This window comes from Stegostoma tigrinum, chromosome 1 (assembly GCF_030684315.1).
Source record: "Stegostoma tigrinum isolate sSteTig4 chromosome 1, sSteTig4.hap1, whole genome shotgun sequence".
Classification (NCBI taxonomy): domain Eukaryota; kingdom Metazoa; phylum Chordata; class Chondrichthyes; order Orectolobiformes; family Stegostomatidae; genus Stegostoma; species Stegostoma tigrinum.
The window spans coordinates 168,496,634-168,640,812 of record NC_081354.1 but is presented as its reverse complement, the minus strand read 5'-3'; the positions used below and the strand labels follow the sequence as shown (position 1 = coordinate 168,640,812).

Here is a 144,179-nt window from a genome sequence, read left to right as displayed (position 1 = left end):
TGAAAGTAGAAATGGTAGTGACACTGGCCACATTATTCGAATTTTCCCTAGAGACAAGGGAGGTGCCAGAAGACTGGCATATTACAAACACTATTTCATTGTTCAAGAAAGTTTGTAAGGATAAGCCTAGAAATTACTGACCAGTTACTTTAAATTCAGTGGTGGGGAAGCTAATAGTGATAATTATTTGGGATAGAATTTGCAATTACATGGAAAGAGGTGGGTTAATTTGGAAGAGTTAAAATGGATTTCTAAAGGAGAAGTCAGTTTTAACTAAATTTCTGGAGTTTATTGGCGATGCAACCAAAAAGCGCAATGAGAGCAATGCTGTTGATGCGATGTAAATGGCCTTTCAGAAGGCATTTGATACTGTCCCACACCACAGACATATGAGGGAAGTTATAGTTCATTGAATAACATTGCTATAAAATTGGCTGAGTGATTGGTAACAGAGCATAATGGTCAATGGATATTTTTCGGGCTGGAGGAAGGTTTGTAGTGGAGTTCCCCTAAGGATCAATATTGGGAACTTTGCTTTTCCTGATATATATTAATGATCTAGATCTTGGTGTGCAGGAGGTAATTACAAAGTTTGGAGATGATATAAAACTTGGAAGAATTGTAAACTGTAAAAAGGATAATGTAGAACTTCAGAAGAACATAGACAAGTTTGTGGACTGTGCAATAGGTACCAGATGAGTTTCAATGCTGAATGACACGTTTTAGTGGGAAGACTATTGAAAGATCCTTGAAATATTATGATAACAAAATGTGAAGCTGGATGAACACAGCAGGCCAAGCAGCATCTCAGGAGCGCAAAAGCTGATGACCTGGGTGTACATGTGCACAGATAATTAGAAATGGCAGGATAGGTAGAGAGAGCAAAAAGTAGAGCATATAGTAACCTCAGCTTCATTCAGAGACCATAGCATACAGGAGCAAGAAGTAATGTTGAATGTGTATAAAATCTCAGCTGGAGTATTGCATAGAAGTTGTAGGTACTGCTTATAGGAAAGATGTGAACACATTGGAGAGAGTGCAGAAACAGTTTACAAGAATGATTCCAGGGATGAGGAACTTCAGTTATGAGGATAGATTGAAAAAGTTGGGATAGTTCTTCTTGGAATGAAGAAGGCTAAGGGGAAATCTGATTGAGGTTTTCAAAATCAAGATAGAGTAGATATCAAGAAGCTGTTCCTGCTCGAAAAGAAACAAGAATAAGAGGGAATAGGTTTAAAGTGATCTGCAAAAGAAGCAAAGGTGATGTGAAGAAAACTGTTTCACTCAGTAAATGGTTAGGATGTGGAATGCACTGCCTAGAATGTGATGGAGGCAGGTTCATTTGAGGCATTTAAGAAGACATTGGATGATTATTTGGATAAAAATTGTGTGTAAGGATATGGGGAAAAAGCAGGCGATTGGCTCTAGGTTATGATGCTCATTTAACAAGCTGATGCAAGCCTGATGGGCCAAATGGCCTTTTTCAGCACTATAATACTTCTGGATTCTGGTTCAAGGTGGCAGCTCACCACCACCTTCTCAAGGGCAAGTAGGAATGGGCAATAAAATGCTGGCGAGTCAGCCATGTCCATATCCCACTAGTGAATAAAAAATACATTTTCTTATTATGCCTTACACAGTCATGAAGATATTTACAACCTTCATGGGTTCTGCACATTGTGTGTTTGCCAGCTCTGTGCAGAGCACACTATTGTATGGGAGTCTGAAAGGGTTAATACTGACAAATGCTGAAAGACTACCTACCATGATGGCGTCACATAGACTTGTGGGAAGAACAGTTTAGGGTCTTGACTCAACATCTAGTGTTTGTCAAAGTCTCTGTAACTATCATATTAACATTGTAACTCATTGGTAACATACAATAAACTATAGATTGTGAACTGCAAGAGCCTCTTTTACTCGTAACTTGAGCAGTTCAAGAAGGTAACTCACGACTAGCTTCTCAGTGGCAATTTGGATGGGCAATATATGCCCATATAACACAAACAAACAGTCATTTCACTGTCTCACTCTGCAATTGTAGTGCTGCAAGTTTATTTTCTTCAAATGTCCATCCAATTTCCTTTTGAAATCAGTAATAGTCTGCCTCCACCACTTCATGGACAACAAGCTCCAAGTCATTAGTATTCAAAGTGTTGTTGTGATATCAGGGGAATCTAGACCATAGTACATTATCACTGTTGTAATCTCATTAATGAGTAGTGGTTTTATTTGTATGATCTAATGTTATGTTTTTGCAGGCAAGAAATAGGGAATATAACAACTAATACAGGTTGTATCTCTTCCTTACATGCTCCCTGTCCCTCTTGCCCAAAGCGTAAGTCTGTGTCTTCGAGTCCTTATACTGTTCATTAACTGGAAGAACTTTCTTTGTTTATCTTACCCAATCCTGTCATAATCTTGGATACATCTATCAAGTCTCCTTGAATCTCCCTTGATCTAAGGAGAACAACATTAGAAAGTTCAATAAATGTGGAGCTGAAAAGCTGGAGTTGCTGTAGATAACATTTGTCACAATTGGATTCAAATAGAGATGGTGTGAATGTTATTTACAGTCCATGGGGGGATAAGCCAGCTGCGTAGACGACACGAAGGAAGGAGACGTGGCTGTAGTCGCGGGATTGCTTCAGAATGGGTTTGAAGAGCTACAGGGCATAGGAGATAACCACGGGGTTGCAGTGGGAGAGAGACTTACTGAACTCTCTTTGGAGGGAGGACGAAAATGTCTTTGACGTGTGCATCCTCAGAAGAGCCTTCGCAAAATAATTTTCAGCATTTTAAGACAGTGAGGAATGCAGATACTGGAAGCTAGAGCCAATAAATGTGGAGCTGGAAAGGCACAGCAGGTAAGACAGCAACTGAGGAGTAGGAAAGTTAACATTTCTGGCAGAAACCCTTCATCAGGACTTGGCCTCAGGACTTGAGTCCTGATGAAGGGTTTTGGCCTGAAACGTTGACTTTCCTGCTCCTCAGATGCTGTCTGACCTGCTGTGCCTTTCCAGCTCTGCGTTTATTTACTCTAGCTTCCAGCATCTGCAGTCCTCACTGTCTCCAACATTAGAAGATTCATTTGATGCATTAAAATCATTGAGTTGTCAGAGGAGGCCATTTCAACCATCATGTCTGCACTGGCTTTCTGAACATTACAACAATAATCATCCAATCTTCTGTTGAATCATCTGCTGAATGTGACTGCACTGCACTCCAGGCAGTGCATTTCCAGACCCTGACAATTCACTGAATGAAAGATTTTTTTCTTTTCTCACATTTATTTGCTTGCAAAACACTTCAGAACTGATTCTTAGAACGCTGATTTTTACTCCGTTTATGAATGAGAATTGTTTCTCCCTATCTCGTCTCTCAAGACCCACCACGATCTCAAAAACTTTAATCAAATCTCCACTTAGCCTTCTCCTCTTCCATTTGCAGAAGCTGGTTTGAACTGTAACACAGTTAAATAAGGTTTCATGTTGCACAGGAAATATTTAATATGGAATACTAAAAGCACACAGTTTTAGAGGAGACCAAATTTTCAGCATTTATATATATCAGGCAATGTAAAGGCCCCAGTACTGACCCTGGGGAATTCAACTCTACACGTACGTAAAAGTAAAGTAATGCAATGAATTCCTCATCTCGACTGCCTTATACCCACCTGATTTTTTTCTGGCTATTCATTTGTTAAAATTCTTCCCACCCTGGTCTTAAATGGCATTTCCCCTGTTTTTAAATTGTGCCTTCTGGTTTTAGATAGACTTCCCATCCAGGGCACCCCATCTTACCTACATTTACCTTGACTATTTCTTTTAACTATTTTGTACATTTCAATTAAATTACTTCTCAACCGTTGAAACTCTCGCGAACTCAGTTCCAGGTTGCCCAAATTCTCTTCACTGCACAGTCGTACGATCCAAGGAACAGGTCTGGTGAATCTTCATTGCACTCCCTCTATGGCAAAAATATTTTTTCTAGATAAGGAAACCAAAACCACACACTGTACTTCAGATGCAGTCAACTCAACTCTTAGACAATTGAATCAAAACTTCATTATTTTTGTCCACAAATTCTCTCAGAATAAAGGCTGACATTCCATTAACTTTCCTGGATGTTAGCTTGTTGACAAGAACGCCCAGGTCCTTTTACAACTGCAGTTTCCAAGCTCTTACCATTTAAGAAATACTCCACACGTAATTTTTTTCTTACTAAAGTGGATAATGTCACATTTTTCCACATTATATTTCATCTGACATGTTCTTGTCCACTCAATAAACTTGTCCAAATCCTCCTGAAGGCACCGTACACCGTCCTCTTGACATGAATTCCTTCTTCTTTGTATTATCTGAAAATTTAGAAATATAATATTTAGTCCCCAACTCCAGAACCTTTGATGTATGGTGTGAACTACTGAGGAACAAGTACTAATATTTGCAGTACTCTGTCACATCCTGCCAATGTAAGAATGACATTTTTTATTCCTACTCATCCACCTCTTGTCAGAAGAATAAAAAACATCATTTCCCAATCACTTCTAGTTCTGAAGACGAGTCAGATTGGACTCAAAACAGTAAATCTTCACAGATATTGCCAGACCTGTTGAGTTTCACCAGCAGTTTCTGTTTTTATTTCATTCACACTTCAGCTCTTGGTCTCAGTTATACAGGCTGTAAAAATTCAAACCTTTGGACAATTGCTGAGACTCCTCCATTCCCACCTTCATTTACCCCTAACTTCCTGTCCCTGCCTAGTGGGAAAAACAGATTCATCAAGCCAAGTCGTTTCAGAGATAGTAGGAGTAGTAGTACATAGTTTTCTGAAGAAGGGTCTAGGCCTGAAACATCAGCCTTCCTGCTCCTCTGATGCTGCTTGGCCTGCTGTGTTTATCCAGCTCTACACCTTGTTAGCTCATCAAGCCAAGCGTTGGGACCTCTTTCTGGACTTTTCCCGAGGGCAGGATTGACTGCCACGAGGGGTCATAGTTTTAAGGTGTTAGGAGGAAGGTATAGAGGAGACGTCAGAGGGAGGTTCTTCACCCAGAGAGTTGTGAGCGCATGGAATAGTTTGCCAGTGGTAGTCGTGGAAACAGAGTCATTAGTGACATTTAAGCGACTGCTGGACATGCACATGGACAGGAGTGAATTGAGGTGAACGTAGGTTAGGTTATTTTATTTTTGGATTGGGATTATTCCACGGCACAACATCGTGGGCCGAAGGGCCTGTACTGTGCTGTACTTTTCTATGTTCTATGTTCTAACAAAATGTCCATGTACTATTCTCCTTCCATGATGTGTTGCAAAATCTGCAGCTTGACCTTCAGAACTAAACTCTGAACTGATACTCCTTAAGCCGCAGACTCTTACCAAAACTGCAGTTACCATGTATTACCAAGGAATCCAGGAACTCCCACTCATTGCAGCTATAACATTTTTGTTGTACTTACTAAATTGATTAATTAATGCTGTCCTAACACATTGGTGACTGGTGCCCAACTTGGAGGACTAGAAGAATGAGCAATGGGCTGGAGTCATCAAGTTAATGTTTTGGGTTTCATGTTGGGAATTATCGCCATGTAGTTTCTCTCCAGTGGTTGGGAGGATGAGAAAATGCATATTAATGAAGTGAGGTGATACAGTAATGGAAATGTTAGGCCTCTTGCCACTCACTAGCAAGAATCTCTTCTTTCCTTGCAGCGCTTGTTAGGAAAATGACACATTTTGCTCTTGATTTTGGGGATCTCCTTACTGTTAAGCTCACATAATTCCTCAGATTTCTTGCTAATTCCCACGTCATTCAGTGTTTGGGAAAATAACGTTATCTCTTTTTTACAGCAATAATCTCAAAATTAGAGCAGGCATTCAGGATTGAAATCAGGAAGCTACTTTTTATGAAAAGAGGACGTAGAGGTAGGATTTGATGCCTATGTAGATAAACCTCTGATGTCAATTGAATATAACTTAATTTCTGAAAATTAAATGTGGTCAGAATTTCAACCTTCCATTTTCTTTTACCTTTTCCACAATGTCAGAACAATGATGAAATTATGTTGTTGCATCTCTGAGCACATTGAAGCTCGTTTCTGTGAGAGGTCACACAGAGGCATCAAAATTCTGCAAGGAAGTAGAGAAACTGGAAACTAATGAATGGAATATTGCTGCAAATGGCAATAAATCACAGCATTGAAATGTATCATGGAGAATTCCTGTGGGAAATTAGACCATCACAGCAAATTGATTGAAGCAGTGCAGATGACACAGGGGTCTGCATTGAATCTCTGTAAAAGACTAAAGTGATGTTCCAGTAAACTCTGCTATATTGATGGCAACAAACAACTGCAGTACATCAAACCATGTAATAATCAAGAAAGTAACAACAAAACTCCTCTGAGAGATGGTGGCATCACAATGAAATATGACTGAGTACCTATAAAGTGCAGGAATATTACATTAAATCACAGTAAGAACATAAAATAAAGTTCTGAAATGGTGGTATGTTAACTCCCTGTTGTAAATTAAATCACTTCCGTAAATCATTGTGGGGAACAAAAAATAACTGCAGCATGTTATTATGATAACCCTTTCATTTTTTGTTCATTGAATGGTGTGGCACAATGTCTCAGTGGTTAGCACTGCTGCCCCAGAGCACCAGGGCCCAGGTTTGATTCCACCCTCAGGCAGCTGTCTGTGTGGAGTTTGCACATTCTTCCTGTGTCTGTGTGGATTTCCTCCATGTGCTCTGGTTTCCTCCCACAGTCCCAAATTGTGCAGGCTGCGTGGATTGGCCAGGCTAAATTGTCCATAGTGTTCAGGGATGTGGAGATGAGGTGGATTTTAGGTGCATGGGTCTGGGTGGGATGCTCTCAGGGTCAGTGTAGATTTGTTGGGCTGAAGGGCCTGCTTCCACACTAGGGATTCTAGGAATGTGTACCCAAAATTTTCCAGAGGACAATTAAGAGGTAACCATCATGTTTTATCTCTGGAGTCACAAGTAGGCCAGTCCAGGTAAGGATGGCAATTTCCTTCCCTAAAGGGCATCAGTGAACCAGATGGGTCCTTTCTCATAATTGGCAACAGTTCCAAGGTCATCATTAGAGTCTGAATTCTAGATTTGTACTGAATTTAAATTCCACCATCTGCCATGGTGGGATTCAAACCCTAGTCTTCAGAACATCACCTGGGTCTCTGGATTAATAGTCTAGAGATAATATCACAAGGCCATCGACTCCAGAGGACTAGATAGTGTGGACAGTGAGAGACTTTTTCCGAGGATGATGACTTCAGCTTGTACGAGGGGGCATAGTTACAAATTGAGGGGTGACAGATTTAAGACAGATGTCAGAGGCAGGTTCTTTACTCAGAGAGTGGTAAGGGCGTGAAACGCCCTGCCTGCCAATGTAGTTAACTCAGCCACATATGGGGCATTTAAACAGTCCTTGGATACGCATAAGGATAATGATGGGATAGTGTAGGGGGAGGGGCTTAGATTAGTTCACAGGCCGGCGCAACATCGAGGGCCAAAGGGCTTGTTCTGCGCTGTATTGTTCTATGTTCTATGACTTTCCTATACTCCAGTACCTCTTCACGAAAGGTAACTTCCTGATTTCATTCCTGAATGCCAAATCTAATTTGTGGTATTTGTTGGAACTGGGGGATGTAATGAGAAAAAACAGTCTCACATTCACACTTTTACAAGGTGGTGGCACATCCTTTCAGGCAACTAGGTCACTCTAGAGTGTGAAAGCATCACAGAGGACTATTTGACAATAAATTTGAGCTAGAATATTCTGGGTCAAACCTAGCAAAAACAAAGATGAAAAATAATTACTGAGACTAGATGTGGACAAAATGAATAATCCAGAGAATCTCACCTTGATAATCCCCCAAGAAAAATCAAAAACACGAGGACAAAACTTCAAAGTATCAGCTTTGGAGGAGTAGCACTAGTTTGGAGTTATAATCTTCATCCCAGCTCTCGGAGAAAACCCATCTCTGAGGTCACTGACCTTCCGTCCTCCCTAACCTTGGGATCTGAAACTAAAAACTCAAAGTCCAGGAAATACGCATCAAGTCTGGCAGCATCTGGAAGAAAAAATATTAAGAGTTGCAAGTTAATATATCAAGTTATAAATGAGCACTCAATGACCATTTAAGATTTTCATTCTCCCTGTAAGCACAAAAGCAAACCTTGTCAGAATTATTCTGCATGGGTGAGGTTTCCTCATTCATGATTGAGTGACCAGGCATTGGGATGGGGGCTGGGGAAGGTCATCAGCTCTTGCAGCCGTCTGCCCAGCTGTGCCCCCCAAATAAAATCCAATCCCAGCAATACCCTCCCTCCCCACCATCACTTGCCACTGGCCTGCGCCCCGCTCAATGATTCTGGGCCTTCGGTTGGTCATTGCTGGCTGCAGGCATTGCCCCCTAGTGGTACTGCAAAGCAATGACAAATCCTACAGTTCTCGGGGGGCACGGAGCAGCATTGCTGCTGCCCAGTCCAATATCTGATCATAGATAACGAAGTGTGGAGCTGGATGGACACAGCAGGCCAAGCAGCATCATAGGAGCAGGAAAACTGACGTTTCGGGCCCAGACCCTTCTTCAGAAAAGGGGGGGGGGATGGGGGTACTGAAAAAATAGGGAGAGAGGGGGAGGCGGATAGAAGATGGATAGAGGAGAAGATAGGTGGAGAGGAGATAGACAAGTCAAAGAAGCGGGGATGGAGCCACTAAATGTGAGTGTAGGTGGGGAGTTAGGGAGGGGATAGGGAGTCCATGGAGGACGGGCAGGTCAGTAGGGTGGGCTGAAGTTAGTGGTTAGGAAATGGGGGTAGGGCCTGAGGTGGGAGGAGGGGATAGATGGGAGGAAGGACAGGTTCGGGAGGCGGGGACGTGCTGGCCTGGTTTTGGGATGCAGTAGGGGGAGGGGAGATTTTGAAGCTTGTGGAGTTGAGGCGATAGGACGGGATAGTTGGGAGGAAGCACAGGTTAAGGAGGTGGTGATGAGCTGGCCTGGTTTTGGGATGCAGTGGGTGAAGGGGAGATTTTGAAGCTGGTGAAATCCACATTGATACCATTGGGCTTCAGGGTTCCCAAGCGGAATATGAGTTGCTGTTCCTGCAACCTCCGGGTGGCATCATTGTGGCACTGCAGGAGGTCCAGGATGGACAGGTCATCTGAGGAATGGGAGGGGGAGTTGAAGAGATTCGCGACTGGGAAGTGCAGTTGTTTACTGCGAACCAAACGTAGGTGTTCTGCAAAGCGGTCCCCAAGCCTCTGCTTGGTTTCCCCGATGTAGAGGAGGCCACAACAGGTACAGCAGATACAGTATACCACATTGGCAGATGTGCAGGTGAACATCTGCTTGATGTGGAAAGTCTCCTTGGGGGTGAGGGGGCCAACTGTAGGGGCAGGTGTAGCGCTTCCTGCGGTTGCAGGGAAAAGTGCCGGGTGTGATGGAGTTGGAGGGGAGTGTGGAACAGACAAGGGAGCCACGGAGATAGTGGTCCCTCTGGAAGGCAGATAAGGGTGCTGAAGGAAATGTCTTTGGTGGTGGGGTCGGATTGCAGATGGCGGAAGTGTTGGAGGATGATGCGTTGGATCCTGAGGTTGGTGGTGGTATGTGAGGATGAGGAGGATTCTATTTTTGGTTTTTCTTTATTACGGAGATGGGGTGTGAGGGATGCGTTTTGGGAAATGCAGGAAACATAGTCAAGGGTGTTCTCGACCACTGTGGAGGGGAAGCTGCGGTCCTTGAAAAATGAGGACATCTGAGATGTGCAGGAGTGGAATGCCTCATCTCAGGGGCAGATGTGGTGGAGGTGAAAGAATTGGGAATAGAGGATAGAATTTTTGCAGAAAGGTGGGTGGGAGGAGGTGTATTCCAGGTAGCTGTGGGAGTCAGTGGGTTTGAAATGGATATCGGTTTGTAGGTGGTTGCCTGCGATGGAGACAGAGAGGTCCAGGAAGGTGAGGGATGTGTTGGAGATGGTCCAGGTGAACTTGAGGTTGGGGTGGAAGGTGTTGGTGAAGTGGATGAACTGTTCGAGCTCCTCTTGGTAGCACGAGGCGGCGCTGATACAGTCGTCAATGTAACGGAGGAAGGGGTGGGGGATAGGGCCAGTGTAGGTGCGAAAGAGGGATTGTTCCACATAACCTACAAAGAGATAGGCATAGCTTGGGACCATGCGGGTACCCATGGCCACCTCCTTTGTCTGTAGGCAGTGGGAGGAATGGATGAGGGTGTCAGTGGAGGCGGACTGGTCAGGCCTGTGGGACAGGAAGAAACGGAGGACCTTTAGGCCATCTGTATGGGGAATGCAGGTGTGTAGAGACTGGACGTCCATGGTAAAGATGAGGTGTTGGGGACTGGGGAATTCGAAGTTCTGGAGGAGGTGGAGGGCATGGGTGATGTCATGAACATAGGTAGGGAGTTTCTGGACCAAGGGGGAGAAAATGGAGTCCAGATAGGTGGAGATGGGTTTGGTGGGGCAGGAGCAGGCGGAGACAATGGGTCAACAGGGCAGGCGGGTTTGTGGATTTTGGGAAGGAGATAGAAACGGGCCGTGCGGAGTTGGGGAACGATGGGGTTGGAGGCTGTTGGTGGGAGATCACCTGGAGTGATGAGGTCGTGGATGGTTTGGGAGATGATGGTTTGGTGCTCGGGGGTTGGGGTCGTGATCAAGGGAGCGGTAGGAGGAGGCATCGGAGAGCTGGCACCTGGCCTCAGCAATGTAGAAGTCAGTGCCATACAACTGCGGCTCCCTTGTCAGCAGGTTTGATGTGAGGTCAGGCTTGGAGTGGAGGGCTGCACGTTCTGCGGGGGAGAGGTTGGAGTGGGTGAGAGGGGTGGAGAGGTTGAGGCATTTGATGTCTTGATGGCAGTTGGAGATGAAGAGTTTGATGGAGGGTAGGAGGCCTTGGGGTGGTGTCCAGGAGGAAGGGGTGCATTGGAAGTGGGGGAAGGGGTCAGTAGAGAGAGGGTTAGGCTCCTGGTTAAAGGAGGTAGTGGAAAAACTGCTCAAATGGCAGGCCTTCCTGAAATGAGGTGACACAGGCCTCTCACCACCTTCCCCAGCCTGTGTGACAGACCCGATGTTGCTGGCACTAAGTTCTTCCTGTTGTCTTCAATCCCTGGCAAAAACTGTCATTTCTGAGATGGCCGGTCCAGTAAAACATACTTTGTGGGAATAATCTGAGGCTGACCAGATGGTTCACAACCTCTATGTATGATCCTGAGATGTGGTTTAAGTCCCAATTCCCACACTCCCTTCTTTATTCAACCCCTTCATCCCTTGTGACAATGTCAATCTAAAATGGATCCTTTCCCTTGTGGGTACCTTCCTCCCAGACCTCAATGAACTTATGTTTTAAAAGGAGAAAATTTAACCAGACTTTCTTGAATTAACAAAAAGATGGTGTCAAGCTTCTTGAGTGCTGTTGGAACTGCAATCATCCAGGCAAGTGGGAAATATCAACAAGAAATGCATATACATACGTGCAGATTAGAAATTAAAGGTGAGTTCTGGAAAGATTTTATTTTAGAAAAAGACTCAGTTGCTAAATTATTCGTGAAGAGTGAATAGTTGAACCTTATAGCCATTGCACTGGACAGTACCAGTAGTGATGATCTGGTTGTTGGGTAATTGATTTCAAGATTTATGACTTTGCAAGTTGATTGAAACTCTTCTATATTGATTTCTTTGAAGATCAAAGTAAGAGATTTGTTTATTTCTTTACCTGCAATGCAGGGGTATTTAAATGGTTGGTCTCAGAACTGTGATCCTTACAGCAGATCAGTCTACACACAAGAAAATCAGGCCATTAGCCACAAACAGATGAGTTCCCGTTGATTTTAACCCTTTTTAAACATACCTGGAAGGCCAAGATAGAAAATTACTCTAAGAGGGGCCTTCACTGAGGTGGAAGAGGGGGTGTAGAGTGTCATCTCCTTTGTTTTCTCTTCCCGGTTTTTTTTGCCTCAATTTCATGTTTGTTTAATCTTTACAGGTGCAATATTCCATGTGTCCCATGACAGACATGGGCAGACAGCAAATAAATTTGCATCTGCAGTCATATCTTGGGTGTCGCAGACTTCTTTTTTAAAAAATGCATTTTGGAGTCAAAAATTAACAATCTCTGTGGTGCTTCAGTGTTCTGAGCCATTGTCATAACAATGACTATCCACATATCCATTACCATCATTGAGACAACCTATTCCCAACTCCATAGCATTGCCTTGTTCCAGTCTCAGCTCATGTTTTGCTAACATCCTCGTTCATGTTATTGTTACCTGCATGACTATTCCATTGCCCTCGTGGCCAGACTCCCAGATTTTATCCTCATGTCATCAAGACGTGCTAACTTGCTTGAAGTTCCATTTATCCACAACCATTCTGCTCACAGACCTTACATTGGCTCCTGATTAATTTACTCCTTAATTTTAAAATCTCAGAAAGCTAACATAGAACATAGAACATTACAGCACAGTACAGGCCCTTCGGCCCTCGATGTTGTGCTGACCTGTCATACCGATCTCAAGCCCATCTAACCTACACTATTCCATGTATGTCTACATGCTTAACCTGAAATATAAATTCTGTTCCTTTTTCCACAGATGCAGCTACTAATTATTTCAACAGCTTTTTGCTTTTATTTCAGTATTTTATTTAAAATTCATGACTTTGTTTTCAGTTCCTTCTTGGCCTTGTCTATTCTCTCTCTATTATGTCCTCTTGTAGTTCCTTGAATTCTGACCTCTTAAATATCCCCAGTTATAATTGCTATAACATGAGAGTCCATTGTATAATCATTTAAGAGATATGGTCATCACTTGCAGAACCAGCATTGATTACTCATCCCCAATTGCACTTGAGAAGGTGATGGTGAGCTGCCTCCTTGAACTGCTTCATTCTTTTTGGTGTAGGTACACACATACAATGTTGTAAAGGAGACAGTTCCAGGGTTTCGTATCAATGGGCCAGTGATACATTTCCAAGTCAGGGTGATGAGTGGCTGAGAGAGGGACTTGCTGGTGCAAACATTCCCCATGCTGCCTTTGTCCTTGTAGATGGAAGTAGGGATGGGCAAGAAATGCTGGCCCAGCCAGCGATGCCCACACCCCACAAAATGTACAGAAAAAAAAGTGATCTAAGTTCAGAAGGTGCTGTCAAAGAATCTTTGCTGAATTTCTTGTAGGTAGTACATGCTGCTGCCACTGAGTGTCAGTGGTGAAGGGAGTGGATGCTTGTAATGTGCCATCAATTGTGTGGGCTGCTTTGTCATGGATGGTGTCAAGCTTCTTGAGTGCTGTTGGAACTGCACCCATCCAGGCAAGTGGGGAATATTCTGGACATTGCTGACTTATGTCCTTTAGGTGGTAGATAGGCTTTGGGTAGTCATGAAGTGAGTTACTCACTCCAGGATTTCTGGTCTCTGACCTGCTGTTCTAACCGTCAGCTACTTGGGCCCTAAGCAACTGAAATCCCTCTGAAAATCTCTTTACCTTTCTTTCCTTTATTGAGATGTCCTTAAAATGTATCTCCTTAATCAAGCAATTGGGCACCTGCCTTAATATATTCTTATATGTGGTTTGATGGTAATATTTGTTTAAAATGCTTATGTGAAGCAATTTGGAATGTTTTACATTAATAATTCAGTGTACATGATCTGTAAATAAATACAATTTCTTTGTAAATTAAACACACTTAAATTGTTGAAATTTTATTTAAAAATTTATATGATTTATAATTATTTAGAATGAGTTTGATTAAACTGCAGCACAAGCCAATTTTCACATTGGAAGGACAAACAAAAATACCTGAAATACAAGAAAACCTAAAAAATATAACAGAGATGCTTTCAGTGGATTTAACGTCAGCAAATAAACAATATAAAAGCAAATTACTGTGGATGCTGGCAACCTGAGATAAAAGCAGAAATCAGAGGCGTCCCTACTAGTGATGGCCTAGTGATATTATCACTGGACTAGTAATCCAGAGACATAGCTAATGTTTTAAGTACCTGGTATCAAATCCTATCCTGGATGATGGTGGAATTTTAATTGAATTTTTTTTTAAAATCTGGAATTAAGAGTCTAATGATCAGGAAACTGTTGACGATTGTCGGAAAATTGCATCTGATTCACTTATGTTCTTTCAGGAAGGAAACTGCCATCCTTACCTGGTCTGGCCTGTATGTGACTCCAGCCCCACAGCAATATAGTTGACACTTAACTGCCCTCTGGGCAATTAGGGTTGGGCAATAAATGCTGGCCAGCAATGCCCGCATGCCATGAATGAATTTTTAAAAAGTGCTGGAGAAACTCAATAGATCTGGCAGCATCTGTGGAAAGAGAAAGAGATTTAACATTTTCTGTTTCTATCTACACAGCTACTGCCAGTCCCGCTGAATTTATCATTTCTATTTTAAAATTTAAAAATGCAGATGGGAAAGTGAGATATACAAACCTCCTGAACCTCATGCCTCCACAGGAGATATTAACAGAAAGAGGTAAAAGCTTTGTAGATGATTTCATCAAAATTTTCCAAATGTCTAGAATGAGGGAAAGCAGGAAGAGACAAAAATCAAGAGAATGGCAGTTATGGCTTAGTTACTGGAATCACCAATCAGGGATTTACAAAAAGTACATCATGTTGAATCTTAATAAAAAAACAAAAGAACTGTGGATGCTGTAAATCAGGAAAAAAAAACAGAAATTGCTGGAAAAGCTGAGCAGGTCTGGCAGCATCTGTGAAGGAAAAAACAGAGTTAACGTTTCGGGTCCAGTGACCCTTCCTCAGAACTGAGTTCTGAGGAAGGGTCACTGGACCCAAAACATTAACTCTGTTGTTTCCTTCACAGATGCTGGCAGACCTACCGAACTTTTCCAGCAATTTCTGTTTTGTTTCATGTTGGATCTTCCCCGGCACCAAAAGATGTGGGCATTAGTGAGAGAGACTTGAGGAAAATCATGCAACAAGGAGCTTCTCATTGTCAAAAACCAAAACAAAAACACCATTTTCCAACCAAGCGTTGAATGGCAAGACAGGATTCAAATGGTTAAACTTGCATTCAATAACATACTCACGATTACATCATCTTGCTTTATTTATGTGCAGTTTCCTGTTCTCCCACCTTCCAGATAGAAACTAGATGACAACAATTCATCACATGAAAGTCGGGGCTGTTACCTTGCAATTCCAGTTTGCCTCTTGGTCTTCCAGGCCTCCATCAGTCACCTACATCTCAGGGCATGTTCCATGGGCAGTGACCATGCACCACCCACCCCATTCAGTGATTGCCCTTTGTCCAATGTGTCTGGGACAAATAATGATCCAGACTGGGCGTCTGCAGACTGCCAGTGTTTGACCTGGTGTGTAGCTGGGCTTTAACAATGACCCTGCTGCCAGAAATTCACAGAGGTCCCTGCAATAGAGAGTACTGTAGTGATTTGGACAATCCCAGAAATTGGGTGCTATCGGAATCTGTTGCATAGGTAATGAGGTGAATTTGGGAAGATAGTGCAAGAAATATCACAACGGCTTGAGGAGAGAAGCTGCCCAGAAAACTCACCAAAAATGACTCAGCCCATTGCCATTAAGGTTCAAACCCAACGTGCCTAACTAATCCACTTGAACTTTTTTGAGGAGGTCATGTATGGAAGAGTACACATCTGCAATTATTTCCCCAACAGACCATGGATTCTAAGACAATTGACTGTGATTGTTTGAGCTGTACTCATGAATTAGTGGTAGACAAACAGACAGCGAGTCACAGAGTTATAGAGCATGGAAACAGATCCTTCGTTCTAATTCATCCATGCTGACCAGATATCCTAAACTGAAGTAGAATAGAATAATAAGTTCAAGGCGCTGAATGGCCTGCTCTTGTTTCGTTAAGATTTTTGCAAAACAAACAAAAGCCAAGCTGTTCTACATCAGTGCCACTATTCCATCTCATCTTCCTGTTTATAATAAAATGTGAGGCTGGATGAACACAGCAGGCCAAGCAGCATCTCAGGAGCACAAAAGCTGACGTTTCGGGCCTAGACCCTTCATCAGAGAGGGGGATGGGGGGAGGGAACTGGAATAAATAGGGAGAGAGGGGGAGGCGGACCGAAGATGGAGAGTAAAGAAGATAGGTGGAGAGGGTGTAGGTGGGGAGGTAGGGAGGGGATAGGTCAGTCCAGGGAAGACGGACAGGTCAAGGAGGTGGGATGAGGTTAGTAGGTAGCTGGGGGTGCGGCTTGGGGTGGGAGGAAGGGATGGGTGAGACACTTCCGCCATTTACAATCCGACCCCACCACCCAAGACATTTTTCCATCCCCACCCCTGTCTGCTTTCCGGAGAGACCACTCTCTCCGTGACTCCCTTGTTCGCTCCACACTGCCCTCCAACCCCACCACACCCGGCACCTTCCCCTGCAACCGCAGGAAATGCTACACTTGTCCCCACACCTCCTCCCTCACCCCCATCCCAGGCCCCAAGATGACATTCCACATTAAGCAGAGGTTCACCTGCACATCTGCCAATGTGGTATACTGCATCCACTGTACCCGGTGCGGCTTTCTCTACATTGGGGAAACCAAGCGGAGGCTTGGGGACCGCTTTGCAGAACACCTCCGCTCAGTTCGCAACAAACAACTGCACCTCCCAGTCGCAAACCATTTCCACTCCCCCTCCCATTCTCTTGATGACATGTCCATCATGGGCCTCCTGCACTGCCACAATGATGCCACCCGAAGGTTGCAGGAACAGCAACTCATATTCCGCCTGGGAACCCTGCAGCCATATGGTATCAATGTGGACTTCACCAGTTTCAAAATCTCCCCTTCCCCCACTGCATCCCTCAACCAGCCCAGTTCATCCCCTCCCCCCACTGCACCACACAACCAGCCCAGCTCTTCCCCTCTACCCACTGCATCCCAAAACCAGTCCAACCTGTCTCTGCCTCCCTAACCGGTTCTTCGTCTCACCCATCCCTTCCTCCCACCCCAAGCCGCACCCCCAGCTACCTACTAACCTCATCCCACCTCCTTGACCTGTCCGTCTTTCCTGGACTGACCTATCCCCTCCCTACCTCCCCACCTACACCCTCTCCACCTATCTTCTTTACTCTCCATCTTCGGTCCGCCTCCCCCTCTCTCCCTATTTATTCCAGTTCCCTCCCCCCATCCCCCTCTCTGATGAAGGGTCTAGGCCCGAAACGTCAGCTTTTGTGCTCCTGAGATGCTGCTTGGCCTGCTGTGTTCATCCAGCCTCACATTTTATTATCTTGGAATCTCCAGCATCTGCAGTTCCCATTATCTCTCATCTTCCTGTTTGCCTGCTTTGGCATTTTGAAATAGCTGCAAAAACTATTCAGATACTCAAAATATGAAATGTCAATGGAAAATGCCAGAAATTCTAATCAGTTTCAGCAGCAAAGGAGGAAGTCACCAGAAGGGTTCAAAATTATAAAATTGAAGTCTTGGGTAGTTTGTTGGCACTTAACATTGACAAGGTCTGGATGAGTTGCATTAAAGAACTTTGAAGGATTTAAGGCTAAAAATTCCAGGGACACTGGCCATAATCTTTCAGTTTTCCCTGTACTTGGGGGAGGTGCCAGAGCACTGGAGAACTGTAAATATTACGGCCTTGTTCAAGAAAGGTTGTAAGGACTATTCCAGCAATTACACACCAGTTACATTAAATTTGGTATTGGGGAAACTCGTAGAATCATTTATTTAGGATTGAATTAGTAGTCATATGGAAAATGTGGTTTGATTAGGAAAAGTTAGCACGGATTTCTAAAGGGGAAATTGTGTTTAGTGAACTTGATGGAGTTTTTTTGAAGAGATAGCAGGAAGGGTCAACTAAGCTAACATTGTTAATGTGGTATACATGGATTTCCAGAAGGCATTTGATACTGTGCCACACATTAGACTTGTGAGGAAAGTTATAGATCATGGTATGAAAGGGACAGTAGCAATGTGGATACATTGTCTGAGTGGTAGGAAACAGAAAGTAATGGTCAATGAATGATTTTTGGTTTGACAGACATTTGGAGTTCCACAGAAGTAGGTATTGCTTTTCCTGATATATGAACGATCTGGACCTTGATGTGCAGGGGACAATTTCAAAGTTTATAGTTGACACTCAACTTGAAAGAATTGTAAACTGTGAGGAGGATAAAGTGGAACTTCAAAAGGACATTGGCAATCGGTGGATTGGGTGGAAAGTTGATAGATGAGGTTCCCAGAGCATTAGTCTATATTTCTGGGTTACTAATCCATTTATATTTACATTGCAGCCCTCTAATGACATTGTGGCTATACATACACCAAATGGACTGCAGTTGTTCAAGAAGGTAGTTCACCACCAGCTTCTCAAGGGCATCTAGGGTTGGGCAATAAATTCTTGTCCAACCATCACTGAATGAATTTTTAATAGTATTGTTTTGGCAAGGGAAACCCATTTCATTCTATTTCATTTGGAATTGAAATATTTCATCCAGTTTTAACCTTGAACTGCTGTTGATGTTATATTCCATGTTGGTGAACCATTGAAACTGTATGATGACAACAAGTTATCAAATTTCACATTTGTGAAGAAGTGAAGATGCCTAAATCTCCCCTTTTCAATCAAAATTTTAGTTACTTCGTTGGTTGATAAATGTCTTTGGAAAGGATTTGGCTCAATGAAGTCCAAATCCTTGAATGTGGAGTCGCGAAGAAGGCATTTGGTATATTTGTCTTTATTAGTCAGTGCATTGAATATGTTGGAAGATCAAATTGTGGCTGTAGAGAACATTGGTTGGTCTACTTTTGGAATACTGCATTCAATTCTAGTCTTGTTGCTATAGGAAAGATGTTATGAATCTTAAAAGAGTTCAGAAAAAAATTTACAAGAATTTTGCCAGGGTTGAAGGGTTTAATCTTCAGGGAGGGGCTGAATAGGCTGCAGCTATTTTCCCTGGAGTGTCAGAGGCTGAGGGGTGACCTTATTGACGTTTATAACATCATGAATAGCATGGATAGGGTGAACAGTCAAGGTCTTTTCCCCAGGATAGGGGAGTACAAAACTAGAGAACATAGGTTTAAGGTGAGAGGGGAAAGATTTAGAAGGGACCTAAGGGGCAGCGTTTTCACGCAGAGGGTGATACTTGCATGGAATGAGTGGCCAGAGGAAGTGGTGGAGGCTGGTACAATTAACAACATTTGAAAGGCATCTGGATGAGTATATGAATGGCAATTGTTTAGAGGGAAAAGGGCCAAATACTGGTAAATGGCACTAGATTAATTTAGGATATTTGGTTGGCATGGACGAGTTGGATTGAAGGGTCTGTTTTTGTGCTGTTCATCTCTACAATTCTAAATTACTGGTATGCGTACAGGATTCAGAAGAGACCCAAACATGTAATGGTACAACTAAACAGTTAAATTTAGAGTATAACATGAAATAACTCTGAACTAAATTAAAAGTCAACATTTTAAATTTAGGAAATGAAGGTCTATGAAATTAAGAGAGAGCAGTGCTTTTTTTCCCAACTGTCTGTATTACAGGATTACATTAATACTGTAGTTAAAAGCCATCATACTGTAGCATGAGATAATGGGAACTGCAGATGCTGGAGAACCCAAGATAACAAAATGTGAAGCTGGATGAACACAGCAGGCCCAGCAGCATCTCAGGAGCACAAAAGCTGACGTTTCGGCCTCTCTGATGAAGGGTCTAGGCCCGATACATCAGCTTTTGTGCTCCTAAGGTGCTGCTTGGCCTGCTGTGTTCATTCAGCTTCACACTTTGTTATACTGTAGCATGATCTATGCAATAAAAGAGAATTTTATGGTGTGTGAGTTCAATTCTCTAAAGGGAAACAGTCTAGGGAACTGTCTGACATTATTACCACTGCATGTGTTTCTGAATATGTCTCTCCTGGTTTATTATCCCTCTGGAACGTACAAATCTTATGTTTGGTTAACAAGAATCAACAGATTCACAGGTAGGTCTGCTGTGCATGCGAATTCAGCCTGGCTGTGAGCCCTCATGTGACATTTTTGAGCAATTCTCTGCAGCTAACACATATTTCCTGAAGTATACACTGGCTACAATGGTGAATATAATACAATGAAAAATATCTCATCATGGCAAATATTCCGTTATTTTCATTGCGCTCATTCCCTGGTTACTGATCTCTAGTTTTTACGTGTTTTCAGAATGCTTATTACCCATTCCTATTTGCAAGCGATTGTTTACTTTTTACAACTGACGGGTTTAGCATATGTCAGTGTCATATATAGGTGTGGCAGAGCTCCTCTCAGCGAAAGACATCAGGGAGCTAGTGTTTATTATTCATTAACTGAATGTGGTTCTTGCTAGCAAGAGCAGGATTTACTGCCCTTCAGTCATTGTCATTGAGAATCTCAGGCTTTACAGCAACCATCAGCACTTGGTTTCAAAAATAAAAACAATATTCTGCGTATGCTGAAATTCTAAATTAAAAACAGAAAATGCCAGGAAGACTCAGCTGGCTTTATGAGGAGAGATGGAGTTGTGGCATTCCGAACCAATGGAAAAATCTCTTAATGTGTTTAGATTCTCAACAATCTGAAGTGTAATACTGCGGACGATGGCGGTGGAGATGTGGGTGGGTGTGAATGGTGGGGAGGTTCCTCTGTAGGACTGCGATAAAATCCATCTGCTGAGTTTTCCAATATTTCTGCCTTTAACCAGTTCCATATCTCTAAACTAATGTAGCTATAAATGGGCTATTGAGAATAAATGTGAGATCAGAGATACTAAAGCCTCTCAGACATTGTGTCAAATTATTATGATTTGTTGCACAAGTGGCATAAATATCTACTGAATGATAATTCTGTAAAACCATTTTATTCCCGCCAGCACGGTGGCTCAATGGTTAGTACTGCTGCCTCACAGCACCAGGCACCTGGGTTTGATTCCAGCCCCAAGCAATTGCCTGCATGGAGTTTGCACATTCTCCCCGAGTCTGTGTGGGTTTTCTTTGGGTGTACTGGCTTCCTCCCACAGCCAAAAGATGTGCAGACTAGGTGGATTGGCCATGCTAAATTTCCCATAGTGTTCAGGGATGTGTACATGAGGTGGGTTATAGGGGATGAGTCTGGGTGGTATGCTCCGAGGGTCAGTGTGGACGTGTTGGGCTGAAGGGCCTGTTTCCACACTGCAGGGATTCTATGATTCCCAGTGCATAACTTTCCTAATATATTTGTTAAAGTTCCACAGACAGTCCAGTAAGATTTTTATTTCCTCTCTGTGTTAATTTACCTGGTCTCACTCTAATGAAATGGGACGTTTGGCAGTTCACATCCTCCAAAGTGTACTTTTCATTATTGCTGAACAGTCTACTGGCAGTACAGGTGTGTGAGATCAGGTAAGAATTAATTTTGCACTGGACTGTGACTGTTCCTTGTTCCTAGGGGCGGGCAAGAAATGTTTGCCAGCCAGTGACGTTCACGTCCTGCAAGTAAAAAATAAAGGTTTGCCAGCAAATTTGAACTGCATGAAATAAAAGGGGCAACATCAGCAGGGTTACGAAGGTGAGTGAGTGACAGGAAACAGGGTCACGGTAAGTGATTGTTTCTTGGATTGGAATGGAATATTCTGTGGGGTGTCCCAGGAGTCGGCTCGAGAATCACTGCTTTTCTTGTTCTATGTTAATGACTTGGCCTTGAAGACACAACTCATGGAAATATTGTGGTCTCTGAGGGGAATGGTATTAAACCTCAAGGGATATTGTTAGTCTGGTAGAGTGGACAGACGCACTGCACTGCGGGACAGGAAAAGATAATATTAAATAAAGGATACAATTCTAAGGAGGGTGCAGGAGCAGAACTTGAGAAAGAAGTTTGTAAGGAATGTGTTTTCTCAGCTTTATCAATAGATATATAGAATACAAAAGCAAGGAAGTGTTTATAAAACATTGGTTTAGCCTCAACTGTTGTGTCGTATTGTCATTATACCTGTTTTTATCAGAACATAGGAACAAGAGAAATGGCAGATGGAGTGGGTGACAGTTTCTTTTTAATTCACCCTTTGCAGACACGTTATGACACATATCCAGGGCAAGTAGGACTTGAACCCTGGAGTATGTCATTCGCCCCTTGAGTATGACCTGCCAGGGCTGATCTTTGACCTGAAGACTTTGCTGCCTGATACCTCTTGGTTTCCCTCAAATAGAAACATCGACTTCAGGCTGGAATGTACCTAATGGCTGAGAATCTGCAGTACTCACCTCATGACCACACATGCAATCTTTCCATCACTAATCTTTGCAGTCTTTGCAGTGGAAATCCATTTTAGCTCATTCATCCAAAGGCTAATTCCCACATCCTGCCTCTTTCATGCATAATCTGGACACTTTAATGCAGTACGGGTCAAGCGTTTAACCTGGCACTTTCAGATCTGCCTTGTTGAAAAATGATGCTCAACCAAAAAAATATGCATTTGTGGGGGTGTGATGTTTGGTCGGTCTGCAACTGAATGAAATGTGGTGTGGAATCAATGGTTAACGCTGCTGCCTCACAGTGCCAGGGACCTGGGTTTGATTTCACCATCAGGCAACTGTCAGTGTGGAGTTTGCATGTTCTCCTCATCTCTGCGTGTATTTCTTTGACTGAAGTTCTGGTTTCCTCCCACAGTCCAAAGATGTGCAGGTTAGGTGGATTGGCCATGCTAAATTGTCCATCGTGTCCAGAGATGTGGGTTTCTGGGAATAGGGTAGCATGGTGTGATGCTGTTTAGAGGGTCAGTGTGGACTCAATGGACCAAATGGCCTGCTGCAACACTGTAAAGATTCAATGAACCTGACTTAATGAGACAGGATTTGGAATTTGCTTTCCAGCTCAGTTCAAGTGCAGAGTTAAACCCATTTTTAACATTGTATTAAAACATTTTGTAATTAAGCCTGGCCAGGACAAAACCAGCAGCACACAGGAATCTGATTCACATTCATTCAGAAATTGTGTGCACTGGTTGGCTTTGTGCAGTTGGCTGAGGTCAACTCTCAGAGAATTCTTCCTATTTCCCCCCGGACCATGATTCCACCATTGAACATCAGGTTGTTACTTCCAGAAGTATTACTAACCTTACCTCCTTGGAGATCTTCCCACCTCATACACCCCCAACACCACAAAGCCCTCTTCCACCTCCTTCCCAAAATGCACAAACAGGGCTGCCTGGCAGACCCAACACTTCAGCCTCTTCCTTGTCCATTAGACTTTATTTTCCCCCCTTTGTTCAATATCTTCCCACTTACGTTTAATTAAAGAAGGCAAATGGTATTTTGGCCTTCACAATGAGAAGATTTGAATATAGGAGCTGGGGTGTCTTGTGACAATTGTACAGGACCTTGGAGAGACCACACCTGGAATATTGTGTGCAGTTTTGTTCTCCTTATCTGACAAAAGATGTAGAGGGAGTGCAGCGAAGTCTTTGCCAGACTGATTCTTGGGATAGAAGGTCTGACATATGAGGAGAGGACAAATCGTTTAGGATTACATTAGGCCCGAAACGTCAGCTTTTGTGCTCCTGAGATGCTGCTTGGCCTGCTGTGTTCATCCAGCCCCACATTTTATTATCTTGGAATCTCCAGCATCTGCAGTTCCCATTATCTCTAGGATTACATTCACTGGCGTTCAGGACAATGAGAGGGAATCTCATAGAAGCCTATAAACTTCTAACGTAACTATACAGTTAAGATGCAGGAATGAATTTCCTGATGGCACAGGAGTCCAGAACCATGAATCATAGTCTAACAATTGGAATGTTATTTAGGATAGAGATGAGGAAATATTTCTTCACCCAGACAGTGGTGAGCCTAAGGAATTCACCATCAGGGAAAACAGATGAGTACAAGACATTGTGTGACTTTGAGAAGAAGTTGGAATTGGAGCAGTGGGGATCATTGGGAATGGGGGAATGGCAGAAACAAGCTATTGAGTTGCATGATCATGTTGAATAGTGGAGCAGGATTGAAAGCTGAATGGCCAATCCCTGCTCCTATTTTCTTTGCTTCTCCTAACACTTTACGTCAGTCTCATAATTTCCAGTTCTTTAGCTCTAGTCGCCTCTTGTTCACCATGGACATGCAATCTCTTTTCACGTCCATTCCCTGTCAGAATGGTCAGAAGACACGCCCCTTTTTCCCGAAAGAGAGGTCTGCACAGTCTACATAGGCCACTACCCACCTTTGCTTGGCTGAGCTCATTCTCACTGAGCAACTTCTCCTTTAACTCACTTTCTTCAGGACAATGGTGCCAACTTATGGCTGTCTCTTCAATGGGTAAATGGAACATTCCTTGCTTCTGCTTGGGCCACCTTCCACAACACTTTCTCCAATGTACTGAAGATGCCATCAGTGCTGTTTCCTGCTCTCACATGGATTCGGCAAGATTTAATGGTTTTACTTTCAATTTTCATCCATCTTTGACTCTTCCCTTCCCTTCTTTGTGTTCTTTGCTTACTGCTCCGGGAAAAACTGTCCCACTAAAGCCCACTATAAGCCAGGTGGCACAGGGACTTACGTGGTTAGCACTGCTGCCTCACAGCGCCAGGGACCCAGGTTCGATTCCAGCCTTGGGCAACAGCCTGTGTGGAGTTTGCACATTCTCCCTGCTGGGTTCTCTGGTTTCGCCCCACAATCCAAGGATGTGTAAATTAGGCAGATTAACCATGGGAAATGCAGGGTTACAGGGAAAGGGTAGGAGGATGGGTCTAGGTTGGATGATCTTTGGAGGGTTGGTGTGGACTTGCTGGGCCAAATGGCCTGTTTCTGCACTGTGAGGATCCTATGAAACCTACTGATGCCCAATTTACCTCAACTACTCTTCCTGCAAAGACTCCATTCCAGATTCTCCATCTCTGTTCCAGTATGCTATCTTCGGCTAGGGTACCTCTGACATGACCTCCTTTTTCCTCAGCTGAGGATTCCCACCCAACACAATCCACAGGACCCACTTCCCACACTTCTGCCCTCAGCCCTTCCCTACCTTCTGAGAACAATCTTTGTCATCACTTTCCACCCACTGAGCACCGCATTCAAAGGATCACCCTCTGCCATTTCTACCATCTCCAGCAGGATGTTGCCACCAAACACTTTCCCCTCCCCTCCATTGTCAGTATTCCCTCTATGACACCCTGGGCCACTCCTCCATCATTCCTAACGCTTTCTCACATCCCTGTAGCACGTTCCCGTGCAATCACGGATTGTATTCACCTTGCCCTTGCCCATTCACCTCTTCCCACCTCATCATCTAAGGCCCCAAATACACCTTGCAGCTGAAGCAGGATTTCACATGCTGTTCTTTCCATCTAGTCACTGCACACAATGTTGTCTCCTTTATACTGGCAAAACTCAACGAACAACAATTCATTTCCTACAGGCACTTTGTATACTTCAGGATTCAATATTCAGTTCAGCAGCTTCAGAGAATGGACACTGTCCTCCATTTCGATTACCCAACAGACCCCTGTCCCACCCCTCCCACTTACACATCATGTTTGTGTCTTGTTGACATATTTTCTCATTTTCAACCCTATTAGTCACACCTATTTTATATCTCTGTTTCTCCTTCACCACCATTAGGTCATCTTTTGTTTTAGACACCCTTGCCAACTGTTCCACTCGGACCTCCTCCCTCTTTGTCAACAGCATAAAAGCCCATCATCTGTAGCTTCCTTTGGTTCGGCATAACTGAAAACATTGACTCTTTCTCTTCCTGTTTTTAAAGTACTTTAAAATACAACTGATGCTGGAAATACAAAATATGAACAGAAAATGCTGCAAATACTCAACATCTGTGGTAGCATCTGTGGGAAGGGAAGCAAAGTTAGCATTACAGGACAAGGACCTTTCTTTAGAACTGAAGGAAGAGAGACATTTCTCCAGCACTTTCTGTTTACCACATCCAGAGTACTTTGATTTTTTATTTTGCACCAATATAATGAGCTGTGTGCAAATGAAGGGAGGGAAGTGAAGATTTGTGGATGAACAAAAGGGGAGATTTGAGTTGGGAAAGGGACAGAACAGATTACATAAAAAAAAAAATTCCTGGTCAAAGAAAGCCGAATGTAGTAATGTTTCTAATAAGGAAAGAAAAGATTTGTCCACAGTGAGTATGAGTAGTAAAATAATGGCCGACTGCGAACACAAGCAAAAATAAAATTGAGAATGTAACATGCAAAAAAAAGAAATAAAGTGGGAGATAGGGTCTGAGGTTGTTGAACTCAACGTTGAACCCAGAAGACTGTGAAATGCTTGACTGAAAGATGAGATGTCGCTCCTTAAGCTTGCATTGACCTTCATGTTAACACAACAGCAGACCAAGGATGGTGATGTCCTCAGCCAAGAAAGGGAAGAATTAAAATGGCAGGCAAGTAGAAACTCAGGAGACATCATAGTCCTGACCTTTTGTTAAACTTTGAGATTGTGTTGCACTAATCGCCTACAATGTGACAATTTCAAATGCATTGTAAAAAGACACCAAACACCAAACCTGTCTTTTTGTTTTGCACATGTTGGTGAGCCTCAGAGATAATGGGAACTGCAGATGCTGGAGAATCCGAGATAACAAAGTGTGGGGCTGGATAAACACTGCAGGCCAAGCAGCATCTCAGGAGCACAAAAGCTGATGTTTTGGGCCTAGACCCTTCATCAGAAAAGGGAGAGGGGGAGAGGATTCTGAAATAAATAGGGAGAGAGGGGGAGGTGGATGGAAGATGGATAGAGGAGAAGATAGGTGGAGAGGAGACAGACAAGTTAAAGAAGCGGGGATGAAGGCAGTAGAGGTGAGTGTAGGTGGGGAGGTAGGGAGGGGATAGGTCAGTCCGGGGAGGATGGACAGGCCAAGGGGGTGGGGTGAGGTTAGTAGGAAGGAAATGGGGGTGCAGCTTGAGGTGAGAGAAGGGGATAGGTGAGAGGAAGAACAGGTTAGGGAGGCGAGGATGAGCTGGGCTGGTTTTGGTTTGCAGTAGGGGGAGGGGAGATTTTGAAGCTTGTGAAATCCACATTGATACCATTAGGCTGCAGGGTTCCCAAGCGGAATATGAGTTGCTGTTCCTGCAACTTTCGGGTAGCATCATTGTGGCACTGCAGGAGGCCCAGGATGGACATGTCACCTAAGGAATGGGAGGGGGAGTGGAAATGGTTCGCGACTGGGAGGTGCAGTTGTTTACTGCGAACCGAGCGGAGGTGTTAGCAAAGCGGTCCCCAAGCCTCCGCTTGGTTTCCCCCACCACACCTGGCACTTTGCCCTGCAAGCGCAGGAAGTGCTACACCTGCCCCCACACCTCCTCCCTCACCCCCATCCCAGGCCCCAAGAAGACTATCCACATCAAGCAGATGTTCACCTGCACATCTGCCAATGTGGTACATTGCATCCGCTGTACCTGTTGTGGCCTCCTCTACATTGGGGAAACCAAGCAGAGGCTCGGGGACTGCTTTGCAGAACACCTCCGCTCGGTTCGCAATAAACAACTGCACCTCCCAGTCGCGCTTTCAACTCCCCCTCCCATTCCTTAGACGACATGTCCATCCTGGACCTCCTGCAGTGCCACAATGATGCCACCCGAAGGTTGCAGGAACAGCAACTCATATTCCGTCTGGGAACCCTGTAGCCCAGTGGTATCAATGTGGACTTCACAAGCTTCAAAATCTCCCCTTTCTCCCACTGCATCCCAAAATCAGCCCAGCTCGTCCCCACCTCCCTAATCTGTTCTTCCTCTCACCTATCCCCTCCTCCCACCTCAAGCCACACCCCCATCTCCTACCTACTAGCCTCATCCCACCCCCTTGACCTGTCCATTCTCCCCCAACTGGCCTATCCCCTCCCTACCTCTCCACCTACACTTGCCTTTGCTGGGTCCATCCTGTTTCCCCCTACACTTGTCTATCTCCTCTCCACCTATCTTCTCCTCTATCCATCTTCGATCCGCCTCCCCCTCTCCCCATCCCCCTTTTCTCATGCATGGTCTAGGCCCGAAACGTCAGCTTTTGTCCTCCTAAGATGCTGCTTGGCCTGCTGTGTTCATCCAGCTCCACACTTTGTTAACTGGGAAAGTAGTCATGGGTTGCCGTCACAACAGGGAATAAAATGTATTGCACAATGTTCTGTGATGGGGAAAGGTTGATTATAGTTCTGGGAGTTTGGATTGAACGAAACTGGCAATTCCAGCTGGGAAGTGACAACTTAATTAAGCAACAAGCAATGGAGAAATGCTGTAAGGCTACCACTGCTGAGTTAACTGTCAATGACAATGTGCTTAGAAGAATTATTTGTTACTTTTTAAAACCATATTTAGCCATTCATTCAGTCAACACCTTTTTAAAAATTCATTCACAGGATGTAGGCGTCACTGGCTTGCCTCGAATTCATTGCCCACCCTTAATTTCCCACAGCACAAACAAAGAAACAAAGAAACCTACAGCACAGGAACAGGCCCTTCGGCCCTCCAAGCCTGCGCCAATCAAGATCCTCTGTCTAACCTGTCATCTATTTTCTAACGGTCTGTGTCCATTTGCTCCCTGCCCATCCATGTACCTGTCCAAATATATCTTAAAAGACGCTAACGTGTCTGTGTCTACCACCTCTGCTGGCAACACGTTCCAGGCACCCACCACCCTCTGTGTAAAGAACTTTCCACGCATATCTCCCTTAAACATTCCTCCTCTCACTTTGAACTCATGACCCCCTGTAATTGAGTCCCCCACTCTGGGAAAAAGCTTCTTGCTATCCACCCTGATGATTTTGTAGACCTCAATCAGGTCCCCCCTCAATCTCCGTCTTTCTAATGAAAATAATCCTAATCTATTCAACCTCTCTTCATAGCTAGCACCGTCCATACCAGGCAACATCCTGGTGAACCTCCTCTGCACCCTCTCCAAAGCATCCACATCCTTTTGGTAATGTGGTGACCAGAACTGTACACAGTACTCCAAATGTGGCCGAACCAAAGTCCTATACAACTGCAACATGACCTGCCAACTCTAAGCACAGTTCAGATTCAATCAATTGCTGTGCGTTTAGAGCCACACGTGGACCACAACAGGTGAGGATGGCAATTTCCTTCCCGAAGGACATTAGTGAACCAGATATGTTTTTTTTTCCTGATGATTGACAATAGTTTAATGGTCATCATTAGACTCTTAATTCCAGAATTTTATTGAATTCAAATTCCAACATTTGTCATGGCAGGATTCAAATTTAGCTCACCGGACCATTACCCAGGTCTCTGTATTAATAGTCTACTGATAATACCGCTTGGCAATCACCTCCCCAGTGTTATGCCACCAGAGGCAACTCAATATTTCCAGGAAGTTCTTTTCAAGATGTTTAGGCCCAAAACAGTGGTGAGATTGCACTGCAAACAAGGCCAGAATTGGTAGCAACTGCCGGAGAATCCCAACGGGTCTGGCAGCATCTGTGGAGAGAGAAACAGAGTTGACGTGTCAAGCCTGGTAGGACCCTTTGTCAGAACCAGGAGGCCTGAAATTGAGATTCTAGCCTCATTTACAGTTCTGCATAGCAAACAAATGCTCCACTTTAGAATGAAAGGAGCCTCCTGTCTGACTGGCAGGTGGGGTTCATTGTGGAGTTATTTGGAGGGAGTGGAGGGGGTACTCTGCAGGAGAGGGGTAAGAAAGCTCCAGCAGTGAACCAAAAGATATTTGTTGAGCTAAGAGTCCTGTAAATGTGGCCTTTGGCCCCAAAATCTTTTCAAAAACTGAAAAGAAAATGAAAATTATGGGATGCCCTTGATTGATACCCACCATCTAGATCACCCAACAGCTGGGAAAAGTGAGACTAGCATATAGGCTCTGTTTATTTCTTCATGGAATCGATGGCCAAGAAAGGGTTCCTGTAACTCATATAAGTCAGCCAATCAAAATCCGCTAACTGTGCCTGGAATGGATTACTTTGCCTAATTCCAAGCTTCACTGTCCAATATTATAATGCCCAAACACCCTGATTTGAATTGCTAGTTGGTATTTTGAATAAGCAATAACAGGTTCTTTTTTCAAAAGCAAGGTAAATTTTTTATCACATAGAGGGAACATACTGTGGATTCTGGATATCTGAAGCAAACACAGAGAACACTGGAGGAGCCAGTTATCTCAGATACTCTACACCTTCTTGTCTCAGATTCTCCAGCGTCTGTTGTTCCTACTATCACTGGAGGAACCCGGTAGGTCTGGCAACATCTGTGGAGAGAGAGCGAAAAACAGAGTTAATGTCTAGAGTCCAACCTGCCACTTCTTCCGAACTGAAAGGGGTTGGAAAAATTTTTTTGCAATACTTTTGACAAAGGCAGAGGCCATTATAAAAGACTTGATCATTGCCACCCTCCTGTAAAAAAACAGTGAGTTTGGAAGGTGATTCAATTCAAAAATCATGAGAGGTCTGGGCACCTTGCGTATGGTGGCTCAGTGGTTAGCACTGCTGCCTTAGAGTGCCAGGTTCCCTGTTGATTTCAACCTCCAGTGGCTGTGTGAGTTGAGTTTGCACATTCTCCCTGCGTCTGCATGGGCCCCTTCTGGGTGCTCCAGTTTCCTCCCACAGTCCAAGGTTGTGCAGGTTAGGTGGATTGACCCTGAGACATGCAGGGTTACAGGGATAAGGTAGTGGGGTGGGTCGGTGTGAGATACTCTTTGGAGGATTGGTGTTGGCTGAATGTCTGCTTCCCAAGTGGAGAGATTCTATGGTCAGAATGGATGGGAAAACTCAGTCCTACAGGCGGAAGGATTGAGGATCAGATGCACAGATTCATGGCAATTGGCAAAAGGAGCAATGTTGACAGAAGGGAAAAAACTGTCCTACAAGAATCTGTGTTACAGCTTCACTTACTTATTCGTGACTTGGATAATGGTATAGAAAGTCATATCTCCAAATTTGCTAATGGCACAAAGTTAGGTGGCATTGAAGTTAGTGTTGTTATAAAAGGATATTGATAGACTAAGTGAATGAGCAAAACTGTGGCAGATTTTTTTCATTTATGGATGAGGGTGTTACTAACTAGGCAGCATATATTGCCCATCCCTAATTGCCCAGAGAGCAATTCAGAGTCAACCACATTGTTGTGGGCCTGGAGTCAAATATAGGCCAGACCAGGTGAGGATGTTTCCTCCCCTAAAGGATGTTAGTGAACCAGATGGGATTTTCTGACAATTGATAATGGTCATCATTAGATTCTTAATTCCAGATATTTATTGAATTCAAATTCCACCATCTGCCATGGTGGGATTCAAACTCAGGTCCCCAGCACATTACCTGGGTCTCATGATTAACAGTCCAGTGATGATACCAATAGACCAAGTCCACCCCGAAGATGGAGCTCAATGTAAGCAAGTATGAGGTTATCCATTTTGGATCGATAAAGGATGGACCAAGGTACTTTCCAGATGGTATGTAGTTAAATATAGTGGATGACCAAAAAAAATGAAGGTTCATGTCATAGATCTTTAAAATGTCATGAACAGGTGCAGAAAATAATCAAGAAAGCTAATGGAATGCTGGCCTTTATAGCTAAAGAACTAGAGTACAAGGATGCCAAAATTATGCTGCAGTTATACAAAAGGGTGATTGGAACTGACTTGGAGTCTATCAGCAGATCTGGGCACCACACTGTAGGAAGGATATTTTGGCCTTGGAGGGAGTACTACGTGTGTTTGCAAGATTGATACCTCATCATTGGGTGTTAATCTATGAGAAGAGATCATACAAATCAGGCCTGTTTTCTCTAGAATTTAGAAGCTTAAGTGATCTGATCAAAATCTTCAAGAAATTAACAGGAAAAGATAGGGTGGATGAAGATAAACTATTTCTACTGATTGGGGATTCTAGAACGTAGTCTGAGAGTTAAGGCTAGATTGTTCAGGAGAGATATTCAGAAGCACTTCTACACATAAAGGGTAGTAGATGTTTGGAAATCTCTTCCAGAAATGGCAGTGGATGGTGGATTAGTTGTTAATTTTAAAACTGACAATAGATAATTTTTGTTAAGCAGAAATATTAAGAGATATAGGTCAAAGGCAATTATCTGGAGGTAGGCAACAGATCAGCTTTGATCTCATTGAATGCTGGAACAGGTTTGTGGGGCTGAATGGCCCACTCTTGTTAGTATACTCTTATCTCCCATAAGGAGCAGTGAGGATCTGGAATGTGCTGCCTGACAGTGTGGTGGACATGGGGTCAATTGAGGCTTTCAGTGAGGAATTGAATTATTATCTGAAAAGAAGAATGTGCTTGGAAAAGACAAAGGAATGGCACTGGGTGAATTGCTCCTTCAGAGGTTCAGGCCAGAGATATTGGGTCAAATTGCCTCCTTTCATGTTCTAACCATTCTGTTCTTCTTACCTTTGAGGTGATATGATTTCTGCCGAGCCAAGGTCCTCTTGAATGAATGCAAAGATGCAGGGCACGAGCAAAATATTTCTGAGACCAAGAGTAAAGTTGTCTTATACCTCACTGATTTCTTTCTGTGCTCAGTTCAAACCTGTGCCTTTACTTAACCCAGATTCATCAAATTGAAATAATCTATTGGAAGGCAGACAACCTAGTCCCTTTGCTATATTGTATGATGGAACGAAACAACACAGAAAAAAGTTATTCCGTCATTATAACTGTGTTGGCAATACTTCTATGTTGCTATCTACTGCATTGGAAGGAGTAATCCATATGACATGGGAGCAGAAGCGGGTCAATTGCTCCATCAAATCTGCTCTACTACCGAGCAAGATTGTGTTGATTTGATAATCCTCAGACTTATCTCCATCACTCTTGATTCCCTTACTGACTAAAAATCATTCTATCTCAGTCTTGAATACACTTAAAGACCGAACCTTGACAGCCCTCTGCAGTAAAGTATTCACAGTTTCTCTACCTCTGAGGGAATTTTTTCCACATGTCTATCTTGAATGGGAAATCTCTTACTCCGAAGTTATGCCCTCCAGTCTGAGACACTCCCACAGGGGGAAAAAAATCCTTCCACATAAGAATCTCAGTCTTAGATACACTTAAAAATCCAGTCTGGACAACCGTGTGTGGTAAAGAGTTCCATAGATTCTCTACCTGCTGCGAGGAAGAAATTCCTCCTCATCTCTGTCTTAAATGATAACCAGTTACTCTGAGATTATGCCCTCTGATCCCAGTCTCTTCAACAAGAGGAAATAAATTCTCTGCATCTACTTTGTCACATACCCCTAGTGATTTTGAATATTTCAATGAGGTCTCCTCTCATTCTGCTAAACTCCAATGAATACAAGCCCAATCTACTTGACATCTCCTAAAAAAAAACCTTCTATACCTGGTATCAACTCAGTGAACTTTCTCTGGACTGCTTCTAATAACAGTTTATATTTAGTTACATAAGGTCACCAAAACTGTTGACAGTATTCCAGCTGTTGCCTGACTAGTGATAATGGGAACCGCAGATGCTGGAGAATCCAAGATAATAAAATGTGATAATAAAATGTGAGGCTGGATGAACACAGCAGGCCAAGCAGCATCTCAGGAGCACAAAAGCTGACGTTTCGGGCCTAGACCCTTCATCAGACCCTCTCTGATGAAGGGTCCAGGCCCGAAACGTCAGCTTTTGTGCTCCTGAGATGCTGCTTGGCCTGCTGTGTTCATCCAGCCTCACATTTTATTATCTTGGATTCTCCAGCATCTGCAGTTCCCATTATCTCTAATAAAATGTGAGGCTGGATGAACACAGCAGGCCCAGCAGCATTGTTGCCTGACTAGTGTTTGAATGGTTTTAGCAAGACCTCCCTATTGTTATACTCCATTTGCTTTGACATAAAGACTAATGTTCCATTTGCTTTCTCTATTACCCACTGAGCTTGGATGCTAGCTTTTTATGATTCATGGACGATGGCTCCCAAATCCCTCTATGTTGCACCTTTCTGCAGTCTTTCTCCATTTAAATAATATTCAATTCCTCTATTCTTTTTGCCAAAGTACATTTTTCCACATTATATTCCACCTGCCATGTTTTGTCCATTCACTTAACCAGTCTACGTCCTCTGCAGACTTATGTTATGCTTACCACTTGCCTTCTCTGCTTTAGGGTGACATGAGAAAAGACTGGTCTCAGGCTACAGCCTGATATTGATCAGCTGGTAAATTGGGCAATGAAAAATGTAGATGAATCCTGATAAGTGTGAAGTGCTGTATTTTGTCAGGTCTAATAAGGGAAGGGTACATGCAAGAAATTGTAGGTCCCTAGGGAGCACTGAGGAACAAAAGGACCTTGTGTGTACAAGTCCATAGATCTCTGAAGATGTCAGCAGAGGTTGACATGATGGTGAAGAAGGCATACGGAATGCTTACTTTCATCAGCCAGGATAGAATATAGGAGCCAGAAAGTCTTGTTACAACTCTATAAAACATTGGTCCGGCCACAGGTGGAATACTGCGTGCAAGAGATAACAAGGTGTAAAGGTGGATGAACACAGCAGGCCAAGCAGCACTAGAGGAGCAGGAAAGCTGACTTTTCGGGTCTGGGTCTTTCTTCAGAAATGGGGGAGGGCAAGGGGACTCTGAAATAACTGGAGAGAAGGTGGAGGTGGTTGGAAGATGGATAAAGGAGCAGATAGGTGAAGAGGAGACGGACAGGTCAAGGAGGTGGGGATGGAGCCAGTAAAGGTGACTGTAGGTGGGGGTAGGTCAGTCAAGGGAAGACGGACAGATCAAGGAGGTGGGGGGTAGGGGCAGGTGTAGCACTTTCTGCGGTTGCAGGGAAAAGTGCCGGGGTTGGTGTGACTGGTGGGGAGCGTGGAGCGGCCAAGGGAGTCACAGAGCGAGCGGTCCGTCCGGAAGGCAGCTAAGGAAGTGCTACACCTGCACCTACACCTCGCCCCTCACCCCTATCCCAGGCCCCAAGAAAACCTTCCAGATTAAACAGATGTTCACCTGCACATCTGCTAATGTGGTATACTGTATTCACTGTTCCCGTTATGGCCTCCTCTACATTGGGGAAACCAAGCAGAGTTTGGACACCACTTTGTGGAACACCTATGCTCAGTTCGCGACAAACGACTGCTCCTCCCTGTTGCGAACCACTTCAACTCCTCCTCTCACTCCTTGGATGACATGTCCATCCTGGGCCTCCTCCAGTGCCACAATGATGCCACCTGAAGGTTGCAGGAACAGCACCTAATTTTTCGCTTGGGAACCCTGCAGCCCAATGGTATCAATGTGGACTTCACCAGCTTCAAAATCTCCCCATCCCAGACTGCATCCCAAAAACAGCCCAGCTCGTCCTTGCCTCCCTAACCTGTCTGTCCTTTCTCCCACCTATCTGCTCCTCCCACCTCAACCCCCACCCCCACCTCATCCCTGCTTTATCTCTGCCTCCTTGACCTGTCTGTCTTCCTAGACTGACAAACCTCCATCCTAACTCCCTACCCAAGCTCATCACTGCTGGCTCCATCCCCGCCTCCTTGACCTGTCAATTTCCTCTCCACCAATCTGCTCCTTTATCCATCTTCCATCTGCCTCCCCGTCTTTCTATATTTCAGAGCCCCCTTCTCCTCCCCCCATTTCTGAAGAAGGGCCCAGATCTGAAACATCAGTTTTCCTGCTCCTCTGATGCTGCCTGGCCTGCTGTGTTCATCCAGCTCTACACCTTATTATCTCAGATTCTCCAGCATCAGTGGTTCCTACTATCTCTGAATACTGTGTGCAGTTCTGATTGCCACATGACTGGAAGGACATGATTCTATTGGAGAGGGCTGTAGAGGTGGTTCAGCAGGATGTTGCCTGGAATTAAAAGTCTCAGTTATGAGGAGAGACTGGAGAGACTGCATAGGATGGGTTTGTTTTCCCTAGAGCAGAGGAGATTGAGGGGGGATCTCATTGAGGTACACAAACAAAATTATAAGTGGGCTAGATGGAATCAATTGTGAGAATCTCTTCCCAATGTGACTAAGACCAGAGCGCATAAGCTTGAGGTGGGGGACAAGTGGGTTAGAGGGGATGAGGAAAAAAAAGATTCTGGGTGGTAAAAATATGAAATGTGAGGCTGACAGTGTGTTGGAGGCAGGTACTCTCACAAGAGTTTAAAAGCATCTGGATGAGCACTAAAATGCCAGAACTGGATAGGCTGTGGACCAAGTGGTATCCAGTTTGGTGTATGTTGTTGGGCGTAGACAGGGTGGGCAGAAGGGCCCGTTTCTACGCTGCAAGACTCAATGACTTATGGGTTGAGGTAGTACAACAGTACAATCAGTGGCATGTAACACAATGATGTAATGTTGTAATTATACAGATGGAGGTGTAAGGGAGGAGAAGATTGAACAGGACCTTGAGAAAATGCGTATTTAGACTAAACTGTAAATAGTGAGCTCTGGAGGAAAGTACCACGGATTCCAACTGCAGTCATCTGGGAGACTAAATAGAGTTAGATGTTATGCACTGGGAGGAGCACAATAATATTGCTTGGAGTACAAACCACTTCACGATTTGTTCCAGCTTAACCCCGCTGGATGAGCCTCAGAGTGGAATACGTATCAGTTCATTCCCCTTTGACAGGGTCCCTTGTGGGGGCAAACCAGGGCTGCAAGGAGCCAGTAAGTGACCGGACAGAGTGACTCTTAGCTGTAACACGGCGAGGCTAACCTTTCTCGCCCCCATTGCCCGGTGCAGGGAGACAGGGGGGAGGGGTGGGCAGTGTCGGACAGCGAGCATTGTTCCATTATTTATTTACACTTTCCCTCAACACTCGGTCTTGACAGTAGCTCTGACGAAACAGGCGAATGGTCTATCCCTAGTGTAAACTCCTCCCTCGTTTCTCAGACAAACAAGCCCCTTCCAACCGCCATGGTCTCATGGATCATCTCTAGATTAGTCGTGTGAGTATTGCATGTTTTTTTGTATTAATGTGTACGTGCATATGTTTTCGCCCTGTAAATGTTGGATAGCGAGATTGCAATAAATCCTTTCGCCTGTGTAAGAAATGTGCTGGCGAGGTGAACGCTCCCCTCCTACTTAAAATACCGTAGCGAGGGCTAAAATATCCCCTCTGTGCCTAAACACCGTCAATGCATGGGAGAGAGATCCTTTGTGTGATGTGCAGTGTTTTTCACCGTGGCGATTGGAAAACCAGCTTAACATCATCCTGAAATGAATTCTGTAAAGTAATTGTTGCCTTAAACGGTGATGTTTGACTTATCCAGGAGCTGTCAGTAGAGGACAAGTTGCAGGTTGCAGCCTGTGATCGTCATGATCTCGGCGGATCTGAGATCTCTGCCAGTGACTGGACAGTCCTGGGCTCGATCTAAAAAAAAACAATTCCCTGTCTCCGTGAGAGCCCGTGGACTTGCTGGTATCTGACTGAAGGCTGCGGGAGATGGAGGCGAAACAGCCTCTGAGGCGCGACAGATTCCCTGCTCGCCCGGGGACACAGTCCTGCCCTGAGCCCAGTCATGCAGTAACTGATCGGGGCCAGAATGGCTGTGCCGTCCGCCCCCCCCCCCCCCCCCCCCCACGCCGCTGCCTCAAACGGTTTCTGTAAAGTGCCTGACCCCGATCGAGTTTCACTGGAGCGCAGGGTTGGGCGAGCCAGGGGGCTAAAGCAGCAGCTGTGAACAGAGAGTGGGTGGGAGCGGTTACATTCAGCTAGTGCCTACAGGACAGGTCGGAGATGGGCGGGTGGGAAGAAGGAATCGCACCTTGTCTTTTGTTTCTTTTTAAAAAGCGATTCTCTTCCTCCCAGCAAAGAGTCTGGGTGAAATCTGCTTACTTCTAACCTCAACCAGTCAACACCAAACGCTGTGTGTGTGTGTCAAAGAGAGGTTTTGGGGTCTTTTGTTCTCATTTTGCACAACGAGCGATTCTGGAAACGCAGTCGGTGCAATAAATGGAGTTGCAGGCAGTGGGAGTGATCTAATGGGAGTGATTACTGAGGGATAGCTGGGCTGGCTGGCCTGACTTTTTTTTAATATCACGTTTTATATTTCTGCCAAAGGACGGCAACAATTTGCAATGAGGTATTGACAGAGGAAGCATTCGTTATAAACAAAGCTTTACATCTTTCACCAAACAGGTAGAAAATTACTGATGGCTGTGTCCGAAGCATTGACAGAAAAAGAGTCCAATCTCAAATGACATGAAAGGGTTGTTACCAAAGATCATCATTGACCAGCATATTCACAGATTATGTGTAACCACTACATCCCTCCCCCAGTGTTTCCAACCCTTGTTTTCAGTATTTCACATTCCCAGCAGATATTTATTTTGTACTGAGAATGGAATCTGATATTTAAACAGGATAGCGCTATCATTTCAAGAACAATACCTTTTCCTTGAAACAATAGCTTGTTGGCGCAGTCCAAATAAAAAAAAGTCCCGCCTTAGCCCAAAGAACCAGAGATAGTGGGAACGGCAGATGCTGGAGAATCCAAGATAACAAAGTGTGAAGCTGGATGAACACAGCAGGCCAAGCAGCATCTCAGGAGCACAAAAGCTGACGTTTCGGGCATTGACCCTTCATCAGAAAAGGGGGTTGGGGAGAGGGAACTGGCATAAATAGGGAGAGAGGGGGAGGCGGACCGAAGATGGAGAGAAAAGAAGATAGGTGGAGAGAGTATAGGTGGGGAGGTAGGGAGGGAATAGGTCAGTCCAGGGAAGATGGACAGGTCGAGGAGGTGGGATGAGGTTAGTAGATAGGAGATGGAGGTGCTGCTTGGGGTGGGAGGAAGGGATGGATGAGAGGAAGAACAGGTTAGGGAGGTGGGGACAGGCTGGGCTGGTTTTGGGATGCAGTGGGGGGAGGGGACGAACTGGGCTGGTTTTGGGATGCGGTGGGGGAAGGGGAGATTTTGAAGCTGGTGAAGTCCACATTGATACCATTAGGCTGCAGGGTGCCCAAGCGGCATATGAGTTGCTGTTCCTGCAATCTTCGGGAGGCATCATTGTGGCACTGCAGGAGGCCCATGATGGACATGTCATCTAAAGAATGGGAGGGGGAGTTGAAATGGTTCATGACTTGGAGGTGCAATTGTTTATTGCAAACCGAGCGGAAGTGTTCTGCAAAGCGGTCCCCAAGCCTCCGCTTGGTTTCCCCAATGTAGAGGAAGCCACACCGGTACAATGAATACAGTATACCACATTGGCAGATGTGCAGGTGAACCTCTGCTTAATATGGAAAGTCATCTTGGGGCCTGGGATAGGAGTGAGGGAGGAGGTGTGGGGGCAAGTGTAGCATTTCCTGCGGTTGCAGGGGAAGGTGCCGGGTGTGGTGGGGTAGGAGGGCAGTGTGGAGTGAACAAGGGAGTCACAGAGAGAGTGGTCTCTCCGGAAAGCAGACAACGGTGGGGATGGAAAAAAGTCTTGGGTGGTGGGGTCAGATTGTAGATGGCGGAAGTGTCGGAGGATGATGCGTTGTATCCGGAGGTTGGTGGGGTGGTGTGTGAGAACGAGGAGGATCCTCTTTGGGCGGTTGTGGCGGGGGCGGGGTGTGAGGGATGTGTTGCAGGAAATGCGGGAGACGCGGTCAAGGGCGTCCTCGACCACTGTGGGGGGAAAGTTGCGGTCCTTGAAGAACTTGGATATCTGAGATGTGCGGGAGTGGAATGCCTCATCGTGGGAGCAGATGCGGCGGAAGCGGAGAAATTGGGAATAGGGGATGGAATTTTTGCAGGAGGGTGGGTGGGAGGAGGTGTATTCTAGGTAGCTGTGGAAGTCGGTGGGCTTGAAATGGACATCAGTTACAAGCTGGTTGCCTGAGATGGAGACTGAGAGGTCCAGGAAGGTGAGGGATGTGTTGGAGATGGCCCAGGTGAACTGAAGGTTGGGGTGGAAGGTGTTGGTGAAGTAGATGAATTGTTCGAGCTCCTCTGGGGAGCAAGAGGTGGTGTCGATACAGTCATCAATGTAACAGAGGTAGAGGTGGGGTTTGGGGCTTGTGTGGGTGTGGAAGAGGGACTGTTCCACGTAACCTACAAAGAGGCAGGCATAGCTGGGGCCCATGTGGGTGCCCATGGCCACCCCCTTTGTCTGTAGGAAGTGGGAGGAATTGAAAGAGAAGTTGTTGAGGGTGAGGATGAGTTCGGCTAGGCGGATGAGGGTGTCGGTGCTTCACCAGCTTCAAAATCACTCCTTCCCCCACTGCATCCCACAGCCAGTCCAACCTGTCTCTGCCTCCCTAACCTGTTCTTCCTCTCACCCATCCCTTCCTCCCACCCCAAGCCGCACCTCCATCTCCTACCTACTAACCTCATCCCATCTCCTTGACCTGTCCGTCTTCCCTGGACTGACCTATCCCCTCCCTACCTCCCCACCTATACTCTCCCCTCCACCTGTCTTCTTTTCTCTCCATCTTCGGTCCGCCTCCCCCTCTCTCCCTATTTATTCCAGAACCCTCTCCCCATCCCCCTCTCTGATGAAGGGTCAATGCCCGAAACGTCAGCTTTTGTGCTCCTGAGATGCTGCTTGGCCTGCTGTGTTCATCCAGCTTCACAGTTTATTATTCCAAATAAACCAGGTCCTTTACCAGGTCTACCGAAAGAAACGAATCCAAAACACAGCCTAAATGCACCAGCCCTTGACGCAGCCCAAATGCACCAGGCCTTGACACAGCTTAAAAGCACCAGGGTCTGACACAGCTTAAAAGCACCAGGGTCTGACACAGCCTAAACACACCAGGCCTTGACGCAGCTTAAAAGCACCAGCGTCTGACACAGCTTAAAAGCACCAGGGTCTGACACAGCCTAAACACACCAGGCCTTGACGCAGCTTAAAAGCACCAGGGTCTGACACAGCTTAAAAGCACCAGGGTCTGACACAGCCTAAACACACCAGGCCTTGACACAGCTTAAGAGCACCAAGCCCTGATGTAGCCCAAACATGCCAGGCCTTGACACAACTTAAACATAGCATGCCCTAACACAGCCTAAATACACCAGACACTGATAAAGCCTGAACGCACCAGGCCGTGACACAGCCCAAACACAGCAAACTCTGACAAAGCCAAAACCCGTCAGGTTCTGACACAACCTAAATGCACCATGCCTTGACAGAGCCCCACACACACTCTGCAGGTTCCAATTTAGTGTAAATAAAGTAGGCCACTGCATTTCAGGCCTAGACAAACTGTCCATATTGGGTATTAATCTCAGCGTAGTCCACAGTTCCAGCCACTCAATAATTCATTACCCAGAGATAGCATTTAAAAAGGAAGTGGAAAATATTTGAGCAAGAAGTAAAAAGCGTGCAGGAATAATTCTGCGGCTATCTCAGAGTGCGTAGGCATTAGTGAGATGGGCTGAATGGTTTTGCCTTGTGCAGACTGTTTATTGACAACTCTGCCAGTTGGTGAGTTGCAGACCAGAGCAGAACTCACAACAAACAAAACAGCTGAAAGACAAAAAGAAAGTTTATTTATAGAGTCTTTTAAAGAGTCCGCAGGAACTGCAGCAAAAAGCAAACTCATGACCTAAACTGCAGCAACTTTCTCTAATAAAAGCAGTGATTTTCTCTCCATGTTGTAAAATTTTATGATTCTGTGCTGCGTTTTTGTTCAATGCATATATGCCGTGACTTACACCTTTCTGATTCAGGCTGTGCACGCACTGTGGAAGTGTTGGGAAGCAAACTGTAATACATTATGAAATGAGTTTTTAAAAATGTGCGAGCACATTTCACCTGCACACTGTCTTCACACAAAGGAAGGGTGTGAGATGAGAGAATAGGAAGCTCACTCAAGTCACCTACTGATTTTTTCATCACCGTCCAGCGATTTCTGCTGATTCAGAGTTCAAGCAGCCCTTTGCAAACGGTCCTTATTCACAGAGCCAATCCTTCATCCAAAGTAAAGGCCCCAAACTGAACAAAAACAAAAAGAAATATTTTTAGGGTATATTCCGTCTCTAAACACTAGAGATGAAATCAGGGTGGAGCATGCTGAGAGTATTTGGCGGGTGTGGGAACTAGGGTTATTTTTCCAAGAAGGAAAGCCGCAGCTAGACTAAGTTTATTGATTGTCTGTTGGTGGCAGTAGACATGAATACCAAATACAATAAATGGCTGGCCACAACCTTGTGTGTGTGTCTTTGTGTGCGCATCAAGGCAGCAGAGGAACAGAGTTAATGGGAACTGCAGATGCTGGAGAATTCCAAGATAATAAAATGTGAGGCTGGATGAACACAGCAGGCCAAGCAGCATCTCAGGAGCGTTGAGTTAAAACTAGGGCGGACCTTTCACTATGACAGTGCTGCTTTCTCATGAGGCTCTTGTTTTAATGCTCACTGCCTCCATCCCAAGTCTAGTAAGAGTGAGTTAATGGCAGACTGGACATTGTAAACCATGTATTCCATTCCTTTTATCTCCCTCCCTCTGCAGCTAATAAAGATAAAGGATTTATCCTGGCCACAATCACTCTTCGTCTGAAACCACTCAATCACTGGATCCCAGACTGCTTCCCCTTACCCCACCCGACTGAAGGGTGACCTTATATAGGTATATAAAATCATGAGAGGCATAGATAAGGTACATATAGCGGACAGCTTTTCCCCATGATAGGGGAGTCTTAAACTAGAGGGCATAGGTTTAAGGTGAGAGGGGAGAGATACAAATGGGTGCAGAGGGGCAATATTTTTCACACAAAGGCTGCCAGAGGTAGTGATAGAAGGGAATACAATTTCGTCATTAAAGAAACATTTAGACAGGTATATGGAAGGGATGGGCATGGAGGGATATGAACCAAACACAGATAAATGGGATCAGTTTAAATTGGAAAAACTGGGCGGCATGAGCAAGTTGGGCCAAAGGGCCTGTTTTCATGCTGCAGACCTCTATGACTCGATATGCGGGTTTGGGCTGGATTCTCTCTCATGTCCCCAGATTTCACAGTGTGGACAGTATCTGCCAGATCCTGCACTCCAATCCACCCCTGCTGTTTGGCATCCCATTTAGGGTAACATCTGGGATGTATAGTTGGCCTTGGTATCATTAAAACAAGGAGAGAGAAGAAAGCCAGGATTCCTAAGATGTGTTGTTGTTTGGTGAATGTGTTAAAATGGTAAGAAAGGCTATAAAAAGGACATTTCTTTTGAAGATAGCAACATGTAGCAATAGACTATTCAGCCTCTGAAACCTGCCTCTCCAGCCAGTAAGGACTCATCTCAATTCCATTTTCCTATCTTTGGCCCATATTCCTTCATCAGGGTCTAGGCCCAAAACATCAGCTTTTGTGCTCCTGAGATGCTGCTTGGCCTGCTGTGTTCATCCGGCTTCACACTTTGTTAGCAAGGAAGTAACAGGCAGGTTAAAGAAATTATTTTCTGGATTTTATTTAATCCATTATGGGATCTGGGTACGATTATCCATCTCTAGTTGTCCTTGAGAGGTTACTGGTAGCAACCTACCTGAATATAATTGAATAGCTCACTAGGTAATTTATGAAGGAACTTTTAAATGTCAGCCACATTTCTGCAGGCATGGAGTCACACACAGAATCGTGGAGTCATACAACACAGAAACAGACCCTTCAGTCCAACTCGTCAATGCTAACCAGATATCCTAAATTAATCTAGTGCCATTTGCCAGCCTTTAGCCCATATCCCTGTAAACCCTTCCTATTCATGTACCCATCCAGATGCATTTTAAATGTTGTAGTTGTATCAGCCTCCACCACCTCCACTGGCAGCTCATTCCATACCTCCTCCACCCTTTACATGAAAAAAATTCCCCTTAGGTTCCTTTTAAATCTTTCCCCACTCACCTCGAGATTTGCAATCCCCTACCCTGGGCAAAAGACCTTGGCTATTCAGCCTAACTGTGCCTCTCATGATTTTATAAGCCTCTTTAAGGTCACCCCTTAACCTCCGGAAATGGCCACAGTTTATTCAGCCTCTCCCTATAGATCAAACCTTCCCACCCCACTAACATCCTTGTAGACCTTTACTACACCTTTTCAAGGTTAACAACATCTTTCCTGTCACAGGGATACAGACTTGAATGTGGTATTCCAATGTAGACCAGACTGGGTCAGAACTGTGGATTTTACTCCCAAAGAGCATTAGCCAACAGAATGTTTAATGATAATCTGGTAGTTTCAGTATCAGAATTATGTTACTTTTTAATTCCTAACTTAGTTAATTAATTGAAGTTAAATTTATCCAGCAGCTTTGGAACGATTCTGAATTCATGTTGCAGAAAGTTAATTCAATAACGTAAGCACTATTATACCCTGACATTACGCAAAGGACTCAAAGATCATAACATAAGTATCGGTAAACATGGAACTAATGTTAAAAAAATCAGGAGGAAAGCATTAGGGGAAGTAAGTTGAGAATTTAGAGTTGTGAATAATACATTTAAGGAAAGAAATTGGTTGAAATATTGAATGAAAGTTCCTGGAAAAGTTTATTTAAGGATTGTGGCATTTTTCATATAATTTCTCTTTTAGTACACTAAAATGTAACCTAAAATATAAGTGTTACCCAAGTGCCTCTGTCTTTCTGTCTTACACCTTCTTTCCCTCCAATCTCATTTCTCCTACTCACCATTCTTCTCTTCCCCTTAAATTTGATTCAAGACTGAGTCAGATTCATTTATGAAGGCTAAGTAAAAGCTGACTAATGAATGGAAAGGCTGCTTTCTGATTTGTCACACTTCACCAATGTGTCATCATTGTGCCATGCACCAGAAATTTAAAGAGCTGAACTCAAAATGGGCTATGAGAAAGGGAACTGCAGGAACTGCACAAATTGGCTGCAAGAAGATATTGAGCAGAATGGTCCTATGTGCTGTGGCGTTGGCTGGCTCAGTGGGGTGGCTACCTCACAGTACCAGGGATCTGGATTTGATTCCACCCTGAAGTGACAGTTTGTGTGGAGGCTGCACAGTCTCCCTGTGTCTGTGTGGGTTTTCTCTGGGTGCTCTGGTTTCCTCACATAGTCCAAGGATATGTAGGTTAGGTGGATTGACCATACTAAATTGCCCATATGACCTGAGATGTACAGACTCGGTAGATTAGCTATGGTAGATGCAATGTTATAGGGTCTGGTTGGGGTGTTTTTTGGAGGGTTGGTGTAGACTTGATGGGCCAAGTGGCTTGCTTCCACACTGTAGGGATTCTATTTAGAAGAATGAGAGACAATGTCATAGAAATTATAACATTCTTAAAGGACTAAATAGTGGAGATACAGAAGGATGTTTTTCCCGACTGTTGAGGTAGGGAGACTATCACAATGCACAATCAGAGGCAGTGATCTGGTGGTGTTATCACTAGATTATTAATCCAGAAATTTAGGTCATGTCTGGGGATTCAGGTTCAAATCCTGCCACAGTAGATGGTGGAATTTGAATTCAATAAAAAATATCTGGAATTAGGAATCTATTAATGACTGTGAAATCAGTATCAGTTATCAGAAAAAGTCTGGCTCACTAATGCCCTTAGACCGAACAGCATAAGCAGCAAGAGCTAATCAGAGCTAAACGATTCCACAGCCAACCCATCAGATCTAACCTCTGCAATCGCTCATATCCAGTCGTGAATGGTGGTGGACAATTGAACAACTCACTGGAGGAGGAGGCTGCACAGATATCCCCATCCTCAATGATGGAAGAGCCCAGCACATCAGTACAGAAGAAAAGGCTGAATTACTTTCAGCCAGAAGCGCCAGGTGGATGATCCATCTTGGTGTCCTCCCAAGGTCCTCAACATTACAGATACCAGTCTTTAACCAATTTGATTCACTCCATGTGACATCAAAAAATGGTTGGAGGCACTGGATACTGAAAAGACTGTTGACTCTGACAACATTCCGGCAATATTATTGAAGACTTACGTTGTCAAACTTGCTGCACCCCTAACCAAGCTCTTCCAGTACAGCTACAAAACTGGCATCAATATGGAAAATTGCACAGATATGTCCAACCCGGCCAATTACCACCTCACTAAACCACTCTTGATCATCAGTAATGTGCTGCAAGGTGGTATCAACCGTACTATCAAACAGCACCTGCTGGGCAATAACCTGCTCAGTGATGCCCACTTTGGGCTCCACTGGAGCCCCACAGCTCCTGACCTCATTACAGCCTTGGTTCAAACATGGACAAAAGAGCTGAATTCCAGAGGTGAGGTGAGAGTTGACAACCCTTGATGTCAAGGCTGCATTCAACTGTGCGGCATCAAGGAGCCTGAGCAAAGCTAGAATCAATGGGTGTTGGGTTAGAGTAATACCTGGCACGGCAGAAGATAGTTATGGTTGATAGACGTCAATCATCTCAGCTCCAGGATATCTCTGCAGGAATTCCTCAGGGTAGTTTGCTAGACCCAACTGTAACCATCTTTAGATAACAAAGTGTGGAGCTGGATGAACACAGCAGGCCAAGCAGCATCTCAGGAGCACAAAAGCTGACGTTTCGGGCCTAGACCCTTCATCAAAGAGCCTCTCTGATGAAGGGTCTAGGCCTGAAACGTCAGCTTTTGTGCTCCTGAGATGCTGCTTGGCCTGCTGTGTTCATCCAGCTCCACACTTTGTTATCTTGGATTCTCCAGCATCTGCAGTTCCCATTATCACTATAACCATCTTTAGTTGCTTCATCAATGACCTTCCCTCCATCATAAGTTCAGAATTGGGGAAGTTTGCTGATGATTGCACCATGTTCAGCGCCATTCATGACTGCTCAGATACAGAAGCAGTGCTGGTTCAAATACAACAAGATCTGAATAATATTCAAGCTTGGGTTGGCAAGTTGCAAATAGCATTCGTGCCACAAAAATGCCAGGCTATGAACATCACCAATAAGAGACAATCTAATCCCACCTCTTGACATTCAATGGCATTGCCATCACTGAATCATCCACTATTAACATCCTGGGGGTTACTGAAAACTCAATATAAACACAGTTGCTACTAGAGCAGGTCAGCGGCTTGGAATACCTCAGTGAGTAAATCACCTCCTGACTCCCCAAAGCATGTCCATCCTCTTCAAGGTATGAGTCAGGAATGTGATGGAATACTCCCCACTTCCCTGGATGAGTGCATTTCCAACAACACTCAGGAAGCTTGACACTTTCCAGGACAAAGCAGTCCCGTTAATTGATACCACATCCACAAGCATCCACTCCCTCCACCACCGACACTCAGTAGCAGCAGTGTGTACTATCTACAAGATGCATTGCAGAAATTCACCAAAGATCCTCAAACAGCACCTTCCAAACCCATGACCACTTCCATCTGGAAGGACAAGGGCAGCAGATACATGGGAACACCACCACCTTCAAGCAATTCATCATTCTGACTTGGAAATATATCACCATTTTTTTCACTGTTACTGGGTCAATGTCCTGGAATTCCCTCGCTAAGGGCATTGTAGGTTGACCTGCACTTGGACTGCGGTGGTTCAAGAAAGCAGCTCACCACCAGCTTCTCAATGGTAACCAGGGATGGGAAATAAACACTGTCCCAGCCAGTGACATGCACGCCCCATGAGCAAATCATAATAAAAGGGAGCTCTTTAAAGATTCCAGAGTATATATTAGAAGAGGTCTTATTGTTACTTTACAATGTACTGAACATATTCAGTCTGGTCAAGTTAGACAAGTGGGCAGATGCATGGTAGATGAAGTATAATGTGGAGATAGATAAAGTTAACCAATTTGGTAGCAAAAATTGGAAGGTAGATTATTATGTGAATGGGCAGTTTTAGAAATGGGCAAATGCAATAAGACCTGATTGTCCTTGTACACCAGTCACTGAAAACAAGCATTCAGGTGGAGCAGGTGGTGAAGAAGGCTTTATGGGATGTTGCCCTTCACAGGGAGAAAGAGAGGAAATGACCAAAGGAGCAGGAATGTCTAGCTGCAGTTGCATAAAGTCGTGGTGAGACCACACCTGGAGTGTTCTGTGCAGCGTTAGTCTGCTTATCTGAGGATGTTCTGGATGTGGAGGGAGTGCAGCAAGGTTTTACCAGACTGATTGCTAGGATGGCAGCACTGACGTATGAAGAGAAACTGGATCAGTCAAGAGTATATTCACTGGACTTTAGAAATGTGATGGGGTATCTACTAGAAGCCACTAAAATTCTGACAGGACCAGACAGAATAAACGCATGATCATATTGAATAGCAGAGCAGGTTCAAAGGGCTGAAAGTTCTACTTCCGCTCCTATCTTCTATATTTCTGTGGATTGTCATCTGTGATTTTGGTTAACTCATTATTCTTGTAAGTATCTATAGGAACAGCTGGAGGATACTTGGCCCTGAGCCTGCTCCATCGGTCAGTAAGATCATGGTTGATTGGCTTGTAGCCTTAATTTCCCTTTCTTGTCTGCCCCCATAACCCCTTGGCTCCTTTGGTGATAAAATGTTCAAGGCTGAGTTAGATAGACATTTAACAGACTCCATTGCTCAATGAGGAAGATAATTCCAAGGACTAATGGCTGCCTAAAAAAGAAATTCCCCTCATCGTTAACTTAAATTGAAGACACTTATTGTCACACAGTGCCCCCTAGTCCTAGATACCATATGAGGAGAAAACATATTCCTAGCTTTCAGATTATGAAGGCCTGTCCAAATATTATGTTTCCATTAGCTCAACTCCCATTCCTCTAACCTCCAACAAATATAGGATCAATCTGCTTAGCATTTTCTCAGAAGCCAACCCTTTTATCCCAGGAACTGGTTTTGTGAAACTTCTGTGAATCATTTCCAATGCAAATATATCCCTTAACTAAGGACACCATAGGTGTCATCTCACCAAATCCTTCTGCAACTATTGCAAGACTGCCCTACTCTTATACGTCATCTTCCTTGCAATAAAAGCCAACATTGCCTTCCTAATTACTCACTCTACCTGCACACTAACTTTTAGTTATTTCGGTACAAGTCTGCCCTGATCCTTCTAGACTGTCTCTCTATTTAAATAATTCACTGCTTCGTTGTTCTTTCTGATGAAGTGGACAACTTCACATTTTCCCACATAATTCTCCATCTGCCAAATTTTCGCCCTGTTATTTATTTTGCATTTAGCACTTCAAGGACTCATTGCATCGCCCTCACAAATTGCTGTCCTACCTATTTTTGTATTATCAACAGATATGACTACAATATAGTTGGTCCCTTCATCCAGATTTCTAATATAAAATGTAAATAGGCGAGGTCCCACAACAGATCCATGTGCCAGCCCCTTAGTTACGGTTTGATAATCTGAAAATGGCCCATTATTCTTGACTGTCTGACCCTCTGTTAGTTAGCCAATCCCCTATGTATGCTAATATATCATTCCAATACCATAAACAATACGGCACTAACCCTTTATGTGGCACCTTTTTGAATAGCTTTTGGAAATCCAACTACGTTACATCGACTGATTCCCTGTTTTCCAAACTGCTTGTAAATTCTGAAAAGACTCCAACAAACTTGTCAAACATGATTTCCTTTTCACAAAACCTTGTGGATTCTGCCTGATTGGATTATAATTTTCTACATGTCTTGCTACTGCCTGACTCTTATACATTTCCTGTGGCAGATGTTAGGCTAATGCACCTATAGCTTCTTGCTTTCTGTCTTACTACTTCATTGGAATAGAAGTGTTAATATTTGTGGCAGACAAACAGGAGGCTGGAAGAACACAGCAAGCAAGGCAGCATCAGGAGGAAAGGAGCAGTCAATGTTCCAGGTATTACCCTTCTTCGGTCTGCTGAGACTTGCCAATCAATCATCAAGTTTTCCATAGTATAAATTGTTGTGTTCATTTGCAATTTAGCAATGTTGTGTTGGTTTTGATGAGTGCAACATGAAATGTTTCCTCAACATATCATTTCCTAGCAAAGTATTTAAATGATTTAATTTGGAAAATGCTGTAGCAATGCAGCATTGAGTAGTATAACTGCTGGGAACAAGCAGGAAGCACTGAAAAGAACAAAAATGGAAACCCAGCTCATGACATATCCCAACATAGTAAACACAGGTTTAGGAAAGGAGAGCGGAAACTCTCAGAAAATCCATAATAATCAAATTCATCATATCAATGATAGGGATAATTTAACACTCTAATGACTGACCCATACTGCCAAATGTAAATTTCCATCAGAAAAGAAAATCAAAGCAAAATCAATTGAAAAAGCATTTGACTCTACAGTTGATGGTGGGGTTCTCTGGAGTGTTGGAGAAAAGAGAGATGTAGGCGTTCAGGTATATGATACTTTGAAATTTGCATCACATGTAGTCAGGGTGGTTAAGAAGGTGTTTAGCACACTTGCCTTCATTGCTGAGACCTTTCGCATATAGAAGTTGGGACATCATGTTACACAGTCCATTGGTGAAGCCTCTTCTGGAGTAAAATGTACAGCTCTGGTTGCCCTGCTATTGGAAGGATAGTATTAAACTGGAGAGGGTTCAGAAAAGATTCACTGGGAATGGAAGGTTTGAGTTATAAAGATAGGCTGGGATTTTTTTGACTGGAGCGGAGGAGGTTGAGGGATGAACTTAATGAGGTTTATAAAATCATGAGGGGCATAGAAAAGGTGAATAGCCAAGGTATTTTCGAAGGGTAGGGGAATTCAAAACTAGGGGGCATATTTTTAAGGTAAGTGGATAAAGATTTAAAAAGGACCTGAGGGGCAACTTTTTTACACAGAGTGGTTCGTGTGTGGAATGAACTGCCAGAAGAAGTGGTAGATGCAGGTACAGTTACAACTTTTAAAAGACATTTTGATAAGTACATAAATAGGAAATATTTGGAGGGATATAGACCAAATGCAGACAAATGGGACTAGTTTAGTTTGAACATAGAACATTACATACAGCACAGTACAGGCCCTTCGGCCCTCGATGTTGTGCCGACCTGTCACACCGATCTCAAGCCCATCTAACCTACACTATTCCATGTACGTCCATATGCTTGTCCAATGATGACTTAAATGTACCTAAAGTTGGTGAATCTACTACTGTTGCAGGCAAAGCGTTCCATTCCCTTACTACTCTGAGTAAAGAAACTACCTCTGACATCTGTCCGATATCTTTCACCCCTCAATTTAAAGCTATGCCCCCTCGTGCTCACTGTCACCATCCTAGGAAAAAGGCTCTCCCTATCCACCCTATCTAACCCTCTGATTATTTTGTATGTTTCAATTAAGTCACCTCTCAACCTTCTCTCTAATGAAAACAGCCTCAAGTCCCTCAGCCTTTCCTCGCAAAACCTTCCCTCCATACCAGGCAACATCCTAGTAAATCTCCTCTGCACCCTTTCCAAAGCTTCCACATCCTTCTTATAATGCGGTGACCAGAACTGTACACAATACTCCAAGTAGTTGCCGCACCAGAGTTTTGTACAGCTTCACCATAACCTCATGGTTCCGGAACTCGATCCCTCTATTAATAAAAGCTGAAACCCTGTATGCCTTCTTAACAGCCCTGTCAACCTGGGTGGGAACATGCTCGGCCTGGAATAGTTTTTTTCTATTCATTTGTGGGATGTGGGCATCATTGGCTTGCCAGCATTTCTTGCCCATCCCTAGTTGCCCTTGGGAAGGTGGTGGTGAGCTGCCTTCTTGAACGGCTGCAGTCCTCCTGCTGTGGGTTGACGCACAATGCCATAAGGGAGGGAATTCCAGGATTTTGCCCCAGCGACAGTGAAGGAAGGGCAATATATTTCCAAGTCAGGATGGTGAGTGACTTGGAGGGGAACTTGTAGGTGGTGGTGTTCCCATACGTCTGATGCCCTTGTCCTTTTAGACGGAAGTGGTCATGGGTTTGGAAGGTGCCATCTGAGGATCTTTGGTGAATTTCTGCAGTGCATCTTGTAGATAGTACACACTGCTGCTACTGAGTGTTGGTGCTGGAGGGACTGAATGCTTGTAGATGTAATGCCAATCAAGCAGGCTGCTTTTTCCTGGATGGTGTCAAGCTTCTTGAGTGTTGTTGAGGCTGCACTCATCCAGGCAAGTGGGGAGTATTCCATCACACTCCTGACTTGTGCCTTGTAGACAGCGATTAGGCTTTGAGGAGTCAGGAGGTGAGTTACTTGCTGCAGTATTCCTAATGTCTGGCCTGCTGTTGTAGCCACTGTGTTCATGTGGTGAGTTCAGTTGAGTTTCTGGTCAATGATAACCCGCTGGATGTTGATAGTGGGGGGTTCAGTGAAGGTAACACCATTGAATATCAAGGGGCGGTGATTCGGTTCGCTTTTATTGGTGATGGTCATAGCCTGGCATTTGTGTGGTGCAAATGTCACTTGCCACTTGTCAGTCCAAGCCTGGATATTGTCCAAATCTTGTTGTATTTGAATATGGACTGATTCAGTATCTGAAGAGTTACAAATGGTGCCGAACATTGTGCAATCATCGGCAAACATCCCCACTTCTGACCTTATGAAGGAGGGAAGGTCATTGATGAAGAAGCTGAAGATGGTTGGGCCTCGAACACTAGCCTGAGGAACTCCTGCAGAGATGTCCTGGAGCTGAGATGATTGATCTCCCACAACCACCACCATCTTCCTATGCATTAAGGTTTGGAGGTGGATGAGCACAGCAGGCGAAGCAGGATCTTAGAAGCAGGAAAGCTGACGTTTTTGGCCTTGACCCTTTCTGAAGGGCCTAGGCCCGAAACGTCAGCTTTCCTGCTCCTAAGATGCTGCTTGGCCTGCTGTGTTCATCCAGCTCCACACCTTGTTATCTCAGATTCTCCAGCATCTGTAGTTCCTATTATCTCTGATACCATCTTCCTATGTGTCAGGTATGACTCCAATGGTTGGATTGAAGGGTCTGTTTCCATGCTGTATGACTCTATGACTCAGACTTAACACATTTCTTGCATAAATAAATTTTCTCCAAAGTACAGGCTGTGATTACAAAATTGTACAGGATAAACGTCACATACATGGTAAGGTATAATTCCTTTTGATGCCTTTGTAATCTGACAGGTCTGAAAAGTAAGTGGAGATCATCCAGAAATATTATCCGGGATCCATACCTTTTTCACCTGTTCGTGGTTAGACACACTAACATTTCACTGATAATGGAGAGGTCTATTTAGAGGAGTAATAATCTACATTTGTGTTAATGTACTTGGGAAACCCCTTGGAAGGGATTTCTGGCAGGAATTGAATGAAACTCTGAAATTGAATAGGTGGCATACAGTTAAAAAAAGGTTTCAAACAGCTAGAAAATCTTATCTGTTCATCAAAGTAACAGTTATGTTATGAACTGTCCAGTCTACCTGGATTAGATGGGATCATTAGTTGGGCCGACAATTGTTTCTGGCTCATGCCGTATATAATGTCTCCCTTCCCTTTTGCATGACTGCATAATGCTTTCCTGTTGGGATGCCTGCCTTAGGTCATTTACTGATTGCTTTAGCTTTACAATGAGTCTCTGTGTTACACAGAACATTGACCTTAAATAGGATTTTCAGTTTGCTTACGCAGCCGAATATAATGCAGAGACACAAGTAGAAATGGAAAGAATAGAATGTCAGTGTTCTGTGTAACTTAGAAATGTTCAAGCCAGACATATTCAATGCACACTGAAACTGAAATTGGCCCCTTGGATGTATTGTTTCGTTTGTTGAAGACTTTAGCTCAAGTACTTAATTTATAATAAAAACCAAAAGAACTGTGGATGCTGTAAATAAGGAACAAAAACATAGATACTGGAAAAGCTCAGCAGGTCTGGCAGCTTCTGTGAAGGAGAAAACAGAATTCACGTTTCGGGTCCAGTGATCCTTCCCCAGAACTGAGGAAGGTTCACTGGACCCGAAACATTAACTTAATTTGTAATGTTTAAGAACAATACTTGTAATGAAGGAGAAATTAGGTTCAGAAGGTTGATGCAATGACTTTCACAATGCTTAGAGCGAGTCTTGCTTGATGTTCTTACCTCTGGGGATGAAAATTCCCATTCAGCCCTGGATATATTTCCAGAATTAGTGTAACAGAATGTCGGTTAAAATTGGGAGGAGCGCCGTTGGATTCTGCCCCAATGGAGCAGGACAGGAAATCTGTTTTTTCTCCCCTTTATTCATTCATTCATGGGATGAGGATGTTGCTGGCCAGGCAGCATTTATTGCCCATCCCTAATTGCCCAGAGAGCAAGAGTCAACCACTTTGCTGTGGGTCACATGTAGGCCAGACCAAGTAATGATGGCAAGTTCCTTCCCTCAAAGGACATTAGTCAACCAGGTGGGTTTTTCCCAACATGTGACAATGGATTCACGGTCATCATTAGATTCTTAATTCCATTTTTTTTTAAACTAGATTCAATAAATCTGAGGAATTCACTACTTCAAAGTGAGCAGATGCCAGGTTACTGAATAAATTTAAGAAGCAGTTAGACAGATTTTTAAATAGTAACCGGTTGAAAGGTTATGGGAAGTGAGCAGGAAAGTGGAGTTGAGGTCGAGATGAGATCAACCATGATTGTTTCGAATAGCGGGGCAGGCTCAAGAGGTCAAATTGCTGACTCCTGCTCCGAGTTCTTGTGTTCTTATTTTCAAATGCTTCTGTTTTCTACGTTTCTATGTGAATAAGAAGACATTAAGTCAAAGATTTTCTGCAGGGCAAGTTTGGAGGATAAATCAATTGTTGTGTATCCAGTTAAGTTGTGGCTACAATGAACCCAAGATCTTCTATGGGTGTAACGTACCCAAGCCCCAAATAATATGGGCTATGTCAAGAATTTTGTGACAATTGCATGAGAAATCAAGTGAGACCTTCCTCAATTCCAACAAATTGCATTTTCCAATTAAGTACCAGATGTTGGGATGAGACTCCTGCTGGAGACAGTGAGATGCCTATTAAAAGTGATTATCCTTCATTATCACCCTCTTTATTTCTTGATCTCACTTCATTTATACATAGTCACGTTGTCACTGAATTCCCCCACTACTGACATCCTCAAGGGGACTGCTATGGACCAGAAACTGAACTGGACTAGCCATATAGTCCAGACAAGAGCAGATCAGAGGTTAGGAATACTGCAGTGAGTAACTCACCTCTAGACTCCTCAAGATCTGTCCACCATCCACAAAGGCACATAAGAATTATGATGGCATACTCCCCACTTGCCTGGATGAGAGCAGCTCCAACATCACTCAAGAAACTTGAGACCGTATAGGACAAAGCAGCCTGCTTATCTGGCACCACATCTATAAACATCCATTCCCTCCACGAGCAATGTTCAGTAGCAGTAATGTGTGCTATCTACAAGATGCACTGCAGAAATTCACTAAAGATCTTTATACATCGCCTTCCAAACTCATGAGAAAACAAAGTGTGGAGCTGGATGAACACAGCAGGCAAGCAGCATCTTAGGAGCACAAAAGTTGACGTTTTGGGCCGAGAGCTGTTTCAGCTCTGGCCTAACTAGTACCATGTGTAGTTTTAGCAATAGTTCCCTATTTTTATGTCCCACTCCCTCTAAAATAAAGATCAAGATTTCATTGCCTGATCTGCTGATTTTCTGTCTTAACTTTTCATGATTCATGTAAAAGGATCCCCAAATTGCTGTCTGCTGCAGCTTTCTGCAGTCTTTCTCCATTTAAAACATATTCAGCTCGTCTATCTTTACTTCCTAAGTGCTTAGCCTCATACTTTCACACATTATATCCCATCTGTCAAATTTTGCCAGTTGATTAAAAATAAAATATTAAGTTGCACAAGGAAAACATTGTAGCTTTCAATTTTCTACCTTAATGAAGTAAAATGCATGTATTTAGCATCTTTTTATGCCCTCAGCTTGCCTCATCACACTTTCCTTCTCAAAAATGCTTCAACTGCCATTTTTTAGGACGAATGAGTCGCATGATTTGTCCAGAACATGCTTCCATAGACGGTATATGATACCGTTATCCAAATAATCTGTTTTTGGTTGAAGTAGGAAGATTGACGGAACAGTGAAGAACTCAGTGCTTTTTTATTAATACCGCGTGGCCAGTGGGTTCTGCACTAAAGTATGGAAGTCAAAAGTAGCAAAGTTAATAAGGTGGGTTTAAACTAGTTCAGCAGGCGGGTGGGAAACTGTGGTGTAGTTCCAGTACACAGGAGGATGAGCGTAGGTAGGACATGGACAGGATCTCACTGACACAGGAGTGTGCTGGCAGACAGCAAGCTGGTTTGAAGTGTGTCTCCTTTAACGCCAGGAGTATCTGGAATAAGTAGGTGAGCTTGCAGCGTAGGTTGGTACCTGGGACTTCGATGTTGTGGCCATTTCAGAGACATGGATAGAGCAGGGTCAGGAATGGATGTTGCAGGTTCCAGGGTTTAGATGTTTCATTAAGATCAGGGAAGGTGGTAAAAGAGGGGGAGGTGTGGCTTTGTTAGTCAAGGACAGTATAAAGGTGGCTGAAAGAACTTTTGATGAGGACTTATCTACTGAGGTGGTATGAGCTGAGGTCAGAAACAGGAGAGGAGAGGTCACACTGCTGGGAGTTTTTTATAGACCTCCACAAAGTTCCAGGGATGTGGAGGAGAGGATTGGCAAAATGATTCTGGGCAGAAGTGAAAGGAACATGGTGGTCATTATGGGAGACTTTAACATCCCCAACAATGACTGGAATTGCTATAACTCTAGTACGTCAGATGGATCGGTTTTTGTGCAGGACAGTTTCGTGACACAGTATGTGGAAGGGCCAACAAGAGGGGAGGCCACACTGGATCTGGTACTTGGTAACAAACGAGGCCAGGTGTTTGATTTAGTGGTAGGTGAGCACTTTGGAGAGATTGACCATAATTTGGTTATGTTTAGTTTAGCGACAGAAAGGGATAGGAACATGGCACAGGGCAAGAGTTACAGAGGGGGGAAGGGCAATTATAATGCGATTAGACAAGACTTAGGAGGCATAGAATGGGGTAGCAAAATGCAGGGGATGGGGACAATCGAAATGTGGAGCTGGTTTAAGGAACGGATATTGCGTGTCCTTGATAGGTATGTCCCTGTCAGGCAGGCAGGAAGTGATAAGGTAAGGGAACCGTGGTTTACTAAAGCAATTGTATCTCTTGTTAAGCGGAAGAGGGAGGCTTATGTGACAATGAGACGAGATGGTTCAGATGAGGCGATGGAGAGTTACAGATTAGCTCGGAAGGATTTAAAGAGAGAGTTAAGAAGAGCAAGGAGGGGACAAGAGCAGACATTAGCAGGTAGAATAAAGGAGAACCCTAAAGCTTTCTATAGGTATGTGAGGAATAAGAGGATGACTAGGGTAGGAATAGGGCCAGTCAAAGACAGAAGTGAGAAGTTGTGAGTGGACCCTGTGGAGAGCGGAGAGGTCCTAAACAAATATTTCTCATCTGTTTTCACTCAGGAAAGGGAAAATATTGTAGAGGAGAAGACTGAGTTACAGGCTACTAGAATTGAAAGGATTGAGGTTAGTAAGGAGGAGGTGTTATCAATTCTAGAAGGTGTGAAGGTAGATAAATCCCCTGGGCCAGATGGGATTTTGCAGAGGATTCTCTGGGAAGCTAGGGAGAAGGTAGCGGAGCCTTTGGCCTTGATCTTTGAGTCCTCATTGTCTACAGATTTAGTACCAGAGGACTGGAGGATTGCAAATGTTGTGCCCTTGTTCAAGAAGGTCAGTAGAGATGACCCAGGTAATTATAGACCAGTGAGCCTTACGTCTGTTGTAGGAAAAGTTTTGGAAAGGATTATAAGAGATAGGATTTATGATCATCTAGCAAGCAACAATTTGATTGGAGATTGTCAACATGGATTCGTCAAGGGCAGGTTATGTCGCACAAACCTCAATGAGTTTTTTGAGAAGGTGACCAAGCATGTGAATGAGCGAAGGGCAGTTGACATGGTGTACATGGACTTCAGTAAAGCCTTTGATAAGGTTCCACATGGTAGGCTATTGGAGAAAATATAGAGGCTTGGGATTGAGGGAGATTTGCAGTTTTGATTAGAAACTGGCTTTCTGTAAGAAGGCAACGAGTGGTGGTTGATGGAAAATATTCAGCCTGGAGTCAGGTCACTCGTGGTGCACCTTGAGGATCTGTTTTGGGACCACTGCTGTTTGCCATTTTTATAAATGATTTGGATGCAGGCATAAGTGGATGGATTAGTAAGTTTGCAGATGACACTAAAGTCGGTGGAGTGCTGGACAGTGTGAAAGAATGTTGCAGGTTGCAGGGAGACTTGGATAAACTGCAGAATTGGGCTGAAAGGTGGCAAATGGAGTTCAATGGGGATAAATGTGAGGTGATTCACTTTGGGAAGAATAATGGGAAGGCAGAATACTGGGTCAATGGAAAGATTCTTGGTAGTGTGGATGTGCAGAGGGATCTTGGTGTCCATGTACATAGATCCCTGAAAGTTGCCACCCAGGTTGATTGTGTTGTTAAGAAGGCTTACGGTGTTTGAGGTTTTATTGGTAGAGGGATTGAGTTCCGGAGCCGTGATGTCATGCTGCAACTATACAAAACGCTAGTGCGGCCTCATTTGGAATACTGCTTGCAGTTCTGATCGCCCCATTACAGGAAGGATGTGGAAGCATTGGAAAAGATGCAGAGGAGATTTTCCAGGATGTTGCCTGGTCTGGAGCGCAGGCCGTATGAAGAAAGGCTGAGGGACTTGGGTCTGTTCTCATTGGAGAGAAGGAGGCTCAGAGGGGATTTAATGGAGACATACAAGACGATCAGAGGATTAGATAGGGTGGACAGTGAGAGTCTTTTTCCGAGGGTGATGACTTCAGCTTGTACGAGGGGGTATGGCTACAAATTGAGGGGTAATAGATTTAAGACAGATGTCAAGAGGCAGGTTCTTTACTCAGAGAGTGGTAAGGGCATGGAACGCCCTGCCTGCCAATGTAGTTAACTCAGCCACATTAGGGGCATTTAAACAGTCCTTGGATAAGCATATGGATAATGATGGGATAGTGTAGGGGGAGGGGCTTAGATTTGTTCACAGGTCGGCGCAACATCGAGGGCCGAAGGGCCTGTTCTGCACTGTAGTGTTCTATGTTCTATGTTTTCTGTTCTATTAATTTTTCATTACGTCAGCTAGTGTTTCTCATCTAGATCATTTGGATAACCTTTGATAATCTGAATTACAGTCTTTTTGAATTTCCATGGATTACCGAAACAATGCATCCTCCTAGCTCAAAGTTCTCAGTTCGAGAACTGGTCTTGTCACTCTTTTTCTCTGAAGTCGCATGGTCTTTTGATGGATGTGTAGATCAAGATTAGACATAATATTCCAAATAAGGATTTACAGTGCAGGGAGAAGGGGACTGCGTGTGACGTAATGGGATTAACATCAGAAACATACATTTGGTTCACGATATTGCTCTTGACGCAAAGCTGAATAAAAACACTTGGGTCTGAGCATCTGGGGTGAAGTTGAACAGGGGTGTGGATATAAAACAAATGCATTTGTTGTTTGTTTTATGCCCAGCTCTCTACTGAGATCCATTCACTGAGAGGAAGTCAACATGACTTTTCCGCAGAACCGAAAGTGATTGGAAAATGGTTTTTTTTATACTTTTGACAGAGGAGGAGGAGGAGTGAGGGGAACAGATGATGTGGAGTTCCAGTGCAAGAGACAAAGGAGCTGCTCCAAGTGTTGAAATGGTGATGTGATATGGGTAAATTAAAGTGTGGAAGGGTGAAAATGGGTCCTCTTAACTGAGAGAAAAGTAAACAAGATGCAAACAGCTCAAGGCTTTTGGGTGGTGGGGAGGTGGGCCTTGAGGGATTTTATTGATTGATTGATTTTATTGTCACGTGAACTGAAATACAGTGAAAACCCGTGTTTACAAGTGGTATAGGCAGCTCACAGCAAACAAAGGATATATAGATCAAAAAGACTTAGAGGCATGCAGGATACATTGTTTTATTTGAGGCTGGGCCCATTCAACAGTCTGATAATGGCCAGAAAGAAGCTGTTCCTGAACCTGCTTGTGCATGTGTTCAGACTTGTGTATCTTCTACCTGGAAGAAGAGGTTGCTGGAGATCATTGTCGTGGTGCGATGGGTCTTTGATGATGTTGGCCGCCTTTCCGCGGCATCGAGCTGTGTAAGTAGAGCCCATGGCTGCAAAGTTGGCTTTCCTGGTGGTCTCGGCTGTGCACACCACCTTCTGTAGTTTTTTACGGTCTTGGGCAGACCAGTTGCCATACCCGGCCATTATGCATCCGGGCAGTGTGCTCTCAATGGTGCATCGATAGAAGTTAATGAGGCAGCATATGGACAGGCCAAATTTCCTGAGCCGCCTGAGGAAGAAGAGACATTGTTGTGCCTTCATGACTGATGACTGTTGCGTTTACGTGGGAAGGCCAGGACAGGTCATTGGTGAATGTAACAATAATGAAGCACAGACAGACATCATATAGTCAAGCTACGAAATTGTGGAATTTAATAATGTGTCTTATAGGCTGTAAAGTTTCAAAGAGAAAAATCATGTGTTGTTCTTCAAGATAACAAAGTGTGGAGCTGGATGAACACTGCAGGCCAAGCAGCAGCTCAGGATCACAAAAGCTGATGTTTCGGGCCTAGACCCTTCATCAGAGGGTATTGTTCTTCAAGCTTGTGTTGTTCTTCTTTGGGACATTGCAGCAAGCCCAAGACAGAAAAGCATGAGAACTACATGGTTTATTGAAATAGAATGTTACCTGACAGTCAACAAAATGAATCCACCTGCTTTCTTTCCCAAACCATGCCCAATGTCATTCCTTAGCATCTTCAGGAGGGCAGGTTAAATATACAGATAAATGGCATAATGAAATGACCGGAAAGATTTCTCAGAGGTAATTTTGGTCACAGAAGCATCAACTGTAAATATACCTCATAAGCAGTGTGTTAACAGACATACTTCTACCGGGGTATTGTTTTCAGTTTTCCACATAAAGTCCACCATTCCGAAATAGCAATACGGAATTTTATTTGTTCGGATTGTATGATTTAAATTTAACAACTCAGACCTTGTACTTCGAATAATTGCCTGGTAATAAAGAATGTAAATATTTGCTAAAAGGAGACAAGAAGACTGCTAATTGGCAAGTCAGACCAGGCAAGTAAATGCTGATTAGTCAGGGTGTTGCCATGACCCAGTGATTGGCAGTCTCCATGATCCTTTTTTATGTGGAGGTGAGACATACGTCCAAATATATTTTGCCTGCATAAAATATTACCCTGAATATGAGTATACATAGTTTGTAAACTCCACAAATGCATCACAATGATAATCAATTTAATAATCTTAAATTGATTGCCAATTTAATCTTAGCATATTCTGGATTATTTAATAAATGATGTCCGAAAGCAGAATGACATCAAATGGTGGACATACTGTTCTGAAGCATGTAAACAAGGACTGGTTGAACTGTGAATGATCAACAAGACATGTTGTTTAACATAAGATAATAAAGTGTGAAGCTGGATGAACATAGCGGGCCAAGCGGCATCTCAGGAGCACAAAAGCTGACGTTTCAGGCCTAGACCCTTCATCAGAGAGCCTCTCTGATGAAGGGTCTAGGCCTGAAACATCAGCTTTTGCGCTCCTGAGATGCTGCTTGGCCTGCTGTGTTCATCCAGCTTCACACTTTATTATCTTGGATTCTCCAGCATCTGCAGTTCCCATTATCTCTGATACAATGTTGTTTAACATGGTCTGCCTGTCATTTGGACATACGGCCTCTCTACTGGGCATCATTCCAGCACTGGAACTCGTAGATTACATTGTTCATTTATGCGGTAGTCAAAATGTCTTTTAGGCTTGACAGCAACATTCTGTTAATGGAGAAAACCACTCATAGGTTTACTGCCATATATCAATGTTTTGAAGAGGAGGCTGTGGCATAGTGGTATTGTTACTGGACTAGTAATCCAGAGAGCCAGGCTAATGTTCTGGGAGCATGGAGGCAAGTCGTTCCAATTTAACTTAATTGAATCCATTGTTGATTCTTGGGAAAAGCCCACCTGGTTCACCAATGTCCTTTAGGGAACAAAACCTGCCATCTTACCTGGTCTGGTCGACCGGGGATGATAACTGACAACCTGACCTGGGACTTCCCACATAAATGCGACAGTCAAGAAGGCACAACAAAGCCTCTTCTTCCTCAGGTGGTTGAGAAAATTTGGTGTGTCCTTAAGGTCCCTCACCAACTTCTACAGATTCACCATTGAAAGCACAATGTTCAGGTGCACCATGACCTGGGGTGGTAACTGCTCTGCCCTGGATTGTAAGAAATTACAGAAGGTGGTGTGGCCAACCTTCCATCCATGGATAACATTGTGTGAAGCTGGATGAACACAGCAGGCCAAGCAGCATCAGAGGAGCAGGAAAGTTTGATGTTTCGGGTTGAGACCCTTCTTCAGGAATGGGGGAGGGGAAGGGGATTCTGAAAAAAATAGGGAGACTGGGGAGGTGGATAGAAGATGGACAAAGGTGAAGATAGGATGAGAGGAGGCAGACAGGTCAAAGAGGCGGGGTTAGAGCCAGTGAAGATGAATGTAGGTGGGGAGTTAGGGAGGGGATAGGTCAGTCCAGGGAGAACGGACAGGTCAAAGGGGCGGGATGAGGTTAGTGGGTAGGGGATGGGGGTAGGGCATGAGGTGGGAGGAATAGGGAGGCGGGGACTAGCTGGGCTGGTTTTGGGATGCAGTGGGGGAAGGGGAGATTTTGAAGCTTGTGAAATCCACATTGATACCATTGGGCTGCAGTGTTCCCAAGCGGAATAGGAGATGCTGTTCCTGCCTCTTTCGGGTGGCGTCATTGTGGCACTGCAGGATGGACATGTCGTCCGAGGAGCGGTGGTGGTACGGGGGACGGGAAGCTAGTTGTGGAGGAGGCTTGTGGACCGCTTTGCGGAACACCTACACTCAGATCGCAATGAACAACTGCAGCTCCCAGTCGCGAACCATTTCAACTCCCCCCCCCCCCCCCAACTCCTCGGACGACATGTCCATCCTGGGCCTCCCTGCAGTGCCACAATGACGCCACCTGAAAGATGCAGGAACAGCAACTCATATTCCGCTTGGGAACCCTGCAGTCCAGTGGTATCAATGTGGACTTCACCAGTTTCAAAATCTCCCCTCCCCCAACCACATCCCAAAACCAGCCCAGCTGGTCCCCGCCTTCCTAACCATTCCTCCAACCTCAAACCCCACGCCCATCTTCTACCTACTAACCTCATCCTGCCTCATTGACCTCTCCGTCCTCCCTGGACTGACCTATCCCCTCCCTAACTCCCCACCTACATTCACCTTCACTGGCTCCATCTCCGCCTCTTTGACCTGTCAGTTTCCTCTCCACCTATCTTCTCCTCCATCCACCTTTTTATCCGCCTCCCCCCTCTCCCTATTTATTTCAGAATCCCCTTCCCCTCCCCCATTTCTGAAGAAGGGTCTCGACCCGAAACGTCAAACTTTCCTGCTCCTCTGATGCTGCTTGGCCTGCTGTGTCCATCCAGCTTCACACCGGGTTATCTCAGATTCTCCAGCATCTGGCAGTTCCTACTATCTCTCTTCCATCTGTGGACTCTGTTTACACAGCTTGCTGCTGAGGAAAGGCAGCCAACATCATCAAAGATCCAAGCTACCTGGTAGCAATCTCTTGCAACCTCCTCCGTCAGGCAGAAGATACAGATCCCCACTAGGTAACATCGTCAGTGTGCCTCTGGAGACATGTTGGTGTTCCGTCCCACCTGTTATTTATGTGCCTCAGTTTGTTGGGGTGTTTAGTACCACTTCCGGTTCTGTTCCTCAGTGATTTGTACACAGGGTTTAATTCAGTGTGCTTGTTGATAGAGTTCTGGCTAGAATACCACATCTCCAAGAGTTCTCTAAAGTGTCTCTGTTGGGCTTGTGCGATTATGGATGTGTTGTCCCAATCAAACTCGTGTCCCTCTTACTGCAGCAATAAGAAGATACAACACGACCAGAGCCCCTACCATATATCAAGGACATTACAGAGATGACCACAAGACCATTCAGACCCCTAGGTATCAGGTTAGCCCACAAACCGACAACCACCCTGCGACAGCTGCTGTCAAATGTAAGGGATCCTATACCCAAAACCAGCAAAACTGGTGTAATATACAAAATACCATGCAAGGACTGTGAGAAAGATTACATAGGCCAAACTGGAAGAAAACTAGCAAAACGTATGCACAAACACCAACTAGCCGCAAAGAGACATGATCAATTCTCACTTGTCTCACTACACACGGGCAAGGAGGGACACGAATTTGACTGGGACAACACATCCATAATTGCGCAAGCCAATTAGGATGGGCTACAAGTGTTGGCCTGGCTAATGACATCTATATCCTGTGAATGAACTTTTAAAAGAAGTCAGAATGAGAAAGCCTGCTTCACCTGTTTTTCAAATGTTTTAGACACCTTCACGTACCAGGCTAATCTAAGGTAGACTGGACACAGTTCCGGTCCTAATAATATAGGCCTGAAATTTAATAACCATCTTGTGGTCATATGCTGTCCTCAGCTGTGCTCATCCCTCAGACCACACTCCAGTCTCAGGCCTTGCCCCATTCTTGAGCTTTTCTCCATCCTGAGACTCGGCAGTACCCTCTGATTCAATTATAGACACAAAACATTGAACTTTACCTCAGTAGCTCTGACAATATTTGGCTCAGAAACAATCCCAACAAGAAAACAAAGTAATTTATTAAAAAAGTCTACAAAATCAGTAATTGCTTTAAAGAAAGTTTGATCATGATTTTCAGGAGATAATATCAATTACAAAGATAGACATGTAACCAGGTGACTAATGACCTGAAAGTGATACCATCAGTTAGGATATAGATGCAGTGTGGCTTGACACAAATGAGAGCTACATGCACAGTAGCTAGAGGGTAAAGATGGTCAATACACAGGTATAGGTACAGGGAATAGAGACAGAGACCGAATAATGACCACAGAGAATGTTTGTGAGAAGAAGCAGACCACTGTCAGGAAAGGGTTAGTGTTTTTTCTGTTTGTCAGAAAGGAGAAAGGAGATCTTGGAGGAAATTTGCGAGCTGGTTGAAAAGATCCAAAAACCTGAAAGGTTGTGTGAATAGCTTAGGGATGCTGAAGAGGTGGATGTTATTCCCAAAGTAGCCAAAATGGAAGCAGATCTGTAATTGATTGGTTGTTTGAAAAGGAACTTTGGGAAACGATAGCAGCAGGATTGTTGTGACTCAAGGCAGAGAGGATTTGCAGAGGTGTACCTTGCTGATGATGATCGTATCTATGAAACTTGAAGATGAAAGCTGTTTCAGAGATAGTAGGAACTGCAGATGCTAATTTCTGAAGAAGGGTCTACACCCGAAATGTTAGCCTTCTTGATCCTGTGATGCTGCTTGGCCTGCTGTGTTCATCATCTCTACACCTTGTTATCTCGATGAAAGCTGTTGTCCACTAAGGCCCCTGCTCTTATCTGTATGCACAAAGAACAGCATAGTCTTCATTTAACGATAGTGGCATAGTGGTACTGGTTCCTCACAGCACCATGAACCCCGGTTCAAATCTAGCCTTGGGTTACTGTCTGCATGGATTTCCTCCAGCAGTCCAAACATTTGCAGGTTAGCTGGATTAACCATGGGAAATGCAGGGTTACAGGGATTGGGTGGGGGATGCTCTTCAAAGGGTTGGTGTGGACTCAATGGGCTGAATGGCTTGCCCCCACAGTGTAGGAATTCTGTGATGATTCTAAAAGATAAAGCCAGAGTTGGGTTTCTCCAGATATTTTTTTGTGCAGAAAAAAAAGTACACGTTGAAATAGTGCCCCTCCCGATCCCAACTTTTTTGAAAACAACAAACGCTGGAGATCACAGCGGGTCAGACAGCTTCCATGGAGGGAGAGCAAGCTAACGTTTCGAGTCCAGATGACACTTCATCAGAGCTGAAGTGAAATGTGAAGAGGACAGCATCTATGCTATAGTTAGTGGGGGTGGTGGGGGCTGTGGGGATAGTGGGTGTAGGGCGTCGGTGGAGAAAAATTGTTAATAGTTCAGAATAATTGATTGGATTGTGAGAATGGCAGAACAATGGCGTGTCTCCTGCCAGACTTAAAAGAACAGCAGATGCTGGAGAATTCCAAGATAATAAAATGTGAGGCTGGATGAACACAGCAGGCCAAGCAGCATTTCAGGATGAAGGGTCTAGGCCCGAAACGTCAGCTTTTGTGCTCCTGAGATGCTGCTTGGCCTGCTGTGTTCATCCAGCCTCACATTTTATTATCTTAAAAGAACAGCAACTGGGATGTGGGGAGGTGGGGACATGATAACGAGTTAAAAGAAAAGGAAGAAGTGGCTCATCATTTAAAGGCGTAGAACTCAATATTAATTTCAGAAGGCTGTGAAGTGCCTGGTGTGCTGATGAGATGTGTCCGTCCAGTTTGCACTGTGATTCACTGGAACACTGCAGCATGCTGAGGACAGACGCGTGGCCAGGCAAGCAGGATGCTGTGCTAAAATGACCAGCTACAGGAAGGTCAGGGCTCTGCTTGCATACAGACCAGCGATGTTCCACAAAGTGGTCAACCAGCCTGCATTTGGTTTGTCCAACGTGGAAGAGGCCACATTGGGTGCAGTGAATACAATACACAAGATTGGAGGAGGTACAGGTGAAATGCTGCTTCACCTGGAAAGACTGTTTAGACCCTTGGATGGTGAGCAGGTAGGAGGTGGAGGGGCAAGTGTAACGGTTACATGGGAAGTGGGGTTGGCGTTGGTGGTTGTGGAATGGACCAGGGATTTTCCTTGCATCACATTTGCTTCTTTTGCAAATCACTCTAAATCTCGATCCTTTCACAAGCAGGAGCAGTTTCTCCCTATCTGCTCTGTCATGCCACCTCATCATTTTGAAAACTTATCTTAGATCTCCTCTTAGCCTTCTTCTATCCAAGGAGTACAGTCCCAACCTCTACAATCTATCCTTATAACTGAAGTTTCCGATCCCTGGAGTCATTCCTGCAAATCACCTCTGCAGCCTTCTCCAATGCCTCCCATCTTTCCTATACTGTGGCACCCACACCTGTACACTGTACTCCAGCTGGAGTCTAACAGGTGTCTTTACTGCTCCTCTAAAGCTGAAGGCCTCTATTTAGACCTCAGTTGAGCAAGGAACTCATCTCCATGCTAAGTAAGGTCTTAGATATTTTTAATCAACAATGAAAATATTGATTTAATCAGGTTTTTTTTACCTGAGGCAGGACTATGATTTGAAAACAAGCCTGTTTTCAATCTCCGTAGTGAAAATTCAGATCTCTACCTCAGAGGCCAGTGGACCATTATGTGTCGTTGCTGACACCTAGGATCCATTGTTCCTCAGGTTAGACAGAAAGTGCCGGAGAAACTTGGCAGGGCTGTCTGCATCTGTGGAGAGAGAAACAGTGTTAACGTTTTGAATTCAGTTGTAGTGACGGGTTATAATGGACTTGAAACATTGACTATTTCTTTCTCCACAGATGCTGCCAGACCTGTAGAGTTCCTTCGGCACGTGCTGTTTTTATTTCAGATCTTCACTCTTTGCCATAGTTTATTTTTGTTTGAGTGCTCCTCAAGCTTGTGTTAGGGGGTATGGTTAACCACAGTTCCCGCTTCTGTTTACCAGTTCTGCACAAAATACATATATACATTAAGCTGGCCCCGTACGTACTTTTGAGCCTAGGTTTTCTAGAAATCTCATCTTAAATTGTTCCATGGTCCAGCCCTTCGCAATCTGTGTAACTGCTTCCAACTTTTCAACGCCCTCATTTCTGCAGTCCACCAACTCTAGCCTCTGTGTATCTCCAGTTTTAATCACTCCATCATTGGCAGCTGTCTGGTGTCTCAACTCTAGAATTAGCTCCATAAAACTTCTGTTTTCTCCATTAAGATACACCTTAAAACCAATTTTACTTATGCAATTTTGTTCAGTAAGATTCATGTGAAGCAGCTTAGGATGGTTTAAAAGAGATGAAGGAGGAATTACTTCTTTCAAATGGTTGCAAATCTGTGGAATTCACTATCACTGAGTGCAGTGGTTGTGGGGACATTACATGAGAAGAAGATAGAGAGATTTCTAATTAGTAATGTAACGGCTACGGAGAGTGAGAAGGGAACTGGAGTTGAGGCCAAGAAGAGATCAGCCATGATTGTATTAAATGGAAGAGCTGGCTCAAGGGACAGAATTGCCTACTCTTGCTCCTAGTTCTTAAGTTTCACTGTGTCTGAAGACTGTGCACATGAATACAGGCAAACAGAAATTACTCGTGGTGGTGGTCTAGAAAGTTAAAGAGACTTAAACACAATCATCTATAATTTTCACATATTCATCTGACTTAAACCAACATAAAGACAACCAAAACCAAAATAATTCAAAATGTCACAAAGTGTTGTTTGAACGTTTTGCAGTTGCCTTCGATCCAAAGTTGCTTTTGTGATGCATTACGTGGATTGACCTCACTGAAGTTTCCTTTTTCAGGCTGATTTTTGGCACACTTTATCCAGCGTATTCATCTTACAAGGCTGTGAAAACAAAGAATGTGAAAGAATATGTAAGTTATTATTGTTTGTGTTGCACTAATGATAATTCCCCACAACAGAGGCCAGTAATTGTTTTGACTTGAGTTAATGAGATGTGGGTTTTGTGTATAGGATAATGGTTTTGAAGGAGTTTGTGTTGAAGTTGTGTTGGGTTCTGGAGAATCAGGACTTTGGCATGAGGTCCAAATGGAGGCAGACGTGTCATCTCTAGCTCCTTATAGTCGTAACTAATTATGTCTAATTAATCAATATACCATGTACGTAACCACCTCTTGTTATGTGAAATAAGATTAATTATGTTGCATCATACATTATAAGATCTTTTATTCAGACTCACCAGTGAGCTGTCCTCTACCATCGACGATTGGACAGGCCCTGAGACTACATTTATTTTCTTAAAGGACCATTCGTGAACCTGTAGGTTTGCACAAAAATCTGGTAGTTCCATGTTCACCATTACTGAGACTAGATTTTATACCTTCTGCCAGTACTGAAATCTGGAAAAAGGCACTTCATAAGTATCCATGCATTGTAAACTTAATCTCGTTGTTTCATTTTGCATAACTTCTTGTTGTATTTTCCCCATTCACTTTCACTAGAATTAAGAAAATGAACAGCACAGAAGGGTCTAGGCCCGAAACGTCAGCTTTTGTGCTCCTGAGATGCTGCTTGGCCTGCTGTGTTCATCCAGCCTCACATTTTATTATCTTAGCACAGAAGGAGTGTCAGCTGTGCAAAAAAAAATCCAAACAAATGCACTCCCCTAGTCTTTGCCCATTACCTCACAGATGTTTTCTTTCCTGACTTAAGCAATCATCGGGAAGAGGAGAAAGCATACCATAAGAGTGTGTTACATCTCTGTAGGCATCAGAGATGCCTTACCACTGACCGTCAAACTCAAATTTGCTTCAGGAAAATGTTCTCCTTACCCAGCTCACACCCCACCCCCCAGTTCCTTTGCCAGTCGTCTTACAGTTTTGCTAATTGTTCTATCAATCTGTTCAAACAGCACCGTTTCCTTATGCTGTATGAACTGTCTCCTTTCCAAAGTTGGCTTTAGTTGAGTTTTGGTCCTGATGATTGCAGGTCAAAAAGCTTTGAGGAGTGATATTTGAAGTTCTGTATGAGCAGTTACCAGATAATTCAGGTTTGATTATGCTAAACCTGGGCTTTAATGATTAGGAGGATGCTGAAAGCTTACTTCAAAGATCATTGTACAATAGAGAAAGGTAGTGACATCTCCTCTGTGCTGCTGTGCACCATCATCGATGAACAATGGCTGAATTAATTTGACAAAAATGTACCATAGACAGGGTTTAATAATTCACAAATTTTAGGGGAGAAAAGTATGCATACAGAAATAAATCCTGTGAAAAATGAGCTGAGTTTACAACTGACCAACACGTCATAAGTGACTACATTTTTTCTGGAAATTTCTCAAAGCTGGTGGTTTAGGGTAAGGGAATATTTTGGTATAGCCACGTTCAGTCACTCACCTCTACTGAGCTGACAGTGTGAGCTCCATAATTGGCCTCTTTAATCTTGGGCTAAAAGAAGTTCATCATCATAGAATCCCTACAGTGTGGAAGCAGGCCATTCAGCCCATCGAGCCCATACTAACCCTCCAAAGAGCATCTCACCCACCCTATCCCTGTAACTTTGCATTTCCCACGGCTAATCCTCTAGCCTGCACATCCCTAGACACTGTGGAAAATTTGGCAATGCCAATCCACCTAACCCGCACATCTTTAGAACATAGAACATAGAAAAGTACAGCACAGTACAGGCCCTTCAGCCCATGATGTTGTGCCGTGGAATAATCCTAATCCAAAAATAAAATAACCTAACCTACATTCCCCTCAATTCACTGCCGTCCATGTGCCTGTCCAGCAGTCGCTTAAATGTCACTAATGACTCCGCTTCCACGACTACCACCGGTAAACTATTCCATGCGCTCGCAACTCTCTGGGTGAAGAACCTCCCTCTGACGTCTCCTTTATACCTTCCTCCTAACACCTTCAAACTATGACCCCTCGTGGCAGTCAATCCTGCCCTGGGGAAAAGTTTGGACTGTTGAAGTTGAAGTATCAGCCAGTGGTTCCAGTGAGGACTGCCACAGGAATTGGGTATGTCAGGTGAAGTGGTGAGACAGAGAAGGAGTCTTTGCCTCGAAGGTCATAAGAGAAATGGAACATTGACCTGACTTTTGAGGCTGAAACCTGTGGACAGTAGTGAAGAATTGCCCTTTAAGTGAGGTAATTGACCTGTGGAGGAAGACTGTGAGGAGCAGGGAAGAAGACGGGCAAACAGTACACGGAGTAAGAGGATGTGGGCAAGGTCTTACATGGATACTTCGCAGAGGAGAAACATATTGTAAATGAGGATTTCAGTTAGGATGGTGAGGTTCTAGTGCACCTTCACATTAATAAGGAGCAGGTATTAGATGTTTTAGCCAGCATACAGGGGCATAAATCCCAGGGTTTGATGAAATGTGCCCCACGCTGCTATGGGAGGCAGGAGAGTGCTGGGGCCCTGGAAGAGATATTTAATACTTCACTGGCTACATGTGACATGCCAGATGACTGGAGGATAGCTACTGTGGTTCCTTAAGGACAGCAGGAGAGACGAGATAATTATAGACCAGTCTGATAGTCTGATATCAGTGGTAGGGAAATTGAAAAAAATTCTGAGATACAGGATTAATCAACACTTAGAAAGACAGAGATTTATCAGGGATAGTTGCCATAGACTTTTTGACTGGAGAATCTTACTAATTTGAGGTTTTCAAAAAGATGACCATATATATCAATAAAGGTAGTGCACTTGACATGGTTTACAGGGACTTCAGGAAGGCCTTTGACAAGGTCCCACATGGAAGTTTGATCCACAAGGTACGACCCCATGAAATCTACAGCAAGTTGGCAAACTGGATCCAAAATTAGCTTGCAAATAGGAAGCAGTGAATGATGATAGAGGGATGTTTTTGTAATTGGAGCCTGTGACCCGTGGTGTATCACAGGGATTGGTGCTGGGATCCTTGCTGTTTGCCAAGTACATTAACAATTTGGATAAAATGTGGAAGGAATAATTAGTAAATTTGTAGATGACATGCAAAGTTATTCATCGTGAGGAGGAGAGTCTTACGTTACACTCTAATATCAAGCAGTTGGTAAGTTGGGCAGAGCAATGGCAGATGGAATTTAATCTTGACAAGTGTGAGGTGATGCATTTTGGGGAGTGTAATAAAGGAAGGAGATATAAAATGAATGGTAGGTTCCCAGGCAGTACTGACAAACAAAGAGACCTTGGTGTACAAGTTCATAGATCCCTGAAGGTGTCAGCATGGGTAGACAGGGTGGTGAAGAAGGCATACTGGAGGCTTACCTTTATTAGCCAGGGCACAGAACAGAGGAACAAGGAAGTCTTGTAACAGCTTTATGAAACGTTGGTCAGGCCACAGACAGAATACTGTGTGCAGCTCTGGTCACCACACTATCAGAAGGATGTGATTGCACTGGAAAGGTTGCAGAGGGGGTTCACCATTATGTTGCCTGGGATGGAAAGTTTCCATGTGAGGAGAGACTGGATAGGCTAGGTTTATTTCTCTTGGAACAAAGGAAGCTGAAGGGGGATCTGATTGAGATATTCAAAATAATGAGAAGGATAGACAGAGTGGATTGTGAGAATCTTGTCCCCAAGGCAGAGGTGTCTAAGGCCAGAGGACAGAGATTTAATGTGAGGAGAAAGTGGTTTAGATGAAATCTGAGGATTTTTTTAATAGCAATATGGTACATGCTGCCTGAGAAGGTGGTGAAAGCAGGTACTATCAAAACATGATAAGAAGCATCTGATGACCGTGTAAAATGTCAGTGCATGGTAGGCTATGGACCAACAGCAGGTAGATGGGATTAGTTTAGTTTGGTGCTTGTTGGTCAGCATGAACATTATAGGCCAAAGGGCCTGTTTCTATGCTGTGTACCTCTGGACCACATTGGACCTGAACCCAGGCCTGCTAATTCAGAGCTAGACACTCTACCACTGAGCTGCAGGGTCTTCTTTGAATCACCAGTTTGGAGTTCTGATCCGTCTGATTAGTGCAAAGGACAATGTTCTCCCTTAGAAGCAGTCTTAAAGGAATCACACATTGCGACAAACTGTTTGCACAAAACAAAACAAATCAAGACCTTGCAAAGAATCAATGGGATGAATGCCTGTCTGATCTGACCAAGTGACAGTGTGATTCAGAGTTAAAGGGAGCATTGATGGAAGCCCTTGCACTGTTTTCCTTCAGAGCTCAGATCAGAACTGAAACAGCCAGCCACCACCAACAGTGTCAACAGTAGCACCCAACATTGAGAGGGAATGAGCACTAAGATGTGTAGTTCACAGCACCCAGCAACCTTCTCAAGGTTAAACAGACAATGAACACTGACCATGCCAGTGATTCCCACGTTGCTAGGAATGAATATTGTCAAATGACAGAATAAACAGACAGACAATTAAGCTCGTGATCAGAGATAATGGGAACTGCAGATGCTGGACAATCCGAGATAACAAGGTGTAGAGCTGGATCAGAAGAGGGGTCTAGGCCCGAAACGTCAGCTTTCCTGCTCCTATGATGCTGCTTGGCCTGCTGTGTTCATCTAGCTCTACACCTTATTATCTCGGATTCTCCAGCATCTGCAGTTCCTACTATCTCAGAAGCTGCAGGGAAGCAGGTTCCCTCCATGTGAACATCCTGAATCTGAATTATATCACTGCGCTTTCATTGTTGGTGTGCCAAAGTCCTGGAACTACCTTTTCCCAATTGTTCTCTGAGAACATCTTCACAGAATAGACTGGTGTTGTTCATAAGGTAGTTCACTACCAACCTCTCAAGGCCTGTTGGGGTTGGGTATTAAAAGATGACTGTATCAATAGCTCCCATTTTGCCTAAATGCATTAAGAAAGGTCATGGGTATCTGACTTACTAATGTTTAGAATAGTTTGTGGCACAAATTCCACTTCTGTTTTTGTGTGTTTGGCAAAATGTAGCTTTATCAATTTTTAAAAATTGTTTCTCTTCATTGAACCAGGTGAAATGGATGATGTACTGGATTATATTTGCACTGTTCACCACAGCAGAAACCTTCACAGACCTGTTTCTTTCCTGGTAAGGCACAGTATTGTTTTATTGTTGTAATCCAGCACAGATTTTGGAAATGTGGCATATACCAGTGGTGAAATATATAGGCCTCTGCACTGCTTATGAAGCACTAATAACAAACCTCAGCACTAAATTTGATTTTTATTGCGTCCAATAGATAGCACATTTTGTATTAAGAAATAAATCCAACTCACGGTATAGGGATCCAATCTGCTTTCACAGGAGTGGTTGAAATACTGGTGGACAGTAAAGTCCAGCTTCAGCAACTAGTGCAGCATGACCAAAGAAGAAAAGTAAAAGTTGCATTAATATAGCACCTCTCATGTCTACAGGATATTGCAAAACACTTTGCATCCAGTGATTTATTGTTGAATAGTAGCCGCTGTTGTACTGCAAGAAAAGCAACAGAACTGTGATAAGGACATGTGAAAATGTGATAATCTACTTTTGTGATGTGTTTAAGGGGTGATTATTTGGGACATCATGTTGAAATTGTACAGGACATTGGTGAGACCTCTTCTGAAGTACTCTCTGCAGTTCTGGTTGCCCTTTTATAGAAAGGATATGATTAAATTGGAGAGGGTTCAGAAGTGATTTATCAGGATGTTGCTGGATGTGGAGGGTTAGAGTTATAAAAATTGCTGGATTTGCTGAGAATCTTTTCACTGGAGTATAGGAAGTTAAGGACTGACCTTATTGAGGTTTAGTAAAGCATGAGGCGCATAGATAAAGTGAATGACAAGGGTCTTCTCCCTAGGGTGGACGAGTTCAAACCAGGGGGCATATTTTTAAGGTGAGAGGAGAAAGATTTAAAAAGGACATGAGGGCCAACTGTTTTATACAGAGGATGGTTCGTGTGTGGAATGAACTGTCAGAGGAAGTGATGGGTGCAGATACAGTTACAGCGATTAAAAGATATTCGGCTAAGTGCATGAATAGGAAAGGTTTGGAGGGATATTGGCTAAACACAGGCAGATGGGGCTAGTTTAGTTTGGTAACATGGTCAGCGTGGAGTATTTGGACCAAAGGGTCTGTTTGCATGCTATATGACTCTGCGACTCTGTATTCATTACTGTTTAGGTAAAGCAGAGGTGATCTTTTGAGTTTGAGTTATTGTTGTCACAAGTACTGGGATACAGTGAAAAGTGATGTTTTGCGCATTCTATAGGCAGTTCATACCAGGGGCTTGACAGGTTTGATGATCAGAGATGTTTTCCCTCTTGGCAGAAATTAGAATTAGGGCACACTGTTTAAAAATAAGGCACCACCGATTTAAGATAGAGATGAGAAAGAATTTATTTTCTCTTAGTCTTTGAAATTCTCTTCCATAAAGGGCATTGGAGGCTGTGTCATTGAATGTACTCAAGCCCAAGTCGAGTTTTTTATTAACAAAGTAGTCAGGGGTTATGGTGGGCAGACAGGAAAGTTCTATTAATGCCACAATCATATTAGCTATGATTGCATGGAATGATGGAGTTGGCTCAATGACCTTGTGATCTCATGATTTGTAAAATAGTACTGTGGAATCTTAATCATCCATCTGAATGGACAGGCAGGCCCTCAGTTTAATATCTTATCCTAAAGACTGAAGCAAAAGTAAGAGTCTTGGGCCTAGGTTGTCATTCTGAAGTTGTTGTCGAAGGAGCCTAGGTGAATTTCTGCAGTCCATCTTGTAGATGGTACACAGTGCTGCTACTGAGCTTTTGTGGATTTGGTGCCAATTAAGTGGACTGCTTTATCTTCGATGGTATCCAAACTTCTTGGTTGTTGTCGGAATTGCACCCATCCAGGCAAATCCATCACACACCTGACTCGTGCCCTGTAGGTGTCCTTGATGTTGAGGTAGCGCCTCTATTTCTGGAGCAGGAGGGTTCAAGGCTCACCCGCTCTAGAGGTTTGTAATAACATCTCAGAACAGGTTAATTGTATAAAATAGCTCAAAAGAATGGTTAGATCTTGCCCTTCACTCCCGGGATCAGAGTCCAAATTAGCTCAGGACGATGTGTTGAATATCTACTTGCTGTAAGATTCCAAAGTGAAATGAATTTGGACAGTGCCAATCAGCTCCAAGTAGGGTGCTGCAGACCAAAACTTAATGTTTGTCACACATTGCTACTGTAATACAGACAGATCCTGGGTATGCTTGAAGTGGGAAATAGAAAAGCCAAGCTAGTGATACGGACAGTTGACCTGCATCTCCTTCTGTAAAACATAATTTAAACATAAGGAATAAGATTAAGTCATTTGGCTGCTCATTCAATACAAAAACAAAGTTGCTGGAAAACTCAACAGGTCTGCCTGCATCTGTGAAGGAGAAAATAGAGCTAATGTTTCGGGTCCGGTGACCCTTCCTGATTTATAGTATCCGCAGTTCTTTTGGTTTCCATCATTCAATAGCTTCATGACTGACCTTCTACCTCAACTCCACAGTCCTGCCCTGTTTCCTTGTCCTTTGGAAATTGTTTTATTTGCTAATAGTGATAACTATCCCAATTTCCTTAGTCTGTTCTTATATTACACCTTCTGGTCCATTGTCCAATCCTGGTGAATCTTTCCTGTGGACCTGACATTTTTTCAAAAGTGCCCACCAAAATATTCCATCCAACAAAGGTTGGTAGCATTAACTCTTTCTGTATATATTTGATATCCATATTTATTAAACACTGCAGAAATATATGCTTCTTTTTGGCAGCATTATCAACTTATGCTGCTATGTTTAAAGATTTGACACTTTGTTTTCTTGGATTCTCCAGCATCTGCAGTTCCCATTATCCCTCATTTTGAACAATGTAGGTTGAATAATGACAGGCAGCATAGATTTGTATAAGGTAAATTGCTTGATCAACAAAGCAGATTGAAGCAGTAGAGTGGACTGACAAAAGAAATATAGTGATTGATGCTCAAAATGCTACATTGAAAGTTGTTGATTTAAGAAGAGTGAACTCATATTAAAGGGAAAGTGGCATGATATGAAATTGTTTAAAGGGCAGAAAACACCAAGCAACAGTTAATGATGTTTTCAGACTGAACGGATATAAACATTATGGTGCCCTGCGATCAAGTGCAACAGTGCTCTTCTTAACCTTCATGTGTAAATGAACTGGACTTTGGTTTCAGGACATAATATCAATATTTGCACATGGCACAAAGTAGGGGATGTGTATAATTAACGGTGGGGAAAACTGCAGGCGGCTTCAGAAGGACATAGGTTTCAGGCAGACAAACAACAAATTAAATTTAGTAGAGAGAAATGTTAGGTGTCACACTTTAAGAAATATATCCACATTGATAAAATTTTACAAGGTTATAAAAAAGTGTCTCGCAGACAAACTGCACTGTGGCACTGCAGGAGGCCCACGATGGACATGTCATCTGAGGAATGGGAGGGGGTTAGTGCCACAGTGATGCCACCTGAAGGTTGCAGGAACAGCAAGTCATATTCCGCTTGGGAACCCTGCAGCCCAATGGTATCAATGTGGACTTCACAAGCTTCAAAATCTCCCCTTCCCCCACTGCATCCCAAAACCAGCCCAGCTCGTCCCCTCCCCCCACTGCATCCCAAAACCAGCCCAGCCTGTCCCCACCTCCCTAACCTGTTCTTCTTCTCACCCATCCGTTCCTCCCACTTCAAGCCGCACCTCCATTTCCTACCTACTAACCGCATCCCGCCTCCTTGACCTGTCTGTCTTCCCTGAACTGACCTATCCCCTCCCTACCTCCCCACCTATACTGTCCTCTCCACCTATCTTCTTTTCTCTCCATCTTCGGTCCACCTCCCCCTCTCTCCCTATTTATTCCAGAACCCTCTCCCCATCCTCCTTTTCTGATGAAGGGTCTAGGCCCGAAACGTCAGCTTTTGTGCTCCTGAGATGCTGCTTGGCCTGCTGTGTTCATCCAGCTACACACTTTGTTATATTGTTCAAAATGAGTATTGGGCAGCCTGCTGATTCTGCCAACGGGGATGTTGATTGTCCCCTGTCTGTTGCCCGCATGAAACTTACTCAGGGTTAAACATACCCTTGAGAGTGTAAAAATGTGAGGTTGGGCTAAGATAGCAAGTGTCTAACTTTGCTGGAAAAGTCATCTGTTTATTTCTTTCTGTTTTGCAATGTGTGTGTAAGCTGGTCTGGTTGTATATGGACTGTACGTCACAAGAGGCTCCTTTGTTTGTCTCCACAGGTTTCCATTTTATTATGAACTTAAAATTGCCTTTGTTATTTGGCTGCTCTCCCCTTACACAAAAGGCTCCAGCGTTCTCTACAGGAAGTTTGTACATCCAACCCTGTCTTCCAAAGAGCAGGTGAGAAAAGTTATGACATAACTATGTTTACAACACAGTTGGTTAATTAAGTAATTAAGCTGGACCTTTAAACACTGCCTTTCTTGCTGAAAATTTCTACTAGACTCAGAGGAATGGGAGTAGGCCATTCAGCCCCATGAGCTTGCTATGTTTGTCAATCAGATCTTACCCACATCTTTGGATCCATAACTCTTTATACCCTCACTTACTAAAACCTATTGATCACAGTTTTGAAATTTTTGGATGACCTAGCATCGATAGCACTTTTATCGCGCTTATGATTCCATATTCTGGAATTCCACAGCATAGGACATAGTTCTGTCTCGCCACCCAGTCAATTCTTTCAAAAACATGAGCACCTCAAATACATCCCCTGAGAGTAAGCCATGTCATTCAGGCCCAGTAACAAAATCTGAGATTTCATACTTCTTTCTTGTTTGTGATGTAGATGTAAAATAACAAGTGTAATTCCATTTCAGATCCAGATAATTGTGTCAGGACTAACAGAGTGCAATGTCTCCTTCATATTTATGAGACTGATATTGAGTTGTTCTAGGTTCTCAGACTGCAGAGTTTTTCATTTTCCGCTTATTGAGTATTGAGTTATCTGTATGGACATTGGTTTGTGAAGATGTGGTATAGGCTGGCCCAGGCTGATCAAAGCCATGAATCTTCTGCACTGGGTTTTTCACAAGGTGGGTTTGTGACTTGTTCTCAGCTCTATTCATCTTTCTGTACTCCATCAGCGTCCTAAAGGGTTTGCACCGGTTACAAACTTATAGAAACATGGAAACCTAAAAAATAGTTGCAGGTGTAGGCCATTCGGCCCTTTGTGCCTGCACTACCATTCAATACAATTACGGTTGATAATGCAATTTCAGTATCCCACTCTCGCTTTCTCTCCATGCCCCTTGATCTCTTTAGCTTCAAGGGCCATGTCTAGCTCCCTCTTGAATATATCCAATGAACTGTCCCCAACAGCTTCCTGTGGCAGAGAATTCCACTGGTTCCCAACTCTCTGAGTGAAAGAATTCTTCCCCCTCTCAGTCCTGAATGGCTTACCCCTTATTCTTAGGCTGTGACCTCAAGTTCTGGACTTCCCAATATCGGGAATGTTCTTCCCCCATGTAACCTGAGGCAGGTTTCCAAAAGTACATAATCCTGTAACAGAAACAAATTTCTTCTCATCTCTGGTGACACCCCATTTTAATACAGTGTTCCCAGTTCTGGACTCACCCATAAAACTAAGTATCCTGTCTGTATCCACCTTGTGAAGATTATTTAGGGTCTCATACACTTCAATCGGATCACCCTTCATTCTGCCAAACTCTAGTGAAAACTAGTCTAGTCAGTCTAATTTTTCAACAAAAATCAACCCTGTCTTTCCAAGTATCAATTTAGTAAACCTCCTCTGAACCACCTCTGACTCATTAATATCCTTCCTTACATAAAGAGACTAAAACTGCACAAAGTATTCAAGTGGTGTTGAAGTCTGAATGGAGGAGTTGTTCATTTTCCATAATTCGCTGCATGAGTCGTCCAAGGTTAACATTATTTTGCGTAAACATGCTGCACAGCAATTTGTGCAAATTCCTCCTTCACATTCACTCATGGATTAGTCAGATATGATGAATCAAACAGATACAAGCTTATATACAGAGTAGAGTAGGGTATTTCTAGCTCTCACATTTCTCTAGTAGCAAACATCTTCAGTTATTCAAAGGTAAGGTCCTCTTCTCCTCAACTCCATTGAGTAATGTGGCAGAGATTTGTTCCCAGTTCCAGCACAGGAGAGATCAGATATGCACAAGGAACGTTAAGACATTTGGAGACTGCCTTTCCATTGCTCGATTGCATAGATCTCCCGCCCAAGAGAGCTGCTGGCCAATCGGATTGTAAACTCAGCAGCGCTACCAGGATTGGTGGTGATGGCTGGGACTACAAGCCACAGGATGGAAAAAGGTATAAGGTCTTGTGGTGAGAAAGGAAAGGGAGACCCAACATTTTGGGGGATGGGAGGGTGATGAGACCATGTGGAGCTGTGCTTTGAAGACCAGTTGGTCTTGAAGAAGACCATGAAGATCAATTCAAAAAAGAGAAACCATGGAGGCCCAGACCTTGGAGAGAGCACCTGATTTCAACTCACACTTCCCCCCCCCCCACCCAAATCTGAGTCAACTTGCAACCAGATCTGGGAAGTTTGAGAAGAAGCCTGTAAAATTCTGCTTTTGATATTCTATTACAGCTGTGTACCTCAAAGCACTCTAATTATCAAAGCGTCATGGAATAGGTGCAGCACAAAACAAGGCAAGTCAGCCCACTGTGACCATGTTTGCAAGAGCAGCTCTCCTACTCTTTGTCTTTTTCCGTAATGTTTGTTTCAGATAGTTATCCCATTTGCTTTAGTTGAAGTTCCATTTAATCAGCCTCCATCACACTGCCAGGCAATGCATTTCTGATCCTAACCACTTTCTGCCTAAAATGGTTTTCATAACTACTTCCAGCGTTGTCTCCTTTGCCAATTTCCTTGAATTGATGACCTCTGGTACCCCTGACAACAGACAGTCAGCATGGTGGCTCTGTGGTTAGCTTTGCTACCTTACAGTGTCAAGGTCCTGGGTTCGATTCCAGCCTCAGGTTGGAGTCTATGTCAAGTTTTCATGTTCGCCCTGTGTCTGTATTGGGTTTGCGCTGAGCCTGCATAGTGCAGTGGTTGTGCCCTGACCCTTGGCCCAAGAGTTCTTGGTTCAGGTTCTACCTGTTCCGAAGGGATATGGTAACATACGTGAGCAGGTCAATTAAAATAACTGCACTGACAGGAGCAGCTTCTCCTCATGGACTCAGCATTATCGGCAGACTCAGATCGATCATCTGTCAGCCTTGGAAAGAAAGGGGTGCAGGTTCTACTGTCTTTATTAATATGAAGAATTTCTGGAAATTACATTTTAGCATAGGATTCATGTGAATTCAAACATAAATAACAGCATGCCAGACCAGAATGTTACAGTGTTTGTTCACACTTAAATCATGTATAGAAACTAGATTATAGCGTAAAGCAATATTATCATAACATACGACTCAGAACGGTGCCCTATTTCCATTATTTGTTTAGTAAACCAAAAACACAAGGTGAAAATATTGATCTAGCCATTTGCTTTTAGCCTTTAATGTACATGGCAATGTTGTGAAGTATAAAAACGGTTCTTGTTCATGAACAGGGTAAGGAACGCAAAACATATCTCCAAGCTGAACAGAATCCCAAGATTTTATTCAACTCAGTTTAAGTCTGGACATATTTAATAGTTGCTTGGAGCCAACTAGAAAAAGATCCTGATCAATTTATCAGAGGACTGAATGCTGGTAAAGATCAGGCACATTACAGAAACAGGAGGAGAAATATTGAACTTAGATTTTTCTGTGTTGATCTGGTTAATATTGCTGCTTCTATTAGGAGTTACCTGCTCTCAGTCTGACATATTATTCTTGTAAACATGCAAACCCATCTATTCTCAGAATACTGGCTCAAGGCCAGCTAGGCAAGGTTAAAAGATGTCATATATATTCCAGATATTGCTTCAACTTGTTGACAGCTGCTGAGAGTTAAACAGTTATATGTTTACTAGCCTTAGGCTGCCAAATCTAAAATTAGTCTGGAGAAGCACGACCACACAATTGTAAGAACGTCTGTGGAGAACAGTCAGAAGAAAACCATCAAGTAAACAAGTCAACTATTTCTACAAAAGAGTCAGGTTTTCACCCAATGCAAATACTATTGCTGGCCTGGAATTATAATGATTTCCATTTCTAGCACACCCATGTCAAACATACAGATCTCTATTAAAGTCTTCAGACCATGTGACTTGGATCATGGCACCTGATATACAAAAACATGCTGTGTTCCTGTTGTAAATCCCAAGTGACTGAACCAAGTTTTATTATAGTTGTGTTGCCCAGTAGCTGAATTATATGTTTATTTTGCTTGATGATAAAGTGGGACACTGATTTGTGGAGAGGCAACATTGACATGATAAGCCGAATGACCTATTTCATAGATCATAAAATCCCTACAGTGTGGAAACAGGCCCTTCGGCCCAAAAGACCATACCGACCCTCAGACCACCCACCCAGACGCATCCCCCTAAAACCCAACTAATCTACACATCCCTGAATGCTATAGGCAATTTAGCACAGCCAAGCCACCTAGCCTGCACATCTTTGGACATGCAGACGCGGGGAGAATGTGCAAACTCCACACAGTCACCCAAGGGTGTATTTGAACCCAGGTCCCTGGCACTGTGAGGCAGCAGTGATAACCACTGTGCCACCATGCCACCCCACCATAATTCCTGTCCTGTAAATGACTCTATGCTGCACCACAGTGAACATCCTCACATTTCTGAATAAAAGCAAAATACTGCAGATACAGGAAATCTGAAACAAACGCAGTGAATGCTGGAGAAGCTCAGTTGGTCTGGCAGAATCTGTGGAGAGAGAAACAGAGTTAAGGTTTTGAGTCCACTACGAAGATGAATCATGCTGGATTGTAAACATTAACTTTGTTTCTCTCTCCACAGATACTGCCAGACCTGCTGAGTTTCTCCAGCATGCTCTGTGTTATCCTCAAGTTTCCATAGGATGGGATTTAGGGTTAGAACCCCCTTGGGTGTTATCCACCAGAATGGTAGGTCATGGCCATTCCTTCAGGGTTTCTCTGGCTGTTTCACTGAGTAGGAATGGGTGAACTGCTTTGAAAAATAACGCATTATGATTTTCCATTCGGTGAATGACTTAACAAGTGCTCGATTCTTCGAGTGGATTGGGGACTGAATTCTTCATATGGAGAGTGGAATACAATGTCAGAAAGCTCTTTAAGAGCAAGTGGGATCAGGGCCTAGAATCTTTATGTGGTACGGTGAGCAATTTGGAGCCCTGAATGTTCATTGAGCCTCAAATCTGTCAACGCGTGAATTGGATACTGCCTCAAGTGAATTGGTTGGGCAGGTAGGGCAGATGAACAGATTAACTGTCCTGCAACTTCATGCAGAGATGTTGCAGCAGCAATCTTGGCCGAAAACTGGTAGACTGGTCTAAAACGCCTGAACTAAATCTACCCATTTTTCAGAGGGGATTGAGATAAACAGGTTTGCTTAACGTCACATCAGCACGAGTAAACCACTTACTGCTGTCCCGATCAGTAATGTTTTCTCAGACGTTCCCTTCTCTTCATCACAGGAGATCGATGACTATTTGAGCCAAGCCAAGGATCGGAGTTATGAAGCTGTGATGCAGTTTGGAAGGCGTGGACTGAATGTGGCAGCGACTGCCGCTGTCACAGCTGCTGCCAAGGTAACAGGGCAATTCGCTCATGGGTACACTCAGGTTGTAACTCACTTGTGTTCAGTCAATGGTTGGCACAATAGAAAGCGACTGGACATTGGCGTTACTGTACAATTGTTGGTTCAAGATATTCTGCTCTCCCTGTCTCACTTCCACCGAAATCAGTTTAAATAGGGAAAGATACACAACAGCAAAACTGAACCAACATTGGTAATGCTACACAATCACCTGAAGTCAACATTTCAATTAATGTTCCCTTAAACGGAGATGTTGCTGCAGGTTATAGGGATAGACAAAGGTCTTGGACAACAGAAACTACTATGTTTTTAAGCAAACGTCATGAAGTGTGTTTGGTTTGGCATTGGTTTGCTCAGGAAATTTGGATCAGATTAGTAGGAGCACTGTAAGGACATTGATGGTATGTTGAATACAATAGGCTTGACAGGCTTAGTGGTCTTAGATCTACAAGCATGTTGCTGGAATTAGATGGTTTGAATGATAGAGAAGGGCTGAGAATAAGTGTCCCTACCCGAAATGCAAATCTTCCTGCTCCTTCAATGCTGCCTGATCTACTGTGTTCCTCCAGCTCCACGCTGAATAGGTTGGGGCTTTTTACCCTGGAGCATCCGAGTCTGGGGAGTGACCTTATAGAAGTTTTTTTTTAAATTACGAAGGGCATAGATGGAATGAATAACCAACGGTGGGAGAGTCCGTAAATAGAGGACGTAGGTTTAAGGCAAGAGGGGATAGATTTAAAAGAGAGCTGAAGGGCAGCTTTTTCACACAGAGGGTGGTGTGTGTATGCAATGAGCTGCCAGAGGAAGTGGTGGAGGTGGGTACAATTACAACATTTAAAAGGCATCTGGATGGGTGTACGAACAAGTATGAGCCAAATGCTGGCAAATGGGACCACATCAAGTTGGGATGTGTGGTCGATGCAGTGGAGTTGGACCATAGGGTCTGTTTCCGTGCTGTATATCCCTATGACTCTAATAAAGCAAGAGTGTAATTTGACCTTTTCAATTACCATTCATCATCAGCGTCATTTCATTAGGAATTTTTCATAAATTCATAAACTGTCTTAATATTGACAACACTTGAAGAGAAAAGCATCGGGCTCCAATTGCCGCAATTGAACTCCAAAGTGGAAAACCAAATCTTTGTCTTGGATCGTTGGAGACCAGATGTATGACTGAGGGGGCGTTCAGGACATTGTGGATGTCCTGACACATTGAACTATATGGGCATTGTGCTAGAAGTTTAAACTTCTGTTGGGCAATTCCCCAGCTCCCTGGATCCAGCCACATTAGAATTGTAAGCTTGGGACTGTCCTGATGTATCTGCCTGGGTAGTTACACAGGAAATGTTAGACAGATTAAAAACTGGTCTAATTTCAGGATAACTAAATAACTGATACCGCAATCAGCTACAGTGACCACCTGAATATTGCCCTCAACCCAACCTGACTGCCCCATAACCAGCTAATTATCCCCTGACCTGACCCAATTACCCTCCTGTTACTAACAAACAAACAAAGAAACCTACAGCATAGGAACAGGCCCTTCGGCCCTCCAAGCCTGCGCCGATCAAGATCCTTTGTCTAACCTGTCATCTAATTTCTAACGGTCTGTGTCCATTTGCTCCCTGCCCATCCATGTACCTGTCCAAATGTATCTTAAAAGACGCTAACGTGTCTGCGTCTACCACCTCCGCTGGCAACACGTTCCAGGCACCCACCACCCTCTGTGTGAAGAACTTTCCACGCATATCTCCCTTAAACTTTCCTCCTCTCACTTTGAACTCATGACCCCTAGTAATTGAGTCCCCCAAACTTGGGGGGGGTGGGGGAAGCTTCTTGCTATCGACCTTGTCTATACCCCTCATGATTTTGTAGACCTCAATCAGGTCCCCCCTCAATCTCTGTCTTTCTAATGAAAATAATCCTAATCTATTCAACCTCTCTTCATAGCTAGTGCCCTCCATACCAGGCAACATCCTGGTGAACCTCCTCTGCACCCTCTCCAAAGCATCTACATCCTTTTGGTAATGTGGCGACCAGAACTGTACACTGTACTCCAAATGTGGCCGAACCAAAGTCCTATACAACTGCAACATGACCTGCCAACTCTGTACTCAATACCCCACCCAATGAAAGAAAGCATGCCATATGCTTTCTTGACCACCCTATTGACCTGCGTTGTCACCTTCAGGGAACAATGGACCCGAACACCCAGATCTCTCTGTTCATCAATTTTCCCTAGGACTTTTCCATTTACTGTATAGCTGAATTTGATCTTACTACCTCACTACCCCATCAAACCTGATACAACAAGACGTCCGATCGCCTCACTCACTGACCACCTCATTCACTGACTACCTCATTCACTGACCACCTCACTCACTGACGACCTCACCCTCCAACCACCTCACCCTCTGACCACCTCATTCACTGACCATCTCACCCTCTGACCAGCTCACCCTCCGACACCCTCGCTCGCTAACCATGTCACTCACTGACCACCTCACCGTCCGACCAGCTCACCCTCCGACACCCTCACTCACTGTCCACCTCACTCACTGACCAACTCTTTCACTGACCACCTCCCCCTCTGCCACCATCACTCACTGACCACCTCACCCTCCGAACACCTCACCCTCCGACCAGCTCACTCTCCGACCACATCACTCACTGACCACCTCACCCTCCGACCACGTCACCCTCCAACTGCCTCACCCTCCGTCCAGCTCACTCTCCGACCACCTCACTCGCTGACCACCTCACCCTCTGACTGTCTCACCATCTGACCAGCTCACCCTCTGACCACCTCACTCACTGACCACTTCACCCTCCGACCGTCTCACCCTATGACCAGCTCACCCTCTGACCACCTCACTCACTGACCACCTCATTCACTGACCACCTCACTCACTGACCACCTTACTCACTGACACCCCACCCCGACCACCTCACTCGCTGACCACCTCACCCTCTGACTGTCTCACCATCTGACCAGCTCACCCTCTGACCACCTCACTCACTGACCACTTCACCCTCTGACCGTCTCACCCTATGACCAGCTCACCCTCTGACCACCTCACTCACTGACCACCTCACTCACTGACCACCTCACTCACTGACCACCTTACTCACTGACACCCCACCCCGACCACCTCACTCACTGACCACTTCACTGTCTGACCACCTCACCTTGAGACCCTCTCACTTTCTGACCGTCTGCACCACCATCCACTCAGACATCCATTCACTCATTCAATAAAATGCTTCAAATTTACCATGTGCCAATTCGTTGCATCAATAAAGGTGCATTATCTTCTGTTGACTTTGTGAGTGGAGCTCCTTGAGAGATGATAAGCTCTGTATTTCTGGTAAAGGTGTTTTGTTTAAGAAATATGGAGCAGTGCCAGTTAAAGGGGATTCTCGAGCACAGCAGAAACCTGGTGGTAGCTGCCCCTCTCTATTAGATCTGTACCCATGTGTCATCATCTCAATAGTCATGTTATGTGAGGTGAGCGATCGCACCCTGAAGCCTGGAAAGTAATTCGGAAGCTATGGCAATCAAAAACTGCAATGTAATCTTATTCATTAAATGAGGTGTTGGCATTATAGATTTCTTTGTAAAGATCCTGTGCTGAAAAGCTGTGGTTTTATTCAGGGTCCATGTTTGAGCTGTCTAATGTGCCAGCATTTGTACAGCCCTGACACTCAATGGGGATGCCACCATGTTCCAAATTTAACTCCAGCAGAAGCCCCAGGAAATGGTGCAAATGATGAAAAAACATTGCCAGGGTGGGGGAAGGTGGGCAGTGAGGTGGGGCCAGTGGGTGGGATTCTGCTCTTACAACAGAGGACCTGATAAAACGCATGCAAAATTTTAGGCTCATTACTCCATGCAATAGCATGCTCTATACACAGATACTTGAATTTTCTGATGAACTCATCTTTTTTAGATGGTTGGAGCATGATTTCCGGAGTTTGTTTAGGTAATTTGCGTTGTGATGTTAAATGTGGTGGTGTGTCACAGGGTATTTAGATTATGAGACTAAACGGCATCAATTAGAAGTTGGAAAAGTTAGAACTGCCTTCCTTGGAAGAGACACATTTAAGAGGTGAGTTAATGGATGTTTTTAATATGATGACAGGTCAAAATCATTTGCAAGATTTCAACAGGAGAGATATAGAGAATTTTTATTTTGTTCAGAGCCCTTGGGATCTGGAACATTCTGTCCAAGAAAAGATGGTGGAAGCTCATCCTGTAACTTATTCGAAAAGGGATTTGGGACAGATAGTGAGCATGGGGAACTTACAAAATTTTTTTGGGCCCTACTGCACAGAAAAAATGTTCTTCAGCCCATCGAGTCTGTACTGCAAAACAAGAACAACAAAAACTGTTCTAAAACAAAAGCAGAAATTGCTGGGAAAACTCAGCAGGTTTGGCAGTATCTGTGGGAGAAAGCAGAGTTAATGTTTTCGGTCCAGTGACCCTTCTTTAGAATTGATTTTAACTATGAAAGGTTGATATAGATGCAGAAGATGGGATGGGGGGTGGGGGGTACTGAACAGTAGGTGAAGATGACGCCCAAAGAGAGAGAGAAGACAACAGTTGGATAGACAGAGGAATGGGTAGAGGTCAGTCTGGGGGAATCAGTAGTTGCTCGCGGGGACCATTAGTAGCTGATAATGGGATGGTTGTGGTAACAGCCAATGTAATGACAAGGCCTGGTGTGTGGGGATTGGGGTAGGAACATGGGAGAATGTGCTCAAGCCTAAAATTATTGAACTTGACATTGAGTCCAGAAGGCTGCAGAGTTCCCAAGTGGAAAATGTGATAGTTATACCATTTTCTATCGCTTGGCCCATAGCCATGCATACCTTGCCATCGCAAGTGCACATCAAAATACCTCTTAAATATTGTGAGAGCTTTGTCTTTACGACCCTTATGGGCAGTGAGATCTAGGTTCCCACCACCCTCTGGTATTGTAGTCAAAACAATTGAGGGTATGGGACTAGGTGTGGCTGGTTTTACAGATTGTCAGAAGAGCCAAGACGTAGTGAAAGCCCTCCTTCAGCACTGCATTCTCATGATTCTGTGATTCTCTTAAAAACTGTGTCAGTGCTCCTGAGATGCTGCTTGGCCTGCTGTGTTCATCCAGCCTCACATTTTATTATCTTGGAATTCTCCAGCATCTGCAGTTCCCATTATCTCAGCTATCACCAGATTGCCATAACTGCTCTCTCTGCATTAGGTATCTCACCTTCTCAACTTAATCCTATATATGGAGCTAACAGAGAAGAAGGTAATGGAGATTGCACAACTATTAACCCGGCACTAAGAAATCACTGTGATTCAGGTTTCTTGCATTTTAATACATGCTTAATGCCATTAATATAAAGGTGGATGTGACCCTAATTTGGGCTGTTGGAAAGAAAGGAACATGGTGTATTTAATGTGCAGGAAACTAGCATCAATGTCACAAAAATCCTTTACCTTCAGCTGATCGATGGGGATTGGCACTGCCATGAGTGAAGAGGGAAAGGTTAGTCAGGGTTTCCACTGATGGAATGTACTGTATTACGTTGGAATGACAAAGTGCGTTAATTACAAGTGCAACTAAAGTGCACAAAGGATCCAGAAAAATATGTGTTAACTTTTCAGGTCAATGACCTTTCATCATGAACTCCAGATAATCTTGGACTTTTCTGATGCCTACAGCAATGTTCTACTTTATGAGGGAAATGTTGGAGCTGAATGTGGGGAAACATTTGGTCATTTTATGACTATTGGGGGGGGGTAAAGTTGATCAGCTGCGGATGTTGTTGAACTGCTAGAAGTTGGAACCCAGCAGAATTAGCAATCAGTTTTTAATTGCACCCAAACTTCTGGTAATCTAACCCGACCAAGTAACGCTGAGGTTTGCTAATTTGCTTGAGTTGGCGTACATTAACTGGGGAGTAAGCTGAGTCTCAGACAGAGACTGTTAAAATGATTGCTTGACATTTACTGACTGAACTGCATGTGTGTTTTGGATTGTTGCTTGTGCCATTCTGTTTTGTTGAGACAGCACGAGTGATAACACACAGAGCAACATCAAATTCCCATTTTGGTGCAGCATTTCAGTTGCTCATGAGTCACCAATATTGACATGAGGCAGAAACATGTGCTTGTTTGGTGCTGAATTAAAAACTGAAGACCTTGTGAACATGTAGCAATTTTGTCAGCATCCAGCAGAGAAACAGGTTAATTTTGGGCATGGTTCCCAAAGTTTTAAACCATCACTTCCATAGCTTTGGCTGCTGGCTTACACTCCACGCACTGTTTGGCGAATAAATTTACTCGAAGATAAATGCTTCAAAGAACTGCATGGATTTTGTGTAATAGGCTAATATTCAGATTCATAGGGGATGAGCCTTGGTTGGTGTCAATCATAGAATCTGACAATGTATTAGGAGACCATTCAGCCTAAGGTGTCTCTGTTTAACCCTTCTCCACTGTTCTTTCTCCATGACCATGATTCCTTTTCTGATAAATATCCAATTTCCTTTCGAAAGTTGCTATTGAACTTACTGATATTCCAATCCCTGGTATAATTCTAGTCAATTTCCTGGGAAGCCTGTACAAGACCTGCACTTACTTCCTACCTGTCACAGTCATATTAAGAAATGCATCTATTATGTTGCTACACAGTGACCAGAATAATTCCTTCCTAGCCTATCCCTATAATCCCTGGCTAATCCACTAACCTATACATCCCTGGACACTATGGGAAATTCAGCATAGTCAATCCACCTAGCCTGCACATCTTTGGACTGTGGGAGGAAACCGGAGCACCCGGAGGAAACTCACACAGACATGTCTGTCAGTTATTTTCTCTTGTTTTTTTGGAAATGAATGGACACCTTCATTCCTCTGTTTTAACCCAGTCAAAGCCGCCTTTAGTAACAGCTGGTACCAATGTACTGAGGGCTGAAAATATAAGGCATCCTATCTAAAAGAGGGCTCCTTTAAAAATGTTCCCTCAGTGCTGTACCAGCCTAGACCTGCACTCAAATCCTGCAGGGGAATTGAATGACTTCTAACTCAAAGAAGTGGAGTCCACCTGACGAAGGAGCAGTGCTGTGAAAGCTTGTGATTTCAAATAAAGCTGTCGGACTGTAACCTGGTGTTGTGTGACTCCTGACCAATAGGCCGATTAGCCTAACCTCGGTAGTTGGTAAAATTCTAGAATCGATTGTCACAGATGAGATTTCTAAATTCCTGGAAGTGCAGGGTCAGATTAGAACAAGTCAGCATAGATTTAGTAAGGGGAGGTCGTGCCTGACAAACCTGTTAGAATTCTTTGAAGAGGTAACAAGTATGTTAGACCAGGGAAACCCAGTAGATGTTATCTATCTAGACTTCCAAAAGGCCTTTGATACGGTGCCTCATGGGAGGCTGCTGAGCAAGGTTTGGGCCCATGGTGTTCGAGGTGAGCTACTGGCTTGGATTGAGGATTGGCTGTCTGACAGAAGGCAGAGAGTTGGGATAAAAGGCTCTTTTTTAGAATGGCAACCAGTGACGAGTGGTGTCCCGCAGGGTTCAGTGTTGGGGCTGCAGCTGTTTACCTTATACATTAATGATCTGAATGAAGGGACAGGGGGCATTCTGGCGAAGTTTGCCGATGATACAAAGATAGCTGGACAGGCAGATAGTAGTGAGGAGGTGGGGAAGCTGCAGAAAGATTTAGACAGTTTAAGAGAGTGGTCCAGGAAATGGCTGATGAAATTCAATGTGAGTAAATGTGAGGTTTTGCACTTTGGAAAAAAGAATACAGGCATTGACTATTTTCTAAATGGTGAGAAAATTCGCAAAGCAGAAGTACAAAGGGATCTGGGAGTGTTGGTCCAGGATTCTCTAAAGGTTAGCTTGCAGGTAGAGTCTGTAATTAAGAAAGCGAATGTAATGTTGTCATTTATCTCAAGAGGGTTGGAATATAAAAACAGCGATGTGCTTCTGAGACTTTATAAAGCTCTAGTTAGGCCCCATTTAGAATACTGTGTCCAATTTTGGGCCCCACACCTCAGGAAGGACATACTAGCCCTGGAGCGTGTCCAGCGGAGATTCACACGGATGATTCCTGGAATGGTAGGTTTAACGTATGATGAACGGCTAAGGATCCTGGGATTGTACTCATTAGAGTTTAGAAGGTTGAGGGGAGATCTAATAGAAACTTACAAGATAATGTATGGTTTAGAAGGGGTGGACGCTAGGAAGTTGTTTCCGTTTGGCGGGGAGACTAGGACCCGTGGGCACAGCCTTAAAATTAGAGGGGGTAAATTTAAAACAGAAATGAGACGACATTTCTTCAGCCAGAGAGTGGTGGGCTTGTGGAATTCATTGCCACAGAGTACAGTAGAGGCCAGGATGTTAGTTGCCTTCAAGACAGAGATCAACAAATTCTTGATCTCAGAAGGAATCAAGGGCTACGGGGAGAGTGCAGGGAAGTGGAGTTGAAATGCCCATCAGCCATGATGTAAATGATGGAGTGGACTTGATGGGCCGAATGGCCTTACTTCCACTCCTATGTCTTATGGTCTTATGGTCTAATTCCAAGAAGAGAGCAGAGTTCAGAACCGTGGAATTGTTGCAGTGCAGAAGGGGGCCTATCAGCCCATTGTGTCTTCACCATCCCTCTGTGCATAGATATTTAGCTGATGTGGAAAATAATCAGTGTAAATGTATGCACACAGTGGCTAGGGGCTCGGATGTGTTCATTCTGACAATCGCTTTTGCTGCAAATCTTCCTCTGACCATTTCCTCGATATCATGGTTCGCCAACCTGGGTTCACAGTTCCTATTGCATGCAGTGATCTGCTGATCAAACCTGGGCTTCTGATCTCTTCAAGGGATGAGCAGGAAAACTCTGGGGCAAACCCAAAAGGGCTGACAATCCCACTTCAACTGGAGATGAGGCCTGAAGCACAGAGGGAGGACGGGGATTTGGGGGACAGGATTAGGGTTGAGGGAGGATACACCATTCAGGTTAGCCAAATATAATGGACAAATTGCCAGATCTTATTCTCACATGTTGTGGGTAGCTTGCTGATTGGAAGAGCGGAAAATTTGGCAGTGCTGTGGAGACCTGGAACCAGCTTTAAAGTGGGCTTTTTGTGATATGGTGGTAGTGTTTCTTCCTCTAAGTCAGAGGCCTGGGTTCAACTCCCACCTGCTTCAGAGGTGTGTCATTACATGTTTGAATAAGTTGGATTGAAATATTTTAAAGCCCCAAAAGGAGAGATCCAACCTTTGATGGGGCATTTCGGGAACATAATTTCACAGCAGCAGCTTGCCACAGAACAATTGTCCGAAGGACCCCCTCGAGGGGAAAAGGTTCACTTCCAGAATACTGAGAATCGTCACCAACTCTCATCAGCATTTTATAATGATCTCGGTGGCAATGTTCTTCCAGCAAGTCACCTTCAATTGCAGTGGAAGCTGCTGAGGATCTCTTTCAATATTGCAGGAAGTGGCCAGAGACGTAAATGGCCTTGAACCAAATACATGAAACAGTTCAGTGCCACCTCCTCAAGGGCAGCTAGGTCTGGGCAGTAAATGATGGCCCAGCTTGTGACTCCCAGGCCATATGAGTATATGAATACCCTTTATTTTTAAATTCCAATGAAACGTAAGGCATACAATGCAGAACATAGAGAACTGTAGGAACAGGCTATTCGGCCCACTATGTCCATGCTGACCATGATGCCATTCTCAACAAATCCCTTCTGCCTGCACATGTTCCATATCCAAGCAGCACAGTGGCTCAGTGGTTAACACTGCTGTGTCACTGCACCAAGGATCGGGTTCGATTCCAACCTCGGGCGACTGTCTGTGTGGAGTTTGCACATTCTCCCCATGTCTGCGTGGGTTTCCTCCATGTGCTCTGGTTTCCTCCCAAAGTCCAAAGATGTGCAGACTAGGTGGGTTGGCCATGCTAAATTTCTGGTAGTGTTCAGGGATGTATGGATTAGGTGGGTTATAGGGGGGTGCGTCTTGGTGGGATGCTCTGAGGGTCAGTGTGGACTTGTTGGGCCCAAAGGCCTGTTTTCACACAGTAGGGATTCTATGAGATAATCCTCCGACCCTGCCTGTACATGTGCCTGTTTAATGCCTCTTAAAACTTTGATATCACATCTGCTTCTACTGTCTCCCTGACAGTATGTTCCAGGTCACTCTCTGTGCCTCTCACAATTTTATATACTTCTATCAGGTTGCTCCTCAGCCTCTGACACTCTAGTGAACACAATCCAAGTTTGTCCAACCTCTCCTACTAGTTTCAAAATCTCCCCACCCCTGGCCTCATCCCATGACCAAAGCTCCCTCTCATCCCCGCCTCTGTGACCTGACACAACTGTCCATCTTCTCTTCCACCTAACCACTCCTCCCACCCCACTGACCAATTCCCACCATTGGCCAACCTGCACTCACCTTTCACCATCCCACCTATCTTCTCCAGCCCCAACTTTCCCCTCTATTTATTTCAGAGCCCCTCCCCCATTTCTGAAGAAGGGTGCTGACCTGAAATGTCAGCTTTCCTGCTGTGCTGTGTTCTTCCAGTTCCACACTGTGTTATGTCTATCCAGACAATATTCTGGCAGACCTTTACTGCACTCTCTCCAAAGTCTCCACACCCTTCGTAAAGTGTGGCGACCAGAACTGTATGCAATACTTCAGGCGTGGCCTATTAGTGAACTACAACATGAGTTGCCAACTTTTATACTCAATGGCCTGAGCAAAGAGACAACCATGCTGTAAGCCTTTTTTTTAACCATCTTATTATCCACTTGTGTTGCCACTTTCAGGGAGCTCTGGCCTGCCACCCCAAGGTCCTTCTGAATATCAAAGCTCCGAAGGGCCCTGCCATTTATTTGAACCATATGTTTCTGGCTTAAAGGTGTGGACACTACTGCTGCACTGCAAGACCAAAATCACCCTCTCACTGGCAAACAAAGATAATGACACTGCTAAATATGGAGTGAAGAGACCCTTCCTTCAATGGTAACAATCTTGGTAGAAGCATCTTCTTTCTTGTGGTAAAAAGAACATCTTTTTGCTGTACCACAGGGACAAGGAGCTCTCTCAGAAAGGCTAAGAAGCTTCAGCATGCAGGATCTGACAACAATTCGAGGGGAAAGTATTGACGAACCAATAAGCGACGCGGGGCCTCAAGCCCAGAGCCCACTGAGGAACATCACAGAGACAGTTGATAATTCAGGTGAGTTTTGTTTTCTTTGTTTCCCCTACAGAGAGACTGCAACATGTAATGGGTTGCAAATATAGTCGCTTGTAAAGCCAATGAATAAACCAGGAGAAATCTCTTGACTCCTGCGGAGTGGTAGGAATATAATGGCTGGGGTTAACATGTATGGAAGACAATCAAAAGGGCTGAGAGAATGATTTTGTTACTTCATGGATAGAACATAGAACATTGCAGCACAGTACAGGCCCTTTGGCCCTCGATGTTGTGCCGACCTGTCATACCGATCTCAAGCCCATCTAACCTACACTATTCCATGTACGTCCATATGCTTGTCCAATGACGACTTAAATGTACCTAAAGTTGGTGAATCTACTACCGTTGCAGGCAAAGCGTTCCATTCCCTTACTACTCTCTGAGTAAAGAAACTACCTCTGACATCTGTCCTATATCTTTCACCCCTCAATTTAAAGCTATGCCCCCTCGTGCTCGCCATCACCATCCTAGGAAAAAGGCTCTCCCTATCCACCCCATCTAATCCTCTGATTATTTTATATGTTTCAATTAAGTCACCTCTCAACCTTCTCTCTAATGAAAACAGCCTCAAGTCCCTCAGGCTTTCCTTGTAAGACCTTCCCTCCACACCAGGCAACATCCTAGTAAATCTCCTCTGCAACCTTTCCAAAGCTTCCACATCCTTCTTATAATGCGGTGACCAGAACTGTACACAATACTCTAAGTGCGGCCGCACCAGAGTTTTGTACAGCTGCAGCATAACCTCATGGTTCCGGAACTCAATCCCTCTATTAATAAAAGCTAAAACACTGTATGCCTTCTTAACAGCCCTGTCAACCTGGGTGGCAACTTTCAAGGATCTGTGTACATGGACACCGAGATCTCTCTGCTCATCTACACCACCAAGAATCTTACCATTAGCCCGGTACTTTGCCTTCCGGTTACTCCTACCAAAGTGCATCACCTCACACTTGTCTGCATTAAACTCCATTTGCCACCTCTCAGCCCAGCTCTGCAGCTTATCTATGTCTCTCTGCAACGTACAGCATCCTTCGTCACTATCCACAACTCCACCGACCTTAGTGTCATCTGCAAATTTACTAACCCATCCTTCTACGCCCTCATCCAGATCATTTATAAAAATGACAAACAGCAGTGGACCCAACACCGACCCTTGCGGTACACCACTAGTAACTGGTCTCCAGGATGAACATTTCCCATCAACTACCACCCTCTGTCTTCTTTCAGCAAACCAATTTCCGATCCAAACTGCTATATCTCCCACAATCCCATTCCTCCGCATTTCGTACAATAGCCTACTGTGGGGAACCTTATCGAACGCCTTGCTGAAATCCATATACACCACATCAATGGGTTTACTCACATCTACCTATTTGGTCACCTTCTCAAGGAACTCAATAAGGTTTGTGAGGCACGACCTTCCCTTCACAAAACCGTGCTGACTATCCCTCATCAATTTATTCTTTTCTAGGTAATTATGAATCCTATCCCTGAAAAACCTTTTCCAACACTTTACCAACAACTGGGGTAAGGCTCACTGGTCTATAATTACCAGGGTAGTCTCTACTCCCCTTCTTGAACAGGGGAACCACATTTGCTATCCTCCAGTCATCTGGCACTATTCCTGTAGACAATGACGAGGTAAAGATCAATGCCGAAGGCTCGGCAATCTCCTCCCTGGCTTCCCAGAGGATCCTAGGATAAATCCCATCCGGCCCAGGAGACTTATCTATCTTCACCCTCTGTAGGATTTCTAATACCTCTCCCTTGTGAACCTCAATCCCACCTAGTCTAGTAGCCTGTATCTCAGTATTCTCCTCGACAACATTGTCGTTTTCTAGAGTGAATACTGTTGAAAAATATTCATTTCGTGCTTCCCCTATCTCCTCTGACTCCACACACAACTTCCCACTACTATCCTTGTGGGATGTGGCATGTGGGTATCACTGACAAGGCCAGCATTTCTTGCTCATCTCCAACTGAACTGAGTATCTGGTTGGGTCATTCCAGAGAGCAGGAAAGAGTCAACTGCATTGTAGTGGGTCTGGAGTCACGTGTAAGCCAGGCAAGAGAAGGAAGATGGGATATTGACTAAAGGATATTAATCAGCCAGATGGGTTTTTACCATCGATAATAGCTTCAGAGTCACTAGCTTTTAAATTCCAGATTTGCAAATTGAATTTAAATTCCACCAACTGCCCTGAAGGGATACAAGTCCACGATCCCAGTGCATTATCCTGGGTCTCTCAATACTAGACCAGTCACATCACCTGGACTACAGGTAGGCTGCGACCTTCCTGGCACAGAATGCTTTCCTTATATCTACAGGGCTGGAGCAGATTGGGACAGCATGGTGTTTCATTGGTTAGCACTGCTGCCTCCGAGTGCCAGGGACCAAGGTTTGATTCCAGTCTCGGGCGACTGTCTGTCTGGAGTTTGCACATTCTCTCCGTGTCTGTGTGGGTTTCCTCTGGGTGCTCCAGGTTCCTTCCACACTCCAAAGATGTGCAGGTTAGGTGGATTGGGCATGCCACATTGCCCTGAAGTATCCACAGATATGCAGGCTAGGTGAGTTAACCATGGTAAATGCAGGATTACAGAGATTTGGTGGGATGATCTTTGGAGGGCTCGTGCAGACTTGATGGGCTGAATGGTCTCTTTCTGCACTGTAGGGATTCTATTAAAAAAAAAGTGGAAGGGAGGAGAGGTCATGCTTCAGCTGTACAACGCCATGTTTAGGCCACTGCTGAGTGAAACAGTTCTGAGCAGTAGGAAGGATGTATTGTGCATGGACCAAGCACCATGCATTTTAAACCAAAATGAAATCAAGAACTGAAAGTTGCGAGGGAGGGTGTGGGTTGTCAGGCTGGGGTTGACGTTCACAGTACAGAAGGAGACCCCATCCTGATTGTGCCAATCCAGAAAGCTCTGATTACAATAATTCCATTATCCAGCTTTTGGCCCAAAGCCCTATATATTAAGACAACACAAATGAATATCTAAATGTTGCTGAAGTGTTACAGATTTTCAACCATCTTTTCAGGCAGTGAATTGTCAACTTATGTGAGTGAGAAAAATTCTCAGCTTTCTCCATAGTCTTCTACCACGTTCCCTGGTTATTGACCTTTCTGCTGATTGAAAAAAACGTCTTCCTATTCACCATAACTATGTCACTAATAATCTTGTATACCTCTATCAGGTCCTCTCTGAACCTCAGCTCTTCCAAGGAAAAGAACTCTAGTCTAGCCGGTCTTTTATTTCCCTCATAGCTCGGACCCTCCAGCCCAGCCAATACCCTGGTGAATTTCCTCTGAATCCTCTCTAGTGCAGTCATATCCTTCCAACAGTGTGGTGCCCAAGACTGCATGCAGTACTCCAGTACTGGCCTAACCAGCATTTCATATAGTTCCAACATAACTTCCTTGGGTAAAATGAAGGCCAATTCTGCCTCTGCTGTGCCAGGTCCCCACACAGCAGTTTAATTAGCCTTCAATGAGCAAGGAAGCCCTGCCTGTAAAAGCACATGTCCAGCTGCTCTCTTATCCCAGCAGCACCACCAGGAACCCTAGCTACAGCTGGGACTGCAACCGGGAGAGCATGCTATAATGAGAAACCAGGTTGGACACTTGACCCTGACCTCTTTCACTATGGATAAAAACTTAGTGGCAGTGGAGCTCTAAGAGGCTGCGATTTGGTCAATTAAGGGTCTGTATTGGCTCAATATTCCTCTGATGCTGCTTGGCCTGCTGTGTTCATCCAGCTCCACACCTTCTTATCCCTTGCTCACTGCTGTTAAGATTGCATCAGGGACGGCCAGAGGAGTGGGGTGTGGGCGGCGGAGTGGGCACAGCACTACTGGTTGGGACTCAACTTTAAGAAAATTCCCACCTCCCCACCCATGCCACAGAAAGATGCATTTATGGCTGAAATATTCTTGCCATACCTACCCTTAACTGTGGGGGTCCAGCTTGCTGAGGGTAAAGAGATTTGCCTCCTCTGCCTCTGATACATCAAGAAATAGTTGCAGAAATCTGCTGCCTGCTGGCCTTAGACCTTCATTCCAATCTCGGGACGAGAACTTCCAAGGCAGTAGAAACTCATTGAACTGTGGAACAACTAGTTACTTCCATGAAAACTCAGCGTATGCCTGCTAGAGTTTAGAAGTAATAAACGGTGCAATACTACATAAAGCTGGGGAGGAATGTTTTATTTGTCCAAGGATAACTCTTTAATTATATCACTGCAGTAAGCAGCCAAGAGTATAACTAAGCATTATACTTCGAGATAATGGGAACTGCAGATGTTGGAGAATCCGAGATAACAAAGTGTTGAGCTGGATGAACACAGCAGGCCAAGCAGCATCTTAGGAGCACAAAAGCTGACGTTTCGGGCCTCAAATAAAGGGTTTAGGCCCGAAATGTCAGCTTTTGAGCTCCTAAGATGCTGCTTGGCTGCTCTGTTCATCCAGCTCCACACGTTGTTATCTATTATACTTTAAGAGTAGTTTTCCCCTCAGTATAGGGCTTTATTGATCACAGATCATAGAATTGTAGATCATAGAATCCCTACAGTGTGGAAACAGACCCTTCAGCTGAACGAGTCCACACTGACCTTCAGAGCATCACACTCAGACCCATCCACCTAATCTAGGCATCCCTGAACACTACGGGCAATTTAGCATGGCCAAACCATGCACATCTTTGGACTGTGGGAGGAAATTGCAGCATCCGGAAGAAACCCACGCAGACATGGGGAGAATGTGCAGACTCCACATAGACAGTCGCCTGAGGGTGAAATCAAACCTGGGTCCCTGGCTCTGTGAGACAGCGGTGCTAACCACTGAGCCAACATGTCACCTCAGGATTCCACTTCTAATTCTACCATCCCCAGGTCACTTGTTCTCACTTTGATGTATGGCTAGCTATGCCACTGTCTGTGAATGTTGATGGGATGTAGCGTGGTGCTCTTTTATTCTGGGCTTCTAATTTTTAGTGATATATGATGCTAGGAAACAGAAAAAACAGATTTGCAATGGGTAGGCCTGAAATAACTCCACAAAGGCTGGTATTCAGTCAGCAAATTACCCTTTATTTTTACATGCATAGTACATGACACTGACCTAGCTCTGAGTGAACAGAACCCCAGACACTCCCATCTATGCCTGTCAGCCAGGGCTCCCTGATTGGACCAGGTTAACAGCCCCAATCAGGGAACTCATACTCCAAGATGCCCACCTAGCTGACCTCATTACAATCACTACACAGCCAGCATGGAGGAGTTTCATAGGCAACCCTAGCCATGGATGTGGGAGTTCCCTCCTGCATTCCTCACTGAATTCTAACTTGGCTGCATGTTGAAAGGAAATATCATCTTGTTTTATTGCTTCTCCTCCACCAGCTTGTCTAGATTTTCTCCCTGAAAGGGAGTGGCTGTCTTGCAGTACTCTTCTTTGTGTCAATATGCTTTATATTTTTTTTAAAATGGCTGATTGGAAATGGACATCACTGGCAAGGTCAATATTTATTTCCCACCCCCCAGTTGCCCTTCTACTGAATGGCTTGCTAGGCCATTTCAGAGGACGATTAAGTGTCAACTATATTTCCATAGACAAAACAAACCCCGAAAAAACTGCGGATGTTGAAAATAAGAAAATGCTGGAAATACTCAGCAAGTTAGGCGGCATCTGTGGCAAGAAAGCAGAGTTAATGTTTTAGGTCCAGTGACCCTTCAGAAGAAATTTCTGATTTTGCAACATATTTCCATAGATCTGGATTCATGTGTTTGCCAAACTAAGTAAGGACAGCAAATTTCCTTCCTAAAGGACAGTAATCAATCAGACAGGTATTCAAAACTCAGTGTTGAGGGTGGGTTTTAATTCCATGTCTTTTATTTGTTCAATTTAAACTCCCAGGCTTTCATAAACCCCTGTCTCCTGGCCACTAGTCTGGCCTTCTGGATTGCTAGTCTGGGGACATTATGTTGTACCTCATCTCCTGCTGATAGCCAAATCCTTTAGGAACAAATGCATCCGACATTACCACGTCACTTTTTGTCATAGCACTCCACGTACACCTGGGATTAGCACAGAAAGGATGTTCATCTTAAAAGAAATAAATTGAGGAGGCAGTGTTCTCGTGATTTTACTAGCAGACCATTAATCCAGAAACTCAGCGAATGATCTGGGACTTTAGGTTTAAATCTCAGATAGTGAAATTTGAATTCAATTAAGATTTAACTCTGGAATTAAGAATCCAATGATAATAATGAAAATATTGGCAATAATGACAGAAATTGCTGGGAAACTCAGCAGCATCTGTGGAGAGAGAGCAGAGTTAATATTTCAGGTTCTGTGACCCTTCCTCAGAACTGGTTGTAGCTAGGAAACATAGAAACCTGGATGATAGGAGCAGGAGGAGGCTGTTCGGCCCATTTATCAGTTCCTAAAAGAGCATTTTGGCCAAGACAAGGTTTCAACTACCTCACAGTATTTATTATCTATATTTATACGCCTGTCCTGATTTGCCCCATGTGCTGATCTGCCAATTGTTTGAAGAAGGGTCTCAACCCGAAACGTCAAGTTTTCCTGCTCCTCTGATGCTGCTTGGCCTGCTGTGTTCACCCAGCTTCGCACTGCGTTATCTGCTAATTGTTTGATTTTGGTTGGTATGTGTTTTTCTTTTGATGTCCCTGTTTCTTCCCCAGTTTTTAAAAACGGCATCATATTCAATATCATAACAGGTAAGTCTGTAAGATGTTGGGAATGAGGCTGTGGAATTTGTCTCGACTCATTCGGTTTGAATTTTGGATGGTGTTGGACTAGCATGGTGGCTGTAACAATATTAGAATTGGTTGGATCGATGGATTTTAAATTAAAACCAATGTTACTAATACAGACTCCTTTTTTTGGTTATTGCTACATAGATGTCCAGTGGAATGACTCTACTGATGTTTCTGTTGAAAAATGCATTGCTGAGTGTAATGCTGTGAGGTTCTAAGTTTGTTTCCTACTCTGCACTGAGTTCCATCTTTTAAACAGAGGCATTAATAAGTTGCTACATTCAGTTTTCTTTATCTCTAGAATTCTATTACAGTTCCCTACTCACTCACTGAAGAGATCAGGAGGAGGTAATTTGGTCCTGTGCACAAACACTAGTCCTTGGAAGAAATATCCCCTATTGCTGTGCAATTCTTTTCTTTCCTCTTTGTCCAGTTTTCTTTTGGAAATTACTATGTCAAGCACCAAACCAATAATCAAGACAATTCTCTGCATCAAAACATTTCTCTTCATCTCTGCATTATGCAAAGTGGTCATGTTGTGGGCATTAGGGAGGCCTGGATTTTGCCCTCCGTGGCAGGGAATCCTGTGTCATGATCCTACTCCCATTCGTCAGGGCTGCAGGGTGACAAGATTCTCCCAGTTGGATATCCCATTTTGTGCCCCGTGTGACTGTGTGGAACTGAGGCAGGACAAACAAGAGTGGGCCAACCTACATTCTTTTCCAGCATTCCAACAATCCCATCATAAGTGCCTCGGCCTCAGTTGCCAGACCTGCTGAGCTTTTCCAGCAACTTTGTTTTTGTTCCTGATTTACACCACCTGCAGTTTCTTTCCGTTTTTTAGACTGATTTCGTAGCCTAACAAGCATCATGTGGGAAGATCTATTCCTTACAGCTGGGCAGTATTCACCTCTCGCAGTCTTTCTCTCTGTCATGTGTCAAGAGGCTTAACGATATGATTCACAGGAGCATGTCAATTACAACCTTCTGTCAGTGGCTGAAAATAATTCATGACAATGCCTTCTTCAAAAGCAGTGAAGCACTTTCAATGAAGTGGAAGTTGTCAGAGGGCAGGTTCTTATAATGCGAGAATGTTTAGTCAAAGGTTAATGCACAAACGGTGCTAAATATAGTAAGCTGAGTCAACTCATAAATGTCGTGGCCCCAGCATGTAGTCCACGTCCTGGTTTCTGCAGAATTTTGTGGTTTAAATGATCCTGTTTGTGCGAGAGTTCCAGGAATCCCTGGCCTTCTCCCTCGGTGATGCTTTATGCTGGGAGACGCCCCCTTGTGGTGATGGCAGAATGCAATTTTACCCTGTTTTTGGCATCACTGCGAGTTTATTGCAAATTAAATTGTGATAGATTCCAGGCGTATTTCAACACTTGAAGAGAACTAAAAGGGAATAATTTGCTTTGAATCTCAGATATTTGAGGAGTTTTCAGGAGAGAAAGAAGCAGCTAAAATAATAATGGGGTTTGAAAAGATCAGAGCAGCTATTTCTGCTTTCACTGATTTAAGTTAAGACAGCGAACAAAACACAAGAATTGGTCTCAGCGTTCAAAGTAGGAAAGTTGTCAGGCTTCCCATTCCTAAGCGTACAATCAAAGGGACCATACAGGGACAGGTTTGGGTTTAAATATCAAGTGCCCAACCCAAATGAACTATTCAGAGTGTAAATGGTCATAATGAGCATGATAGGATTAGATGGGGTCAGGTGAAAGTAGTGGGAGGGGTTTGGCGAGAGATGGCCAGCGGCAACTTCAATGTGAATGAAGTGGGGAGACATTTATTCAAATTTATTTTTATGTAGTCCCTGTAAGGATCCCTCATTTCAGCTGAATATCAGAGAAAGGTGGTGGTTTGTGCAGCTTATGCTGTCGTGAGTTATAGTCACACGTGGAAATACATCCTGCAAGTGACATTGGAATCCTCCCTTTTGTATACAGACCTGCTGTTAATTGGAGCACCTTGGAATGCTCCAGGCCACCCTAACCAAGCTGGCGGGCAGCACTCATCTGACACAGAACATACATATACAAAGCAGGCCACATTGGAGTTGTTAATGCCCATCTCTTGCTTAGGCACATCAGGATCTATCTTCTAGGCCTCACACTTCAGACTTACACAGAGAAAGTTCTTTTATCTGCTATTAATCTTCAACCACATAAGCATGAAAGAGATGAGTTGGTTCTAACAACTGTCCTCAATAGCATGGATTGAAAATAATTGTGTGAAGTATTCACTTTGCCTGTAGTCTAATGTGCACCTGCATTATGCATAATAACAGATGCTTGAGTTGCTGAAAATGATACCATATGGTTGCAACTATGTATGTTAATTAATGGTTAAGTTAAATGACGTAGCTTGATGAGTTTGCTCATAGTGGGTCTTTCCATTAGAGACTCCTTTACTGTCCAATCTCTATTGCTATCCCCCACTACTGTCCTCCCCCCTGGCTAGTAGGTTGGGAAAGATAATGATGGTGGGGTTGGTGAGAGGCAAGGTCTCCATAGCACCCAGTCTAGCTCGAGAGACCAGCCTGTCAAATGGGACCCATGTAATCTCAGCAACCTCAATCTGGGCCAGAGCCCAATGCTCAAACTATATGTTGAGGACCCCATTCAATCCCAATCTGAGTCTGAGAGGGGGAAGGGGCTTGAGAATGGAGGTGAGTTTAAGGGGCTTGGGAGGAGGTTAAAGATGATCTTTAGATGGTTCCTGTCATAGACCCAGGTGCCCATTAAGGAGGTACTCACTCCCCAATCTTGACTTAATTCTGTGTCTATATATTATGGTGTTTTTATTTTTGTTGTCAACTTTGGTTTGGATTAGATGCAAAATCCACCATAATTCTTGCATTGGCTAAGAGTATTATTGTTTGTGCACTCCATCTTTTTCATGTTTGTCCACATCTAGGTCTAACTAGGTGTTTGAAATTATGGATCTTTGCTTCCTACAGGGCTTACTCCATCCTCCCTGTTCTTTCCCAATGTAACTACAGCTTTCTCATTTCCGCATCGCCTTTCCAATTTTACTACTAGCTTGCTTCCGTCTCCTTCACCACATGCTCTTGTCTGTTCTGTATGACCATTTTTACTTTTACCAACCCACAGCATCGCTCCAATGCCTTAGCTTTAAATCTTATATTAAAACAAGCTGCTGTGCTCAGTTACTGTATGAGTGATAACATGCAGAGGGATCAAGGGGTGCCCTGGAATTATTAAAGTTCCAATTATAGGTTTTTTTTGAAGAACTGGTGTCACTTCTGTTGGTGAGTATTAGTTTGATATTATCTGATGTTAAGAAACTTACAACATTCTGTTTATCTCTTTAAATTTTAAAGTAATAAATAGTATGTACTGTTAAATGAGATATGGTGGGATGTAGCCTGTCAGTCTTGATGTTTTAGTGCGTGGAACAAATTAATCACTGAGACAGACAGAGCCCAGATTGCTTGACCTGGCTTGTGCTGAGGGAGCTGATCTCAGGCCACATGGCATGTTGGGCATCAAAATCAACACTGGCACCCTGAGGTTATGGTTGGGGGCGGGGGTCGTATCAAACAGATTTTACAATATGCAAACCCCAGCTGAAAGGCATGGTGCCCGCATGGGCTAAGCGAAGGCAAAAGTGCCTATGTCCAGTGTCACACTTGAGTAACAGTAACATGTTCAGACTACCAGAAGTTTGAAGCCATATGCTAGCAGCAAGGAGTCAATGAATTCAGGGGTGTGGAGTGTTTACTGTAATGCAACCGTATCATGTTACATCTTTGCTTTCTTTTTCTGATTCTTTTTCCATCTCTGCATTCTTCATCAACAATCTGGAACACTTTTGTGAGTTTTATCAGTCTGTATGACCTGCTTTTAGTTATTAAACAATTGCTATAATAAATATGTTCCTTTACTAGCTGCTGGGCATTGCTGCTGAATGGTATCAGTGTGCAGTCAATGTGGTAGGGATTGCTGTGATTTTGAAATGCTGAAATAAAAAAGTAATTTTACTGTACTTGTTCATGACACTGAGGCAAGTTATCCAACATAGCTTCAAGCTTTTTAATCAGTGATTTTCTTCAGCCATTTTTCAGTAACAGTATATTGATAGTTAAATGATGTTGTGATAATTAAGTTTGCAAACTAAAGATTTCAAGTGCAATTGGTTATTTAAAGAAATCATGTTCTAGATATATTTAGATTCCATTTTATTCACCACTGATTCAACAACACTATCTCAAGATGTGCTATAGAATAGATTTGCTGCTTTATCTGTGCTCAGGTGCTTGTGCAAGCAGGATGAATTCTTGGAGAAACTCAGCAGGTCCTGACCTCACCTGTGGAGAGAGAAACGGGGTTAACATTTCAAGTCCAGTGACTCAGGTCTTTTTCCCTGGGTAGAGGAGTCCAAAACTGTAGGGTGTCGGCTTAACATGAGAGGGGAAAGATTCAAAAGGGACATGAGGGGCAACTTTTCATGCAGAGAGTTGTGCACATATGGAATAAGCTGCTCGAGGAGGTGGCAGAGGCTGGTACAATTACAACATTTAAAAGGCTTCTGGATGGGTAGATGACTAGGAAGGGCTTAGATGCTGGCACATGGGACTAGGTCAGATTGGGATATGTGGTCAGCACAGAACGAGTTGTTTCCATGCTGTATAATCAAATGACTCTTTGGCCCTTCTTCAGAACTGGACTTGAAACGTTAACTCTGCTTTCTGTCTATACATGCTGAATTTTTCCAGCAATTTGTGTTTTTGTTTCAGCATCTGCATTGTTTTATTTTATATCGGGATAAATTCTTCTCCATTTCTGCTGGAAACTGGCAATTTCACTCAGAGTTGTCACAGTTTTACAATGCTGCCAAACCAGTATGTGATTAGTTTAAGGTTTTGGGTTAGTCAGTGTCTCTCAGTAAGATTACCCCTTACTGTAAGGTAATTGTATTTAAATAAGTTTCTTATATGTTGCTTATCTCCTGTCACTTGCCTCACATCGGTTTCTAAAGCGACGGTGTCCCTGTTAATTTGCTCATCTAAACTACAAAATATTGACTCTTTATAATATGCAATCATCCCTACAAGTGGCATAATTACTACAATAGAGTAACTAGTTGTAGTGCAGCTTTGAAGGGGAAGGATATTCTGTTGAGCTATGTCTAAGTGCAAGATTGGCAGAAAGTGGATGCAGCAAGGGTGAACCAAGCATGAGAGAGATTTGGAGTATGGAGGAGATTCACTCAAGTAATAACACATGTGGGGGACTTAGGTTTTGTGGAGACTGATTTATTTGGCGCAAAAAGATTAAGGGGAGATTTAATTGAGATTTTTAAATTGGCTCAGATGTAATGAGCCAGATGGCTGTAAGATATTATTATAAATTTCAGCTTTATTAAAATTGCATAGAATTTATGGTGCAGGAACAGACCATTCAGTCCAATTGGTTTGTGTCAGTATTTATGCTCCACATTAGCATCCTCCCATTTTACTTCACCTCATTCAGCAACCTTTTGGTTCACCTAAAAATTAAAATTTGTTCTTGGGCTGGGCATATTAATGGCAAGTTTGTAATTACTCCTGTATTTCAATGTTAAATCATTGTATTACAGCATTTAACTCATTTTAGAATTTTGTCTTCACCACCTTATTTGGAACAGATTTCCAGAAATAGATCAGTTTTCGCATGAAGAACTTTCAATAATTGTTTTCAAGCTAACCACTGAGCATGCTGGGCTTTTGTTGTTAGTAGCCATTAAGTAGCCTTAAAGCTATTATTAAAATATTTTCTTTGTTTTATTTTTGTTTCGCTTTTCTTCACTTCTTAGCCGGTTAACTGGACACTAAAAAGGTGATGAAGTCAATATTGTTCAGGGTCCTAGGTCAGAGGAAGACCAGAATAAGACAAAATCAGTTGAGGATCCCGATGATCAGATAACAGGAGCTATGCTCAAACATCCCCATAAACCACATAGAAAAAAGGTGCAACATTCTGAGGTATGACACTGGACATGCTTCATGTAGTTGCCTCATGAGTGGATTAATAGTGAACCATGTAGTCAATCAAAGGCCGTCTTTAAAGGGGATCTCTTTATTTCAATTTTGTTTTAATAATAATTCAATGTTGCGTACTAAAACTGCCAAACAAAGAAGTGAAGCCTTGGCCTGAAGGTTTTATCAAAAATGTTTACTCTGAATTTCTGAAATCGGTTGTTCCTTGTCAAGTGGATTGAAAATAAATCCGTTGTAAATCTACTTGTGGAACTTGCCTGGTGCTGTCACTTTAATTTAAGAACCACTGAATCTTAGACTTTCTCCAACCAATGTGGCTTCAACTTAGCATCGATATTATCAGTCACAAATAAAGATGAAACACTGGTTACCTTAGAGCATAGGATCATAAGAAATAAGCGCAGGTCTAGGTCTTACAGTCCCGGTATGCCATTCAATAAAATCATGTCTGATCAGATTGTAGTCTTAACTCCATTTTTTTATTGTTCTCTATAGGTAGAGCCAAGACACCCTAAGCCCCCTCCCAGAAAGAGAAGTACCACAATCTGCACCAGTGAATCCATGTGACAGCAAAGCCTGTGTCATCAGAATACGGTCACCTGGATTCAACCTTTTGTTTTACTGTCCTGCCTTCACGAGCCAAGCAATGTGTGACACACTGGGAATGATGAAGGAACCACCGCCTGGAAAGTGCTCCACATTCTCTGCAGATGCCTTCAGCGCTTACCCATAAGTATAATAATCTATATCAAAACATGTTTTCTTTTCTTTGTTTGCACTACACACAGTGATGAAACAAAATTCAGAGGGAGGCTGAATTGAAATGTTTGAGTCCAGCGCATCTTCATTTTTTTTGTGTGAGAACATTCCAGCACTTCTGTAGTACTTGACTATCAGAATTAGTTCCTTTGCTTCAGAACAATCTAGAGAAAAAGTTTTCAGAGCTTTGAGCTATTATTTATGTACATGGGGATATCTGCTCTATTATATGCGGGTTTATCCATTATATCATACACAGGTACATCTGTTATTCAATAATGTAAGCATGTATGCTATTCTGTCCACAGATATGTCAATTACACTGCAGACAGGCATGTATTATGCTGTTCAGAAGTGTATCTGATCTACTGTACATTTATAAATGTTGCACAATTTGCAGGTATCTATTATGAAGTGTGTACAGTGTATCTGATGTATTGTGTGCAGTGTTTCTGTTGTATTGTACACAGGTATGCCTTTTGTACTGTATTACAGGTATACCCACAATATTGTGCTCAGGTATATCTGTTGTATTTTAGTTACATATATTTGTTGTCTAAGTTAAAACTCATAAGCACATTGCACACAAAGTTAAGGCAGTAAAGCTGACAAGGCTATCAGGATTATGTTTCTTTTCAAGACGAACCTTTTGTGATTCTTGCACTGTTGACATTGACAGTAAAGGTTCTACTTTTGCACCAAAATACAAATCATAACAGCTTTTTATGTTTACTCCTGGAACAGCGTTCCCTACTCACTGCTGGGTAATAATCATACAACAGAACCCATTCTGAAACCTAAAGGATCGACTTACTGTCTGAATTCTCCTATTGTGTTCTGCTTATGTAGCATTTGTTAAATAGCAGGCAGGATTCATCATTTATTAATAGTGTTACGTGGCCATGTGCTGATTTTTAAGACAGCGAGGAAGAAGTGAATTAAGAATGAAATAACTTGGGAACATAGGATCAGGCTACTCAATCCCTTAAGCCTGTTCTATCATTCAGTTACATTATGACAGATCTTACTTAAACTCCACTTATTCACCATCACTCCATGTTTCAACTGCAGTTTTAAAATTTAATGTGCTCCTTCTTTAGAAAATCTGATCAATCAGAGTTTGCAATGGTTATGATTAAACAGTTTAGCTGAACGGGGCCCAGTGGGACATTAGTGCACAAATGACAATGTAATGTAATAATACAGGTGATACCTTATTTTTGAGTGTCAGATATTTCATATTTAGAATACCATGCAGATTGATTTGAAAGCAAAGCTAAGAACGACCACAACAGAGTTTCCTATTTGTCTCTGGTGAAAATAATCAAGTGCAGTTACAGGAATATAGGTGAGCTGAATATGATTGTCTTGCCACAACAATTTCCCAGTAATTGGACAGTTTCTCTATAAAATGTACTGGTGTTGTAATATCTCGAGAGCTCTTCTGAATTGTACCACCGGTATCAACTAGTGTTGTTAGGAATTAAGGAAGAAATATCATCATAATCACAGTCTAAACATTTCAAACAGCAATATCTACAAAAGTCCTATCAACTCCATATCAAACAGGTTCACATCTCTTTTGAAATAGACAGAAGAATTTGACAAGTTCTTGTTCCATTAATATCATAGAAGCATACTGAACAATAAATAGTTGGAATTTCGTCACTATTCAATAAGTTGTATGTCCTCTCCCTTTACTTAAGGTTCCCTCCTTATTTTGTGACATGCAATGTTCTTCTGAGCCTGAGTCAGAAGGTTGTGCGTTCATGTCCTTTAATATGGTCTTGAACAGAAAATCCAGGCTGATGATCCATTAGAGTGATGAGTGAATGGTGCACGATTGGAGATTCTATCTTCTGGAACCAGAGGCCCAAGGTCAGATTTAATGGGACAGTGGTCAGTTCATCCACAAGCTGAAAAAGGTGGGTAGGACTGTCCCCAGCTGGTCTTAGAAATACCATCAGCAATTTTTGACCATCCCTGCTTTGGGGATTGAGTCGCTGCCTGATTGGATGGGAGGCTTACTCCCAGTATTGCCACTAAGAACAATGGTCAACACTGGGACTGCAAAATCTGTGGTGTAGGGTCACCAGCTTTTGAATGGACCATTCCTGAAGTTTTCATTGTGTGACCTTTTCCAAATATTTCTATAACTAACATAGAAATGTGTACAAAGGAAAAGGATATCTCTTTCTTTTCCTCTGCTCATTGATTAGATTAGATTCCCTACAGTGTGGAAACAGGCCCTTTGGCCCAACAAGTCCACACCGCCACTTGAAGCATTCCACCCAGATCCATTCCCCTATAACCCAGGCACCCCTGAACATTTAGCATGGCCAATCCACCTAGCCTGCACATCTTTGGACTGTGGGAGGAAACCCACGCAGACAGAGGGAGTATGTGCCAACTTCACACAGACAGTCACCCGAGGCTGGAATCGAACCTGGGTCCCTGGCGCTGTGAGGCTGCAGTGAGCCACCGTGCCGCACTTGCTTGGTGTATTGTTTGCGGTTAATCTTCAGGGCAGTCAATCCTTGTCATAGAGATGATGGCAGCCTCCAAGGAGCTTCTCCAGGAAGGATCCCTGCAATTTGCCCACTTTACTGGTAAAGTGCCAGTGGCAGAGGGACAATAACAGGCATGTCAGCCTTTGGTATCCCAATCTAATTTTGTGTATGTTAAGTGAACCAGATTTAAAGGGGAAGGAAAGTTTGGGTAAGGGTGGACTCCTCAGAATATATCAAAACTAGGTCTGGAGTAAAGTCAGATTCATTTTTTTTCAGGTTTAAGGCTTTGGAAAGGTACTCAGTGAGGGTTCCATTTCCAGTGAGATGCATACAGGGACGCAAATTGTGGCAGGCTAGGAACTTGGATTCTATAATTGATTGAGATTACAGGCAGACGCTTTATTTGATATACTGTGGTTAATAAGCTTTGAACATGGAAAAGCTATCAAATCATCTTTAAATTTAATTAACTTAAAAACAGCCCTAGCTTGCATTGATGACTGCATTCCCTCCCAAGTAATTGTGTCTTTTTTTAAGCCAATTCTTTGAACAAAATTGCTTGTGGAAAGAAAAGAGCCTTTTCCCTTTTATACGTTACATGTTTTCCATTGACGTATTTTAAATGCTCAACTGTGTGGCTTAAAAAAATTAATTAGTTAAGGTTTTCATTAATGTCCTGGGATTTCTTATTTTGGTAATGCATTTAGTTGATAGATCTTACCTTTAATATGTAGGCTGCTATTTAACCAGTATTTCTTGCTTGTGACTAATCTTGTGTAGTTCAGTATCCCTTAGTGAGTCATTTTAGCAATTCAGTATTACTTCAGTAGGTGGCTTTTGGACTGGCTGATCTCTTCCAATGAAACGTTAAATTAACTCCTTGTCTTGCCCTCTGAGATTGGTGTAAAGGATCCTACAGTATGATTAGAAGCTAGAGCAGAAATGTTCGCCATGGTGTCCTAGCCAATATTTATCCTTCAAGCAACATCTGAAAATACACTAACTCGTTGATATTGTATGAGGGATCTTGTTGTGTGCAAATTGGCTGCTATACTTCTTACAACAGTGAACACACTTCAAAAGGCACTTTTTTCACTATAAACCTTGTTTGGATCTGTAGAGGGTATATTTAAATATAAATCTTTCTTTATTATTCATGTCAAATTAGAAACTGCATTAAGTCTCTTCTATAGCACTGCTGCAGCACAAAAGTCTTAAAACCTTGCCACTCTTAATCCAGTATGGAATGTAAATTACTCTTTGCAGATTATGAATTTTTTTTCTCTTAACTACAAACATGGTTTTCTACTTCAGTTGAATGGTGCAGTGGGAAAACAAATATATTTAGAACAGATTTCTTTTGTTGCTAATGACTTCCAACATTTCTGTATTTTTTCAAATTGAGAAACCTAGGTGATTATCTGAAACAAGGCTGAAGAGAGTTAAAGAGATGATTTGAAGCATAAAGATTTAGCTTGATAGCTTCGGGCTTGGATTTCCAGAATGTACTTGTCAACTGTTTTCGTCAGTGCTGCTGACCCCCATGACTTAGTTATGTTTTCCCAACTAACATCGCCAATATAGTGGAACCATATGTCAATCATTTTGTGCCAGTAAGTTTGGTATTGCATATTAGGGTAGTAGTATCACAGAAGCTGTATTATAAATTCAATAAAGCAGCATTTATTGTCCATCCTTAACTGGCCTTGATGAAGCTTACTGCTCAGGGACGAACAATAAATCCGACCTAGATTGCCCACAATTCATAAATGAATATTATTTTTAAAAATAAGCTCTTGTGACACCATTCGAGTTGGGGGAGTTCTCTTACTACCTCTAACCCATATAAGGACTCTCAAAATAACTAACTTAATATCGTTCCTTTCTGAAATTGTTCAACTGAATTTTGGTCTTTGTAACTTTCCACCCAAATATCACGAGGAGTGGCTGTTAAGTAGTGATAATTCCTTCACTTCTGGTGAATACTAACACAAGTGTTGGGAAATCTTGCTTGTTTCTATTGGGATAACTTAATGCTTCCTTAACATGTTTAGTCATTGAATAAGATATAACAGTCAGAATTTTCTGCTTGCAAACAGAGCAAAAAATGCTAGAAAACACCTTAAGAGATGTAAAAGCTGAATGCATGCAATTAGAATTAGTTTTGAGAGTAAAATGTGCAGAAGAAATGTGTATTTTAGCCAGAAATGTCATAAAACATAACCATTCATATTTAAAAATCATATCATACTTATGCAACCACAGTGTGTCTTACAGATCTTTTCTAAGGCTTGAAACCTCCCTGAATGAACCAGATTTGTTGGCGATTTACTGGGTTTTAAACAGTACAGTGGTTGATATTCTTATTGTGACTCCAACTTCCCTTTTCCCAGCAGACCAGGTCTCCACCAGGATACTGGAATCTAAATTCCTCAGTGCCCCAAGCTCTGATGCTATGCTAGAATAGAGAGGCCAAAGGATTACAGACCTGTCCTCCATCAGAAAATATAAATCAAGCTGCAGATACACAACAAGGCCTTAGAAATTTCAGAAACTTGCCAAAGCCCAGGAGCAAGGAGAAGAGAGTGTGTATGGAGGATGATTAGTAGGTGAGTGAGACAGAATGTGGGTCTGTAGTGGCCTATATTTTATAGAGTAATCCGATTCTGTCCGACTCAACAAATCTAATACATTTTGAAGCTTTTTCTTTAGGAGCATTAGATCTTAACTCTTACAAGTTCTCACTTGAGAAAACAAAACTTAGCAAGCCAGGTCTGAAGTGAACACCACAACCTCATATCAACATTAAATAAAGTCTGTAACTCATTTTAGAAGACTGCTGGGATCAGCTATAAAATGCTGTGACCAAATCAGTAGAGGCCTGAACTCCCATACAAATCTGGCAGGGTCTTCTGCAACAATAAGTTGCTTATTGTTGCACACCTTTCCATATAATGAGCACAATGATATTCAATTTAGATTCTACTACCCCCTCCCCTCCACTGACTCTGCATTTAGATCCAATGGGTTATTGCTGGAAGTAGCAGAATTGTAATAGGAAGGGAGTAATCCCAGTATCTTTCGTCTGATGCCACATCAGATGAAAAGTTCTGAAACAGTAGTGAAATCAGAAGATGGGTCTGAAGTTGTAATTTTACGAACCACATTGTCAAAATTTTGATCACATTTCACGAAGCATATGGTAGAATACCAGGTAAGAAGAACCGCGGTTGCTAGCTCCAGTGTAAATCAGACAGTTGCACAGTCATGTGATGAAATAAAATAGGCTCCTTCTGTTTTTAAATTTGTAAGCTTAACGTGAGGTGTAATAAAAAATCAATCATGAATGTGTTACATTATGTTTTTGAACCTAGGATTTAAAGTGACATTGTTAATGGATGATATCTCCAAAGGAAATATAACAAGTTTTCTTCCCCACAAGACTTTTGAGGGTTGGGTTTTTACAACAATTCCACAACTTCATGATTGCTTTACCAATACCAGATTCCATTTACAAACTTTAAAATGAAAGGGATTCAACTTCTCAAGGTGGGATTCCATTATATATATATTCATTTTACTTGAGCACAACCTGTAACCTCATGGCCCAACAGATCCCCGACTCAACAATTACCACCAAGCCATGATTCAACCCTGGGTCAATGGAGAGTACAGGAGGGCATGCCAGAAGTAGCACCAGACGTACCTAAAAATGAGGTGAAGTGACAAACAGGACTACTTTGTGCCAAACAGCATAAGCAGCGAGTGACATACAGAGTTAAGCAATCCCACAACCATCCAAGTTCTGCAGTCCTGTCACATCCAGTATTGAATGGTGGTGAACAACTAAACAACCTAGTGGAGGAGCTAGTTCCACAAACATCCCTATCCTCAATGATGAGACAACCCAACACATCAGTACAAAATTGCCCAGGTATCTCCTGTACACAAAATGCAGGACAAATCCCACCCGACCAATTATTGCCCTATCTATTTACTCTTGATCATCAGTAAAATGATGGAAACTGTTATCAGTGCCATCAACCTTCTCAGCAATAATGTGCTCAGTGATCCCCAGTTTAGGTTCTGCCACGGCCACACAGCTCCTAACCTCATTACAGCCTTGGTTCAAACATGAACAAAAGAGCTGAACTCCAGCAGTGAGGCGAGAGTTACAGCTCTTGACGTCAAGACTGCATTTGACCGAGTGTGGCTTTTAGTAGCTCTAACAAAATTGGCATCAGGGGCAAACTCACTGCTGGTTGGAGTAATACTTGGCACATAGGATGATGGTTGTGATTGTTGGAGGTCAGTTATTTCAGTTTTAGGACATGCCTGCAGGATTTCATCAGGGTCATGTCCTTGGCTCAATGATCATTGGCTGGTTCATCAATTGTCACCCTCTATGATAAAGTCAGAAATGAGAAGTGAGGATGCTTGATGATTGCATAATGTTCAGCACCATTTGCAACTCCTCAGATACTGAAGCAGAACATGTTCAAATGCAACATCTGGACAATATCCAGGCTTCGGCTGACAAGTGGTTGTTTCCTGTAACAAGTATATTTAACACACAAAATGAAATTGCAGAAAGTATTGCAGGGATTTGGAATCTAGCTGCTTCATGTGATTGGGAATTTTTCGTCTGCTGGATGGATAGTCTGAACAGATTTTCACCATCCTGATCAATTTGAGAGTTTGGACAAAATGGCTCAGGTTTCTTCGTCATTCTGGTTTTGATTTATCTTGAACTGTAAGTAACAATTTTGTACTGCAGATTCCAAGTTGCTGCAGTTAAGCTAAATCAGATGTAACTGCACAGCTTAAAGTCCGCCATATGTAACTATCAAAACATGTAGAGCCTCTCAAAGCGTCAGAAAAAATTGTCTGGAATCAAAAGACAGTTGTAAATGGAGTTTTAAAACATAACATGAAAGACATTTCAGAATTTGGTCAAGTTTTTTTTTGCTTATCAAGGATTGGGCAGGTTCTTGGCAACCACTTTAATTTAAAACTTGATATTGTTTAAATCACTTCATGTCCCTTATCTCTGTAACCTCCTCCAACTCATCAGTGTCTCTGGAAAAGCTCAGCAGGTCTGTGAAGGAAAAAAAATCAGAGTTAATGTGTCAGGTCCAGTGACCTTTCCTCAGAACCCTCTGAATGTTAACTCTGATTTTTCTTCATAGGTGCTGCCAGACCTGCTGAGCTTTGCCAGCAACGTCTGTTTTTTTCACCTGATTTACAGCATCCATAGTCCTTTTGAACTTTCACCAGGGTCTGTACTGTTCTGACTTTGCAAGCTTTTTGCATTCTATATTCCTACCCCCTCCACCTGATTGTGTATTAGTGGGGCCTGTGGCTTCAGTCACATGCCTAGCACTTCCTAATTAATTCACCCTCTGCCTCTCCAAGAACTTAGTGGAAATTCATTCTTTGAATGATCATTCTTTTACTGCCCCACCCCCCCCCCTTCACCTCTGTGAAGCACCTGGGGTCATTTTTCCCTAAATTAGATGCACTAAATAAATCCAAATTGTTATGACAGAACAGAAAACATCATCACTTTCATTATATTCACCAGAATTATTTTCTGCAGAAATCATTTTTTTTTTGAAAAGTGAATCTCATTGCAAGTAAAATGATCTGGAATGTATTGCCTAGAAACAAGGTGAAAGTAGAAAATTTCTAAAAGGGAATGAGAAAATACATGAAAATGAAAATATGTATGGGTTGCAAAGAAAGAACAGGTAAATGGGACTAATAGAAGAGGGCTATCACAGAACTAGTACAGGCATGGATGGGCAGAATGGCTTCCTTTTGTATCAGAAGATCCTAGCCCGACAATTTGGCTGTACACTAGCTTTTACTATGACAAATTATCAAGTTTCTGTTGAATCCTTGAGACTCATGTCAACCATAAACGCAATATAGTTGTAATTATAAATTATCTCAACATTTGAAATTATATACTATCAATGCAGGATATTGTCTCTAAGTGATGCTAACACTCTTCCAGTGATAGGCCGGACAATAAAAAAACAAAACAAATATATAGGCAAGAAGCTATACACTGGTGTTGAGCGTTCAGCACATGACTATTAACTAATTTTATCTTGCACTGCAGTAGTGGGCAACAATATAGACGTGTGCTGCCTTACTTCTAAGTACAAAATCACTGTGCTAGCTTGTTCACATATAGACACATTGAGTGCGAATGTAAAAAGAATTTCATGTTTTTGTAACAATGATATTAATGCAATCTGTGCTATACAACACTGTGCATCTGTACAAGAATAATATAAATGTTGAAATATGTACTTGTACTTTCCATCAGCATATATTTAAAGTAATTTATTTGCAAGATGCACTCATTTTAATACCTTAAAAAAAAAGATAGGCTTAATGAGAATCAATGGTGACTGTCTGAATTTCTACTGTATTACTGCAGAACCTTTGTTTCTTTAAATTTGCAGCAAATAACTGCAGATCTGGCAGGCCAGAGCACTTTACAGTTGTATTCATTCACATTTGTGTTTCCTGACTACAACAGTTAACTGTATATAGAGAGAGAGTCTGTTGCTGTTACACTGGTTGCATTCAGAGTGCTGCATGAATTAAAGGATTGTTGTCTTATATACATTTGTCACAGAATTCTTGCCATTGTAATAAAAGACTGAAAGATTATAACAAAAATGGCTGGAGCTTCATGGTTTGGGAACATATTGACTATCTTTTAAAATGCAGTTTGTTGGATCTGTGCTGCATAATTGGGTAAATTGAAATCATGGGATCACATACTGCCTGGGGTGACTATTTCAAAGCCTGCCTCAGTGTAGAAACACAATATTTTTCACAGAAAGTGGAGGTAGAAATTAAGACAATTGTTCTTATTTATATGGCTCCTTTAACAAAAGGACTCGCCTTTTGCAAACAGCAAAATATCCCAAGGTGCTCCAGAGACATATCATCTCAGTCTCATTACCCAAGCCACGGCTCTAAAATCTTCACCTAGGTAATCCACTCCAGCCGCAATGGTATCAAATAGAGTATAGTTGGCATCAATATGATCCACAATGGCCAAAAAGTGCACTAGGACTATGAACTAGGAACTATGTTGCTACATTCATTTTACGTGCATGCTGCAATCTACAGATATGGATTGTAATGGTAGAGATTCCAACTTCTTTCCATCACATGGTTGACCAGGAAACTCTTACACTCTTGCAGCTTGTCATTGGCATGTGTTGGAAGGATTTACAAGTTGATACTTAACCCGTCTGGCCAAGTTACGAATGCACCTTCTCTGGGTATTAGGCCTGGATGGCATTTGAACCACAGCTTCTAGCTCAGCGTCAACAATGTCACTACACAACAAAAGTCTTCTCTTCCAGAGAAATATGATTAGACAAATAAACATTAACACTGGCCAAAAGGAGGAACACTTAGGATGGGCAAACAACAGCTTTGCCCAAGAGGTCTGAGGGAGAGTCTTAAAAGGAATATGGTGAGAACGTCCTGTGCATAAAGCCTAGACTACTAAAGGCACAGCTGGTCATGAATTTTTAGTTCCTCTTTTTGTGCCATTCAGATCAAGAGTGCTATTGGAAAGACCCTACATAACCTGCCACCTTTGCCAGAGACAGCAAGTAAACACAAAGCCTGAAAACAGTGATGTTCCAAAAGAAAACTGTTTAAAAAAAACTCAAATACATTACTCAGACTTGTGTGGAATGGAAGCTTTATTATGGGACATTAACAAATACAGAGACATTATGTAGGTATTTGCCTGTATTATTTCTTCTGGACTTCCAATATCCATGGTCAGTTGCTATATTCTGAATAAAGTTAGTTCAGTATTAAACTCAAAACATATTCTAAACCAAGGATGTTTCTTTCACTTCTGGACTAATAAAGAATGACTACAGGTTTTTCCAGAATTGTTGCGAATCTTTAAACCTTTAGGTTTGTTCGATCGTGGTACATTTGGTATGGGTTGTTCACATACCAGTTCCGCCTTTTCCAGAAATCCGTCGTCATTTTGTCCAGCATCTTGCTTTGGGTCTTGTTACAGAAGACATGTTGTCGGAGTCTACGTTTTCTCGCAGGCCTTTTCTTCCAAAGTCTTTTCTTGTAACCCGCCTAAAAGCAAAAGGTGCAGTGGTCAGGGGCTAAGCAACAGTTTCCACTTCTGGTTCAAAACCTGATGACCATCTGGTTATTGACTTGCTCACCAGGCTGGCTTGTCTTTATTCAGCTGTTTTGTCACCATGCTTGGTGACATCAGTGGAGCCTCAGATAAAGCGATATTATTCTACTCCGCTCGGAATTTAGACTGTCCGGAATTTAGACTGAAAACAGTGATGTTCCAAAAGAAAACTGTTTAAAAAAAAACTCAAATACATTACTCAGACTTGTGTGGAATGGAAGCTTTATTATGGGACATTAACAAATACAGAGACATTATGTAGGTATTTGCCTGTATTATTTCTTCTGGACTTCCAATATCCATGGTCAGTTGCTATATTCTGAATATTCTTGTTGTGGTGAATACTGTCATCTCCGGTTTTGATCTGTATGGGCTTGTATACAGGGGTCCAATTCTCTATGTTTGTTGTTTGAAGTATAGGGTGGAGAACCATGCCTCTCTGAATTCCTATCTCTATTTGGCTTGGGCTACCAATGGTTACCTTGTCCCAGTTAAATTGATGGCCTTCATTGTCTGAATGTACCAATAGTAAGGGCAGTTTGTTGTGCCGTTTTGCTGCCAGCTGATGTTCATATATTCTGACAGATAGTTTCCTTCGTTCTGTCCGATGTAATGTTTGTGGCAGTCGTCACATGGTAATTTGTAAACCAAGTTGGTTTTGTACGTTGTGGGAATTGAGTCTTTAATCCTTATAAGTGTTTGTCGTAGAGTGGCTGTGGGCTCGTAGGCCACCATGATTCCTAGTGGTCTTAGGAGTCTCGTTGTCTGTTCTGATATATGTTCCTGATGTAAGGCAGTGTGGTAAGTGTGTTACGTTGTACTGTGTCCTCCTGTTGTTGTCTGATTTGTAGGCATCTGTGGATGAAGTTGCGGGGTTATCTGCTTAAAGTGAGGATCTTGTATAAGTGTTCTTCCTCTTGCCTGTGTAGTTCTTGTTTCCTCAGGCAAGAGGGAGAACACTTATACAAGATCCTCACTTTAAGCAGATATCCCTGTAACTTCATCCACAGATGCCCATCAAACAAAGAAGCAAACAATAGGAGGACAGTACACACTGGGCACACTGCCCTACATCAAGAACATATCGGAACTGACGTCAAGACTCCTAAGACCACTAGGAATCATGGTGGCCCACAGCCCACAAAGACAAACAAACACAAGGATTAAAGACCCCATTCCCACAACATGCGGAACCAATGTGGTTTATAAAATACCATGCAACGACTGCCATAAACATTACTTTGGACAGACAGGAAGGAAACTAGCCATCAGAATACATGAACATCAGCTGGCAGCAAAATGGCACAATGAACTCTCCTTAATATTGGCACATTCAGACAACGAAGGCCATCAATTTAACTGGGACAAGGTAACCATAGAGGCCAAGCCAAATATGGACACATGGGAATTCCTATAGGCATGGTTCTCCACCCATACTTCAAATCAACAAACATATAGAAGTGGGCTCCATATACAAACCCATACAGGTCAAAACCAGAAATGACAGTGCTCACCATAACGGACCAAACAGTATAAATTCCAAGTGGAATAACATTGCTGCGTCGGAGGATCTATTGATGATGTCACCTAGTATGGTGATGAACGTCTGAACAAAAACAAGCCAGCTTGGTAACCAATTCAACAACCTCATCCACAACCCAAGCTATAGATCTTTGCCAAAACTCTGAGTTATATCTGTTCAATCACAGTAAATGATTGCTAAGAGAAAACAGCTACATTCATCAAACTTTAGTACAACAGATGTTCCAAATTCATTTACATCTCACATTTAGTCTCTTTCATTCTAAGTCTCAAGAAACACCAGCTGACATACAAGAGGAAACAATGGTGACAATCCTTCCAAATGCAAGCCACTGATCTACTTAAACAGCGTAATTTTAATCTTTGTAACTATAGTCCTCAGTTAGCTATTTGGTCAATAAGTACCTTTTGGCCTGTTCTTCAGCTCATTTTAATTATTATTATTTTCAATTTTCTAATCCAAATTTCTTTAATAAAAAGATTGTCTTGCACTTCTCAACAGTACTTTCAATTTTAATTGCAACTGAGAGGCTAAATAATTAAGAAAATCCTATGTGACAATCCTGTATTATCTTAATTCTATTGCTACTTTCATTCACGGATCGAGGTTTCACTGACTAGGCCAGCATTTAATGGCCATCCCTAATTGCCCAGAGGGCAGTTAAAGTGTCAACCACATTGCTGTGTATCTGGAGTCACATGTAGGCCAGATCAGGTAAGGATGGCAGTTTCCTTCCCTACAGGACACTAGTGAAGTAGATGAAGGAAAATCCCAAAGAACACATTGCCAACCCAGTAGCATATCTCACTGTGGCTCAGGTGGAATTTGGAAAGGAACAGCGTATATGTTGTTATCAACTTGCATATTGGAACAAACGACATAGATACAGGGAGGTGATCCGAATAAGATATCAGGGGTTAGGCTCCAAGTTGAAAAGCAGGACTGAGGGGGCAATAATCTTTGGACTACTGCCTGAGCCAGGTGCAATGGGAAAAGCCAGAACAGAACAGTTACTGAGGCTAAAGTGTAAATATGAGAGTATAAATATAAGTCTCCAGCAAGACCTGAAATTAAAAAGTCCAACCTAGAACCTTGGCTCTCATGTGGGTCTGAAAGCCCAAGTAACTTGGTCCTGCTTTCTATGTTGCTTTAGGAAGGCAAATTTAATGTTGTCACTTATCTCAAGAGGGTTGGAATATAAAAGCAGCGATGTGCTTCTGAGGCTTTATAAGGCTCTAGTTAGACCCCATTTGGAATACTGTGTCCAATTTTGGGCCCCACACCTCAGGAAGGACATACTAGCCCTGGAGCGTGTCCAGCGGAGATTCATACGGATGATCCCTGGAATGGTAGGTTTAACATATGATGAACAGCTAAGGATCCTGGGATTGTATTCATTAGAGTTTAAAAACAGCGACATGCTTCTGAGACTTTATAAAGCTCTAGTTAGGCCCCATTTATAATAGTGTCCAATTTTGGGCTCCACACCTCAGGAAGGACATACTGGCCCTGGAGTGTGTCCAGCGGAGATTCACACGGATGATCCCTGGAATGGTAGGCCTAACACTCGATGAACAGCTGAGGATCCTGGGACTGTATTCATTGGAGTTTATAACGTTGAGTGGAGATCTAATAGAAACTTACAAGCTAATGTATGGCTTAGAAAGGGTGGATGCTGGGAAGTTGTTTCCATTAGGCAGGGAGACTAGGACCTGTGGGCACAGCCTTAGAATTAGAGGAGGTCAGTTTAGAACAGAAATGAGACATTTCTTCAGCCAGAGAGTGGTGGGCCTGTGGAATTCATTGCCACGGAGTGCAGTGGAGACGGAGACGTTAAATGTCTTCAAGGCAGAGATTGATAAATTCTTGATCTCACAAGGAATTAAGGGCTATGGGAGGAGTGCAGGTAAGTGGAGTTGAAATGCTCAGTCATGATTAAATGGCGGAGAGAACTCAATGGGCCGAATGGCCTTACTTGCACTCCTTTGTCTTATGGTTTTATGGACATTCTTTTCACGGAATACTGACTTCAGTGTGGCAATGCACAAAATATTCTAACTATACAGTGGAACTGGATGCAACAGTGTGCTGGGAGAACCCGACATGGCAGGGATTACACAGACATAGTTGGGGTGGGGAAATCAGGAATGGGAACAGTGTAGGGTACAACAGCTTCAGAAAAATAAAGCAGAAAACTGGGGAAGTTGAATAGATGGTATTTAGTTGGGATTGCACATTAGCTGTAGCAAAAAGGGACACATATTTGTATAGTACACAGTTGAGATTCCAGTATATAAAAATAGGGATGCATTGACATTGTATTATGCAAGAGGACTTGAATATAAAAATAATGAAGTCTTGCTTCAATTGTATAGGAATTTGGTTAGACCACATCTGGAGTATGTGTGCAGTTTTATTCTCCTTCTCTCAAGAAAGGTATTGTTGAAATAGGGTGAGTGCAACGAAGGTTCACTAGACTTGTTCCTGCTACGGTGGGATTATCCTACAGAGAGAATGGGCAAACTACACCTACTCTCTAGAGTTCCAAAATATGAGAGATGACTTCATTTCAAATTTATAAAATACTTATATGGATAAACAGGGTAAATGCAGGTAAGATGTTTCTCCTAGTCGGTAAGTCTAGAACCAAGGGGCACAATTTAAAAATAAGGGGATGTATTTAGATCCAAGATGGGAGCATTTTTTTTAAAAACTGAAGGTTGTGAACATTTGAACTTCTCCAACACAGAGGATGATGGAGGCTCAGTCGCTGAGCATGTTTAAGGTAGAGACTGTAAAATTTATCATTACCAATGAATGGAGTTACAGGACCGAGGTGGGTAAAAGGCATTGAAGAATTCAATTATTGATGATCATACTGAATGGTGCAGCAGGCTCGACAGGGTGAACAGCCAGCACCTGTTCCTATAACAATGCAACAAGGCTCCTTAGGCAGAACCTTGTAAATCCTCAATCTCAACCACCAGAAAGAACAAGGACAGCAGGTCCATGGGAACATCACTAGCTACAAGTTTCTTTCCAAGCCACACATAATCCTAAATTGGAACAATATAGCTATTCCTTCATTGTCACTAGATTAATGTGCCTGAACTCCCTTCCAAACAACATTGTGGGTGTAACTGCCCAAGGAATGCAGCAGTTGAAGATAGTCACCACCAAGAGCAATATATACTGGCCTAGCCAGTCTTGTCTAAATCCCACAAATGAATTTTAAAAAAAACTTTCCAGAAGAAATATTATGAGAAATAGTCAGTATAAACTTCATAAGGCAGAACTTGCTTGACCAATCTTATTAAACTTTTTGAGGACAATGATAACACAGCAGATGCAATCAATCCAAATTTTCAAAATGTTTTTAATGAAGGTGTCCTAGACACTTTAAAAGAAAAATCAACCTGTTCAGACATGTTATGAACATGGGCAGCTAGGGCCTGAACCCAGATCTTCTATCCCAGAGATATGGCCACTAACACTGTGCCACAAGAACTGTGATAAGGTGACCTATAATAAATGATGGAGATCCTGGTAATGGTGGCTTGGTGATGATAACACTGGATCTGTATTTCAGAGGCATCTGATGCAACTGAAATTCAATTAATAAATCTGGAACTGAAAGCTCGTCTCAAAAATGTTGACTATGACAGCAATCACCAATTGCTGCAAAAACCCATCTGACTCACTATTGTCCTTTAAGGAAGGAAATCTGCTAAACTTATTTGGTCTGGTCTACATATGAGGCCAGGCTCAAAGCAATATTATTGACTGTTGAACTGCCCTAACAAGGGGAAGAGAACAACCAAGGTAAGAGTAGGGCCCATTAGGAACCTAATAACCTAATTAGGTTCCTCTGTACTGAGGAACCAGAGGATAATATTAGAGTGGTGAACTAGTACTTCACATCTGTCTTCAGTCGGGAGGAGGAGGATGTAAGTGCAAAATTTAGGAAGAACTATGGAGGTTCTTCAGCAGTTTGAAATAGGGAGTGAGGAGATAGTGGAGGCTTTGGTGGCTTAAAAGCAGACAAATTCCCAGGTCTGAGGCATTGCATCCCAAACTGTTATGGGAAATGAGGGAGAAATCTCCAGGGGCTGTGACTTCCTTTCCGGCCACAGGGAGGAGCCAGTGCACTAGAGGACAGCTAATGTGGTTCCACTTTTGAAGAACGGTGGTGGAGCATAATCTAGGGATTAGCATAATCTAGAGAATTAAACAAGAGAGACTTCCAAAAAATGAAACCAGGTGGATCCAACACACCACGCTTCAACGGACTACCAAAAATTCACAAACCAGGAGCCCCCCCTCAGACCCATAGTGTCGCGACCTGGAACACCAACCTACAGATTAGCCAAGGAACTACACCAAAGACTTAAACACCTAGTAGAAGACTCTCACCACTCCATTCGCTCCACCCAAGAATTCCTGAACAAAGACTCCAAGATAGAAGATGATGAAATAATTGTCTCCTTTGACGTAACAGCCCTGTTCACATCCATCAACATCAACCTGGCCAAAGAAACACTGACGACACTATGAGAAGAACCAAAGACACACACCAGACACCACCAACCTCATCAGCAAGGACAACATCATCAAGCTAGTGGACCTATGCCTCACCACCCACTTCTCTTTCAATAACAAAACCTACAGACAAACCAACGGAACACCCATGGGATCTCCGATATCAGGGTTCTCAGCAGAGGCAGTAATGCAGAGACTCGAACAAACAGCTCTGCCAATCATCCAACCCAAACTTTGGGTCTGCTATGTGGATGACACCTTTGTCATCACTAAACAAAACAAATTAGAGGAAACCTTCAAGACCATCAATAATACCCTTTACTGGCATAACATTCACAAAAGAGGAGGAAAACAACAAACTGCCATTCCTAGATGTCACAGTAGAGCGAACAGCCAATGGGGAACTTCAAACCAGCGTCTACAGGAAAACAACACATACGGACCAAATACTGAACTACAGGAGCAACCATCCCAACACTCACAAACGAAGCTGCATTAGAACATTATTCCAACGAGCCACCACACACTGCAGCACGGAGGAACTACGCAGAGCAGAAGAAAATCACCTATACAGCGTATTCAAAAAGAATGGGTACCCTATGAACACAGTCCGCCGATTCCTCAGCAACAAACCCAAACAAACAGACAAAACGGGCTCAGAAACCATAACCACTCTCCCCTACATCAAAGACATTTCCGAAATGACTGCCAGACTACACGGACCTCTTGGCATCAGGGTAGCCCACAAATCCACCAACACACTAAAACAGCAGCTAATGAACTTAAAAGACCCTATACAGACAACAAGCAAAACAAACGTCATCTACAAAATACCTTGCAAGAACAGTGACAAACACTACATTGGACAAACAGGCAGAAAGCTAGCCACCAGGATACATGAACATCAACTAGCCACAAAACGACATGACCCACTATCACTCGTATCCTTACATACAGATGAGGAAGGACACCACTTTGATTGGGACAACACATCCATCCTAGGACAAGCCAAACAGAGACACGCACGAGAATTCCTAGAAGCATGGCATTCCAACCGGAACTCCATCAACAAACACATTGGCTCCAAATCAATCTACCATCCTCAGAGAAAAAGAACAGGAAATGACATCACCAACGCAGGAAATGACATCACCAACCCAAGGAAACCTAAACAGATAAATAGAAAGCGGCACATAACACCAGCGCTTCGTCAGAGGCTCACTGATGATGTTACCTAGAATGGTGACGAAACGTCTGAAAACTAACCTTCCAGCTCAGCGAGCAAACTCACATCCATAATCTAGGGAATTACAGGCGAGTCTGTCTCACATCGTGGCATGGATACAACTGGAGAAAATTCCAAACAGAATTAATCTTCACTTGGAGTGGCAAGGTTTGTTCAGGGTTAGTCAGCATGGCTTGGGCAGAGGGAGGTCATGCCTAATAAATTTGATTGAATTTTTCAAAGAGAGACCAGGTGTGTAGATGAGGGCAATGCGGTTGATGTAGTTTATATTGATTTCAGCAAAGCCTTTGGCAAGGATCCACATGGAAGTCTGATAAAAATAGCAAAAATACATGGGATTCAGGGTAACCTGGCAAGTTGGATCTAAAATTGGCTCAGTGGGAGGTGACAGAGGGTGGTGTTAAAGACAGTTGTGTGACTGGAGGCAAAAATATAAGGGGTATGATAAGCTTGTGGATGACATGGAGATTGGCCAGATGGTTGACAATGGGGAAGGATGTAAACAGATTGCTCAGATAGGCAGATCAATGGCAGATGTAAGTTAAACCAGGTATGTATGCAGTCTTGTTACTTTTTCCAAAGTGCCTCATAAGGGAGAACTCAATGAGCGGCAGGACACTAGGAAGCTCAGAGGAATCTTGGGGTGCTTGTCCACTGATCCTGAAGGCAGCAAACTGATTAATACGGCAGCTACAGCAAATGGGACACTTGGCTTTATTGGCTGCGGCACAGTTTCTCAGAGCAAGGAAGCTGTATTGGAACTATACAAAACTTTGGTTAGGCAACAGGTGGAGTATTGTGTGGAAGGATGTGATTGTACTGGAGGACAGACAGAGGAAATTCACCAGGATATTGCATGAGAAACAATAGTTTAGCTATGAAGAGAGGTCGAATAAGCTTGGGTTGTTTTAATTTTGGGGGAGGTGATGTCTTATTGGTATTATTGTTGTTAATCCGGAGATCCAAGTAATGTTCTGGAGACTTGGATTCGAATCACACCACAGCAGATGGTGGGATTTGAATTTGAATAAAACCCCTGGAATTAAGAGTCTAACAATGACCATGAACCCACTGTCATTTGTTGGAAAATCCCAATTCAGTTCACTAACGTCCTTTTGGGAAGGAAACTGCCATCCTTACCTTGTATGGCCTACACGTGACTCCGGACCTATAGCAATGTAGGTGACTCTGGACTGCCCTCTGGGCAATAAATGCTGGCCTAGCCAGTGACGCCTTCATCACATGAATAAATAAGGAAAAGAAAAATTGGAGCAGAGAAGGCGCGGGAGGGACCTGATTCGTGAATTTAAGATTGAGAGGACTGAGAGTGTGGGTAAAAAGCAACTCAATTGAACACAATTTGTAAATTCACTTGTGACACCAATTTGGGAGTGGATAGTCAAAAAAGGGGAGAACTGCAACAAAATTACAGAAAGACATTAATAAACTTGTAGAATGAGTAAATATTCGGCAAATGAATTGCAATACTGATTAACATGATGCAGCAGGTTCGGTAGGAAGAATGGGGAAAGCCTGTCATCACTTGGAAGGTGCAAATCTAAGTGGTACAGAACAGCAAAACAGATCACTGCATACAAATGCATCAATCATTAAAATGTGCACCACAGATTAACAACCACAAAATAAGTATTGAATTATGCTAAATATATGTCAAATCTTGAACCATACTTTTGTTAACTATATTATTAAAATGATGTAAAGGCAATGGGGGGGGGGGGGGGGGGGATGACACTAGGAGCATGTGGCTATGAAGAATTGAGCAGCTATCCCTAAGAGAAAAAGAGTGCCAATCCACTTGACATCTTTAAAGTTCAAAGATGGTCATCAGGAAAGGCAATGAGAAATTCAGAAGAAATCACTTCACTCAGGGTGGTGAGAATGTGGAACCTGCTACTACAGGGACTGTTTAAAGTGGACAGTATGGATGCATTTAAAGGGAAACTAAACAAATATGAGGAAACAGATGGTTATGATGGTTGATTTGGATGGAAATGCTGAGAAGTGTCTTAAGTAGAACATAAACACTGGTGTGTCCTGTTTCTGTGCCATATAATCCAATTTCCTGAACTAATAATTAGGTGGACTTGATTAAGTGGGCTACAGAGGACATAAGGTAGAAACTGGAATAGAATTACATGTGGACAAAGTTGGCAGGATGGCAGGATCCTTTCCTTGAAAGATAATATCATATTGGTTTATTCTTGTTTAAAACCAAATCTGGCAGGACTCATGGTGATTTTATTTCTTGTCACAAGTTCACAGAATCTCACAATATTTATGGTGCAGAAGGCAGCCATTTGGCCAGTCATGTCTGTTCTCCAAATAAGCAGCATGATTTAGTGTCCTTCACCCATTCTTTACTTATAACTGTGTTTTCCGTCTTATTGCACCTTCATAGAACATAGAACAATACAGCGCAGAACAGGCCCTTTGGCCCTCGATGTTGCGCCAACCTGTGAACTAATCTAAGCCCCTCCCCCTACACTATCCCGTCATTATCCATATGCTTATCCAAGGACTGTTTAAATGCCCCTAATGTGCCTGAGTTAACTACATTGGCAGGCAGGGCGTTCCACACCCTTACCACTCTCTGAGTAAAGAACCTGCCTCTGACATCTGTCTTAAATCTATCACCCCTCAATTTGTAGCTATGTCCCCTTGTACAAGCTGAAGTCATCATCCTCGGAAAAAGACTCTCACCTGTCCACCCTATCTAATCCTCTGATCATCTTGTATGTAAACAGATATAGAGGTATATGCAGTCAATGTAGTAAAACATCGCAAAATGCTTCATAGGGAAGTTAGCAAACAAAACTGGAAACAAAACCATACAAGGAGATATTAGGACAGATGACTAAGTGTTTGGTTAAAGGGATAAATCTTCAGGAGTGGTTGATAAAGGAAAGCATGGTGCAGAGGTTGGTGAGGAAACTGCAGATCCTATGCCTAGGTAGGTGAACACATAGCAACCAATGGTGGAGCAATTTAACCAGTTGTTTTACCACTCAAGGTAAATTGAGTTGACAGAACAAAAATCACATGAATGGCTTTTTCAGAGACAATGGGAACTGCAGATGCTGGAGAATCCGAGATAAAGTGTGGAGCTGGATGAACACAGCAGGCCAAGCAAGTCCTAAGATGCTGCTTGGCCTGCTGTCTTCATCCAGCTCCACACTTTGTTATCTATGGATAGCCTTTGCGTCTTCCAAATCTTATGACCTCATCCGATATTTATTAAACTGAACTTGGGGCGGCGTGGTGACCCAGTGATTAATGCTCCTGCCTCAGAGACTTGGGTTCAATCCATGCTTGGGCAACTTCTGTGTTGGTTTCTTCTGGGTGCTCTAAGTTTCCTTCCACAGCCCAAAGATGAGTAGGTTAGGTTAGGTTATGGGAAATGTGAAATTGGCCATGCTAAATTGCCCATAGTGTCCAGGGATGTGCAGACTATGTGGATTAGCCATGGAAAATGCAGGGTTACAGGAATAAGGTAGGGGGGCTGGGTCTGTGGGGGATGCTGTTCAGACGGTCAGTGTGGTCTCACAGGCCAAATGGTCTGCTTCTACACTGTAGGGATTCTTTGATTGTATGAATGGCTGTGTGGTTTACATAAGATATTTTTCAAACTAGGACTTTAGATAAATGTGAGGTGTTACATTTTGGAAAGGAAATTCAGGGTGGGACTTATACACTTTATGGTAAGATCCTGAGGACCAAAGAGACCTTGGAGCTCAGGTTCATAGTTCCTTGAAAGTAGAGGTAGACAGGATAGTGAAAGCAGCATTTGGTACACTGAGTTTAGGAATTGGGAGGTCATGTTGTAGCTGTACAGGACACTGGTCAGGGCCCTTTTGAATACCGCATTCAATTCTGGTCTCCCTACTGTAGGAGGGATGTTGTGAAAATTGAAAGGGTTCAGAAAAGATTTACAAGGATTTTGCCAGGGTTAGCGGGTTTGACCTATATGGAGGGGCTGAATGGGCTGGGGTTATTTTCCCTGGAGCATAGGAGGCTGAGGAATAACTCCTTATTGAGGTTTATAAACTCATAAGGGGCCAAGATAGGATGAATAGCCAAGGACTTTTCCCCAGGTTGGCAGAGTCCAAACCTAGAGGGCACAGGTTTAAGGTGAGAGGGGAAAGATTTAAAAAGGAACTTAGGGGCAAACCTTTTCACGCAGAGTTTGATGGGTGTATGGAATAAGCTGCCAGAATTGGTGGAGGTTAAAAGGCATCTTGATTGGTCTATAATAGGAAGGGCTCAGAGGCATATGGGTCAAATGTTGGCAAAAGGGACTAGATTAATTTACGATATCTGGACGGCATGAATAAGTTGGACCAAAGGGTCTGCTTCCAAGCTATATAGCTGTATGACTATAATATAGATTTCTTGTGTGTAGCAATGTGAGTTTTTGAGGGTAGCTCCAGAGCTGGTGATCAAAGAGCAAACATAACTGGTACTGCAAGGGGGATTAAAACAATTGCCAATCACAGAAAATATTCCACACATATCACCCATAAGACACAGGAGTGGAAGTAAGGTCATTCGGCCCATTCTGTCCACTCCACCATTTAATCATGGCTGATGGGCATTTCAACTCCACTTCCCTGCACTCTCCCCATAGCCCTTGATTCCTTGTGAGATCACGACTTTCCTTGCTCCATGTATTCCACTGACTTGACTTCAGCCCCTCATCTCACAACCCCCCCCCTCCCATTTTAGTTAGGAATCTTTGTCTAGCTCTACTTTCAACAATTTCCTCTGATCCTCAAACAGGGATTCCTGCTCTGTGCTCTACTACCTGGAAACTGAACCTTTATCCCTTTTATATTCCAAGATAATAAAATGTGAGGCTGGATGAACACAGCAGGCCAAGCAGCATCTCAGGAGCTCAAAAGCTGACGTTTCGGGCCTAGACCCTTCTCTAGGCCCGAAACGTCAGCTTTTGTGCTCCTGAGATGCTGCTTGGCCTGCTGTGTTCATCCAGCCTCACATTTTATTATCTTGGAATTCTCCAGCATCTGCAGTTCCCACTATCCCTTTATATTTGCTTTCCAAACTTTCCACCTTCATACACATCTCCCTGCCCTACAATTCTTCTATGTTAAAATCCTACATTATGGCATTAGCTCATGAAATTTCTTCAAAAACAAACCATCTCTTTCAATACTGAATGCTGTGAACACAGACCTTTCTCCGCACCCAGAGACCACAGTGCAGCCGTAGGAACCTTTTGACAACAGACCTCACCGATTTCCGTTTTCCTTTACGTAGACTGCAGTAAGTGAGAGCTCTCACCGGTTGTTGAAAATTAATTGCACAACTTGGCACACTATAAACAAAGGAAATAAGTCACATTAACATAACATTTACAATATTCCATCACTCTTTACTTAACATTGGTTAAATTAAATTTAACCAGTCAGTAATTCTGGGTATGCATATTGCAATAAACCTTAAATTTTTGTTGGCTTGAAGACTCTTGAAGATCTCATTAGAAAGGAGAAGTGAAAGCGACATCCAATGCCATTGAGAGATTTGTCTCCAATTCCATTACTGTCTCTAATCTCAATTCTTTGTTACTGGGAGAACACTGGAGTGGTGATCGGACCCAACAATAGCTGCAAGGAGACTCAGAGGCTTTAAATTTAAAAAAGGGGCAAATGCATAAGACATCAGTGTCTTTTGCTCTTTCGGATACTTAATCTATTGTCTATTTCCTTCATTTTCAATTATTTATCATTTCCTTATTTTGACCTTCTGAAATTGGTCCATATTAATTACTTGCACGCCAGGGGAGGCAATGGCCTACTGGTATTATTGCTGGACTATTCATCAAGGGACACAGATAATGATCTGGAGACCTGGGTTGGAATCCCACCACGGCAGATGGTAGAATTTGAATTCAATAAATATCTGGAATTAGGAATCTAACGATGACTGTGAATCCACTGTCAACGACTGGAAAAGCCCATCAGGTTCACTAGTATCCTTTAGGGAAGGAAACTGCCATCCTCACCTGGTCTGGCCTACATGTGACTCCAGCCCCACAGCAATGTAGTTGACGCTGAACTGCCCTCTGGGCGATTAGTGATGGGCAATAAATGTTGCCCCAGCCTGTGACGCCCATATCCCATGAATCAATAAAAAACGTATGATGAAAGGATTATTTCTTGACACACAAAGTTGAAAGTCCGCAGGCGTGCAATTAGCGTTTGATGCAAATACTAACTGTCGTTCAATTTTTAATGTTAAGAAGCAGGGCCTTTTCTGTGTTGTGTAGGTGTATAGGAAATTGATGCTGAGTTATGGATTTAGGTTGCAATTATAGGTTTAGAGCATTGCCCGTGATCACTTTTCAGGTTCAGTGGCTTCAGTTGCAGCCCTATATAAATCCGATGTGTCCTATGTTGTCTCACACTGCGAATGACTAAAAGTGTATTCAAAGAGGCAGGTTGTAAGGTTTTATAGATGCAAGGAGAGGAACGGGACTGCAGATGTTTAAAGAGAGAAGTTCCACGTTTAAGGCCTTGACAGTCTCACCCCAGTTGTCTATGGTTGAGCAATTCAAGAGAAATGGCCAAGTAGTCAGAACTGGAGTGCAAGTACCTCTGTGGGTTGTTTGGTTGGAGGAGCCAAACCGACAAATTGCTCAGCATATGTCTTTTGGGGACAATAACTTACAATCTAAAATATGTTTTTTAAAAAATATCTGTGTTTCAACGTATAGTATATTTGCATAATTTGCTCAATTCACCAGTACACAAACAATTCATACACTGAAGAAACAAATCAATTTCATTACCAAGACAAATAAATTCTCTGGACAATAGAAACATACAAGACAGGAGCAGGAGGAGGCCATTCAGCCCTTCGAGCCTGCTCCACCATTCATCACGATCATGGCTGATCATCCAACTCAACTGCCTAATCCTGTTTTCTCCCCATAAACTTGGATCCCATTCACCCCAAGTGCTATATCTAGCTGCCTCTTCAATACATTCCATGTTTTGGTACCAATCACTTTCTGTGGTAATGAATTCCACAGAGTTACCACTCTTTGAGTGAAGAAATGTCTCCTCATCTCTGTCCTAAATGGTCTACCCTGAATCCTTATGCTGAGCGCCCTGGTTCTGGACACACCCACCATCAGGAACATCCTCCCTACATTTATCCTGTCCAGTCTTGTTAGAATTTTACAAGTGTCTATGAGATCTGCCCTCAATCATCTAAACTCCAACAAAAACAATTATAATCTAATCAATCTCTCCTCATACACCAGTCCCACCACTCCCAGGAGCATCCTGGTAAACCTTCACTGCACTTCCTCGACAGCACGATCATCCTTCCTCAGAAAAGGAGATCAAGACTGCACACAATATTCCAGGTGTGGTCTCCCCAAGGCCTTGTGTAACTGCAACAACACAACTGTACTCGAAACCTCTAACAAAGGCCATTTGCCTTCTTTATTGCCTGCTGCACCTGCATGCTTATCTTCAGTGTCTAGTGCACAAGGACACCCAGATCCCACTGCACATTCCCCTCTCCCAAATTACGGTCATTCAGGTAGTAATCTGCCTTCTTGTTTGCTTCCAAAGTGAATTACCTCACAAATGATCCAAATTATACTGCACCTGTAATTGATTTGCCGACTGACCCAACTTGTCCACATCAGGCTAGAGGATCTCTGCATCCTCATCACAGTTCACCCTCCCACCCAACTTGGTATCATCTGCAAATTTTGAGATGTTACATTTTTTCCCCCCTCACCTAAATCACCTAACACTGCTGAATTTTGAAAACATAAATTCCAGAATAATAAAAAAGAAAACTAGATCATGCTGCACTAACTAAATTCTATTCTAGCAATTGCACCATGAATAGAGGACAGTACAAAACTCAACATGATTCATCTGAATTGTGGTTTAGTGTAAACTTTTAGAGGATTCAACTTAAACAATGTCGGATGTTTGGATCAACTATGACCTTGACTGGCCAAGTGGGCTTGGGGAGCTAAAAGATCTACTGCTCCTTGTTTGAAGGTACAATGTCAACAAATAGTGTGCGATTCAGCAAAAAAAGAGAAAAACGAGACCTTGGGAAAGCAAACATTCCTTGCACTCTCCTTTGCTTTCATTTAATATCCTTTATGTTCCAGTTCTGTCAGATGGTGCAATAAATCCTGATAAAGAAGACAGGGCAATATGCCATTTCTTTAACTGCAGCGAAGTTACATCATAAACTGGGAAGTGCTTAGACATTATTAACAAGCACAGTCCACTTTGGCTAACACACTAGGACAATCAATTAAAACTCTCTGGTCCGAGTGAACCCACAAAATGAAATTTGGTGTGGGAAGAAAGCTAGTGTTGAAACAGAATACAAGAAAGAAATACTGTAACTTAAAAGAACAATTGAATTAGATGCACTGATAGAAGACTGGCATGTTCATTCCTCTGTTACACGTTGTAAATAAATAGCAAATGAAAATTTACCCTTGGGCCACACATCCACCTGGCTTGGAACCACTGGATCAAAATCTTAGCACTCGCTCCCTCACTCACGGCATTGTGGGTCTACCCACACCGTTACAACTGCAGTAGTTTTAGAAAGCAGATCACCACTTTCTCAAGGACAATTAGGGAAAGACAATGAAAGTAGGCCCTACCATGATAGCCTTATACTCATGAAAGGGAAAATAAAAATGCATCTGAATTTACACACAAAAGATACAAATTAAAACAATATTTTCAAACTCACCTCTTGATAGCACATAATTTACGTGCACATGTGAAGTTACTGCCCATATGTAATCCCAGTTTGGTTATTGTGGAAATAGTTGGAGATTGAATGTATCGGAGGTTGAAGGTGGAAAACCTGGATACAAGCTGTGTAATGGAGGAACCTCTTGCAACATTTTTCTGGGCCAAAGGAAGGAAGCACCTCAATATTCCTTACAACAGAAAGAAAAAAAAACTTTCTTACTTATAAAAGTTACAACATTTTATTTATCCTTCTTATTAAATTTGTATTTTGCATGAGTTTAAAATTAGGGTGAGAATAGTAAAACACTGGTTTAAGTCCTGCAAAATGGTCGGATACTGAAACAGCCTGCAAAGGTTTAACGTACTTGGTTGGTCTCAGTGTTTAGGTGGTATTATACCACTCGATATCTAAAAACACTACTTTAACTTCTCCTCTAAGTACTTAACCACTTTCTCTTGGATATACCGTTTCCATTAGTAATTCATTCCATTTGCTCACGTGTAAACTGGTTACATATTAATTGCCATATTATTCTCCCTTTTAAGTTTAATCCTCATCAATTTTGCAGCAAGTGCAAAAGGTACATGACTGAGCTCAAGTTCAACAATGGACAATTAAGATCTCTGCCCACGTGGAATTCGAAGGAATGGACCTGATGGAGAACCAAAATCTGTAAACTTCAGTCTGCAGATCATCGTTGGAACAGCCTACCAACCGAAAGCTTTGTTTAACAGTTGCTTGAGCCGAAGTTCTACCACATTAACTATGTATGAAAGTAACTTACCTCTATTCCTTTCTACTGTACTATCTCACCTGATCAAGGGATGCAAAGAGATGTGATAATGGGAACTGCAGATGCTGGAGAATCCAAGATAACAAAGTGTGGAGCTGGATGAACACAGCAGGCCAAGCAGCATCTCAGGAGCACAAAAGCTGACGTTTCGGGCCTAGACCCTTCATCAGAGAGGTGGGTCTAGGCCCGAAAGGTCAGCTTTTGTGCTCCTGAGATGCTGCTTGGCCTGCTGTGTTCATCCAGCTCCACACTTTGTTATCATGCAAAGAGATGTGCTCCTTTATCAATTCACAGTGGACCACTGCTGAACATGCCAGCCACATGCTGCAGGATTAACACAGTTGCCTTGCAGCTGATGGCATCTACATATCAGCTGATCCATATTTCGCAATACCCAGTTCTTCCATGGTTATATTAGCATGCACACCACAGCCTACAGAAATAGCTAGTGTCACTTTGGCTGCAAGCAATGTGTCATCACTAGCTGTGGACAGTGGTATGTCTTCTTTGAAGTTAACAAACAAAGTGTGAAACACAAATTCAAAAAGACCATCAGGCAAAATGGTTAACCAAGCAATTAACATATCAAAAGATAACAAAGCGTAGAGCTGGATGAACACACCTCTGAAGGGTCTAGGCCCGAAACGTCAGCTTTTGTGCTCCTAAGATGCTGCTTGGCTTCCTGCGTTCATCCAGCTCTACAATTTGTTATTTCAGATTCTCCTGCATCTGCAGTTCCCATCATCTCTGCCTACTTGATCTACTGTACACTCCAATTAGGGATAGGGGAGAGTTCCAGGAATTTGACCCAGCAACTCTGAATTAATAATTATATACAGTAGTTCCAAGCCGGGACGATGAATGGCACAGTGGGGAACTTGCAATACTGTTGCAATGCATCTGCTGGCCTTAACTTTCTAGATGGTAGTAATATATTTGGAAGGTATTGTTAAAGAAGCCTTGATGAATTGCTGCTGTGTATCTTGTAGCTGGTAGAAGATGGCACATCAGAAGCAAAAGCTGTGAAAGTTGAAGGTGGTGTATTGATTGCCAATGAGGCAGTCTGCTTTGTCCTGGACGGTACCAAGCTTCTCGAGTGCTTTTGGAGCTGCAACAATCCAGACAGGTGAGGAATATTCCATCACACTCCTGACTAGAGTTTTGAGGATGGGGAAATCAGGAGGTGAGTTAGGATTTGTTGCCTTTACCTTTTATTTTCCTAATCAATCTATTCAGAGATGTTATAATGCACCTCTGAAGTAGGTGAGACAAACGGAGGTCTCATGGTCCAGCACTGAAGACATTTCCATTGCAGGGCAAGAGACCCTGCCAAGCCTACTGAGTTTCTGCATCACTTTGTTTCAGATTTCCAGTATTTTGCCTTAACTTATGGATTTTTAGCTTCAGAGATGTTATTATTCACCTTTGGAGCAGGTGAACCTGAAGCTGGATCTCCTGGCCCAGAGACAGTTATAGATTTTAAGATATTTCTTAACCAATCAATCAGTCCAGAGACGGCAGTATACCTTCTGGAGCTGGTGGACGCTCTGTGCAATTCAGTTTCTGATCAATGACGAGCCCCGGGTTATCCATATTTATCATAATGTCACTGAGCAACAAGGAGCGATAGTTAGATTCCGTCTCATTCGTACTTGGCAACAACAAAAAAGAACAAAAATGCCCAAAGCATTCCAGGCTTGTCCAGGCTCACTGGCGAATAGCCGCCTCCACTCTGTCGGTTGACGGGAGGCCGTAGGGGCCTCACCCGGGGACTGGGGGTGAAGGGCCCGGGCAAAGGGACGGTTTGACGCGGCCCGGCCGTAACCGTGGGCCAGCAAGCCCAGGCCTCAGACCGTAGCCCCCACGATTACCCATGCAGTCCCCTGTATCGCCTCCCGTGACACCCACCCGCCATCGCCTTGCATCTTCCCGTCGGTCGTACTCACCCGTTGCACTCCTGAGCGCCGCCATCTTCATCAACGGTAGCCTGCTACAGTCAAAACCCCAAACTCGCGAAATTCAAAACGTACCTACGAACTCGGGGCGGGGATGACGCCTGCATTTATAAATTCTTATCTCCACAAAACGGCTTGACAAATCCAAGTTTTAACTTGTCCCGAAACATTTCACTCGGTGAAAGGAGAACGCAAATCAAACGCTCTCTTAAGCCAGTGTTGAAGTGAGCTGCTTTGGTCTATCTCGAGATTAATTACCTGGAAGAAAACCAAATAGAAATTGCTGGAAAAACTCAGCAGGTCTGGTCGCACCTGTGTAGAAAAATCAGAGTTAACGTTTCAGGTCCTCACAATTATCTGGAAAGGCATGGACAACCTGGGCCTAAGGATCTGTTTTGTGCAGTTTGACTCTATGATTTCATGAATATCGATGTTGATTTTCAGTTTTAATTTGGCCAGTTATTTAACAGGACTGTGTACTATCTGTAGCTACCTTGGAGTGCAGAATTTCGGTTCTGAGGAAGGGTCACCGCACCCGAAACTTAACTTTTTTTTCCTCCACAGATGCTACCAGACCTGCTGAGCTTTTTCAGTAAATGTGTTTTTGCTCATGAAAAGTTAGCTGTCCTTTCTCTCCACAGATGCTGAGTTATCCAGCAATTTCTGTTTTTGTTACAGTTTGCGAATGGTTTGACAAGTGGCAATTAATGCAAGGACTGCATTAATTCAAAGTGAAAGAACTGCGGGTTCTGGAAATTGGAAACAAAAACAGAAATTGCTGGAAAAACTCACCAGGTCTGCTGGCATCTGTGGAGAGAAATCAGAGTTAATGTTTCGGATCCAGTGACCGTTCTGCAGAACTGCATGAGCTTGCTGATTGGATGCAAAATTGGCTTAACGGAAAGACACAGAGAGTGATGATGGAAGGTTGATTTTCAGACTGGAGGCCTGCTATTTAGGGGTGTTTCAATGGGATCAGTGCTGGGTCCACGATTGTTTGTCACTTAAATGATTTAGATGCGACTATAGATGAAATTGGTTAGTAAATTTGCAGATGACAACAAATTGGTGGAATAGTGGACATGAAGTTATAGAGAGATTTTGATTGATTGGGTCATTAGGCTGAGAGTGGCAGATGGAATTTAATTTGGATAAATGCGAAGTATTGCAGTCTGGTGAAACAAACAAGGGCAGGACTTATACAATTTAAAACAGCGCCTTAGTTGTGTTGTAGAACAGAGAGACCTCGGGGTTCAGTTATATAATTTCTTGAAGTTCACCTCACAGGGATGTTAAGTAAGCATTAGCATGCTTGCCTTCATTGCTCAGACTTTTTGACAATGGGAGTTGGGACATCATATTGAAGATGTGCAGGAAGTTGATGGGGCCTCTTCCGGAGAATGGTGTTCAGTTCTGGTTGCCCTGATAAAGGAAGGATATTAATGAGCTGGATAGGGTTCAGAAAAGATTTACCAGTTGTAGCCAGTAATACAGTCTTTGAGTAATAAAGAGAGGCTGGATAAACTCAGACATTTTCACTAGAGAGTAGCAGGTTGAGAAGTGACCCTATCGATGTTTATAAAATCATGAGGAGTGTAGATAGGGTGAATGGTGTCTTTTCCCTAAGGTGGGGAATTTCAAGACTAGGGAGCGTATTTTTAAGGTGAGAGGAGAAAGATTTAAAAAGGACATGAGGGGCAATCTTTCTATAAGAAGAGTGGTTCATGTGTGAAAAGATCTTCTGGAGGAAGTGGTTCTGCAGGTACAGTTACAACATTTAAAAGACATTTAGATAAGTACATAAATAAGAAATGTTTGATGGGATATGTGCCAAGTGTAGGCAGGCAGAACTAGTTTAGTTTGGGAACATGGTCGGCATGGACTGGTTGGACTGTTTCTGTGCTGTATGACTCTATAAAGCTTAAAGAGAGTCCATCAGTCCTGAAGCAGCGTCTGAGCCACCATCCCATGTCCACTGCCTCACCGCCGAATACACCGAACCCGACCAACATTCAAGTTGCCACTTCTTTTGCCGCAGGGCCAATTCTCCCCATCTCGCCGCTGCCTGTGCTAGACTTAGCAAAAGCAGAGTCGCATCTCTTGCTGCTAGTCCCACCTCGATGTCACAGTGATGCACTTCCACCTCCAATCCACTGTCACCAACGCCAGACCCAACCAACAAAGAAGTCACTGATCCTCAAGCACTGTCTTTTGCTGCTGCACCCACCTCACTAACATCACTTCCACTGATGTAGCAGCCGCTGATTCCAATGCCAGGTCACAAGCTCCCACAGAAAAGGAAGTAAGGGCTCACTTGAGTCTGCTGTGGACTCACTCACTCAGCCACCACGAGATCCGCGCTGGGATTTGTTGCTGCTGCCTACGTTGAGTAAAAGGAAGTAAATAAGTAAGTAAAGAAAAAAAAATAATGAAACAAAGAAAAGCGGTTGGAATGGACAAGCCCTGGCACAGGAGCCCTACTCCGCTGCCATTTGAGGGCAAATAGATTGTATTAAATTTGTCTATTTATGAGGAAATTAGATTATTAAAAAAAGAATGTGCACGCTAATGATGAGAAACTGGGGAAGGGCACTAGGTGCCGTTCAGAGACCTGGTGGAAGATTTGACAAACCAAATGGGCTCCTTTTGTGTAGTTATAATTCTAGGATTCTGAGTGACTTTTCCATAGCATTGAACACTTGCAGATTGTTTTCCTTGAAATGTTGAAGAAAGAGATTATTTGATCTAATAAAAACAATGTTGGATGTAAAATCAGTCACACAGGAAATTTGTAAATTTTGGCAAATTCGATAACTCATCAGTTATTCTCAGAACACATTATATGTTCAAATAGTGTATAGGAACTGTCAGAGGCACTGTGGGAAATACAATCAATTAATAGTTGAACTCAATAGATATGTAATTTGTAAGTCTAACCCGCGTAAGCCAAAAATTGTTAAGCAATAAATCCCTCTACATTAGTCTTTAGTCCAGGCTGCGAAAAGAAACTCAGGATGGATTTTATTATATTTTGAAGAAATAATTGCATACTTGAAATGTATCTGATTCAGGGGATTCCAACAACTTACAGGACACCTCATTCTACAGCATCAGCAGGAAAACTTTTGCCATAGTTATTCTCATGAGGTTTCATCAACGAGCTGGCCAACAGAATATACTTGGAAACACCCTGAGGCTTCAGAGCAGACATCCATAGCGGGCATGATCTTCTCCCTATATCGCATCCAGACAAATGCTGAGAGCAGCAAACACCACTCTACCTTGGAGATAATGGTAACTGCTGGAGAATCCAAGATAATAAAGCGTGAAGCTGGATGAACACAGCAGGCCAAGCAGCATCTCAGGAGCACAAAAGCTGACGTTTCGGGCCTAGTCCCTTCATCAGAGAGGGGGATGGGGAGAGGGTTCTGGAATAAATAGGGAGAGAGGGGGAGGCGGACCGAAGATGGAGAGAAAAGAAGATAGGTGGAGAGGAGAGTACAGGTGGGGAGGTGGGGAGGGGATAGGTCAGTCCAGGGAAGACGGACAGGTCAAGGAGGTGGGATGAGGTTAGTAGGTAGGAAATGGAGGTGCGGCTTGATGTGGGAAGAAGGGACGGGTGAGAGGAAGAACAGGTTAGGGAGGCAGAGACAGGCTGGGCTGGTTGTGTGATGCAGTGGGGGAAGGGGATGAGCTGGGCTGGTTGTGTGATGCAGTGGGGGGAGGGGACGAACTGGGCTGGTTTTGGGATGAGGTGGGGGTAGGGGCGATTTTGAAGCTGGTGAAGTCCACATTGATACCATTGGGCTGCAGAGTTCCCAAGCGGAATATGAGTTGCTGTTCCTGCAACCTGTGGGTGGCATCATTGTGGCACTGCAGGAGGCCCATTGAATGGACATTTCAATTTCAAGCCCAGCGACTCCCACAGCTACCTAGAATACACCTCCTCCCACCCACCCTCCTGCAAAAATTCCATCCCCTATTCCCAATTCCTCCACTTCCGCCGCATCTACTCCCAGGATGAGTCATTCCACTCCTGCACATCCCAGGTGTTCAAGTTGTTCAAGGACTGCAACTTTCCCCCCACAGTGGTCGAGAACGCCCTTGACCACGTCTCCCGCATTTTCCGCAACACATCCCTCACACCCCGCCCCCACCACAACCGCCCCAAGAGGATCCCCCTTGTTCTCTCACACCACCCCACCACCCTCCAGATACAACGCATCATCCTCCGACACTTCCGCCATCTACAATCTGACCCGACCACCCAAGACATTTTTCCATCCCCACCCTTGTCTGCCTTCCGGAGAGACCACTCTCTCCGTGACTCCCTTGTTTGCTCCACACTCCCCTCTAACCCCACCACACCTGGCACCTTCCCCTGCAACCGCAGGAAGTGCTACACTTGCCCCCACACCTCGCTCACCCCCATCCCAGGCCCCAAGATGAGTTTTCTCATTTGCAGATGTGCAGGTGAACCTCTGCTTAATGTGGTATACTGTATCCATTGTACCCAGTGTGGCTTCCTCTACATCGGGGAAACCAAGCGGAGGCTTGGGGACCGCTTTGCAGAACACCTCCGCTCGGTTCGCAATAAACAATTGCACCTCCCAGCCGCGAACCATTTTAACTCCCCCTCCCATTCTTTCCACGACATGTCCGTCATGGGCCTACTGCAGTGCCACAAGGATGCCACCCGAAGGTTGCAGGAACAGCAACTCATATTCCGCTTGGGAACCCTGCAGCCCAATGGTATCAATGTGGACTTCACCAGCTTCAAAATCCCCCCTTCCCCCATCGCATCCCAAAACCAGCCCAGTTCGTCCCCTCCCCCCACTGCATCACACAACCAGCCCAGCCTGTCTCTGCCTCCCTAACCTGTTCTTCCTCTCACCCATCCCTTCCTCCCACCTCAAGCCGCACCTCCATTTCCTACCTACTAACCTCATCCCACCTCCTTGACCTGTCCGTCTTCCCTGGACTGACCTATCCCCTCCCTGCCTCCCCACCTATACTCTCCTCTCCACCTATCTTCTTTTCTCTCCATCTTTGGTCCGCCTCCCCCTCTCTCCCTATTTATTCCAGAACCCTCTCCCCATCCCCCTCTCTGATGAAGGGTCTAGGCCCGAAACGTCAGCTTTTGTGCTCCTGAGAAGCTGCTTGGCCTGCTGTGTTCATGCAGCTTCACACTTTATTACCACGCTACCTTGGTTTTTTGGGTCCCTCAAAGGTAAATGACGTGGTGTGCATGATGGTCTTCTCCTAGATACTACAGACAAACAGGAAGTCCTCCCAATCTTTGCAGACTTAAACATGATAATAGACAGTGCAACATTCAGTATGCCAGTTCCATATCTGAGAGTTAATATCCTAAAGGACTTGACAGAGTAGGCACAGTGAGGTCATTTCTTCTTGTGGGAGAATCTGGGAGGGGATAATGTTAGAATATGAGGTTTCACAGTTAACAGGGAGATGAAGAGGAATTTCTTCACTCAAAGGGTAGTTAATCTGTGAAATTCTAAACAACACAGCCTTGCTAGCCCTCTGTGGTAAAGTATATTCAAGGCCGAGATGGACCAATTTTAATTGGTAAGGGAGTCCAGGGCTATGGAGTAAAGCAGTAAAGTAGAGTTGAGGGTTATCAGATCAGCCATGATTTTGTTGAATGGCAGATTAAATTTGATGGGTTGAATGGTCTACACCTGTTCCTACATCTTACAGTCTTATAATCAAGAATAGAGTGTATAAGGTTGGATCTCAACCCCAACTCTATTTGGTGTTGTTTTATCTGTGCTACTGAGCTACGCTTTCCATGCCCTCATGGAAGGAATATACGTCCATGCACGATCAGAGAACTTGTTGATCTGTCAAGACGAAAAATTAAGACTCTCTGATGAAGGGTCTAGGCCTGAAACGTCAGCTTTTGTGCTCCTGAGATGCTGCTTGGCCTGCGGTGTTCATCCAGCTTCACACTTTGCTATCTTGGATTCTCCAGCATCTGCAGTTCCCATTATCACCATAGTACATAGTGCCTTGATCAGAGAAATTCTGTAGGCTGATGCTGCTACACTCATTGCCCAAACAGGAATTCAGCCCTGAAGACTCATTGATCATCTATTTCTTATGTCAAATTTTCTGACACAATCAGTGTCGAAGAGAATGTAATTATATGCCTCTGCTTGAGCTCAGAGTCAACGACTGTCGGAAGCAGTCAGCAAATTCCTCTGTTTTGGCTCTATGGTGACGGGCAATGTTAACTTGACAAAGAACTCAGAACACACATTGGAAAGGGAGTTACCAACTTTGGGTGACCAACAGAAGTGCTGGAAAAATCACAATCTGACCCACCGGGCCAAGATGCTTTTCTATAGGGCCGATTCTTCAGCAGTGATGCTTGGACAACTTTCAGATATCAAGAAAATTTCAATCTCTGTTTGATGCATCTTTGCCATTGCTTACAAAGACAATTCCACCAATGAAGCTGATTTCTCTAGGGCCAACTTCTAAGCATACTCATGCTAATAAGACAAAGAAGGTTTCGCTGGCTTGGGT

At 43.4% G+C, this 144,179-nt stretch overlaps 2 protein-coding genes across 5 annotated transcripts; one reads left to right on the top strand and one right to left on the bottom strand.

The window, feature by feature from the left end:
• Positions 1–36,302: 36,302 nt before the first annotated feature.
• Positions 36,303–117,231, top strand: reep1 (receptor accessory protein 1). 2 transcript variants are annotated; one of them, XM_059650205.1, is made up of 9 exons: positions 36,303–36,877; positions 68,375–68,447; positions 73,512–73,588; positions 77,762–77,882; positions 83,115–83,228; positions 94,337–94,487; positions 101,208–101,243; positions 107,126–107,271; positions 107,782–117,231. In XM_059650205.1, exons 1-9 carry the CDS (start codon positions 36,846–36,848, stop codon positions 107,851–107,853), a joined length of 822 nt encoding a protein of 273 aa, XP_059506188.1. In that variant the 5' UTR covers positions 36,303–36,845; the 3' UTR covers positions 107,854–117,231. The 2 variants fall into 2 exon arrangements, with proteins under 2 accessions (XP_059506188.1, XP_059506190.1); XM_059650207.1 differs by lacking the exon at positions 107,126–107,271 and having other exon boundaries at positions 36,308–36,877; positions 107,786–117,231.
• Positions 117,232–118,279: 1,048 nt separating this feature from the next.
• mrpl35 (mitochondrial ribosomal protein L35) lies at positions 118,280–137,890 on the bottom strand. Of its 3 annotated transcripts, none has more exons than XM_048535418.1 (5): positions 137,703–137,890; positions 137,199–137,281; positions 134,874–135,066; positions 131,304–131,445; positions 118,280–118,697 (listed from the first exon to the last, which is right to left on the bottom strand). In XM_048535418.1, the coding sequence occupies exons 1-5, from the start codon at positions 137,732–137,734 to the stop codon at positions 118,509–118,511; spliced, it is 639 nt and encodes a 212-aa protein (XP_048391375.1). In that variant the 5' UTR covers positions 137,735–137,890; the 3' UTR covers positions 118,280–118,508. The 3 variants fall into 3 exon arrangements, with proteins under 3 accessions (XP_048391375.1, XP_048391377.1, XP_048391383.1); XM_048535420.2 differs by lacking the exon at positions 137,703–137,890 and adding an exon at positions 137,581–137,605; XM_048535426.2 differs by lacking the exon at positions 137,199–137,281 and having other exon boundaries at positions 137,619–137,858.
• Between the last annotated feature and the right edge of the window lie 6,289 nt (positions 137,891–144,179).

Excerpts from the sequence above, each read along its gene's own strand:
- reep1 (XM_059650205.1), top strand. The coding sequence starts at position 36,846 with ATGGTCTCATGGATCATCTCTAGATTAGTCGT. Across the intron at positions 36,878-68,374 it reads ATCATCTCTAGATTAGTCGT|GCTGATTTTTGGCACACTTT; the intron begins GTGAGTATTGCA and ends TTCCTTTTTCAG. Across the intron at positions 94,488-101,207 it reads AGAGACAGTTGATAATTCAG|TTTTTAAAAACGGCATCATA; the intron begins GTGAGTTTTGTT and ends TTTCTTCCCCAG.
- mrpl35 (XM_048535418.1), bottom strand. The coding sequence starts at position 137,734 with ATGCAGGCGTCATCCCCGCCCCGAGTTCGTAG. Across the intron at positions 137,282-137,702 it reads TCCCCGCCCCGAGTTCGTAG|TGACATTATGATAAATATGG; the intron begins GTACGTTTTGAA and ends CTTGTTGCTCAG. Across the intron at positions 118,698-131,303 it reads GTCTCTGGGTGCGGAGAAAG|GCGGGTTACAAGAAAAGACT; the intron begins GTCTGTGTTCAC and ends TTTTGCTTTTAG.